A 115,817-nucleotide genomic window follows, 5' to 3' on the forward strand; every position below is an offset into this window, starting at 1 on the left:
GAATATTTTCTTCTTCAGCTTCTTTGTATACTTCTCGATGATCGTTGTAAGGGTCAGGATATGGTCAGAGCACTGGGCACCAGCTCTGAATCCGAGTTGGTGAGGGAAGTCGGGACAGACGACTTTACGGAATTCGATCAGCCTATCAAGGAGGAGGGATGCAAAGAGTTTTCCAAGGCAACTTCCGACTGTGATTGCTCTATAGTTATCGGGGTTCTGCTTGTCCCCCTTTTTGTGTAGGGGGGGTAGTTATTGAGCAGTTCCAGGGGTAGATTCCTTGCGTTAGGCAACCATTGAATAGTTTCAGAAGGACTTTTTGGAGACCGAGTTTGGAGCTCTTGAGCATCTCGTTGGAGATAAGATCACATGAAACGCTTTTGTTATTCCATGGAGCTTATTGGTGACTTTCTCCAGTTCTTGGATAGTAAACTCTGTGTTGAGTTTTTCAAGTTCGACTGATGGCTCGAGGTGGTACTCGGTTCCCTGTTCACCTGCTTCGTTGGTCAAAGTGTTCGTTTGTAGTCCACCGTGCGAGGGGTCCTTGCACTTCTGATTGTATAGGTCGTTGAAGAACTTGTGAAATGCGATCAGGTCATATATGTCGAATGTATCGGGGTCCTTGCAAGCGGACGAGAGGTCTTTTAAAGCAGCCCAGTTGATGTTGTTGCTGAGGTTGATTTTCTCGTTAAGTTTGTATAGGTAAGCTCCCTTTCTAGCTCGTGTTTGTGCCCTGTATTCTTTCTTACGGAGGTAAAATCTTGCTCTGTTGGATTCCACGAGCATAGGATCGATGTGGGTGTTATTCTTGGCTCTTTCGTCTCTACAGACTAATCGTTTAGCATGCCTACAACTCCAATCAAACCATTTGTTTTTGTTAGTACTGGGCTTTCCACTTTTCTGGGTGGTAACTTGACTTGCCAGGTTAGTAAAGGTGGCAATCACAATTTCATTGAAACTGCGAATGTCGTCAGGGGAGGAGATATCAGTTTGAAGAAGAGAATCAACTTTTTCTTTGAATTGAGCGGTGTTCTGGGCTGACTTGAATTTTTCTGTGGTACCAAGTCCAGAGCAGGCATCTTTGGTCCACTTGAATGGCTTCGGGATCGATGCGAATTTGAGCTCCATTTCGTTCGAGATGTCGCCAGCCATCACAATGTTCCTTATGTTAGTGGTTAAAGTGGTGGATATTGGTCTGTGGTCAGAATAAGGGGTGAGGTCACCAACTTTGAAGAACCTTGCCCGATGAAGGAGGCTGTGGGACACGCAAATGTAGTCGACCGTACTTACTCCATTTCTTTGAATGCAAGTAGGACTGCCAAATATGTCCCCAATTGTCCTTCCGTTTAGGATTATCATTCCAGTTGTCTGGAGTAGCTCAATGAAGGGTTTGCCGTTGGAGTTGAGAATCCGATCTTGGTTGTTTCTAGAGGCTACCTCAGTAGGAGATATAGAATGCTGGGGAGGATCGAGTTCAACTTGAAGGTCCCTAGACTCGCATGGTGTAAGGAAGTCGTTCAATGTGCCGGTCCGCGCGTTCATGTCACCAAGTATGGCAGCATCTTCGGAGTCGGGGATATTTGATAGACACTCTTCTAAGTGCTCACAAGGTGGTTGTATATTGTTCCATTTTGGAACGCATTCGTTTCTTGTATGAGCCATGAGCTGGCGAGTCGTACACATTGATAAGATTCAGATCTTTGTCAAGGTTGAAGTATTTGGCTTTAAGCTTTACGATGAGTATGTCGTCGCATTTGGAAAAAGGAACTCTGACTACTCCTGCAGCCAAGTGCTTCCGGATCGCTGTGCACACGCCACCTGAGTTGCTATCCGATCTGTTGGCGTTGAAGCATTTGGATTCCCGCATAGAAACCTGTCCTTTAGTTTCTTGTAGGCAGACGATATCGTGGCCAGCTATGAGCTTCTGGATCTCGTCAATTTCGAATTTGACACCCTCAAATTTGTCACGCTGGTGGTTGATGTTCCAGCTCATGAGTTTGAGTGAGTGTCTCATCTTAGGGGGGCTATTCATCTCTAAACCTGTTCGTGCTGCGTCTGGATCTGTCCTTTGGTTGGTAGCTTACTCGAGGTAAGCGCATTGTTTTCCTCATTCCTTCACGGAGGCGCACCCACAGCATTTTTTGACCTCGTTCTCTCAGCTTGAACCCTTCGTTACTTGTGTAAAAGTTTTGGTCACCGATGCTGTCATTTTGGAAGTAAAGATCCTATCTTTTGCAACCGGCTTGTGTTTGTGGAGCCAGCTCACATAGTCTTCAACATCTTTGTTGACGATGCTGATTCTCTCATTGAGGGCTTTATCGTTGCTCGATGGAATCAGTCCTGAGAAGCATATTTGGGCTTTGGTTGTGTTCATGAGGTGCTCGGAGAACTCCTCAACGATACTCACGAGACCAGATTTCTTTTTGAGAAGGTCATTTATCCCCGTGTGAACATATATGCATTCGGGCTTGAGTCGTTTGATGGTGCTGTTCAATAGCTTTGTTTTTTTAGTCGTATCCTCATAGCTGTCAAACTTGAGGCAGTGTACGTTGAATTGACTATTGAACAGTTTAGGGTTGAAGTGATCAAAGTTACTATCGTGGATCAGAAGAACAGTGTGCTGTCTGTAACTTTCCCTTATTCGCCTGGAAGATTTGTTCTACTCTCCTTGGCTTCACGACTCGGTTGATTAGGTTGTGCCTCGGATGCGGTGGTCTCTGATGTTTTGACTCACTGGCGGTTGTCCTGTCTGGTTGCTGGTACAGGTACATTCTCTTTGTGGTTTTTTGCTGTTCTTCTTGTTCGATGTAGTGAACGTCTCGAGCCTCCATTCTCAACGATCTTGGACCACAGGATACCCTGTTCGCTTCCCTGTTCGTATCATCGACAGAGGCCGTGTGTCACGCCGGGCGGGCTTGTGGTTCGCCGGAGGCTGTGGTGAACTGGCGAGGGCCTGCGTCAGACTCTCATGGTTTACTTCAAGTGCCTCGATTCGGGTCCTATTTGAGGAACTTACAGTTTCAAATGACTGAAAGGCTAGATTGAGCTCACCATTTAGCTCTTCAGCTGTGGCTTGTGACTGGTTCTTAGCAGTGTTTGCCACACTCTTGACTGCTTTCTTCAGATTGTCTTGGCCTAGCTCAAGTGTTTCGAACTGCCTTCTATTAGCGATATTCGTTGCTTCCAACTTGTCGAAGCAGTTAGCAAGCTCAGCTCTTAAGTCTGGAGAGGACTGAGTCCTCGTGTTGGGCCACTAGGTCAGAGTATTGTTCTGTTCATCTACTGCCTCTCTAAGTAGGTTGAGGTCAGCTCTTTGTTGGTTCACTTTGTCTTCAATCGGACTGAGCTTTTTCGCGACTAAGACTTCCAGCTTTTTGTCTGAGGCAGTAGGTGACGAGATGATCAGGTCAGAGATTGCCTTTTGTTGCAGTATCTCTTCTTTAAGCGTAATAATACTGTCTTGTAGCACTGTCTCCGCCGCCTTTAACTCAGAGCATTGACTGCATTCGGTACTTATTAGGTGACCCTTGAGGGGCATATCGCCCGCAGTTTCCATGTCGTCGTTAATTTCAGTGGTTGGCCCGTTAGCGGATAAAAGGCTCCCGGTATCAGGTGCGACTAAAGAATCTGATGAGGACCAAGGGGGACGCGAGGGGAGGTGTTGTTGCTACCCTTTTTTTTCCTTTTTCTTTCTGTGCGACTTTCCCTTTTTTTCTTCTTCGCACTTTTGGTGCAAGATTGATCCTTGGGGGTACCAAATTGAAATTTGGTATCAGTGTTACCAGACAGAGGTCCATCAGGGGTTACGTAGTCGCCCGAATCGTGTGGGCTCGGTTGGTCACGGAGAGACGGTGTGTTGTGCAACTGTAAGATGTTGCGGGTTGAATTACTCTGATCATCCTCACCTGGATTTTCGAAAACTAGTCTAATCGCGTTACTGTTGCCACTACACTGATTACTACAAAACGAGATCAGAGCCTTTTTTCTTTCTTGGGCTGAAAGGCTCAAGGGAAGATAATTGGCAAGGAGTTCCATTCTGATCACTGTTTCTTCGAGTTTATTGATGAGATGAGTGAGTAATTTCACCGTGTTCTTGCTTCCTGTAGACTCACAAGTTTCGAGTAGGTCACAGAGTTTCTTTTTGTTGAGAGAGACATTGTTGCTACCCTTGAGTCCGAGAGATGTCATCAAAGTGGACAGTGAAGACTTCTTGTTAGAATTGGCTGCTCTCTTCAGGAGATCAAGGGTGATGTATTTCAGAGTGATTGAGGAGCCCTTGTCGAGACTGGGATCAGTGTGGTCCACTTCTTCATCGGCGAAGGACTCCTTGTGGCTGGTGTCGTCCGGGGTTGCTTTAGTTGTCTGTTTCTGCGTATCTTCGCTTTTCTGACTGCAGCTTGATATTCTTAGGGGCAGTGATTCGGCAGCAGTATTGTCTATCTCGTGTAGCGGAATCACCGGTTGGTCGAGTTGCACATCCAACGGCTTCATATCTGGCGATTCAGATAGCGGTGACTTGAGCTTGGTGGTGCTAGGCTCGGCAGTGGTGACTTCCTTCGTAGCAAGGTAGTCCTCCTCTATCCCCAGGGATTCAACCTTCGCTAGTGAGATTTCTACTTTCGTTGTAACAATATCCTCGATTGAGGCTGGTGCAGCTGGGTTGCTGTGCTGCATGATCTGAGTCGGTAATTCGGCTGAGGTCTGCATGTCGACATTCTTTTCGATGAAGGGCACTATCAGGACTTGCTCGTCCTTGCGACTGAGGGAGTTCATCTCGGGGGAAAAGAACAAGTGTAGATTTTGACTCGCCTCGGGGAACACAGTGATTAAACTGTAGTTACCGAGGCTGACATCACATACTTCAGTGACCTCGACAGCTGGGTTGAACCTCAGTGGGGTGATGCTGAGGTCTCTTGGTTTACCGATGTGTAGGATAACGAAGGGAAGGTTATCATTCTTGTGTCTATTCTTAAGTGGTATTCTAGAGGTTCTGTCGAATGAGTAGATTAGTTGAAGGCCATTGAACATTACCTCTTGCTTTGTGATGGCCCTGACATGATGGTTGATGCTTACCAACAAGTTTTCCATAGAGCCACCGTTCTCGGCTGCTGCAGTGAGAGGGGAACTTGTGGTTGTTGGTGACTGGGAAATTTTATTGTCATTGGTAAGCTTGTTGATGACATCGGGGCACCAGAATAGTTCAGTGGAGACAGCTTTGGCATGACCGGGTGAGACATATGGTGATGCTTTGCGGAGGGTAGCTTTTATTTCGGCTTGCAGAGATTCCCGAGAGATTTCAGGTCCTCTGCCCAGAAATGAACAGTTACTTAGTTCAAAGAGATTTCCATCACATTCGTGAGGGCCAAGATCCCTGATCAGATACCGCTTGTACTGAAGACACCCGACATTGGCGTGTTTTGCTGAAATAGACGTGGCATCACCTTCGGACACGTGACGGGTTCTATCTGAAGTGACAACTAACTGTCCAGCCTTCGGTGTCGCTTCTGTGATCCTATTTGTGAAGGAATGCCGCCTGTGCCGTTCCTGGATAATCTGGCGTGGGGAGAGTGACGGCGTGTGTAGAAAATTTTTCAGTGTTTGCTTCACGTTCCTCGATCTGATGCGTGGCACTGGAGTGATTTCGGGGTCACCATGTCCAGTGTAGAAAGCATCTTTATAAGGTTCAGAGACCATTGGAGTCGAGGGAGTACCAGGGTCTTTCTTCGTGGTACTGTTGTCCTCCTCCAATGTGTGAATTAGTATAACTGGTATACTAGGACTAGGAGAAACTGCTGTCGGAGGGGCGTAATCGGCAATTGGCGAAGGAAATGATTGATGATCGGGCTCTTGATAGGACAGTGAATGAGTTTCACTGCTTTCGACAATCGTGTCATTATTGGTTCCAGCAATCCAACTTTTAGCATATCCCAAGATTTTGAAGAATGATGTTTCAGACATCATGCTAGTGTTCGGCTTGCTGTTGATATCTTCCGATGCGTCAGGAGAGTCATCAGTCAGAAGTCTACCGGGAAGGCTGGTGCGTTTCTTTTTAGCCTTCTCCACCAACTCTGTGTCATCCTGCTCACAGCGAGTTGGTATCTTGTGACTACCTCTGCCTGATCCATCTTTGTCGTCGTCATCGTCATCGTCATCACCAGGTTTTTTAGATAACCTGTAGGGATGATGGCGGTTAGCAAGTGGTTTTCTACCAGTTATTTTCGATCTCTGCGAGCCAGTAGAACTGGTAGAGTCCGAGGATCGCTGTCTGCTTGTGGTGTTCTCACCGTCACATGGCTGGTGGGTGTAGGTGTAGCCCCGGGGCATTGATCGACGTGACGTGCTGGTATCGGTGTTGATTTGCATGTCACGTGACATACTGGTTGTATCGCGCTCAGAAGTTGGGTTCAAGTTTCTGATGATGGGGAGATAGCGTGCCGCTGTACCGACAGGCAGCACACTTCTCACATAGCATGTATATCCAATATTATACATAGTGTGTAATGTATAAGGCTGCTGCTGCTGAGCAGCATCTGCTCTCCCGGAAATAGCGGTTAATTTAGCAGGGTAAGTATTGCTAAATTCCCCACATGTTGAGAGGTGGTTAGCACAGGCTACCATCTCGGAGCCCAGGGTGCGAGAGGCTAGCTGTTCTGGCCTGCGCTGCGGAACTTTTTTACCATTGTCAGAGCTTACTTTAATATTTGCTTCTTCTAAGCAGTAAGCTAGACACGTCATGATGTTGGTAATTTTGTTAGCAGCACATATTATGTAAATAGCAAAATAGAACGTGTACACACAGGCGGATAACTCAGTGTACAATATTACACATATGTGTATGATTAGTGATGTGATCCATCAGTAGAATTTTATTGACCTAGAAATGGGCTAGATACAGAGTAGAGTTCACATGTCAACTCTGTTCACATAATATTATTAGTTAAATTGTGTTAATACTTTACCATACTACACGTAATGAAACAAATAAACCCTGTTTACAATGCGATAACATCACATGATCGAATCACGTGTTTTGATTACAAAACTAGAGACTAAGGGGTATGGAGCACACTGCTTTTCATGTGTTTTATAGACTGACCATTAGTTCTTTTACACAAATTGTACTACTAGTCTTAACTATAATTATTATTATCACTTCGAGATGGCCAGGCCTACTCTCATGCTGTCTATATGTGATGATTAACTCTGAAAAACTAGGGACAACTGGGGAATGATCCCAGAACCTCGAGATTTCGCGTCTCTTGCTCTACCAATTGAGCTACTGACCCTGATTCTCAGAGCGAAATCACCACTCATATACAGCACAATTTCATGCTTTGTGTGGAATATCATTTATCAGTTATTTAGAATATATATTCGCATGTATCCACACTATATTTACATTACACGTTCAACGTGATATCGTTATCAGTGCAGTGTGTACAACACCAACTACACCGATCAATTGCCAATCTGCGAAACATTTAATTATTATTATCACTTCGAGATGGCCAGGCCTACTCTCATGCTGTCTATATGTGATGATTAACTCTGAAAAACTAGGGACAACTGGGGAATGATCCCAGAACCTCGAGATTTCGCGTCTCTTGCTCTACCAATTGAGCTACTGACCCTGATTCTCAGAGCGAAATCACCACTCATATACAGCACAATTTCATGCTTTGTGTGGAATATCATTTATCAGTTATTTAGAATATATATTCGCATGTATCCACACTATATTTACATTACACGTTCAACGTGATATCGTTATCAGTGCAGTGTGTACAACACCAACTACACCGATCAATTGCCAATCTGCGAAACATTTAATTATTATTATCACTTCGAGATGGCCGTTGAACGTGTAATGTAAATATAGTGTGGATACATGCGAATATATATTCTAAATAACTGATTAACTATAATTCTAAAGGTTATCTTTTGTGGGGACCGAGGGCTCGTCGTCCGTGTATAAAGCTGACACTCCTGATCACTACGTTCATAGAAATATTTCCTTTACCCTCATGAGATGTTGTCTTTATATATTGTCTTAACAATTGATCAATGTTCTCATTGTTCCAAATCTCATGGTTCAATTTCACTTAACAAATTAACTCCTAACTAACCTTATGCCTAACTTACCTTATGCCTAACACGCATTACACATTATTTTATTTCCTCATCTTTGCCTTTGTTGATTGTTCATCTTCTCGCACAATTCCTTAAGTGGGTGAGTCATCGTCATGTGAATGTTTGCATAATGATCATTATGATCATTATGAGCCTAACATATTTTTTTCCGGTTTACTTGCTAAACGTTGCGATCAAAAGGGTGTGTCAAAGATTTACTTTACTGAAGCCCGTACCTTTTAGTAGTACCTACCTCTCGATATACGATTTTGGACTCGAAGCTTCCCCCTTGTAATGCGATCTCGGAATGCTGAAGTCCGTAAATACATTCGGAAGGCTGTGGATGTGATTGGTTCCATATACTTAGATTTATAAAGAACGTGATATTTGGCCTGCAGATTTAAAGGAGAATGCACGAATTTGTCGCGTAGAACTAAAATGATCGCAATCTTTGGCGAGGATCTGAGAACTACACACGCAGTCGGTTACTATGACCCTGCTTTCACATCACGTGTTACTGTTAACAAGTGTTACCTTGGTAACAGGTGCTACCTTGGTATTGACATACGTTGCATAACACTTTTCGCGCCATAATATCTCTGATGTTCGTGATAAGTGACATGTATAAACCTTGGTAACAGGTGCTACCTTGGTAACATGAGCTGCCATTATTTAAAACCTATTATATATGGTGCGAAGCTCAAACTAACAGTTAATATACTGAAGCTTTAGTTTAGAGATCACTTCTAGTAAATATTTAGAACATTAAGTTTCGTAGTTTAATAGATTTACGTGGCTTTATAAGAATCAGCATTATCCGAATACCTTATCAACCTTAAGTTGAACCTGTTTCAAATTTGGTAACCACATTCGCTTGTTTTTTATTTTCTGGGTTACTACCATCACTTTTTATAAGCTTGTTTCTGCCTGATGTCAGATGTAAACAAAACGAAAAGCTCCTCAAATAAACACTGAGATTTAGTTTTGTACAGTCCTTGACTTGTTAGTAAAATAGTAAAATGGAGCAGCAAAATGTTCCAGACTTTAAAGATGAGATGAAGATAGAAAAAGAAAGTGTTTCGCCGGAATTGATCAAGACAGAGATTAAGAAGGAGGAAGAGAATTTTCTTATTAAATCAGAATTAGTGTATTCGAATGCAGTTTCTCAGTTGGATTGTCCCAACCAGGACTCAGCATTGCTTCGCTACCAGTGGGTTCATCCCAATGAAAATGCTTACATTCGCTCTGAATGTTCCTACAATGCAAAAACAGCTTTAGTTTCACATCAACGGACTCATACCGAAGAAAAACCCTATATATGCTCTGAATGTTCCTACAGTTCAAGTCAAAAATCAACACTGGTTTGGCATCAGATGACTCATACCGGTGAAAAACCGTATAAATGCTCCGAATGTTCCTACAGTTCAAGCCGAAAATCAACTCTAGTTAACCATCAGATGACTCATACCGGTGAAAAACCGTATAAATGCTCTGAATGTTTCTACAGTTCAAGCCGAAAATCATTTCTAGTTAACCATCAGATAATTCATAACGGTGAAAAACCGTATAAATGCTCTGAATGTTCCTACAGTGCAAACGTAAAACAAAACTTAGTTCGCCATCAGATGACTCATACTGGTGAAAAACCGTATAAATGCTCCGAATGTTCCTTCAGTTCAAGCCGAAAATCAACTATAGTTAACCATCAGATGACTCATACCGGTGAAAAACCGTATAAATGCTCTGAATGTTCCTACAGTGCAAGCCGAAAAGCACAGCTAGTTAAACATCAGATGACTCATACCAGTGAAAAACCGTATAAATGCTCCGAATGTTGCTACAGTGCAAACGTAAAACAAAACTTAGTTCGCCATCAGATGACTCATACTGGTGAAAAACCGTATAAATGCTCTGAATGTTCCTACAGTGCACACATAAAACAAAACTTAGTTCGCCATCAGATGATTCATACCGGTGAAAAACCGTATACATGCTCTGAGTGTTCCTACAGTGCAAACCAAAAATCATCTTTGGTTTGTCATCAGATGACTCATACCGGTGAAAAACTGTATAAATGCTCCGAATGTTCCTACAGTTCAAGCCGAAAATCAACACTGGTTTGCCATCAGCGGACTCATACCGGTGAAAAACCGTATAAATGCTCTGAATGTTCCTACAGTGCAAGCGTAAAACAAAACTTAGTTCGACATCAGAGGACTCATACCGGTGAAAAACCGTATAAATGTTCTGAAAGTTCCTACAGTTCAATCCAAAGTTCGACTTCCTTTCAAAAAGGTAGTGTTGGAGGACCCATTTTTGTTAAGCCTCTACCTTTCGTGAAGCCTCTCACATTTGTAAAGCCTTTGAACTTCGATGACCCCTTTCTTTCCAGTTCCAGCTTACCTCCCAGTTCCTTCTCCAGTAACCAACCAGAATCTCACAAGCCTCACCCTGCAGATCCTCTCACCTTCTCACCTGGTGGATCTGTTTTCAATCCTGCTCCCACTGTCACACCTACCTTATACTCTACATCATTTCCTTCCACCTTTCATATTTCCTGCCAGTTCAGCGACCATGGGGCGTAAACCAAAATTTATGTAATATGTTATGATGGGAAGAGGACGACGTTTCTGGTTCACATCAAATATCAATTAGCACAATGCTGACTTAAAGGGTCTAATAAATCTTAGTAGTTTTACTATTAGTATTACAATGTATATTGGGGGGATATAACATGTGACAACGGATAAATTAAATTGTCTGGTTCTATAAAGTTAAGTATATTATATTTATAATCAATAATCAGGGAATATTACAAAATCTATATTAATGTTATTAGAAGTTAGTGTAAATATAATACTTTATACCTTAATATTTTTGTTTTATTAAGTTTTCGAGCAACTACAAGGTGATTTACCTAACCTTGTTTTTATTTTTATTTCAATTTCATAGTCATACACTATTAATAATGTTTCATTTGAATGTAGTAGTGGTTTAGAGATTAAACTTGCCGGTCCAGGATCAGATAACTGGAAGTTTAGGCAAGGTGTTTGGATATAGGACACACATAACTACCGTACCAGCCCTGTCTTATATAGTGGCGTAACGTTATAAATCAAGAGGCTTGCATATAATGAACATATTGACACGGATGCAGAGTTGAGTCTGTACGGAACCTAGTAGTTTCAGATCCTTGTTTAACTTGCCGTACAGCAAGGTCATCCACTACTTTAGCCCGGCGAGGCACATAACTCCCTCTACAACTCCATGACAAATGTTTCATATATACTAGCCGAGTTCACAAGAATATATCCTTTATATAGGGTTCCGTTCAGGCCCTTCACACTTTGTTTCTCTCTGGTTCTGATTTAACGTTACAATAAAGAATTTAATATATGTTGCCCGAGCCACTCCACGCTGGGTGGCTACTAAACGTTTAAAGAAAAATGCAAGGTATAACCAGCTAATAACGTTTCTTGAGAAAGCTGGCAGTACCCATGCCTTGAATATGACTTATGGACTATTGCCTAATTGATTGAGATTCTGAATTCAGTCTTCCGAGAGTGTAAAATTTGGGAAAATTGAGAAAATTGGAAAAAATGTTTGTAAATTAGGATTAATATATAATTAAATTACCATTCTTACCTAGATCAGATAAGGGGTCGTTCACGTATTAAGTAATCAATTTTTAAACCCCTCCCCCTCCGTAATCAATTTTACACATAGCTATACATTGTGTAAAAATAACACAAGCGTAATCATTTGGAAAGCAACCTCACTCCCTCGGCTGACTTAATAATATGTGAAGTGTGAACGATCCCTAATCGAGTCATAAACTACAGCGATGATGGAATACGGGCCATGAGTGTCGTATTTTGGTTCTATATATGTCAGGCCTATGTATGAATATTGAATATGAGGCTGCATGCTTTCGATATTACATTCCGATATTACATTTGGCCACATGAACACCCCCATCGCGTGGGGACACATTTTCGCTAGTAGTTGGCGACGTTACTTTATGGGTATCGAATCTCGCGACTTCAACGAATTCCTGCGGACAAGTTTTCAATATTTCATAAACTTTTCACCCCCTATCATTTTAAGCATCGTTAGGGCTTTCCCAGAAACTAACTCTCATCATCCTAGGATAATCGTGTGTCGCATGACAGCAATTGTTTCGGCAGCGAGGCCGAGAGTAGTCGCCAGTACGCCAGAATGACGTCGGTCAGGGTCAGGGTCAGGGTCAGGGTCAGGGTCAGGGTCAGGGTCAGGGTCAGGGTCAGGGTCAGGGTCAGGGTCAGGGTCAGGGTCAGGGTCAGGGTCAGGGTCAGGGTCAGGGTCAGGGTCAGGGTCAGGGTCAGGGTCAGGGTCAGGGTCAGGGTCAGGGTCAGGGTCAGGGTCAGGGTCAGGGTCAGGGTCAGGGTCAGGGTCAGGGTCAGGGTCAGGGTCAGGGTCAGGGTCAGGGTCAGGGTCAGGGTCAGGGTCAGGGTCAGGGTCAGGGTCAGGGTCAGGGTCAGGGTCAGGGTCAGGGTCAGGGTCAGGGTCAGGGTCAGGGTCAGGGTCAGGGTCAGGGTCAGGGTCAGGGTCAGGGTCAGGGTCAGGGTCAGGGTCAGGGTCAGGGTCAGGGTCAGGGTCAGGGTCAGGGTCAGGGTCAGGGTCAGGGTCAGGGTCAGGGTCAGGGTCAGGGTCAGGGTCAGGGTCAGGGTCAGGGTCAGGGTCAGGGTCAGGGTCAGGGTCAGGGTCAGGGTCAGGGTCAGGGTCAGGGTCAGGGTCAGGGTCAGGGTCAGGGTCAGGGTCAGGGTCAGGGTCAGGGTCAGGGTCAGGGTCAGGGTCAGGGTCAGGGTCAGGGTCAGGGTCAGGGTCAGGGTCAGGGTCAGGGTCAGGGTCAGGGTCAGGGTCAGGGTCAGGGTCAGGGTCAGGGTCAGGGTCAGGGTCAGGGTCAGGGTCAGGGTCAGGGTCAGGGTCAGGGTCAGGGTCAGGGTCAGGGTCAGGGTCAGGGTCAGGGTCAGGGTCAGGGTCAGGGTCAGGGTCAGGGTCAGGGTCAGGGTCAGGGTCAGGGTCAGGGTCAGGGTCAGGGTCAGGGTCAGGGTCAGGGTCAGGGTCAGGGTCAGGGTCAGGGTCAGGGTCAGGGTCAGGGTCAGGGTCAGGGTCAGGGTCAGGGTCAGGGTCAGGGTCAGGGTCAGGGTCAGGGTCAGGGTCAGGGTCAGGGTCAGGGTCAGGGTCAGGGTCAGGGTCAGGGTCAGGGTCAGGGTCAGGGTCAGGGTCAGGGTCATGGTCAGGGTCAGGGTCAGGGTCAGGGTCAGGGTCAAGGTCAGGGTCAAGGTTAATTGTATTAAATTATATTTTCGGGGGGTCAATTGTCGGGGGTCAATTGTCGGGGGTCAATTGTCGGGGGGTCAATTGTCGAGGGTCAATTGTCGGGGGGTCAATTGTCGCCCACCCATGAGAGTTTAATCAGAATTGCAGTGTATTTTTGGACGCTGATTGCTAATCACCCACATGCATCATGACGTAGGGTAAAACTACTTCCCTGGAGAGTTACGGGCAAAAAAACTGTATTGGTCACGTGACGAATTTTATTAATTAGGGCTCGGGTAAGGGTTATATAATATAGAGTTATTATGGTAAGGGTTATGGCATATGGATAGCTTCGGGGTTATCATGGTCACTGTTATATATTAGGGTTAGGGTTGGAATAAGGGGTTTTGTATAAAAACCATTTTGTTTGCGGCGACATCTAGCGCCAAATAGGTCCCACTTAGCAACACGTTTAGCAACACGTGATTACAATATTATAACAGTTCCCAGAAAACCTTACTGACCAGGGCCTAACTTCAAAAGGGCCTAACTTCAACAGACTTTCTGTTTTTTGCAACATGTTCATCTTATAAAAGTAACATTTACCCCCAGGGGGGGAATTTAAGACAACGTAGATTTTGAGTTATCTTCAAATTTCCAGAAAAGTGTCATTTTGGGCCGATCAAAAGTTTGCAACTTTAACTTTTCAGATTTCTGTACTCTGATCGGCTGAATTGTGTCACGTGCTAGCTGCTTGAAGATTGGAATTTTGCTGGGTTAACTACATAACTACACACGCAGTCGGTTACTTATACTATGACCCTGCTTTCACATCACGTGTTACTGTTAACAAGTGTTACCTTGGTAACAGGTGCTACCTTGGTATTGACATACGTTGCATACCACTTTTTGCGTCATAATATCTCTGATGTTCGTGATACGTTCAACTTTGCAGATTTCTGTACTCTGATTGGCTGAATTGTGTCATGATCCATGTATCAACCTTGGTAACAGGTGCTATCTTGGTAACATGAGCTGCCATTATTTAAAACCTATGGTGCGAAGCTCAAACTAACAGTTATACTGAAGCTTTAGTTTAGAGATCACTTCTAGTAAATGTTTAGAACATTAAGTTTCGTAGTTTAATAGATTTACGTGGCTTTATAAGAATCAGCATTATCCGAATACCTTATTAACATTAATTTGAACCTGTTTCAAATTTGTTAACCACATTCGCTTGTTTTTTTATTTTCTGGGTTACTACCATCACATTTTATAAGCTTGTTTCTGCCTGATGTCAGATGTAAACAAAACGAAAAGCTCCTCAAATAAACACTGAGATTTAGTTTTGTACAGTCCTTGACTTGTTAGTGAAATGGAGCAGCAAAATGTTCCAGACTTTAAAGATGAGATAAAGATAGAAGAAGAAAGTGTTTCGCCGGAATTTATCAAAACAGAGATTAAGAAGGAGGAAGATAGTTTTCTTATTAAATCAGAAGTGTATTCGAATTCAGTTTCTCAGTCGGATTGTCCCAACCAGGAATCAGCATTGCTTCGCTACCAGTGGGTTCATCCCAATGAAAATGCTTACATTCGCTCTGAATGTTCCTACAATGCAAAAACAGCTTCAGTTTCACATCAACGGACTCATACTGGTGAAAAATCGTATAAATGCTCTGAATGTTCCTACAGTTCAAGCCGAAAATCAAACTTAGTTCGCCATCAGATGAATCATACTGGTGAAAAACCGTATAAATGCTCTGAATGTTCCTACAGTGCAAACCAAAAATCATCTTTGGTTTGTCATCAGATGACTCATACCGGTGAAAAACCGTATAAATGCTCCGAATGTTGCTACAGTGCAAGCGTAAAACAAAACTTAGTTCGCCATCAGATGAATCATACTGGTGAAAAACCGTATAAATGCTCTGAATGTTCCTACAGTTCAAGCCGAAAATCAGACCTAGTGAAACATCAAATGACTCATACCGGTGAAAAACCGTATAAATGCTCTGAATGTTCCTACAGTGCAAACGTAAAACAAAACTTAGTTTGCCATCAGAGGACTCATACCGGTGAAAAACCGTATAAATGCTCCGAATGTTCCTACAGTTCAAGCCAAAAATCAAACCTAGTTAAACATCAGATGATTCATACCGGTGAAAAACCATATAAATGCTCTGAATGTTCATACAGTGCAACCTTAAAACAAAACTTAGTTCACCATCAGATGACTCATACCAGTGAAAAACCGTATAAATGCTCTGAATGTTCCTACAGTGCAAACCACAAATCATCTTTGGTTTGTCATCAGATGAATCATACCGGCGAAAAACCGTATAAATGCTCTGAATGTTCCTACAGTTCAAGCCGAAAATCAACCCTGGTTCGACATCAGATGACTCATACCGGTGAAAAACCGTATAAATGCTCCGAATGTTCCTTCAGTTCAAGCCGAAAATCAGACCTAGTTAAACATCAGATGATTCATACCGGTGAAAAACCGTATAAATGCTCTGAATGTTCCTACAGTTCAAGCCGAAAATCAGAGCTAGTTAACCATCAGGGAAATCATACCGGTGAAAAACCGTATAAATGCTCTGAATGTTCCTACAGTGCAAGCCGAAAATCAGAGCTAGTTAACCATCAGAGGACTCATACCGGTGAAAAACCGTATAAATGCTCTGAATGTTCTTACAGTGCAAACCGAAAATCATCTTTGGTTTGTCATCAGATGACTCATACCGGTGAAAAACTGTATAAATGCTCCGAATGTTCCTACAGTTCAAGCCGAAAATCAGAGCTAGTTAACCATCAGAGGACTCATACCGGTGAAAAACTGTATAAATCCTCTGAAAGTTCTTACAGTTCAATCCAAAATTCGACTCCCTTTCAAAAAGGTAGTATTGGAGGACCCATTTTTGTTAAGCCTCTACCTTTCGTGAAGCCTCTCATATTTGTAAAGCCTCTGAACTTCGATGACCCCTTTCTTTCCAGTTCCAGCTTACCTCCCAGTTCCTTCTCCAGTAACAAACCAGAATCTCACAAGTCTCACCCTGCAGCTCCTCTCACCTTCTCACCTGGTGAATCTGTTTTCACACCTGCTCCCCCTGTCCCACCTACCTTATACTCAACAACATTTCCTTCCTCCTATCATATTTCCTGCCAGTTCAGCGACCATGGGGCGTAAATCAAAATGTATGTGATATGTTATGATGGGAAGAGGAAGACATTGCTAGTTCAAATCAAATATCAATTAGCACAATGCTGACTTAAAGGGTCTAATAAATCCTAGTAGTTTTACTATTACAATGTATATTTATTTCAATATCATAGCGTCATACACTATTAATAATGTTTCATTTGAATGTAGTAGTGGTTTAGAGAGTAAACTTGCCGGTCCAGGATCAGATAACTGGATGTTTAGGCAAGGTGTTTGGATATAGGACACACATAACTACCGTCCCGGCCCTGTCTTATATTGTGGCGTAACGTTATTATATAGTAACTATATCTATAGTTCCGTTCAGGCCCTTTACACTTTGTTTCTCTCTGGTTCTAATATACCGTTTGCCGTAACAATAATAAATTTAACAATGGTGCCCGAGCCACTCCACGCTGGGTGGCTACTAAACGTTTAAAGAAAAATGCAAGGTATAACCAGTAACTGATGTTTTGAATGGGCTTTTTCGGAGCTGTACTCATGCATAAGAGTGGTCACTGGTACATGCGCCCCATTGTTCATCGGATTCCGGTCACTGCGGCCTTAACAAACACCTCCACACCATTTGCAAATCAAACACCAGTGCTTGTCATATGTGCGGCGACGGAGAGGAAACTGTCTCACACTTCTTGGACAGTCTCCGGCTATTACCCAAATTAGAGGTCAATATTTCCAGGACTACTACCTCTCTGTCAACGACATATTCGACAACCAACACATCACCACAATTGTTAATTTCGCTATAACCGCACCAAACGCTTAAACATGCCGGAAGAGCTGGATCAGACTGGGGTGACTTAGAGTACTAACTCATTTGCTGTCTCGTCTCTGATTACTCTTCCAAACCTAGCTGGCCTGGCATTTAAGCGTATTACTTTGAACCATGTCACTCTATAGACCATCCTCCACCAGTCACTCTGATTTCACCGGCAACCTCTCACAGGGTTGCCACACCCCAGAGGTAGGCAGAGCATCTCAATGCTATCCTTTCATGGGCCATCTCGGTCCAGCCTCTCTTTTAAAACCCCCCCCCCCCCCCCCCCCCCCCCATGACGTAGGGTAAAATTAAAAATGCTTCCCTGCCCTGGAGAGTTATGGGCAAATAACCGTTTTGGTCACGTGACAGGCTAGTAAAACATGAATTTGATTGTTTAGGGCTCGGGTTATGGTTAGGGTTGTGATTAAGGTTTTTTAGGGATTTAAGGTTACAAAAAAATTTATGTAAAACCGTTTTGTACGGCTGCAAAGCCAAAACCATTAAAAATTAAGTCACGTAAAATTTTTTATATTTGGGCGAGCGAATTATAGTAAAGCCTTAGGGTTGTGGTATAGACTTGTATAGTAGTACAGGTTAGGTGTTAGGGGTAGGGTTGGAATAAGGGGTTTTTTAAAACCGTTTTGTTTGCGGCGACATCTAGCTATAGCACTAGATTGTAAATAGCTCCTACTTAGCAACACTTAGCAACACTTATATTAGCATGTAAACACGTGATTACAATATTATATTTATAGCAGTTCCCAAAAAATCTTACTTACCAGGGCCAAACTTCAAAAGTTCACCTAACCATGTGCTTTCGCGCCACTTCGGGCGCGCGCGCTTGTTTCACAAGTCAAGAAAAGCACATATCCACGAACCCCGATGGGAAGGTTCGTGCGCGCGTGCGCAGTGCTGACAACAGCGTCTATGTAGCGCAGGTAGTCTTGGCACTTCTCCCTCCAGTATGCAGTAACCACTTTTCAGGTTTCTATATAATAATAGTGCATAGTGACAGTGTATAGGGGATAATTAGGTATAAACTACAGTACAGCTGTACTTACACTTACATTCACAAGCATGCAAGCTCACCTGGTCCAATGAGCGGGAAACGGAGGACAAGTTCTGGTGACATCATAGTCACGTGACCTCATAGGCTCATAATCACGTGACCTCAGACCCAATCAATGATTAATTAGGTTCGGGCATGGCCAGCCCCCTGTCACCCGATCTTGAGGTGACGTACGACACCTCGTTTACGCAATCAATGTCTGAAAGGCTACACACGTCGCATATGAGGACAAAAGCGCGGGTAATTTTGGCACCACTGTATAGTAGAGTGGTGCCAAAATCGTTGGGTGGGTTGATGGTTGATGGATAGAGCCCTTTTTACCGCCGTGAGGCGGGCGCGCGCTACTGCAAGCGCAAGGGCTCTGGATAGAGTAACTTCAAAAGTAAAAGAAATAGCGACATCCGGTTTTTGCAACATGTTCATTTCGTAAGTAACGTCCCTCAGAAAAATCTCATTTTGGGCCGATCAAAAGTTTGCAACTCTAACTTTGATTAACAATTAACTTTTTGCGACACTTTACGTAACATGTATCAACACTTTGCAAATTTCGGTACTCTGATTGGCTGTCACGTGCTAGCTGATTGAACATTGAAATGCACCACGCGTTGCTCTAACCAGAGCCCTCTCGCTTGCAGTAGCGCGCGACCGCCGGAGGCTACTTGTGAAACAAGCGCGTCACGCAGTACGCGTAGGCACATGGCTATGTGAACACCACGCGTGCAAATCATGCTTAATGTCGCTGCGCGCGAGCTCAACTGCTCAAGCCGTCTGTTTACATTAAACCGCCTCATAGACGGATGTTACTCGTTTAAACTTCTTCGAAGTAGCGCGCCCGATGGCAAGTGCTACGAAGTAGCGCGCGCCGGGCCTGCAATCATTAACAATGGTCAAGTTTACAACCTACCAGTCCAAGACGCGCGCCGAGTTGGACTCGTCGACGGTATATGGAACAGATATTTTACGAGTATCACCCGTTAAGGAAATTTAAGACGACGTAGATTTTGAGTTATCTCAAATCTTTATTATGCTTAATATGAACATAATAGTCTGGGGCTCCCAGGTAACTTCTAGTAACACCGCCAGCCAGTAACTTTTGCTGGGGTAGATTGGCCTGAAATGCACCACTGGGCCTCGCGCGCACAGCCACGGATGATTGACATCGTGAATCAAATCCAGGAAAACTTACTGGCCAGAGCCTACCTTTAAAAGTAAAAGAAATAGCGACTTCCGGAATTTCGATTTTTTTTGCAAAATATTCTTTTTGTAAGGGGTCGTTCACATATTACGTAATCAGCCGAGGGGAGGGGGGGTTCCAAATGCTTACGGTTGATTACGGGGGGGGGGGGGTTTCGGCCGTTGATTACGTAATCAAAATTTTCTTTTTTACCCTCTAGAATAATAACAATTTCACAATATTTTAATTCAAATTCCACTCAATTTCACTCTGATAGTGATAAAATTTAGAAATTGATCGAATATCCGGCTATAGTAGTAAGTAGTTAAAAAGGTGATTGGCCAGATATCATAACAATAATTTCGGCTCATCATGATAGCATGATCAGGGTAACATGAAACGTAGAGAAGAGTGTTTTCTAGGAAAAAAAAGTCAAGGGGGGGGGGTCAGGCCATGATTACGTAATATTTTATTATTGCTGTCAGGAGGGGGGAGGGGGTAAAAATTGCTAAAATATTGATTACGTAATATGTGAACGACCCCTAAAAATAACGTTTCCTCCCCAGGAGGAAAATTAAGGACATTGTAGATTTTGAGTTGTATCAAAATCTCCTGCAGAAAATTCTTATTTTGGGCCGAAAAATGTGATCCTTCAATTTTGGTACCAAAAGTTGCACCTGACCAAACTGATTAAATGACAATCCTACAAAAATCATTTCAAAAGGCATTTAACGCGAGAAATTATCAATTTTTTTCAATTTTACACATTTGTAATGCACAGGAAGCCCATTTACAACTTTTTTAATCGTGTTGCAAGGTGATTTTGTATTTTCAATTTTAATTATTCACCCTTAATATAAGGGCAACTTTTGGTGCTAAATTTATCCAAATTTAAGAAATGCAAAATTATTGATTATGGCGCTTTTTACATGAACTACCTTTATTTTCAACGAGATAATTTAAACATAATATGCAAATAATTTAGAATTCCCTCGAATACATTATTAGCTATATGATATCATCACCAGGTGTCTGATTAATCATTATTCAAGCAACCACTGAGCTGGACTGCCAAAGCCCTGTTGTGCCAAAGCCCTGTTATGTTGGGCGTTGGCCCATTTAGGTTTTCTTGTTGTTCTCCATCCTCAGCTTTGGTTAAGTAAATTATACTAAGTTTGTCGACCATGTTTTTAAAATTAATTAATTCATCAATTTCTTGTTTCGAGCATTTGCATTCATAATTATAATTTTGTTCATTTTGATCTATTGTAACCAATTACTTAAAAATCACCTCTCATGGAGATTAAAAACTACAGTTTTCATGATTGGACCAACCATTCAACCAGTCGTTTTCTATCATTGTATAAAAGAAATCTTGAATTTGTCTGATGTTTGTACTTTACCCTAGTGAAATGAAGTAAGGTGAATGTCTGGACTGTTAAGATCGTCATTTGGCTTTCATGTAGATGACAACTTTTGCAGATCCAACACTCTTTGATAGAAGGTGTTTGTGACCCTTACTTATGAAGCAGTTTGGACACGCTTTTGAGATTTGCTCTGGCTTGTATATGGTTAGGTGCAACGACCAGTATAAACTATAGTATGTCTAGAACACATAAAAGCTTATCGTATTTGGGAGCAAATGTTGGAATTCAATCCCAGTGAACATAAGATATATAGAATGTACTGCCAAATTTTCACAATGTATAAAATCCTCATTTATGTTGGATGTAGTAAATGGTATCTCATCATATGGAATAAACAATAGTTTTGACTATTTCTACACTCCAGCTCTGTGACAACAATAAGATGTTTTGGATTCTTTGATGAGATAGCAGGGTCCCCTGTGTATAAGTGCATTACTGACCAAACAAAATAAAATTCACAAAATTTGTATTTAAACTTTATTAAAAAAGAAGTATAGAACTGTATGCCTCTCTTACTTTTAACACTACCATGACCAACCTGTTGTCATTTTACTCTAAAATGGTTTTATATACATCTCCAAAATTGTTATTCTGTAAATAATTGTACATAATTCTGACGAAATATCAAAGTGGGTATTGTATATATATATTTATTCCATTTTTGTAATAATTTAATAGTTACCTTCATGCCCACAGTTCAATGTTTTAACCCACCATACCACCTGTTACCACTATAGCAGCCTTGCTAGCTCTTCTCTCATTTGTCATTGTTGCTATATCAACAGCTTAGGTTCAGGGACAAAAGGATTTCGCGGCATGTACGAAATCGCGAAATTTTCCATTCTCCGCGACAAATTTTATGTGTAGTTTAATGTATAGCCTGTTAAATTTCGCGGTACCGCGAAATTTGGCCAAAATAATCGTGAAATCCTTTTGTCCCTGCTTAGGTTTAAGCCTTGAAGACTGAAGTGATTGAAATTGGTTCATCTTGACCAGGCAGCATCTAAACATCCAATTTCAATACTTTTTTAGTTAACGTTAATTTTATTGTACTACTCCTGATCCTAACTGCACTGTTCAGATAAATCTACTTACATTGCATCTACTCACGTCTTACATTATACTTCCTTATGTTGCATACCCTAATTTAGTTATTTCAAATATGGGTTTTAAGTTACAGGTATTATCATGATGTCACCATGCCCAGGAATATCTATAGCTTATTATTTAATTAATCATCAACATAATAAATACCTTATTAGGTATGAAGTCAAAGAGCTTAGAGATTCCTTTGCGGGACACGGATGAAGTTATTGAACTTGACTTGGAACAATTGCCGGAGGGAGAAGAGATTCTTGGAATCCTGCGGACTGAAAATGTTCCTTTACACATCTGGCTTACTTTAGCAAAGCATTATTATAAGCAGGAAAAAATGCATGACTTTGTGCTGCTTCTTGAAAACTGTCATAAAGATGCTGCAACTGACTACCGCGAGCAGGAGAAAGATAAAATGCTTGCCTTGGATACTTTGGCTGCTCATTATGTAAGTCTCGGCAGAAAAGAGAAAAATAAAGAAGCCAGAAAGAAACACTTTGGAAAAGCTACCTCCTTGTACACACAAGCTGATAAGATCATTATGTATGACCAAAACCATTTGGTTGGTAGGGCTCACTTTTGCCTTCTTGAGGGTGACAAGACAGATCAGGCAGATGCTCAGTTCAACTTTGTGTTGGCTAAATCAGAGAAACACATTGCAGCTAATATGGGTAAAGCCTGTATTTTGTTCAATAAGAAAGATTACAAAGGTGCATTGGGACACTTCAAAAAGGCACTAAAAGGCAATGACAACTGCCCTGCTTCAGTTCGTTTAGGCATGGGGCTATGCTTTTATAGACTTGGGAACACAGAGAAAGCCCAGATTGCTTTTGAGCGTGCCTTGGAACTTGATCCAAGGAGCACTGGTTCGTTGATTGGTTTAGCAATACTGCATTTGAATTCTGGTGACAAAGATAAGCTGATCAAAGGAGTAAAACTTTTGTCACAAGCTTATGGTATAGACTCTGCTAATTCAATGACTTTGAACCACCTTGCCAATCATTTCTTCTTCAAAAAAGACTATCAAAAAGTTCAGCATTTAGCCCAGCATTCGTTGCAAGGAACTGAGGTTGAGGTGATTCGGGCAGAGAGTTGCTATCAGTTGGCTCGATCATATCACAATCAGCAGAAATATGACCAAGCATTTCAGTACTATTATCAGTCCACTCAGTTTGCTTCCCCATCATATGTTTTACCACACTTTGGGTTGGGGCAAATGTACATATTCAGAGAAGACTATGCAAATGCTGCACTATGCTTTGAAAAGGTACAGTTTTCTGCATGGTCATGCAGATTTTCTCAATTTACAATTCCAATATCTTTTAGCCATGAAAATCGTTTCCTTATCATTGATGGATGGCTTTTAGACTAACAATTTGCTTTTAATCATAAAATATAATTTATTTAATTAAATGTATCCTTCAGGTGTTGAAGATTCAGCCTAACAACAACGAAACAATGAAAATATTGGGCAGTCTGTACAGTCAAAGTGACGACAGTGACAAAAGAGATCAAGCAAAGATTCTCCTTCAAAAGGTTTAAAATAATTTAAATATTTAAACACTTAGTTTCCTGAATTTGGATTTTTTTAGTTTAGTTACTTTTGATGTGATTTAACGTTGGTCAACCAGCAATCAGCATGAATTTGATAATTATGCTATAATTATGCTAATTATGATAAAATATAGTAGTAGTAAATCTTTCAAAGTACGAAATATCTCTTTAAAAGAGCATCCTAGGCACCTTATAGATATCAAAACGCATAAAAAAGAAAACAAAAAACATCAACCATCTTCTAACTTCTTCCACTCCTCCCTATCTAAAGCTAAAAATCTAAGGTCTTCGAAATCAGTCAAATTCTTAAGTCTAATATCAAGATTTCTACTAGTCAAGTCTTTTCTAATAACATCTAATAAGTTTAAACATGGTCTACCCCGTCTCCCTTCCATAAAAATATCAGAATTTATAGCAAATAACATAGAGGTGTATGCTGGTGAGTCTTCCTGTCCTCTTAAGATATGTCCTAACATTCTCCATCGAAACTTATAGACTCTCACAGACAAGGGAGTGACATAACAACGAGCATAGAGTGCCTCATTAGAAATAACCCCAGTAGGCCATCTGATGTTGAGGATTCTTCGGAGGTGTTTGCGATGAGCAATATCAAGTTCATTCAACGAAGCTAGTGGTGCAGCCCAGGAGTTGCAGTTGTAGAGTAGAATAGAGACTACTTGTGCCTCGTAGATTTTGATCTTCCTTTGGACTGAAATCTTGCTCTTCATCCAAACTTTCTGAAATTTACTAAAGGCAACATTACCAAGGAATATTCGATTCTTGATATCCTTAACAGTGCACATCAACGATCCTAAAGTTTTGTTAGAGCGCCACTCTTCATCACCTCTATACACTTTTCCAAACAATCACCTTGCGTTTAACAGTGGGTTTAGGATCTGCTAAATAAAAATGGACAAATGATAAAATATATTTTTATTTAAATATTTAATAATTTAAAAGTAATAAATCCGTTCCTGATTAACGTTGCCTGATTGTCTTTAACGCACATTTCATTCAGGTGACAACTCAATGTCCTGAAGATATTGAGGCATGGATTGAACTTGGCGGTATCCTACAAAACAGTGACGTGACAGAAGCATTGAACGCTTACAACACTGCTGCCCAGATCATTAGGGATAACGTCCATGTAGATGTCCCTCCTGAGATACTCAATAATATTGCTTCTTGTTTGTTTCAGCTGGGAAAATATGAGGTAAGTTACTGTAAGCTTCTAATTAAAGAACTTATTATATAACTTTATTCAAATCAAAAATAGAACATGAATGAACATCTTAAAGATCTGATAAGTAGCCAGAAAAAAATAAAAACTGATACACAAGCTATAACAACTTCTTCCATCCCGCTCTATCAGAGGCTAAAAGTCTTAAATTGTACAAATCGTCTGTATTTACAAATGGAATGTTCCTGCTACCTAAATCAAATTTAATAGTCTTAAGCAAGTTCGACTGGTGTCTACCTACTCTACCCTTTTTAGTACTCTGACTCTCTACTGCAAAGTGTAATGCAAGCTGTGCAGGTGAGTTGTTATCACTGCGAAGGACATGTCCGAGCATCCTCCATCGTGCACATATCATGCAACACGCTCACTGAGTGGAACCACTTCACATCTCTTGTAAAGGGTGTCGTTTTTGATTATATTAGGGTAAGTCATTCTGATGATTTGCCTCAGATGCTTTCTGTGGCAAATATCCAGTTTACTCAGTAGCTGCTTTGAAGCTGCCCAGCAGCTACAATTATACATTAAGACGGAGACCACCTGGGCTTCGTAGATCTTAAGTCTGGTCTTAAGAGGTATGCGTTTACCTTGTTCCCAAACTTTCTTGTAGGTTTGGAAAGCAAGATTTGCCAGAATACATCGTCTTTTTATGTCCTCGTTGCTGCACAATTTGGAACCAAGTGAGATAGATGATCTCCAGGGCTCTCTTCCTCAAAGTGGCTCTCCTTTGTCATCAACTTCGTTCTTCTCGGCCAGATAGATATGTGTGAACTCTGTTTTTGATTCGTTGACAAAAAGATTCCACTCCTCCAATATCTCCTTGCATATTGGTAACATGGACTCCAAATTCTTTTTATCCACGTCTGTGAAGTCTGCGTCGTCTGCGTACTCCCACTCAAGAGGTAGCAGGTTTTCAGCAAACGGAGGGTTGGGTCTTAGATAAGACATAAAGGCACGAAGGTGGTAAAGTGCGCCAGCCAAATACAGGGTGAAAAGGTTTCCAGACAAACTATCACCTTGGAACGCACCTATCGTGACAATGAACTCCCCTGATACGGTAGACCTCACTTTAATCTTCAGTTTGGTACATGAGAGTAGGTACCTTACCAGTCGGATGTCGTCTTCACTACAACCAGCATCAGCAAGAAGTTCTAGCAAAACTGATCTCTTAATGGTGTCGAATGCAGATGACATATCAATACCCATTTTGTGTAGAGACCAGCGTTTCTCCTTTACAACTGAAACTAGGATCCGTTGTGTCCAAACAATATTTGCACAGCTATGGCCAGGCTTGTAGGCATTTTGCCAAGGTCCAGTGTACTGAGAAACTTGTCTTTGAATGCGTCTAAGGACTATCATGGACAATATCTTCCTGGTGCCGTTTAAAAGACAAAGAGGGCGCAAACTTTTTAAAGGTCCACGTGGCTTACCAGGTTTTTGCAGTGGGGTAAGGAATCCTTCAGTGAATGAAGGTACATGTTCATGACGTTCAAAAGATTGATTGGTCAGTTGTGCAAATGTAGAATAGAAAATAGGTGGGGAGTGTTTAAGGAATTCGTTTGGTATACCATCAGGACCAACAGCCTTACCATTTCTTAGCTTTTTGGCAGCTTGTTCCACTTCAAAGGATGTTATGGGATTGTTTAGTGGCTGAGGACTGCCAACAAACGGCTCAAGTGGAGGTTCACTGTCTGGTCCTGTGTAGGGTTGCTCAAAATAGTTGCGTATAATGTCAGCTTTGTCACTCTCATTATCTACCAGTTGATTCTTGTCATTAAAAACAGAGATGGAGTCTGATTTCTTGTTACCTGATAGTTGCCGGACAGCTTCAAACATTTTACGGCCGTCGTCTGTATTATTGATAGAGTCTGCAAGACTGTTTGCAACTTCTATTCTGAGAGTATTCAGTCGCTTCTTAATGTTATTTGAGAGTTTGTTAATTTTTGATCTCAAGTCTTTTCTGTCTCTGTATTCATTATTATTCAGAAGTTGTAGCAATCGTTTTCTTTCCTCTGACATTTCAACAACTTCACTATCAGAAGAGTGGTGTCTCTTTTGCTGTGGCTCGCGTAGACCCACAGTGGAGATGGCAGCAGTCTCAATACTTTTAAATAGTTTTCCGAACTGTTGACAAGTATCATTAGAAGAATAGTCAGGTTCAGATACAAGTTGGTTGATATTAACAGTAAGTGCAGATTTAAACTGTTGTTGCGCTGCAATGCTACCTACAAGAGTGGTTGTGTTGAATGCCTTCTGAGTAGTCCTCTTCTTCCTGTAGAAACTATAACGCAGGGAAAAATCTGCTTTTGCAACTACAAGCTTGTGGTCACTGCGGTGCTTAGTTCCCGCATATGACCTTGCATCAGTCAGTAGTGCTTTGCTCCTGGACTTGCAAAGTATATAGTCTATCTGTGACTACAGTTGGTGTTTAGTGTTTACCAAAATATTTAAATTGTTCAACACATTATTGGTAAATAAGTAAAGCTTTACTCAATAAAGTAGAGTTTTGCAAAGTTTTGCTCAAGACAATCACTATCTACCTGTTTTCAAACAACTAAAAAACATTTCACCCTGGCAGGAGTGTCTGCAACACTACGAAACAGCACTGGATTACTGCAAGAGAGAGCTGCAGAATGACGAGGCTTACCTGAGCGCTATAACAGTCACTATAACTTACAACTTAGCCAGGCTCTACGAAGCCCTTCACGAGTTCGGAAAGGTTTGACTTTTTATTTAGTTGTTTCACGGTGGTATTGTAGACATTTTAAGCGATTTTATATATAATTATATATAATATAATTATATAGGGAAAGCTAGCACTTGAAACTGAAAATATACCAGTCTTAGTGTAATTTGTTATCGACATCCATGTGGAGTGTGGGGCGTGGGGAACACGTGGGGAACACGTGGGGAGCACGTGGGGAGCACGTGGGGAACACGTGGGGAACACGTGGGGAGCTCGTGGGGAGCACGTGCTGTATATCTATACCCATCTGGCGGGCTAAATTAAATTAATTATTAAGTTAAATCAACACTATATAACTTAAACACCACCCCAGGCGGAGGATTTGTACAAGGCAGTGCTTAAAGAGCATCCCAACTACCTTGACTGTTACCTGAGGCTGGGATGTATAGCACGAGATAGGGAGCAGATATTTGAGGCTAGTAACTGGTTCAAAGATGCCCTTCAGATAAACCAGGTAAGTACTTTAGTAGCAGAGTGTTATACTGTTATAGTGCACACTCAACTACACTCTGCTACTCTAGTAAAGGTGGTTATCTACTTTATATATCGTGGGGATGTAAATGAAGGGGACATAAGTTGAATTGTTACTGATAGCGAGATAGAGTTCATAAAAGATCAGTAAATCCAAAGTGTCAAATTTTAAAAAGAGCTCCTGATGCGAATCTCCATTTCCTAGGATAACGCTGATGCTTGGACGTTGATCGGAAACCTCCACATTTCAAAACAAGAATGGGGCCCAGGCCAGAAGAAGTTTGAAAGGATTATTAAGACGACCAATGATAAAGATTCTTACTCTATCCTCGCCATAGGTTAGTCACTTATCTGCAGATAAGTCAAATATGGGTATTTAACAGGGACGCTGATGTTACTTTCGAAGTTAGGTGCTTACTAAATAGTAAATGAATATTCATTTTACTACTATAGTAGTGTGCAAAAAGGGGGCTGGAATAGTAACTGTTCATGTTGAGTGTTATTGCATTAAGATAATAAGCCCTAACCCTGAGGGTATACGTTAGTGTGAACTTGAGTGGTGTACCCAAATTACAATTCTGTGTTGTTCAGGTAATGTGTGGCTGCAGATGCTTTACCAGCCAACCCGGGACAGGGACAAGGAGCAAAAGTACCAGGAGCGGGCCCTGGCCTTCTTTAAACAGGTCAACTTACACTTTATCTTATAATTAATTAGCTAATTCATTAGTTAATTAATTTAATAATTCATTGATTAGTTTATTGATTTTATAATTGATTTGTTAATCGGTTTTAAAAGGATGTATGAAGTTTCCTGACATGTGGGCATACATTGTAATTTATGTTGCCAAATTCCAAGAACTTTGGTACGTCCTGCAGAAGTTATAAAAAACGTAAAAAGAAATTTAAAAACTGAAACTGGTGCTGATAATTACCCTTCTGTACAGGTGCTACGACAGGATCCAAGGAACATGTACGCGGCTAACGGTATTGGCTGTGTGCTTGCTGTCAAGGGACACATTCGGGAGGCGCGGGACGTCTTTGCACAGGTGCCATATCTCAAGAAATATTACTTTAGAAGCTCAGTAGCTCGGTATCCTAAGTTGACATGAATTGATCATTTTTCAGTCGGCGCGTTAAACTAAGCATGAAAATACAATTAATTATTATTATTAATTATTTAGGTACGAGAAGCTACAGCGGAAATGCCGGACGTGTGGATTAACCTGGCCCACATCTACATTGAACAGAAACAATACGTGTCTGCCATACAGGTTCTTATAGTCAATTTTAATGTTTAAGTTATATATAATAAATATAAAAGTCATATTAAAGTTTATCTGGTCACGTTATCTCAGTTCTCATAGCGGTTCACTCTTAGCGGTAATAATATGTACAATTCATCTAACTGTTCACTCTCAGCGATAATATTATGTAAAATTCATCAAACTGTTCATTCTCAGCGGTAATATGTACAATTCATCGAACTGTTCACTTTCAGCGGTAATAAACAATTCATCTAACTGTTCACTTTCGTTTTTACACGATTAAAAGTTTATAAGCCTGAATTTAACAGTTGAATTAAACTACAATTTACAACTGCTTTCCATGTACAAGTAAAGCGCCTTTTCTCTCGAATCTATCTATTACTGGTGGTTAAGTGCCGGCTAGGTTCTCCGTGATTGTATGAAACCAGGTCACCGAAGAATAGAAAAAGAAGCTCGAAAGGCCTTAGACGAAGGAAGTGTCGTGGTACTAGTGGATGTGGGAGAAGAAATTCCACTTGAAGCAATAGCAGTGTTAAACAAAGGGCTAGGTTTTGTACCAACCCCAAAGGTTGACACGGAGGAGGCTCGTTTGGACATGCGCTTAACAATAAACAGAATCGTAACTGCCTCAACAAGAAGCCTCAACAGCTCACCTACAACATCATGTGAGGACCTATCAACGCTTGATTTGGAACAGACCGCCCCAACTGGACTACCTCCACAACTATCAAGGAAGTATTACGGTAGAAAGCCCCCAAGTGAGGACCAATCCATCAATGAGATTACAAACACCATGGCAGCGGACTTAGATCAGCAACTCATTAGAGGACCTAAAACTAATCTACAGCCTAAAAACCTCAACAAGATGGAGTCCCGTGGCCTCAAATGGTTAGAAAGAATGATCAAACATGAAAAACTTGCAATAGTTGCAGCTGACAAAGGTGGAGCCGTGTTACTAGTGGACCCAGCTATGCTAAAGCGAAGAACACAGGAAAAGCTCGACAACCCCCTATTGTATAAAAAGCTCGCTAAAGACCCTACGCAAGACCTACACCAGGAACTATTTGATTTATGGATCGAGGGAAAAAAGAAAAACTTTGTTACACCAAAAGAAGCTAAAGACATCATGGGTATTACCAACAATCTAAACATTGATGGTACAGTTACTAACAACAAGAGTACTTCTTCCCACTTCAAACCTGGTAAAGCTTATTTCTACCCCACCCTAAAGATCCACAAACTTCAAAAGGAAGACCTTAAACCAGGAGTCGAACCCCCCTTCAGGCTCATCACGGCACTCCAGGATGGAATCACAAAACGCAGTGATGTTTTCCTCGCTAGCCAATACCTGAAGGATCTTGAAAAAGATTTCTGCTCTGACCTTTTGACTGATAGCACTGATGCCCTTCAATGGTTGGATTTCGTGGATAGTGAACATTCCCCAGTACAGAAGAAAGGCTTCAGATCATTTACCTACGACTTTAAGGCCCTCTATGATTCTCTAACACCACCCCTCGTCATAGAGGCCCTGAATTCCGCTATGTCATCATGCAGAGAAGATTGGTCTGAAGATTTCTGCAAATGGCTCACCAAATTGGTGGAATTGAGCCTTCGATCCTCTGCTGGGGTGTTCGATCAAAATTGGTTCATACAGCTCATCGGTATCCCTACGGGTGGATCACTATGTGTCCAAATCGCAAACATAGCAGTCTACTACCTAATGAACAAATGTGTTTATAGTAACCCAGAGCTCATGAATAAGATCGTATCAGCCAGGCGTTACATTGACGACGGAGCAGGTTTGTTTGAGGGAACTACAGATGAGTTCAAAATTTGGATTGCAGATGTTAACAAAGCACTCCTCTCCCATGGCCTAATCATTGATGAATACCAAATAGAAGATCCTGGTAAATACGTATCTTTCCTTGACATAATGTTCACCTTCGATTCCTTAGGATCCCTCCAAACGGATTTGTTCATAAAACCAACAGACTCCCGTTCATATCTACATTTTAAAAGCTCCCACCCTAACCATATCTATTCCGGTATCGTGTACTCTCAATGCCTTAGACTCAGAAGGATCATCAACTGCCAAGAACGCCTGGAAGGACATCTCAACAACCTCAAAAAAGCCTTCCTTGCCGCATGTTACCCTAGAAAAATGATTGAGAACATCAGTAATAAGGTCCTCAACACAGCAAGATCACTGTCACGCAAAGTTCAGGCTCCGGATGACCAGACATCATTACATCTTCCAATCAGGGTCATATCTACTTATGGTAGTGATGATGATCTGGTGTCTGTGACTAAGAAGTATGAAGAACACCTCTCAAGAACGAGGAGTTTCAGTGAAAGTGACACTGCTGAAACATCCCAAGAGACCTCCTCAACATCCGCCATGCCTAGGAAGACAATTTTCAGTTACACAAAGAAAACAGGGCCAAGCCTAAAATCTCGCCTCGTCAAATTGAAAGAACTTGCTTTAGGAGCTCAACATGGCCCAACCAGCAAATGCAATGTGCCAAGATGCAAATGTTGTGAACTTGTCAAAGGCACCCGTGAATTCAAAGTGAACGGCAAGAAGGTTAAAGCTTCCCCTGGAAACTGCCAGAGCTCAATGAAACTAATAAATCAATGAAACTAATAAATCAATGTTTTAGCTCATTTTACAAAGTCAAATATTTAAAACAATTAAAATTGTATAGTGCTCAATTTGTAAATGACTAGTTGATCTTTGCTATTGGAAGTTTGTCAAGGACTGGCAGCTAGCGGGGCAAGGAATGCACGGGCTTAGGGGCTTTTGTGCACACCAGAACACTAGCTCGGTAGATTTTTGGAAACTAGAAGGACTGAAAACTAAAATTGTTTTTGATGGAGGCTGAGGCATGTTTTTGAGAGGGACGGTATAATAGCTTGTGGTAACAACTGGCCTTTACTTTAATAGGATGAAGTTTTAGTTTTAGGACAGGAAGAAGGCATTAAGAAGATTTGCTCTTTGTTTACAAGGCAGAATATAAGCAATGTTGGTTATAATATGTATCAATATCTAGATCTTCGTTTATCAATTTTCACTAAATGGGTTTAAAAATTTTAATAGGGAGGGAAATTCATCAACTTTATTAAGTACCTATCAAAAATAAATCTTATATCAATGTAATATATTAAAAATCATAATCCTAAGTCTAATAATAAATCTGTTAAAAACACTTTCTCACTACACTGCGCTCACACACGTTAGTAAGACAAAGGAAAATGCACACCCAGCTAATTTTCAATTTCAAGATAATCATTTTGGATGTGTGGACCCTAGGGTAGACTTAATGTCAAAATTTAGATTAGAGCATTCGAAATCTTTGTTTGTCCAATCAAGATCAGCATGGTTATGCTGGTTGACGAGCAGTGATTGCTTCATCCTAGACTTCAGGCAGGCCACACTTAGACAGTAGTCACGTATACCAAGCTTAGGCACAATTACGTTCCAAGTACGAGTCGTTCTGCTATTGAAGTTGTCAGGGGGGTCTGCTTGGCTTAGTATAAGGGTGGGTTTCCTACTTGAGCAGGTGAAATTTTCATGGAGGGAAATCGGAGCACGGAATTTCATGATTTTATAGAGCTCAAGGAAACAATGGTAAGTGTACAGGTTTTGGACGGCAAGTATTCCGTGTTCCTTGAACAAAGGTTTCGTGTGCTCTTTCAAGAAAAATTTTTTGTTCAGATTTTGGTTGCCAAACGGTCGAGCACGAGCACAGGTCTTAAATTTATCTAGGTATGCCTCCCTGTCGCCAAACAGTACCCTGAGACAATATTTTTGTGCTTTGAATACAGAACTTATACGAGTTTTGGCTGCCCCACCCCAAACCGTGATACAATAGGAGAGGTGTGATTCAAATAGAGTGTAATACAACTGGCGGTGTAAGAAATCTGGGAGGGAGCAGCGTAGGCGGCAGAGAGTTGATGTTGCATGGCTGAGAGAACGCCTAAGTGATTTTATATGTTCTTCCCAGGTTAGCTTTTCATCGATGACGACTCCCAGAAACTTAGCAGATGCAACTTGTTTTATTGGAAAGTTATCAATGGTTAGAGTATATTCAGAATTATTGTCAGTCTGGGAGGACGATGCTGGTTTAAAGTGAATGAAACAGCATTTAGACATGTTGACATGGAGTTTGTTTGCTCGCATGTAGGAATATAAACTAGCTAAAAGAGAATTACCACGCATGTATGCCTCCTTTTTAGATTTCCCAGTCACAAATACATTGGTGTCATCAGCGAAGGTGACAAATGATCCCAAACTGGAGCTGTTGGCGATATCATTAATATATAGGAGAAATAAGAGAGGTCCAAGAATCGAACCCTGAGGGACTCCAAACTGTATTTTCAAGGCGTCAGATTTCTCACCAACAACTTCAGTATATTGTGATCTATTTGTTAAGTAACTTTTTATAAGATCATTTGCCACCCCACGTATCCCATAGCCCTGTAATTTGACAAGTAATGTACCATGATCTATTGTATCAAAAGCTTTGCTAAGGTCTATGAATATGCCTAAGACATGATGCTTAAGTTTTAGAGATTCAGTTATAAGGTTTACTGAGTGATTAACTGCTACAGCATCAACAGCTACAACATCATTTATCTGTTCCAATGTAGTGTCTGTGGAAAGGCTTACGTCGGTCGCACAACTCGATCTCTACGGGTTAGGACTGGAGAACATAGGGTCAAATATTATAAACTTTTAAATGGTGATAAGGTAGATGAAACAAGTGATGAATATAGTTTGGGTTTACATTTGTTGGATCATGGTTTTAGACAAAGGGAAGATTTTAACAAAATTTTTAATGTGTCAATTATTGATAATTCTAGTCCTAAAACTTTGGATGTCCGTGAACATAAATATATTCAACTACTCAAGACTTTAAAACCTTTGGGAATTAACACTATAAATCCTTTTGGCCTTCCATTACTCCTAACATCTTAATTTTAACTTTATAACCGTTTTAAGAGTGTTCAGATTTTTAAAGGAATTTTGGGTTTTACTAACTTTTTACAATTTCTAGGGCTTATGTCACTGAAGATGACGCCTTGCAACATGTTTGACGATAGCCTGTAGATTGATAGTTTGATCTCAGTATTTACAACAATTCATCTAGTTTGATTGATTCAAAGGGAAACAAATTCCTCTGAAACCAGGTCACATGATGTGATGCTGGTTTCTGAGGGGCTTTATATAGATCTCACGGGTCAACTATTGTTCCCTGAACACTTTGTGCGTGTAAAATGAAAAATATGAGATATGTTGCGAGTGTACTTGATAACTCACAGCTCTCAGGTAAGCAGCTATTGTACGAACATTGATTACTTTGACAAGCATGTTACTAGTTGATACAGTTAAAATTAGTACATTTTGTGGTGTATTTTTAGTGTCAGTATTCATTGTGAGACTTTGCGTAATGTCAGCTAAAAGTAGAAGACTTGAAGATATGTACTGTTTTTAGCTGGTAGATTGGAATATTATATAGTCTATATATATTATGAAAGGTGGTTCTTAGAGCTAATTTTACTAATTTTTAACTAATTTCACAACTAAAATTAAATACATTTATTGAGAATTATGTAATATATGTATGTGAGAAATTGTCATCAGTACAAACGGACTTTGTAAAGGTTAACAAATCCAATAACTCTATCGCTATTGGTTTTCCTGATTCAGAGGCAAGGCAAAATGCTACTCAGTTGATTGATGAAGATTCTTCAAAGGGATATACTTTGCGTGAAGCAAAGAAGATGTATCCAAAGTTAACAATAGAGAACGTCCATAGGGACGATGCCTTCCGCAGACTTACAGCAGACGATGATGATAAACTAAGAGATAAGTGCAGATCGCTACTGAAACCGTCCATCTTGGCCAAAAATGACGGAGTACGCAAGCTTGTGGATGCTGGTCACAAAGGGGGGGATGCAACGTCAATTAATGTCAGTATTCCATAAAAACCCCAAACTGACATTGACATTAATTGACATTAATTGACATTAATTGACATTAATTGACATTAATTGACATTAATTGACATTAATTGACATTCATTTGTCTTGAAATTTGAGATTATCATTATTCGATAAATATTCAAGATATTCACGTCTATGTAAGTTAGACCGGTTCAAAAAAACAAAATGTCCTTGAATAATTATGAGTATGTTCTTATCTGTTGATCCTTAGGTTCAAAGACCACCAACAAAAATTTCAGCTTCAAACTCTTCCATCTTCGGTCCCCACCGGCCACGCCCATATTTTATTGGTTTCTTATACAGGTAAAATATCTAGAATCGGCTTTTTTAGTATGAAGGAGTAATGCTAGCTGTTTAAGATTCGTTATTCAAATATAAATGTCATGAAGGCATTTCGTTTAATGTGGGTTTTAAGTTCTGATGATGTTGAGAACTATGCCCTTGGATGGCCACGCCCATTTAAAGGATGAGGGGACCTTAGAAAAAGTTTTTTTCTCGTGCAAATCCTTTTATTACATTAATCGTATAAACCACTTTAGTGAAATCCGCAAAGTTGTATTTCATTCGCGCGCCGAGATATCCAGCCAAAACAATTTGAACCTGTGACGTCAATTATGTGAGTTGCTCTGATCCGCGCATATAGAAATACAGGTAAAATGAGCGTGCGGGCCGACTAAATTACTAATTAAGAATAAATTAACAATTTACGATACTAACGAGCCTATAACCAATGGAGAGGAGACTTTTTATGACCGGTTGAAAAAAGAATTATCACCCTACGATAACCATGAGCCGAGATACACCTGGAATAAGATTGAAGTCACACAGAAAGGCATGTAAATTATGTATATTTATAGCTCCCAACGTAACACCTAGCAACTCCCTGTTTCGTACCACAGTTGATATATCAACATGTCATATCAACACAACACGGTCCTAATAAAAATGGACCGGGTAGGTATGAAATGCATTTCTTCATTCCAGTTGGACAAGCACCAAGCACCAAGCTTTTAAGTTCTAACTCACTATGTGACACTACTTCTAACGTAAGCAAGATTTGCAACTATTACACCAAGCAATATTATACCAAGCATAGCAGACGAACACATCCACATTCGTTACGCTTTACACTCAAGTCACAGCAAACTAAAACGGTAAATTATAAATGAGTTTACAACTAAAGGCCGGTACACGCGCAGTGTCAAACCGCACGTGCGTACTCAGATAGGACTAGAGGCGCCAAGGGCCAGCTAGTAAAATGTCTTCTACTACATCATACATTCTTTTTAATTGTGTCCATATCGGGTTTCAAACAAGTCAAAACAAAATAGCAGTTTGTGGTTTAGTTAGCGGATGCTACTTATCTTAGCTATTTATAAATAGAAATACCTACTACAACTACAAGAAAGCCTTTCTGAGTTACATTTAACTATTATTATTAAAGAGAATTATTCGTAACTTAGACTAATTCAGTGCAACCAAAGATACCGCTCTCGCAAACGCCAAAGGTAACACGACGTAATTAAAACAGAACAGGACAAAATGTTGACACGAGCAAAGAGTGCGCGCGCACGTTGGTCTTAACACATAAGTGACGTCACAGCCCAAAATTGCTATCAGCCAATAGGAGCGCGGCGTGATATTGCACGAATTATCGATTTCACAGTCCGGCGTATTTTTTGATTCTACACACTTTCACAGGACTTAAACGCGAATATTTGGAAGTAAATTCTAAGGTCCCCTCATCCTTTAAGAAAATTAAATTTCGGAAAACCGTATTATTTTAGCTTTATTGTTTAATGATCTGAATTTTTTCACATTTCACATTTCCATATGTGATAGTAGTGAATAAATTGATGATATAAACGTTCTAAAGTGCTAAAAATATGGTAGAACTACATAATCTCTGGTCGAAAAATATCGTGTCAATTAATGTCAGTATTCCAAAATTTTGCAAAACTGACATTGACATTAATTGACATTAATTGACATTAATTGACATTAATTCACATTAATTGACATTAATTGACATTAATTGACGTTGCATCCCCCGTCACAAATTGGAGGTTGTGTACATGTCACGTTTTACTGAAAATAGCAAGTATTTCACATTTGCACTTAAAGTCTCTCCTGCTATCCGATCTTGCATCATGAATGACCAAGGAAGAGCTCTTTATTTTGGAGATACCTGCCATCCTGTGTCCGATCGAGTTCATGTTGTTTCTTGTTACCATTGTCAAGGAATTGGTCACACTTCTACAAACTGTCCTACCAAGGTTGATGATCCAACTTGCTTCCGCTGCTCAGGAAACCACCTGTCTAAAGATTGCAATAACAAGTCCAAAAGTGAAGCAAAGTGCTGTGCCAGGTGCAAAAACTCGAAGAATCCCAGTGATAAAGCACAGCACAAGTCCCATAATGCAGCATCAATGAAGTGTCCAACCATTGCCAGAGAGATACAGAGGCTAATGATGAATACAGAATATGACTCAAAAAACATGATGTGACACCAGGACACCATCACAGTCCACCCCATGCTCTGAAAATGGCAACCTTTAATGCAAGATCCATTTGCAACAAAACGGTATCTGTACTAGAGCTACTGAGAGAAGAGAACGTGGATATATGCTTCCTGACAGAGACTTGGCTGAGAGTTGATGATAAGGCCAAAATCGCTGAGGTGAAAGACCACAAATATGATATTATTAGTGCTCCAAGACGTGGGAGGGCCAGGGGTGGCGGTGTTGCCTTCATCTATGACCCAAAGGTTGTCTCCCTGACAAGAAACAGTGTGAAGTTTAGTTCCTTTGAGGTTTTGGAAACTGTCTTCAGAGCAAAATCTCACTTGATCAGATTTTGTGTCCTTTATCGATCAACTCAAGTTTCTTCTCATAAGAAATATCAAGAAACCCGAAAAAAATTGTTTCTTGAACAGTTTTCTGATTACATGGATACCTTGATAACTAAATCTGGTATTCCTATATTAGCAGGGGATTTCAACTTTCATGTAGAGGATCCAGACTATTGGGCTAAACAATTCATGGCACTCTGTCATTCAAAAGGCTTGAAGCAGCATGTTTCCTCACCAACACACATCTCTGGCGGCACACTGGACCTAGTGGCTAGTGCTAACATTGGAATCACCGGCTGACAACTTAAACATCACAGAGCTTGAAATTGTGGAAGACACGGGCACAACGTCAGATCACTTCCTGGTTAAGTTTAGTGCACCCGAGATTGATGTGTCATCAAAGCAGCCAAGTAAGGAACAAAAAAACAGTTCGTGAGTTTAGCAAAATTGATATTGATGCTTTCAAAGCTGACATTGTACTCAACATGCCATCTCCATCCCAGCTAACTAGTTTAGATGACGCAGTCGACAAATACGATTCTGTTATATCCTCAGTTCTTAATAAGCATGCACCAGCTAAGAACATCTATTTTATACCTGGTCGTAGTGACTGGTGGAATGAAAACTGCAATGATGCCCGTAAAAAGCGCAGAGCTGCTGAAAGACTCTGGAAGAAGCATAAAGGTATGGCTGATGCTCAAGATTATAGAGAAATCTACAGGGAAGCTTGTGTAGATACTACCTTAATCATCTCTAGAGAACGAAATCGCTATTATGAGAAACGACTTACAGATGCTAAAGGAGATCCAAAAGCTACATACAGAATTATAAATAACCTTCTGGATAAAGATCTTTCTCGGAAGTCCCCTTCTGGGCCTACGCATCAAGCAGTTGCAGAAAGTCTCAAAAACTACTTTGACGATAAAGTAAAGAAGATTTATGGGTCTATCTCAGAGGAAAACCTGTCCAGTGCTGATAGTCAATCTGAAGACAAACCTTGTGTAAAAGAGTTAGAGATGCCTAATGATACACATAGTTCTCTACCATGCTCTGCTACAGCTTTCAGATTAGTTACTCGATCAGAGGTTCTTTCCCTGATTACTAAGACGATGAATAATAAGTCGTGTGAACTCGATCCTCTTCCAACATGGCTCCTCAAGCACTGTCTCGATGAATTGCTCCCTCATATCACCCTCATAGTTAACCTATCCCTCCAAGAGGGCTATTTTCCACATGCTCTGAAGTCTGCTATAGTACGACCAGTCCTAAAGAAAGCCTCTCTAGATGCAGACGACTTGAAAAGCTATAGACCTGTGAGTAACCTCAGTTTTATTTCCAAGGTTATAGAAAAGTGTGACCACTCACAGTTTTCCGAGTACCTAAATAAGAACAATCTTTTCGCAGCAAATCAATCAGGTTACCGGAAAAACATGAGCTGTGAAACTGCAGTGCTCAAGGTACATAATGATATTCTCCTCCAAGTTGACAAGAAGAGTCATACTGTTCTTCTTCTTCTTGACTTGTCAGCTGCATTTGATACCATCAATCACAAAAGACTTTTGAGACGACTCGAACATAGCTATGGATTTAGTGGTATTATTCTTCAATGGGTTGCAAGCTACCTGTCAAATCGATCCTTTATCGTTGGTGTTAAGGGTGAATATTCCTCTCTCTGTGACCTCGAGATTGGAGTTCCTCAGGGCTCAATTCTTGGTCCTATATTTTTCATCCTTTACACTAAACAGCTACAAGATATTGCAAGTATGCATGGTCTCCAAATCCATCTATATGCTGATGATACTCAGATATACTTCTCATTTGATCCTAAAAAAGACATGGCCATTGAATCTATGAAGAGCAAATTGAAAGAATGTTTCGAGCACATCAAATCATGGATGAGTGAGAACTACCTGAAACTCAACGACAATAAAAGTGAGATAATCGAGATCTCTACAAACTCCAAAGCCCCAAAACAAGTTGAATTCAATCTTGACAGCATATGCTCCATTAAACCTACCAAGTCAGCAAAGAATCTGGGATTCATTTTTGACAACCATCTCAATTTAGAGGCACAGATCAACAACGTTGTCAGAGTTTGCTATGTAAATCAGCGAAATCTTGGCAGAATAGGTTCCAAACTGAGTAAGGAGCTCAAAATCCAAATGGTACACGCTTCAATTCATTCCATTCTGGACAATGGAAATGCTACTTATGGTGCCCTTTCTGAAAGACTTCTCCAGAAACTTCAAAAAGTGCAGAATACTGCTGTGAGATTCATATTCGGACTTCACGGGAAGTTGAGACAGGAGCCCATCACACCCTATATGATTGAATTACACTTCTTACCTGTAGCAATGCGAATCAAATTCAAGATAGCGTTACTGGTTTTCAAGTGCCTAAACGATTGTGCTCCTGATTATCTAAGGACAATGGTCAAAATTAGGGACACTAGTAAACATCATGTCAGAATGGACCATGACTTCTTCCTACTGGAACGCCCTCCTTTATCAAGGCTGAGGGCTACAGCTGGTGCTTTCTCCCACACTGCTCCTAAAATCTGGAATACACTTCCCTACTCACTACGCTCCATCTCTCGACTAGATGTTTTCAAGAAGGCTCTCAAGACCCATCTATTTCATCAAGCCTATCCTGTATGTGCGAACAGTATTTTTGGTGATTCAGTAGTCATGGACGCAGGACTTTAAGATCAATCTACAATTTATAAATTTGAATTTTTGATTAGAAACGGGACTACTAAGGTAAATTTATCTGCACCGCTTTGTTGGCCAGTATCAACTCCATTTTTTGGACTTTGGTCGCTTATACGGCCTAAGCGGTATACAAATAAAGCGTTATTATTATTATTATTATTATATAACGTGATGGAAATATTTTAAACGGGCATATCCTGTCCAAACCCGGGATGCACTAAATGAAGAATTCGTTGTAACTTTGTTTGAAAAGCATTAATACAGAACCTTCGAGAACTGCACTGGTAGATCTAGCGGTAAATCTCACTGTAACAAATTATGAAGCTGACTTGTGACAGCATCAAAATGTTTTCTTAACTCTTCTTGTTTGAGAGTTTGAGTTTTTGATATATCTGAAGTTAAGGTATTTTGAAAGTCTTTACATTGGAAATGTTAACATTGAACTGAACACTAGCTACACTGTGTGAAACGAGAGTACAATAGTTAAAACTGAACAGGATTATAATACTCAACGTCTTAAGTACAGAAACATAGAACGTCAAACCACAAAACAATGTTTCTGGTACACTTGCACAAAGCCTAAAGGTTGATGTTATAATGTTAGTTGGTTACTTAAAACTCTTGAAGCGTATTTTTATTTCAGAGGAAATCTGAGAGAAAAATGCAATAATGATTAACATAAATTATATAACATAAATTATAAATTATAAAACTAACTTGGATCAACACATAGTGGTCGGGATATGTAGCTGTAAGTTATATCTTTATCACAAGTTATAACCTGTAGAAGTGCAGTGTTAGTTAGCAGGTTTTGCTAATTATTACCTCATTGCCATCATCAATCAAAAAGTCGGTTTCACAAATCTGACAAGTACAAGTTCAGTAAACTTACTCCTTCATAAATAAAAGACTCGCCTGATTGCCCTTAAGTTGAAGGCCCCCTTTGCAGAACACTGTGACGGGGGTACCGTATTTAACAGGGTATTTTGTGTAGGTTTCTAAGTCGTCCTCAAGTAGCATGTCAGTACACGTGTCTGAACGTTTTAGTTAATTAATACACTCTCAAATCTGTGAATTTACTACTGAATCTGTGTTTGACAATCAAATTTTATTTATCTCGATGCAGAATTTTCCAATGACGAAGGTGGCAACGAACTGTTTAAAACTAAAAAGAAGCTTGTATCATCTTGATAAGAAGCTGAAATCGTACCTATCTCACACGTAGGAGTTTCCTCAATAACAAAGGTTTTATCTTTAATACAAGTAATAACACTGCTGCCCACGAGCCGGTGCCCTGGAATGCAGCTGATGTCAAGCCTGGTTCCTACCACCACCGGGAATGCTATCTCTGTCCGGATATTCGGAATGTCCGGCATGGACACACATTTGTCTGGAATGTTGTTGAGCGTTAGAATACATGATCGTGAATTATTTATAAATATTAATAAAAACGTCCTGTTTAAAATAAAATATAGTGATTTAAATACCACTAGTTATATTTTTACACTGTCAAATGTTTATTAAAGCACTAAAAATATCACGCCAATATTCACTAACCTACAATACACTGCGGGGGGAGGGGGGGGGGCACTAATAATATCACGCCAATATTCACTAACCTACAATACACTGCGGTGTTTGGTCATACTGGAATTTAGAACCCTTGACACAAGTCAGCACATTGTCTCCAATGAGGGTGTATTTTGGGATGCAGTTTATTGTAACTGTATCTCCATAGTTGACAGGAAGAGGAGCACTTGTCTGTATGTCTAGTATATCACTAGGTAGACTTGTACAAGTATCTGATGGGTAGAGGATGTTATGTTGTTGTTATGTGGTTGTTATGTGGTTGTGAACACTACTAAAGCCTTCGTGTTATCAAGGCCTCTTCCATGGTTGTGGTATTGCATGTCGCTCTCTCTAAAGTGATGATAAAAATCGAACTGTCGAAACAATCACTTATCTTGAATCAATGCTCGAGCAGGGAGCAATTGTACAGTTGATAGATTGATACATTTATTGATTAATACCTAGTTAAAATTAATCTTTTCTATGAACTCATTTTAAAGATCCTGAGAAAAAGTTCTCACCTATAGTACAGACAGGTTCACTTTTATTAGTGAACTTGTTAAAAGTAACACAAGTCAACATTAAGCTTTAAGTTCTCACCTACAGCACAGACAGGTTCACTTTTATTAGTGAACTTGTTAAAAGTAACACAAGTCAACATTAAGCTTTAAGTTCTCACCTACAGCACAGACAGGTTCACTTTTATTAGTGAACTTGTTAAAAGTAAGACAAGTCAACATTAAGCTTTAAGTTCTCACCTACTGTACAGACAGGTTCACTTTCATTAGTGAACTTGTTAAAAGTAAGACAAGTCAACATTAAGCTTTAAGTTCTCACCTACTGTACAGACAGGTTCACTTTCATTAGTGAACTTGTTAAAAGTAAGACAAGTCAACATTAAGCTCTAAGTTCTCACCTACAGTACAGACAGGTTCACTTTCATTAGTAAACTTGTTAAAAGTAACACAAGTCAACATTAAGCTTTAAGTTCTCACCTATAGTACAGACAGGTTCACTTTTATTAATGAACTTGTTAAAAGTAAGACAAGTCAACATTAAGCTTCCTGAAGTGAGAGTGTGACCAGGTTTACAGTTCACGTATACTTCACCCCCTCTTCTAACCGGGAACTCAGTGTCAGTCCACAGGTTCTTGTCAGCTGGGATATCCGTACAAGTATCTGTGTGAGGAGGTGTTATGTGGTTGTTATGTGGTTGTTATGTGGTTGTTATGTGGTTGTTATGCGGTTGTTATGTGGTTGTTATGTTGTTGTTATGTGGTTGTTATGTGGTTGTTATGTGGTTGTTATGTGGTTGTTATGTGGTTGTTATCTGGTTGTTATCTGGTTGTTATCTGGTTGTTATGTGGTTGTTATGTGGTTGTTATGTGGTTGTTATGTGGTTGTTATGTGGTTGTTATGTGGTTGTTATGTGGTTGTCAGCTGGGATACCCGTACAAGTATCTGGGTGAAAAGGTGATTTAACTGCTCTGTCAAGAAGGTATACAATTTCTAAAAGTTATCATTTCCCCAAAAAATCTTTTATGTTTATGTTAATAATCCTTAATCAATGATGAATTATTATCTCCCACCCAAAACTCTATCTTCATGGTCATCCGATCACTGTTAACATTCCAGAAGGCAGGGAACTTAAAGAGTAAAACACACAAGGGTACATAAAGCTTAAAACCACAAATTGTAGTTCCAACCTGGTTCGAAACAAAGTGGTTTCTCCTCGAAAGTGTACGAAACATCCCTTTGACACGTGATCATATCGCTGCCCTTCTGTTCAACAATAGAATCAGGATGATGACAAGTAACAGTGACCACGTCACCGTGAGTTACAGGGAATTGTTGGCTTGTCTTGAGGAATGTTATGTCTGGAGGTAATCCCGTACACTTGTCTGTGATGTTAAAAAGAGTTGTACTGGTCCTTAATTGTATTAAATCAAGGATTAATTGTATTAAATCAAGGATTAATTGTATTAAATCAAGGATTAATTGTATTAAATCAAGGATTTAAAGCAATGCGGTGGTGATTAAGTAAATATCCACAACTATACAGTTTGTAAGTAATCAATGATGATGATATTGAAAAACCTTCCTTGATAATATTAATTCGATGGTAATCTGTAAATCTGCCTTACAAATCATTTCACTAAGGGCACAACCTGCACTTGTCCAACTGTAGCAATGCAATTAACATAACGTGACTATCTTATAAAGAAGTATTGTTATTCCTGCCACTTAAAACTGAAAAGTCTACTCACGTTCAAGGCATTTAGGCTGTGTGTTATACTCTGTTCCCTTTATACACGTGATCACTTCATCTCCCTCGACATAGTGCGCGTCTCCACAGGTCACTGTGACCACTTTACCATACTCTACAGGGAACTTAGTCGAGGTGGACAGGACTTCAATATCAGGAAGTGAAGTGCATGTTTCTGGGGGGGAATATTTAAATTAATTGCTAAGTATTAATTACTTTATTATCTAATTAGTTAATCGATTGGTGTTAACTGTTCGTTTATGGCTGGGCAGTGGAACTTAGGCGGAATGCACTGAAGCTTTGTTAAGGCACACTAACGTAGTGTTATTATCACAACATATCAGAACATCGTTTGCAACATTTTCCCTGCTATTTTCAATTACATACACTATCAAGTGGCCAGAAGAAGTTTACATCTGCAAAAAAACTGCATTTTAATGAAATAAATGAAAATCGCTCTTTAACCTAAGTTACATACCTGGCACACAAGCAGATTGCAGTTCATTTGGTTTGTTACCAGGTGAACATATTGAACATTCCGTCATATTATCACTACGGTATGTCCCTACTCCGCAAGGATCTTAAGGAATTTGTTAATGCTATTTTTATTATTATGGTAATGCGTAGGTATACATTATGCAACATATTAATAATGTTGTCTTGCTCTAAATTTTAAGTGTCATCTCATTCGACTGAGTGATTGTAATTAGCATCAAACAACTTTTTCATTTCTTCTAAAATTCAAGAAAGTATTACATACCACAGCCTGATTTATCTTTGTTGGAAACAGTGCCAGCTTTGCATTCAGAACATACCACAGCTGCACTACTTTTAGTAACGTAGGTGTTTACAGAACATGGAGTGCATTTACCATCGTCAGTTTTATAATATCCTCCGCTGCAAACCACTGAACAGGATTGTTCGGTTACGATACGAATAAAAATCATGAGTTTTAATGAAATGTAAAATCCAGATTGGAATATTATTTATGATTCGCATATCTAAAATGTTTTCTTTTACTGAAATTGCAGTAAAATAAAAATTTAAGCGTAATGTAACAGTAATCGTTACTGTTGGATAAATTTATAAGTCAAATATAACATACTGAAAAATGGTTTGAATACAATAAATACAACATTGTAACTTGAGTTGATGTTGTTCATTGCGTCTAACCTACCAGGTTTTACTCTGTAGAAACCAGATAAGGTATCTGATTCAGCCACACTCAGTTTGGTTGCTTCCCCATTACTGACCCAGTATTTCTCCCACTCGTTAGAGGTGCAGCTTTCATCAGAAAACACATAGTTCAGGATTTCAAGGTTCATGCATTGTATCAATACTCCTGCTTCAGTTCGAGTAAAGGTGCAGATATCGCTTTCACTTTTGGTGCCATCGAATGGTAGATTCTCCACTTTGTCACTATGACAATATTTCAGTTGGTAATCTACCTCCGTGGAGTAAAGACCTTCCAATCTGAGGTGTCCGGTCAACTCGTTCTTATCATTGCTGAAATGTAATTCCAGGATTGTCTTTACTTCATCAGCAACATTATTGAGTCTTATTTGTAAAGGGGTCTGAGTCCAGGTTAGGTCTTGGAGGTTTGTGCGTCGAACAGGTATCCAACCTATAGGAGATTAATTGTGTGTTAATTGTTAAACAGTAAAACAAGTCAAGTAAACCCTTTTCAATACCACAGAATCTGGTTCAAAATTATTGTATAATTAGTATAATTAGTATAATTAGTATAATTAGTACAGGGTGGGCCAAAAGTCAGTACCCATACGTTGGCCTTAATAGCTCCGCCGTGTTTTATATTTGAGAGCTGTTGTTTTGCAGATGGCATACTGTACTTACTGGTTCGAGGATTCCGTCGTCAAAATTTGAAAATTCGAATATTTTAGACCACGCCCATTCAATATTAAAACCCCTATATTGTTTTCTCTGAACATGCTGAACGCCTAATTTTTTCAGAAACGGTAGATTATCAAATGTTGCATATGATCTGAAAACATGAGGCAAAACGGATTAGAAATGACGAAGTTATCAAGCATTTTCTGTATCTCGTTAACAATATTGACTGGGTGATTATGTGACACCGTGACACGACACCTTAATTAGGCACCCTTAACAATTCCCATAATGTTTAACAGGGTAGTTAAGGGGGGGCACCTTATCACGTGATTAGGTAAACCAATCACCTGATCACACGTAATGAATAAACTCGTTATGCTTCATATCTCGGTCATCTGAGAAGCTACAGTTCTAATTCTTTCAGGACAAACGTAATTCGAATGGCCAAACACAATTCAATATCATTTAGCTTGATCCGACTATCCAAACTATCAAATAAATGTGAAAATGAACCTCCATTTGAAAAAAATGAACGCGAATATTTTTCGAGTTGACAAATTCCTCGAACCAGTGGTGGTACTAAGTCATACCAGAAAGAAGTATTTAAATTGGGCACTCGGTGACTGAGCTATAAAGGCCAACGTATGGGTACTGACTTTTGGCCCACCCTGTATAATTAGTATAATTAGTATAATTAGTAATACCAAAAGCGCAAGTTTGAAAACGCACAACATTGACAACATACCAGATTTTGGACGAAAGTAATCGGAGGTATCCAACGAATAACGCGCTATAATAGCCACTATGTTTCCTTCCCATAAAGACCTCCCATTTTTCCATGTGGAGTTCCACAAGGGGCACTCAGATATATCGTAATCTAAAACTTCCAACCCGTTGCACTCATATTTCACCCCTTTTTCTGTTCGTGTGATTGTCCATATTTTCTCTTGCTCTGTAGGAAGCTCAACTGGAAATATTGTTGCATCTCCACAAGAACCTATCAAGTATTTAATCGGATTTGAGAAGAGCACTCGAACACTCCGTTGAGCTCCGTCCTCATTTTGCAGGAACACGGCGAGCCATTTGTTACTTCCTTTAGCAATGTTCGTTTTTATTTGCAGAGGTGTTGCTTCCAAATCAAAATTATAAGTTGTTCCTTTCTTGATTTCTAACCAATCTAATGAAATTAACAATGGTATTAATTAAATGATTGTTTAACATCTTTATCTCTTGTCTTAAAAGGATTTAACAGCAACCACTTGGTAAACTAATAACAATTTTTGTTTCGCAATCTGGGCACATGTTTTTAAGCCAGCTAAGTGTCAAAATAATCGGTCTACAATATTGAAGTGAGAAGAAATATAAGAACCATCTTACCGCAGAAAGTGTTATCTTCGTTAACTGATGTTCCTTCAGCACATGGTATACATGAAGATGCTCCTTCATAACTGTAACTGTTATCAGGGCAAGGTGTACATTGTGACATTTCACCAGTCATGTATGTTCCAGCTTCACATGGTTCTGTTAATAAATACAGTTAGCTAAATCTTCAACCGAACATCAATTGTTACGATAATATAATAAAGAAAGGTTTTTCTGAAAATATATCCTTATTTTACAATTATACAAAAATTGTAAAATTTATTTATCAAATATAACAAACTAGAAACCCGCTAGTCGAAAGCTACAACTACAAATCCAAAGGGTATAGAATCCTCTAAATCAAATAAAAATAGCATAGTACTCACTGACAAAGAAACAGGACCTGAAAGCGGTATACCAGCCACCATGCTCCGTGACACTAACAGTGTTCACCATGTAACATTTTCTAGTGGACATGTTAGCAGGACCAGTCACTACTGCCTGGCAATTCTGTTCTTTCTCACACCACGCAATACAGTCATCATCATTGATTCTTGGTTTCTCAGCTATTATCGAAGATTCTGGAACCTTACCTAGATCAGGCTGCCAACAATCTGGAACGATTTAGTCGGTTTAAATGAAATATCATGTTACAGAAATCTTTTAGAAGTATGATTATAATGATATATAATATAATCCATTTATAAACAAATTTATCGTTTAAACCAAGATCAAAACATCACACAATATTATAAATTAAGAAGCCTATGTACCTTTGGCTGTAACGACAACCACTTCAGATACCGAGATAACTCCCTTAGCCTTCGTCAACATCACAACATCTCCAAACATATTGCAGACAATAGTGTAGATCTGATCTGTCTGCCTCAGTTTATAGCTGAGCTTTAGCAGTCCGCACAGTGTGACACTATCCTCTATCCCAACTGACACATCCACATTGTTATGAGGATCCACACAGTCTTCTCTGAACTGTTCCTCGCTCTGTCCACAGTTTGAAGGAAACCAGTCCTTGTAGAACTGATAGTAGATAACCACCTGAGGAATTTGTTTCCTTTTGAATCAATCAAACTAGATGAATTGTTGTAAATACTGAGATCAAACTATCAATCTACAGGCTATCGTCAAACATGTTGCAAGGCGTCATCTTCAGTGACATAAGCCCTCAAATTATTTGTTATATAGAAGTGTTGAAAGTATTAAAAGATAGATAACCACCTTGTTGATGAAGACTGGTGTATCAAATTCCAGTTTTAGCCAGCCTGCTCCATCGTTAGTTTCAGTGGCAGACATTGTGGCGATGTTCTGATCAGTAGCATAGCTACCCTCCTTATCATCCAGAGTTCTGCCTTGAGTTACTTTGGAGGGTACAACTTCTCCAGGTAATATCGCTCTAACTGAGGGGTTTCTGGTGTTATTCTCCAGGTAATATCGCTCTAACTGAGGGTTTTGTAGTGTTATTCCCTAGCTCATGTGTTAGAAACCTTACACAGTTACTATGTCTCTATCATTATATTATGCTATATTGTCACGTGGTTTTGGAGAAACTATATTGTTTATATGGCATTTGGTTATTGGTAACATGATGCCTTTCAAAATCCTAGACAGCTCTTTTTCATAGAATAAATTCGTATTCACTACTCACTACTCACTACTCACTACTCACTACTCACTACTCACTACTCACTACTCACTACTCACTACTCACTACTCACTACTCACAACTCACTACTCACTACTCACTACTCACTACTCACTACTCACTACTCACTACTCACTACTCACTAACCTAAATCAGAGTTAACACAGTTGTATCCTCCAATTGGGCATCTAGTAAAAGCATTGTCTTTACAGTTGCGACTTTCGAACATTATCGGTCTGCACCCTGTTTCACATCCTGTGTTCTGCTTATTCGTTTTGCAGCAGTATTCTCCACTTCTATAGACAAATGGGTAGTTGTCGGGGCAAGCTGAAATCAAAGTGTTTCCTAGTCTTTTTTAGTGTTATTTCATAATTTTGAAATTATCTCCCCATATATTTTAAAAATAATTAAAATCAATTTGAAACCAAAAATATTGAACTGTTATTATATTTTCTTGATTTCTGCTGTTAATGCACCAAATATTTCAAAGCTTTACCTCCAAACCCAAAGATCTCTATCTCGGCTATGGAGGGCGCATGTTGTCCCACCCCAGTCTTAGCTTGACCAGTCACCATCACCTGATCACCCACCACACCATCACAATCCAGTGTATATGTCTGAGCTGCTTCAGTGACTTCCGCTGCTACCTTTATCACGCCGCACTCTGTCACTTTCCCGGTTGCTGTCCTGACAACAGTTACCTGCGCGTTATCTAGCTGGGCTTGACATTCGGGACACTCATCTAAACGGTTTACTACCACTATCTTCGAGATAGCGTGAAGTTTGCCCAAGTTAAATTTTATCCAGGTTTCAACCCCTTCATTTGAGCTTTGTGGAACGTATACGGTAGTGATGTCGTTATCGTACGCACGCTCAGCTGTATAGTGCTTATTGTAAGGGGTAGTTGAGTCTGAGGACTGTATGTTGATTGTCTGACCTGAAATAAGATATGATGAGAAATGAGAAACCTATGATTAAAGGGATCAAATTTTGGTTATTTCTGATATATCCTATATTCTAATTCAACCCCCATTACTTCAATAATAGTATCTACAATAAAGTGAATCCTCCTTCCTACAAAATATCAAATAAAAATCTGAGTTTTGATGGTTAAAAGTATATATTATTCTATTTAGTAAGTAAAACACGGCTAGAATTCGGAGATTTTCTTGATTTAGTCCTGTTTTTACTGATAACAATTGGAAATATAGTATTTAACTGAAATTACACCCCAGATGTACGAAAACTGTCTAAAGAAGTTCTACAGCTACCAGAACGTGGAGATCCTGTTGTACCTGGCTCGTGCTCACTTTGTGTGTGGCAAGTTGGAGGAGACTCGGCGCATTCTTCTTCAAGCCCGCCATATGGCTCCTCAGGTTTGACAACTCTTATTTTTGTATTTTAATATTTTATTTAACATTTTTTAGAAATTTATTTATTTATTTTTATTAAAAATTGAAAATATTTGTAATAACAAATAAAAAATGTAATCTGCCAGGTTGGAAAACTAGATTTTTGGGATGTTATTTTATAAGGAAAATAAAGGAGGATATTTTTATCGTGGGCTGCCACTTTTTATCATACATAGCCTGGATATGATTTTGACACGTGACACATGATTCAGATTAATTAATCAGACTACATGAACCTTCATACAATCCTTATCATATATATCATTATCTTCTCATATCATTACAACATTACACTACACAGTACACCTGTACAACTTCCCCAGGATAATTTAATACTGTTCAACTTGTCGTACGTGTTACGTCATCTCGCTACAAATACACTTCGTGACGAAAAGAGCGGGCTGGAGGATGTAGTGAGTGCCGTGAGGAATTTGGAGCTTGCGCAGCGCTTCTTCACTATGCTCAGGTAAATGGGGAACACGTGGGGAACACGTGGGGAGCACGTGGGGAACACGTGGGGAGCATGTGTGAGGCGTGGGGCCTACGTGCTCCCCACGTGTTTGGAGCTTGCGCAGCGCTTCTTCACCATGCTCAGGTAATTGGGAACTTTAGGTACTTTAATTGGGGGACTTTTAGCATACTTCTTGGGAAACATTGTCATAAAGTTGAGATGTTTTTTCGTTTTGCATATAGAACGATAAGGACCTCTATATTCAACAAGTACTACAGTAAAAACCCGATTTACCGCAAACACCGATTTACCGTAAACCCCGATTCACCGCAAATCCCGTTTTACCGCGGCTTTTTCCTTTCTCCCAAACTCCGCGGTAAATCGCGGTATTACTGTACTACCCAAACAAAATACCAGATCTTTGCTTTAAAAATCATTTTAATTATAGTAAAGCAACAGAAAGACAGAAGTACGACATGAACCATGCCGGGGCGGAAGCGCGGCAGTGTACTGATCTGCTGTCCCAGGCGCAGTACCACGTGGCACGTGCACGTAAACTTGACGACGAACAGCGAGCTATCAGGTAATATCATATAATTAAATAGCTTAATGTCAAATAGTTTTTTGTACAAATTACCAGTATCATATAATTACTTGAACACTAGTACAAATCTATTACATTTATTGAGGATGATACAGAAGGAATGTATTTAATGTAGTTATTGAGGAGTCCTAAATCTCCTCATATCCTTAAATGGAGTTTTCTTTCTACCATATTATATGATTAAATAGCTTAATGTCAAATCTGTTTTGTTAATAGTGTCTCGGATTAAGTTTATTTATTTACGTCACATTACTAGCTATAAAAGGGTGTCCCAATTAATAACGATGTGATCACAATTGCAGAATGCAACAGGACAAGGCAAAGCAGGAGAGCGAGAACAAGAAAAGAGAAGTGCGGGAACGCCTGGAAAAAGAAAAAGAGGATAAGCACAAAGCAATGTTGGTACAGCGTGAAGAATTCCGTGAAAAAGCCAAGAACATTCTTATGTTTGCTGACGAACCTGAACCACCACGAGCTCCTAAAGGTAAATATTAATCCTTTTTTATGCTACGATTGCACGTGTTACTGTATTGGGTGTATTAGCTTTAAATATTGTTGCATTTTCCCAATTTTTGAACACCACGTTTCCGTAGAACGTCCAAATGTTCAGGAACCCCCCCCCCCCCCCCCCCCCCCCCTTGAAAATTTCAGAATATACACGTATTATGTAGCCAGAAATCGGAAGTATGCAGCAATAAATGTTGTCGTTATATAATACATTGTAACGGTGTCTTATATCTCAGGACGAAGGAAGAAGGATGATGAACCACTATACAGCAGCGGAGAAGCTTCTTCAGATCCAGATAAGGATGGTTAGTCTATCACCTGTTATAGTTAATAGTTTATCACGCGATCTTTTGAGAAATGTACAGTAAAACCCCGATTTACTGCGCCCCGATTTACTGTACATCTCGATTTACTGCGGTTGTTTTTTTCCACTAAGTTTGAGTTTTACTGTACTAGCCAGAGACGTGGAATATTACATTCATTTCATTGATAATTTAATTTTGGGATGATCCTCTCCGAAATCAACCTCTTGGTAGTTGCCATTTTAAATTTAATTACAAAAAGAGCGCAGCCGTGCATTGTCGAATACTTTTTTGTTGATTCAGCGTTGTTATATTCACTGGTTTGTAATTTGTAATGACTAATGGTATTAGTATTTAGAATAAACTGAATAATTTACCTTAGATGGGCTGAATGAGGAAGAGAAAGAAAAGAAAAAGAAAGATAAGGCAGAGAAAAAAGAGAAGAAGAAGCAGGCTCGAGCAGATAAGAAGAAAGCTAGAAAGGAGAGGGAACGAAAGAGAGTGAGTACATAATATATCTTATATGAATTCATAACCTCAGCTAATCAGATATTATCAAAAACGTTATAATTTGATCAAATTCCTAAATTCATCATCTCTTTACCCCATCTGCATCATCCTTAACTGAATGCAATTAACTCTGATACTACAAACATACGTACCACTTATAAATTATAATATGTTTCAAGAACCCCCACCCCACCCTCCCACCCCCCCCCCCCCCCCCCCCCCCCCCAAGTTGGAACTGATAATTACTTAATTATATAACACGGATGATCACGATATTGCAATAATACTTCAGCAACAACACGAGAAAGAAGAAAAGTCCGGTAAATACACGAGCAAGGCGTTTATCTCCTCAGATTCTGACGGAGGTGAGGATGGTGACGATGCAGAACCGGTTGCTGTGGAGAACCAGTCACCGGTCAAGGCAGCTCCAATCAGCACGGGACTACTGGACAGTGATAGTAGCGATTTAGACGAGAGCCCTAGGAAGTGAGTTGATATTTAAGGAAAAAAAAACGTGATGATTATGTGAGGAAATAATCTTCATTTCAAGGGAAAAAAGTATTGATTTCCTTATTCAATCAGGATTGTTTGAACCTTTATTTTCAAGTTGTGAGTAAAAATTGCATTGACGTCTACAAAGATTTGATGAGTAACGTTTGACAACCAGGAAAGCAGCAAAGACCCGTAAACGCAAGCGCTTCTCTGATTCGGAAGATGACTCAGATGTACGTGACGAGATTGGAAAGGATGAGGAAGAGGAGGAGAAGAAGGAGACGAGCTTGACTAAGATTAGTGATATCAGTGAAGATGACGCTCCTCCTGCGGAAACTACCGTTGTAAAAGGTATTTTTGTTTGTTTGTTGCTTAGTGTTGTTAAATTCATAGTGAGGTCAATACAAATGCATATAAACTAATAAATCATGCAAAACAAGTTGTGTTTCCAGTAAGTTAGTTAAAATCATTTACATATCTCTTTTTGATACCTGCCAAGCGGATAAGACAAACCAAATAAATAAAATAATTCTCACTTTTTCCTCAGCTGTGAATAAGAACCCAATTATTGATGATTCAGACAGCGAAAATGATAAAGGTTAGAATGTTCACTTATTTCAATTATCCAGAATAAACTTTGTATATTATAGTTTTAGTAATTAGTATATTAAAAGTAAGTTAACTTTTAACCGCTCAACATACGTAGCAGTCAAAACGTTGAAAGCAAACTTCTAACTAAAAACACCAAATAAGAAAGCAAGTTGTAAGTCAGATCAAATGAATTATTCGACATAATCAAATTGTTGGCCTTATCTCAACATATAATAATACGTTATAGTACGTTTTATCTGATATCTGAGCTGTATTTCTGCAGATTTAGGAGGCGAAGGTCTGGAAACAGAAACAATGGAAAGCCAAGGTTTAGAAACAGAAACAATGGAAAGTCAAGGTTTAGAAACAGAAACAATGGAAAGTCAAGGTTTGGAAACAGAAACAATGGAAAGTCAACCAGCGGAAGAAGAAACCAACATGCCAGTTTCTGAAACTGTATTCGAAGAAAAGCCGTCTGATGATGAAGAGGAGGAAGATGAGAAAAGTTCGGAGAAGAAGAAAGTTTCTTCCGACGACTCAGATAATCCGGGGCGGAAATCAAAGTCAGAAAAACGAAGAAAAGGCGACGAAAAGAAGAAATCAGACTCAAAGAAGAAGAAAAAGTTTGATTCTTCAGATTTAAGCTCTAATTCGGATGATGAAGCGTTGGTAGAGAAACGAAAATCGAAAAAGAAAAGCAAAACTTCGGAAGATAAGAAATCAAAGAAAAAATCTTCAAAAATGTCTGATAGTGAGAGTGATGCTCGATCGAAGGCCCGAAAGAAGAAAAGAAAAGACTCTTCCTCAGCACTCAGCTTAAGTAGTGACAGCGACTCCGAGGATGCAAAGAAGAAACATAGATCAAAGAAGAAGAAGTCCGACAAAAACAAAAAATCTGACAAAAGCAAGTCATCGAAATCCAAGAAAGATAAGAAACGCTCTAAGAAAGTTGTTGATAGCCTCTCCTCGGATTCTAGTTCATAGAATCATGTGACATATTACATGTGACATATTACATGTGACATATTACATGTGACATATCACATGTGACATATTACATGTGACATATTACATGTGACATATTACATGTGACATATCACATGTGACATATTACATGTGACATATTACATGTGACATATTACATGTGACATATCACATGTGACATATTACATGTGACATATTACATGTGACATTTTACATGTGACATATTACCTGTGACATATTACATGTGACATATTACATGTGACATATTACATGTGAAATATTACATGTGACATATTACATGTGACATATTACATGTGACATATTACATGTGACATATTACATGTGACATATTACATGTGACATATCACATGTGACATATTACATGTGACATATTACATGTGACATATTACATGTGACATATTACCTGTGACATATTACATGTGACATATTAACATTTTATAACGATTTAATATGGACATTTTTGAAGCATGATGACAAATGGTTTATAATGTTTGTGGCAAATTTATAAGAATAACTGTTGATGTTTTTTTAATCATAATCACTAGTAATATTATCTTATTGACCGACCTTCAGCTTTTGCCACAAATCAAACATGTTTAACTGAAAATTATATCTTATTTTAAATCAAATTAATTCCCATTTACTGACTTAGTGTTCCACTGTTACCAAAAATTGTTTCGGCTTTCTTACATTTTGCCAGCTAAGTTAAAAAGATGGTCATTCATATTTCATTTTCATTTTCTTCGTTGCAATTTTTGGGTTTTAAAAAAATGTCTGGCTAATCTTTCGGAGCATAACAATAACGTTATTTTAAACACGATCACCATAAATGATTACATTGCAGTAGGGCTATGCAATTCCTGTGTGGTAAGTGGTAACTGCTTTATTTGTTCTACATCGCATCTGTAGATCTGATTGCTTAGATTCATAGAATTACGGTTGCCAAGGCTCACAAAAGCCAAGAAGTGCTGATAGTTCAGCCGGTCGCTTCTAAAAGGTTGTGTTATTGTGGCGCGCCATGTATTTATTTTGATAAAATTTGAAATTCAAAATCCGTTTCGCGCGTCTCTCTGTATGTTCAGCTATTAAAAAGTACGTAAGTACGTGCGTGCTTGTGGCTTTAGCTGGTACTGACATCTTGTATAGGCCTGTTTTCAAAACGAATTCACTGGCCACAAAAATCTTCCCTCACTACACAGCCTCCATTGTACTAGCGACAAGAGAAACGCCATTGTCGGACGTGAGTCGAGTGAGGACTCCTCAAACTACATTTAATATATATTCCTTCTGTAACATCCTCAATAAATATATTTAATTGTAGTTGTGGAAGTAGTTGAAAACGAACACTTCCTTTGATTGCCAGCTGATGTCACATGGGAAGTATTGGCAATACTCTAATAAACTGTATCTTAGAATTTCTCAAAATTACAGAAAAGATTTATAGCCCTAACCTGGATTGCAGATCGGTTTTTCGTCATATTCAAAGTCCTCAAAAAGATAAGTATTACAGGTGACCCTGGTGTCTCCCTGTTGTTTGTAGCCTGGTGGACACGAGACTTCAAGTTCAGTGCCGTGGCTAACAGGCAGCGGCGTATCTGTCGTTACCCCGGGCCAGGTTACTGGGATTCGGGCACACTCTGAAATGATACAAATTATTATAAAGGAGCAGTTGCTTAAAACACTCTGGGAGAGATTGTGGTTAAATTTCCACGGTAAAATCACCGTTTGGTCAAATAAGGTTTGATGTGTTGCTTCCCATATTCTAGGAATTTTTTCTGAAATGGCACGATATTGTTTTTACCTATGCTCGATGAAGTTGCACAATTATTGTAACCTCACCTGTTGGCCTGTGTCTGAAAAGATCTGACGCATCATCTTGTTTATATTCTCCGTCATCATCTGACTTGAAAACTATATGTGTAACTTCTCCAGCCCATCTGGCACATCTATCGCTACTGGAGTCTGAGTAGGTGAAATCCACGACACTTTCACCGTTGCACTTGATGGAGAATGCTGTTGAATAAAACTCGAAGGTCCAAACTCTAAGATTATTGGGGGCTGCTGGTAACGTGAATGTTGTTATATCATCGAAGCAATATGAATCTTTGAACCTAGGCCCTAGGAAATAGATACGAATTTTACTCTGAAATCCAGTAAATTTGAAGCGAACGTGAACAGTACTGTCCGTTCCGATTTCAGTGTCAGTTTTGATCTGCAGAGAAGTATCCGTGTTGAACTTGAAGGGTATATCAACATTCAAATTCTCTCTCGTTGCGGTCCAACCTGCGGGTTTTGGATGGTTCATTAATATGTGAGAAAGCAAGAGGTTAAATGCGGTTATGATAGGAGATCAAACTTACAAAGCCTAGAATAGTCAATGATTTTTCGAGCAGGGAATTTAAAGCCGGATTGTTGAATGTGTTTGTTGTTTGTTCCAAGAATAATATTAGAATTATCTTAATAATTTTACCGCGATGTTACCACTTTTTTCGAAAGTTAACAATTTTTCCTCACAGAATGTATGTGATTTTGCTTCATCGAGACTCGGGTCATTATTACTCAGTATAATGTTACACTTGAATAGTAGTTGAAACCCGAATTCTAACCACACTATTTGTTACAACGCACAATTAGTGTAACAATACATTACCCTAATTCTAATTCTAATTACCCGGACAGCATGTATCTGCTATGACGTCATCAAGACTTGCCACACAGCAAATACCTGCCACAGTGGGCGGGGTCCGGTTCATATGGCGTGATGAAACTAATACCCTCGAGCAGATAGGGTGAGATATTGTTGAGAAAGTTAGAGATATTGTTGAGAAAATTAGAGATATTGTTGAGAAAATTAGAGATATTGTTGAGAAAATTAGAGATATCGTTGAGAAAATTAGAGATATTGTTGAGAAAATTAGAGATATTGTTGAGAAGATTAGAGATATTGTTGAGAAAATTAGAGATATTTGATTCTTATATCGTGATCTTTTTTAATGTTAATTGCTTTTCATAATTCTTTAAGTTATAGTTGGCAATGCAGTATCATTAATGCCTTTGGTTGCATAGTGCATTACTAAGTCGTATTCATAAGAAGTTGAAACAATTTGGTATTCATGAATACAATACTTAAATTTAACTAGCTTGCGTCTTTCTACTGGATATCTTTTGATAAAGTTTAATTTTCAGGGGTTCCAATGTTTCCTTTACAGAGGGTGTGGGTTCAAGACAGCAGAGACGACAACGAGCCCCCGATAAGAGGAGAGATCGAGAGAGGTTAGTTTTTATAGAGTATATTTGAGAGTTACTTGGAGAGTAGTCTGCTACTATAATAGCAGAGTTTCTGTGCTGTTTGAGGCGGGGGGGGCGGGAGGGAGGTTATTAATACTCTTGACTCCCTGCCCCCCCCCCCCCCCCCCTGTTTGAGGTTATGTTGTCTGCTTATTAATAGTTAAAGACTTTACCTAAGCTATTGCACTTAAACGTACTTTGTAGGGGGAATTAAAGACATTGATATGCAATCTCTATTCGGTAAAATCACTGATCTGTGGTAGTTTTCACATGAACAGCATTTGACTTAATATCGTTTGTCCCAAGTAATAACTAGTAGGAAATATTATTATTAACACCGGGCCAGCTGAGTAGTAATTATTTGGATACACTAAATTCAAAACTATGCTCAACTGCAAAGAACTGGCAGCTAAAAGCTCAAAAGTACGACAGAAGAACTCTTATAACGTGGAAATACCTTATTCGTTAAAAACTTCCTTTTAATGAGGATTAATTTGCAAGAAGGAAAGTATAAACTAACCGTAAAGACACTTGGTGTGAAGAGAATTGGAGTACTGTCCTTCCGGACAAGTAGTGCACCCTGCAGCGCCCATATCCCGGATGGTGTTTTCAGAGCACTTCTCACACGTGGTGTCGGACTTTATCCAACCAGCTGGGCACGCTTATGATGGAGGTGGTGGTTCAAAATTTAATGAAATACTTTTCAAATTTTACAGAGAAACTTAAATATTGCAGCGAACTCTTGCACAACCTTGGTATGAACCTTGGTAAGGACCAATCTACCAAAACACAGTGTTTACTTTAGTTACTTTTATACCGTAGGATCTAGCTGCTAACCACTAATTAATAGTAAATAGTAAACATTAAATTAATGATGATAACATGAGCGAAATGGCTCGGGAAAAAATGTTTCTACTCACTTTCTGTAGCCACATCATAGCCTTCGTCATTTACACGAATAGACTTTGCATCTTCAATAGCAAAGTCATTTCGGTAGGGGAATCTTGATCCTAGTGCCTGAAAAAGAGAATTAAAAATTGCTATATAACTTTTTTTCCTCGGCTAATATTTGTCTCCTCAGCTAATATTTGGTTAAGATTTGTAAAATGGAGAGGCTCGTGATACTAGCGGGGAGGTGACCCACGTTTGGATAATCGTAAAAAAGTATATTAAATACTCACAATGCCATCAACCATGATCTCAAACTCGCCCTCCCGGCATTTAATTTCCACTTTGAAAAGCTTTCCTTCCTCAAAAGCAGGAAGATCGGTGATAATCTCCTCTTTATATTCGCCCTGCTCTTTGGAGTTCATAACAACCTGTGTGGAGATATTTATAATTATGTGAACATCTCCATACTAAGCAAGTTACTACAAACCGTTTTTAAATTCGGGTTTTCCCTTTACTCATACTGTAAAACGGGAAAACCCCGATTTACCGTGGAGTTTGGAAGGTTTCCAATGCTCATATAATGTATAGTGAGTTTGCCCCCCCCCCCCCCCCCCCAAACTTTGGGGGAAGAAAGTTGCGGCGATAAATTGCAGTTTGCAGTAGATCGGGGCAATCCAATTTGGGTGTTTTACCATGTACATTTGTACAACTTGTTAGCTTGTGTAACTTCTAAACTGTACAATGTACATATGTTATGGATGAAAAGTCGCTCGTTATTTGTTAATCTCCAACACTTAAATTGGTTAGTAGCTATCGTTAATTGTTCAAAGCCAAAAGTTACGTTACTTCATCTGTGAAGCTTATTTCAGCCATGATTTCGTTCTGGAGTTCCATCTGCAGTTTGATGATGATAGGAGTTGCGGTCGTATAGGTACCTTTCACTGAAATATTATAACTAATTAAAGTTGTATTATTTTGCCTTGTAGTAGATCAGTTCATCATTCTGAAAATCTAACGCCTATTTTTATTATATTTTCATTCATATTACCAGTGATTACTCTCATCGGCCTTAATGGCAAAAAAGCAAACTATTAAGAAAAGTATAACTCTTTAAAAAAATAAGCGATGAACACTTTATTCTTGTTAATTAAATAATTTTGATTGTACTGACCAACGATGACGTCTCCGAGTGCTAAAGGGCTTTCAATATTGTAGTCAGCCTGGACTCCTACAAAGAAAATAATGTTTTCATTAACTTACTTTAATTGAGAGATATAAATAGAATAAAAAATGGGACTCTAAATTTACCGAGATTATATTTAAGCGATAAATGATCGTTTGAAGGTGCTGTTTTGGGTATCCGTTTTGATTGCTATATATCTGAATACTGGTGGAGACTTGCGCCATATTTGGGTCGACACGTGACATAAATAATAGATTCTATGTTTTGACACGTGACATTAATAATAAATTCTATGTTTTGACACGTGACATAAATTCTAGGTTTTGACACGTGACATTAATAATAAATTCTACGTTTTGACACGTGACATAACACGTGACAGAGATACCAGGCATCTTACCTATGAGAATGAGCAGCATGCTGAGCAGCAGTTTCATCTTGTCAAACCTGCTTCTCTCCTCGCAAACCTTCAACTTTTATAACATGATATTTGTACTGAACATAATAAATCATCATAACATAAGATATTATTTAAAATTAGATGTGAATTCTAGATGTTAATGATACTATTTGATCAAAAATGTAAAATAAATAAAAAATAGCCAGATACTCTAACACAGAGAAGCAGCTCAACAAAACATTCCCATAAATCTGAGCTACTCCCGAAATAGTAAACGGCCCGCTATCTCGTACTGGTCACCAGCCACACGCTAAGGACCTTCTAGTGGTCCTAATGTTACTATTACTACTAATGTCATAGGTAATAGTGTTGTTTGCGGTGGTCAGGCGGTGCTCCCTGCCCCTCCGAGCCTGCTCTCGTTTCTCTCCCTGGTGTGAGCACTGAGCCAGTTTTGTGAGGTTAACGTTATCAGACATCCCACATTATTGTACATGCAAACTCTGAGCTGTATGTTCCAGGAAGATCACTAGGATTTAATCGATCTCCTCGCGCTCTCTCGTTGCACGTGCGGTACTTCAATCTTACACGTGCCATGCTGGTCAGGTGCTGGTATGGTATAGCTTAAAACTTGTATTTATTCAAAAAGATCCTAAAAGCTAGGGTACTGAATACTGAAAAAAAACCCCACCATTTAATTTTTAATACTTTTATACAATAAGGAAGGACGGTGGACTAGGAAAGAGGATGCCAACTCTTACTATCTGCACTATAAGCATTAAGCAAGAGGACTAGCGGCTAAGCGGTGGCTTATCTCTGGATAAGTAGACCACCTCAGCTCAGATCATGAGCTTGACGTCTAAATACGAACTCATACTGGATGGTTTTAGTGTCATTGCTCCATATTCCTTAGTCGCGCCCTCTTACTTATGCTAGACATATGACAATGTCACTAGGTCACTAGACATGACAGATGACCTAGTGAAAACTGAGCTAGAGATTGTTGTACATGCCAAAGGAAAGGCTTTATAAAAACAATTCAGCTTAAACTGAGCTAAAGATTGTGGTCCTAACACTTCGTAAGTAAAGACTGATGGGAAAATAATAGGAAAAAAGAAGATTTTCAGAAGATAATTTGGTTAAGTGTAATTTAAGGTGTACAAAAATTAGTAAAATTTAATGTAAAAAAGTGTAATTTAGTATACATTTTTTCCTACACCATACACCAAAAAAGGCAAAAGTGTAGTGTAGAAAAGTGTAAAAAAATGTAAAAAAGTGTTGTGAACCCCCCAGGTCCATACAAAAAATAAGGTGTATATGGATGAAAACAAAATATGTACTATCAAGGTATCATAACTAACAATGTAGGATAAACCTATAATAACCTATAAATGGAGTGTTATAAAGCTATATCTGTATTTCAAACATCTTTCTTATAATTAATGTTCAAAAAAAATGTAAAAAAGTGTTCAAGGGAACAATATATGTTAGTATTAACATGGGTACAGTAAAGATAATGTTAGTATTATTATGGGTACAGTAATGATAATGTTTAATTAATTAATTAATTAAGTGATTAAGTAATTAACATGGGTACAGTAAAGATAATGTTAGTATTAACATGGGTACAGTAAAGATAATGTTAGTATTATTATGGGTACAGTAATGATAATGTTTAATTAATTAATTGATTAAGTGATTAAGTAATTAAAATGGGTACAGTAAAGATAATGTTAGTATTAACATGGGTACAGTATATGTCCCACCAGGTTGACGCAGTTTCCAGTGGGCGGGAACGTGCTGGGCTCCAACACTAACAGCTTCAGAGACAGTTACTCTAACCTCCCTAAATACATTACCATGCAGGATGTTAAAGGTGAGCAATGTTAACAATGCATGATGTTAAAGGTGAGCAATGTTAACAATGCAGGATGTTAAAGGTGAGCAATGTTAACAATGCAGGATGTTAAAGGTGAGCAATGTTAACAATGCAGGATGTTAAAGGTGAGCAATGTTAACAATGCAGGATGTTAAAGGTGAGCTATGTTAACAATGCAGGATGTTAAAGGTGAGCAATGTTAACAATGCAGGATGTTAAAGGTGAGCAATGTTAACAATGCAGGATGTTAAAGGTGAGCAATGTTTACAGTGCACGTCTAAATCACACGGTTCATTTGTATTCACACGTGTGCTTTGCTGAGAACGGTAAACTTTGGCTTAAGATGCCGCCAACTGTAGCCTTGCCTATTAGATGCAGCCAACTGCAGCCTTGCCTATTAGATGCAGCCAACTGTAGCCTTACCTATAAGATGCAGCCAACTGCAGCCTTGCCTATTAGATGCAGCCAACTGCAGCCTCGCCTATTAGATGCAGCCAACTGCAGCCTCGCCTATTAGATGCAGCCAACTGCAGCCTCGCCTTTTAGATGCAGCCGACTGCAGCCTCGCCTATTAGATGCAGCCAACTGCAGCCTTACCTATTAGATGCAGCCAACTGTAGCCGTGCCTATTAGATGCAGCCAACTGTAGCCGTGCCTATTAGATGCAGCCAACTGTAGCCTTGCCTATTAGATGCAGCCAACTGCAGCCTTGCCTATTAGATGCAGCCAACTGCAGCCTTGCCTATTAGATGCAGCCAACTGTAGCCGTGCCTATTAGATGCAGCCAACTGTAGCCGTGCCTATTAGATGCAGCCAACTGCAGCCTTGCCTATTAGATGCAGCCAACTGCAGCCTCGCCTATTAGATGCAGCCAACTGTAGCCGTGCCTATTAGATGCAGCCAACTGTAGCCTTGCCTATTAGATGCAGCCAACTGTAGCCGTGCCTATTAGATGCAGCCAACTGTAGCCGTGCCTATTAGATGCAGCCAACTGCAGCCTTGCCTATTAGATGCAGCCAACTGCAGCCTTGCCTATTAGATGCAGCCAACTGCAGCCGTGCCTATTAGATGCAGCCAACTGTAGCCTTGCCTATTAGATGCAGCCAACTGTAGCCGTGCCTATTAGATGCAGCCAACTGTAGCCGTGCCTATTAGATGCAGCCAACTGCAGCCTCGCCTATTAGATGCAGCCAACTGTAGCCTTGCCTATTAGATGCAGCCAACTGCAGCCTTGCCTATTAGATGCAGCCAACTGCAGCCTTGCCTATTAGATGCAGCCAACTGCAGCCTCGCCTATTAGATGCAGCCAACTGCAGCCTTGCCTATTAGATGCAGCCAACTGCAGCCTCGTCTATTAGATGCAGCCAACTGCAGCCTTGTCTATTAGATGGAGCCAACTGCAGCCTCGCCTATTAGATGCAGCCAACTGCAGCCTCGCCTATTAGATGCAGCCAACTGCAGCCTCGCCTATTAGATGCAGCCAACTGCAGCCTTACCTATTAGATGCAGCCAACTGCAGCCTTGCCTATTAGATGCAGCCAACTGCAGCCTCGCCTATTAGATGCAGCCAACTGCAGCCTCGCCTATTAGATGCAGCCAACTGCAGCCTTACCTATTAGATGCAGCCAACTGCAGCCTCGTCTATTAGATGCAGCCAACTGCAGCCTTGCCTATTAGATGCAGCCAACTGCAGCCTCGCCTATTAGATGCAGCCAACTGCAGCCTTGCCTATTAGATGCAGCCAACTGCAGCCTCGTCTATTAGATGCAGCCAACTGCAGCCTCGTCTATTAGATGCAGCCAACTGCAGCCTTGCTGTCACGGCAGTTAGCCGGTTGGCTGTTTCAATCTGCACGCTGCAGTTGAGCACTTGCAACTTAACAATTATCCTAGTCCATTTTTTTTGCTCCATTTTCGAAAGGATAACCCTACATGATGGGTTAAAAATCGTTCTTCGTTCGAACAGCTGGATTAATACGTTAAGATTGATCTTAAATGTGTATTCGTAACTTTACAGTTTGCATGTTTTGTTAGATGAAAACAAGTCTGCATTATACATTTTTCATTTTCAGCGGTTGCTATCTCTAGATTGAGTACGGAGGGAGGGTCAAGTGACGATCTTTATGAGTAAGACACATCGATTTCAAACATCTTTCTTATAATGAATGTTACGGTTTTGAATTTAAATTATTCGATATTTATTTTAACGTAAGACATGCAAGCAAAATCTATTTTCAAGGTTTGATCACGACTAATGCCACTAATCGGGCTCTCATCCTATCTCAATAAAATTATAAATTGTAGTATTTGTTTCAGTTCCCCGCTAGTAGACGAGATGATTGCATGTACTCTTAAGTTCTTCAATTGTTATTTCAAGATGGAAGAGAACAACAAGCCCCGCCCTATGATGGCGTAAGTAATTTAGAATAATTACTCTAATTACCTGAGTACGGGGTTGGTAGCGGACCTGAAAACCTTTAAAAAACCTTAAAAATCGTGAAATTGCCAAAAAACCTTAAAAAGAGCGGTTTCAGCTCAAAAAACCTTAAAAAAGGAGAACAAAACCTTTAAAAGTTTTTGAGAACCTTAAAAAAGCGTTCAAAAAACCGGGATTGGCATCTTCTCAAATTATACCTAGCAAGGTGTATCTCGGATTGAATTTGAAATTATACCTAGCAACTTAGCAAGGTGTATCTCGGATTGAATTTGAAATTATACCTAGTAAGGTGTACCTTGGTTGGGCAAAAAAACCTGTGACCTTTTTTTCTTTTTTTTCTTTTTTTTGGTCTTCACAAATAAACTGTAGTTTATGTGTCAACTTTCTTTTTTTCTTTTTTTTTGCGATACGGAAAGAAAACTTGCAAAAAACAACCTTAAAAACAAGCAAGTCACGTGGTGTAGGACACGTGGTAACTAATGGTAACTTGTAGGTCACGTGGTAACTAATGGTAACTTGTAGGTCACGTGGTAACTAATGGTAACTTGTAGGTCACGTGGTAACTAATGGTAACTTGTAGGTCACATGGTAACTAATGGTAACTTGTAGTCACGTGGTAACTAATGGTAACTTGTAGGTCACGTGGTAACTAATGGTAACTTGTAGGACACGTGGTAACTAATGGTAACTTGTAGGACACGTGGTAACTAATGGTAACTTGTAGGACACGTGGTAACTAATGGTAACTTGTAGGACACGTGGTAACTAATGGTAACTTGTAGGTCACGTGGTAACTAATGGTAACTTGTAGGTCACGTGGTAACTAATGGTAACTTGTAGGTCACGTGGTAACTAATGGTAACTTGTAGGTCACGTGGTAACTAATGGTAACTTGTAGGTCACGTGGTAACTAATGGTAACTTGTAGGTCACGTGGTAACTAATGGTAACTTGTAGGTCACGTGGTAACTAATGGTAACTTGTAGGTCACGTGGTAACTAATGGTAACTTGTAGGTCACGTGGTAACTAATGGTAACTTGTAGGTCACGTGGTAACTAATGGTAACTTGTAGGTCACGTGGTAACTAATGGTAACTTGTAGGTCACGTGGTAACTAATGGTAACTTGTAGGTCACGTGGTATTATAAAAACATGAAATAAGCTGCAGTATACTAACAAGCTACCAGTCTAATGGTAACCCTAAGCGAGCAGAGTATCGAAGAAGCGGAGAGTGAGGCACGTGACAATGACAGACTCAATGAAGCTCACAAGATGTTGTCCTCTGTTTACGGAGCGGTGCTGCTGGGACATAGGAGCCCAGATACTCATCATCTCTGCGCTGGCAAGTCAGTCAGCTTTCTGTTCATTATTCTTATTTAGTTTTTAGTGTTTATGTTTAGGATCCCCTTTAGGACTCTTAATACGGTAATTAAATTTTAAAGATATATCACGTGGCGGGGATATTTGATTAAGGCATTTATTTTAGTTTTTCAAAGTTCAAAGTTTCACAGTTCCAGTTCTCTTTCTGTCGTCTTATTAAATTATATAAAATAAGTTATTTTATATCATTTCTTTTAATTTTTCGTGTTTCGTGGACTCCTTATTTTAATTAAAATCGGTTACAGGTTAAGATATTCTAAAACGAGAAAAGACAAAGACTTCTACGAAAGTTTGTACCAATGCCTCACTTACTGTGCTTGTCTCACATTTGTAGAAGCAGATCCTGATGTTATCAGAACCGAAATGGGCAGGCAAGTCACGTGGGCGTTTTGAGAGAGGTCACGTGGGTTTTGAGAGAATCTGTAATTCCATCTGTGACTGTGAGAGTTCGGCGTTATGAGTGTGTGAAATACGTGATTTGAACACTGCCAATTAGCGAATATGTGAGCATGACTTTCTGTGCGAAAGATAGTGAGCCAGCATTTGATATGAGGTGAGAAGTGAGAAAATTCAAGATTTGAAAATACTTATTCAGGTTCATCTTCCCCATCTTTAATAGCAGATTGCTTAATGCTTATGTTTTGTCAAGTAGATTTAGCTCAGATGTCAGTAATGAAACTGTAACACTAAATAATAACATAATTAGTTAATTAATTAATCAACTGTAACACTAACCATTACAGACTGTTCCGATCAGACTCGTTCAACATAAACCAACGAGTGCTGTCCCAGAAAGAGTTGGAGGAGAAGTACCCGGACTACTTCAAGTTGAAGGGACTAAGTGATCCTAATAGTGGTCCAAGTGCTGCTGAATACCGCCGACTAAGGAGGTTATTAAACCGTAGTACATACATATTACATTACACTGGATCGAGCTTACACAGTGTAATTTCCTCCAGTCTGCGCCGCGCGCCTACATAAACGTAGGCAGACTGGAGATAATTACACTGTGTAAGCTCCAGTGTAATGTAATATGTTAATGTACTACGGCTTTAACCATTTGAGAGTTTACTTATATTTAATTTATCACATTACTTTTGTTTTGAAAATGGAGACGTAGTCCCGTAGTCCGTCCGTCATTCGATTTTTTAATTTTTAATAGCCATCTTAAAATCCCGATTTTATTATTCATTCTTTGACCAAACACTTGTAAATTTCAGTAAGCGAAGTCCGTTCGGTAAAGCCATCAACATGCACTCCCCAATGGTTGAAGCAATGTTAAATAACCCACAAAATGTCTCTACTGATGTGACCTCTTCTGAACTTACCTGCTATGGTATTGGCATCATCGGTATGTAGGTCTTAGTTTTGTGATTATCAATTAGAGGTTTTAAACAGAGATTCCTCGACTGGACCCACATTTGTAGGTGGGGAAAATGTTTTTTAATAATTTTAAAAATTAAAAAAATGTTATTTAATAATCAAACTTCTTCAGGAAAGACGATAAAAGACTACGATCTGAGCAATTTAAGGAAACTCGGGGAAAAGGAAAAGAAAGAGCTGGAACTCAACGAGAACTTTACCTCTCGTTCTTCGTCGGTTGCTGGTTTGGATTCCAGAGAACCTACTTCTGTTCCTGACAACATGTAATATTATCGTCACCGGATTTTGTGATGACGTCATAGGATTTTGTGATGAAGTCACGTGGCTACTTAATTACGTTAACTGATCATTCGATCACGCGCCATGCTTTGTATTCTCATATAAAAATTAGACTTGCTGTACAATTTTAATGAGACTCTAATGGAATTAGAGGGTACGTTTTTCAATGCCAGATAAATTCTGTTTATTCCAATCTGTAGATGCAATCATAAATTTATATCATGAAGTCTATATAGATATGAACAATCCTTGTTCATATCAAAATCTTTTCTACTGATCCATGCAGTGCGATCGTTTTGTATTTGTAATATAGCAAGAACGTTATAATAAATTTCAAATACTTTTCTTAGCTTAGATTGCAGTATAACTTTATTTTCCGCTAGATATTAAATAACAAACTTAAGAAAATTTGATTAAGAAACTCCCCAAACTTTATATTATTTCTTTCAGTCCCACTATTTTTAGAATTAGATACCATTTATCAGTGTTGTAAGTTATTAAGTTTTTACATGTAAATAAATGTATTTATAAAACTTGTATAAATAGGTTTAAATTTATGTTTAGTTCATTTAATGTACGGTTTTTCATTTGTTTTGATAAACGGAGGGTCGGCTAGAATTAAAGCTATCTAGACATTTGGCACTGATGCCATTCCAGTTATAATTTATTAAAAAATGAATGCTCCTCGTAATTGTTTGATTTTACTATATTATCATTAATTGGGAAAGAAAATTCAGTTCATTCTGTTTCACGAAACGAGCGTAGCTATAGAAATAATGATACTCTTTTAAAGTTTAAGTCCTTGAAATTTGAATAGCATTAACAACAATAAATCTTAAAACAATAACGAATATCACTATCAAAATCCTCGTAATATAAGTAAAATCTTTAAATTGGAAACTACCAGTGGCTGAAACTCAGATTTAGTATACTGGTTCATAATTTGATTTATGTTTGCCGTGACTTTTAAGGTCAGGACAACAGTGAGACCTTGAAACGGCAAAAAAAAAGGAGAAATGTTTTTGAGAACTGAGCTAGAAATTACAAAATATTTCGACAACATTCCGAGAGGTCTTGGTTAACATTGATATAATCAGTCGCAATACACCCTACAGAAAAATGTCGACCCCATTAAGATAACATTAAAGATGGTATAATCTCGTTAAAATAATGTAAACAGATCTGAACAAATTATAACAAATAAACTTGCAAATTAATAATTAACAATCGTATAAATAACGTACATAAGTTCAAAACAATAGTAATTACATAATACAACATGGTTTAGACCCAACTAATGTGTCTCCATGGGAATACAATAATTTCAGGGCTGTATTTCGTACAACAATCATAAAATCTCCCGAAGAATTTAAAATCCCCTCTCTGTAACTTCTCTGTAACTTCTCTACAATTATTTAGGTGGTTTGCTGAGTTCGGGATCGTTACTTGGGAGGTACAAGTTGTTTTGCACCGTCTCTTCGTTCCAATCGTAGTAATGCAAAGCTTCCTTGAACCCAAAATCTCCCTGGTGAAAGTTTAGAGTTTAAAAATTTGATCATTTGGCACAACTGACTGAAAATGTAGCTGCTAAAACTAGTCGAGTTCAAAATTATCGAATATAAAATTGTAGAGCCTGGTTTTGTTAAAGCATCTAAATGTACCTGTGACACCCTGCACAGATGGGTCAGATGAGCCGCGGAGTCCAGAATTTCTCCTAGGTCGTTTAATAAACTAGTCGCGTACACCCTGTTAGTGAAACATACTTCAAACTTTTGTAAAACACATTACAATATAATTAGATACAATCATCGGACAAATCATCGGTAATTTCTGGCAAACACAAGCTTAAATTAGATGAAACTGATTGCTAATTTACCTTCCAACACTGTGGATGTGTAGCTGAAAACTAGGAGGTTCGAACTCAACAATCTCAATACCGTTAATCGTCACTTCACAAGGATCTCTAGAAACTAATCTCCCTTCAAACAACTTGCTTTTTTGCAGAAATCTGCGATGTCAGATTGAAATTATTAAAAGATATACGTGTAAATAAGAGTATGTAACTGTCAGCTATCATAAATATCATGTAGTGTAATATGTATGTACTACGGCTTAACGCTTCTAATACGTATCATGAAGTTGTAACCATACGTCGAGACTAATTTTCGAAAACGTGGCCGGAAAACTATTTGAACATCTAAAATCCAACCTGAAAGAAGGTAAGACGGGTGGAATTTGTTGAATATTCCCAACATAGCACTCATTCAGTGCTTCTCTCATATCATTTTCCGACACGTGTTTATACGGTGAAACTCTGGAGTAATCCCCACTAGCATCGTAAGTGTTAGTAGCGACCCCTAACATTCCTCGGACCAGGTACATCCTGGTATGTCCTCGTATAACCTGGAGTGTTCACAACATTGATATAAATAGGACAGCAGTAGAATATAGAACGTATAAATATAGTTGGTGGATTTAACCAACTGCGGGTGTTTCTGTGTTTGTAAAAATAAACTGGGATCAATGGAAAGGAGGTATTGCAACGTACCGGAATATATTTGACAGCCTTTCCGACTCCGAGTACCATTATTCCCTCCGAATAATTGTTCAGCGCTCCGGAATGTGCTATCTGAAATGAAATGCGAATTGACTGGCTGTCACAGAATCTAAATCGAGATCCCGTCGTATCGATCAGATCATCTCGAAAAAATAAACAAACCCTAGCGCGCATTTGTTAACTGCGCGCGGATTCAACATGAAATAAATGTCGCAGCGCGTTACGTTTATGAGAAGAGATTTGTTCCTCTAAATATAGACCGGCGAAGTTAACCGGAAGACATTGTCCAACAGATTGTTTCGAATAGGAAATTTACCCCAACAGTGTACAAACATGTACTGAGCTTTACCACCTGACTCATGACTCCTAAAACTAACACTACATAAGTTGTGGTAGCTGGACTGTGCACAATGGATAGAGCAATCCTACTTTTAAAATCTCATGGTAAATTCTCGTTCATACTGGTCTGTTCCTTCTATACTATTATTATCGCAGCGTGCAATATCGAGCACGTTTTGATATTTGTAGTTGAGGTTATTACCGATTATTGAAATGATATTCGAATAGAAAACGGTCAACATTTTTAGCTGATGTGAATATTATCATATGATCATAGAATGAATTGAATCAGTGTCATTACACCTTTTTTTTTTAAAGTAAAGATTAAACATAAAGTACCCAACAAAAATAATTCAAATTGTCCATAAGGAGGAAATTAAAATAATCAGTAAAAATGTTTCCTCCTAAAGTCTCTAAATGATCCTAGAGTCTAATCTGCAAAAATCATGGAGAATGTCACTAAGTATTGGTGCATTGTCACATAAAACCTAAGTCCACTTTCATTCGTTATTCATATTCATGTAAATATCCTCAGGAATGGCATTCTGTTTCAGATCAGCGATTGTACAGTATTCCACATTCTCTCTCTGGGTCATCTTCGTCACCTCCCGTGTTCGTAGTCCCGAAGTTATCACTAGTTCTACACTTGCGTACGTGTCTTCTTCTTCCCCTCCTTCTTCTTCTTTTTCTTCTTCTTCTCCTTCTTCTTTAGCCCTACTGCAGACACTGTTGTTAATTTGAAAATTTAAAGCAAGTTTGGTTCAAATTCAATCATTTGTACTGTTATGGTATACAAACAAAACTTCCAATCTTCTCTGATGATCTCAGTAATAAGTATACAAGGTATCTCACCTGTTGTCAATGTGAGCTTTAGGGGTTTCATCTTCTTGATGAACTCCGATATCATTCATGTAAGAGCAGTGCGAGTTCATCATTTTGGGTGCCTGACAGGGCCTTTGTGTAGTTGATGATCTTCCCAAGCACATGTAGGCATCCTCTTTCTCACCTTCAAAACTAGGTTCTCTTTTCTTTTCACCTAAAGTAGCATAGGAAACATCTTCTTTTACAACATCATCTTTAACAATCAGATGATCTCTATTCAGCACACTGAATGGTAACTCAACAGTAGGTTCCCCATCATTGCTTTCGTTTCCGGTAGTCTTGAAACGGATCACAGGTTTACTAGCCACAAGGGTAGCATAAGTGTTACCAGAGTCCTCTAAGTCGAGCTTTGAGCGAAAAGTTGCTATCTCTAGGGCATCAAGACCGATAGCTCTTTCTCCGTCTGTTTTTTCTAATTCAGTTGATGAAGCTGAGTTAGAAGAATCATTCTTTACATTTTCCTTTGTTATACGTGGTGTTTTCTTGCAGAGATTAAAGTATAACATGATAACGAGACATATCAAGAGAATTAGAAACCCTCCACTACCAGCTCCAATACGGATGTAGAAATCTGCTCTGGAGCAGTCTTGTTCAAGTTTTGAAAACGCTAAACTGTTCTTTCCTTTGGGGCATTGGTTACAATTATTTCCATATCCAAACTGCCCACCTGTGCAATTACTTATATCAGGGAAGCAGCCAGCCTTTTTCTTTGTAAATGCATAGCTTGTGTTTCCATCAGGACACTGGGTACAATCATTTCCATAGCCATATTGACCTCTGGTGCAGTCACTTAAATCAGGGAAACATTCTTGTTCTTTCACGGTACTGGGCTTGCTGGTCTGATTTTCTGGACACTGATGACAACTTTCCCCAGTTCCCCACTTTCCTTCAGGACAGGAACTGTTTCCAGTGTAGCACTCTCCAGCACCAGCTATACTTGTTTCTCCCGTTGTACAATCCTCACAGTCTTTACCAACACCACCTTCTCCTGCTTTACAATTGTACCCGACTCTAGTGATCTGACCAGTTTGCAGGTCTTTGTCATTATCTTTGAGAACACAGTTCACCACATCTAGATCGGTCAGAGATAGTGTCATTATTAGCCGGGGAGGTGTTGAGGTAGTATATCCACTCTCGTCTCTCGTTATATTAACATCATCTCCACAATCTAGTGTCACCTGTTTTAATGGCCAGCCTTGAACAACCCACTGGAACTCAGTGTCTTTGTCGTTGGCTTTGTAGTAATCAAATTCCGGAGAGTGGAGGAGAGATACTTGGTGGGTGTACTGTAACACATATGTTTTAGTAACATTGTCTCCGAAGTTCTTGTTGAAGAAAGTACAGATCCAAGTTCCCAGGTGATCAGACGTGAGGCTATCTATAGAGACTGTAGATGTGATCTTGTGATCTGCCTTAGAAGTCTCAATAGAGTTGATTGGGTTTATGCCAGTAGGATCATCGTCTTTAGTCCACTTAACATCCAGATAGGGAGCTCCAGAGCCAGTGCAGGTGAGAGTGTAGTTAGAGCCCAGGTTCACATCTTCTGTCTTACTTTGGTCTTTGTCACAGAGTCTTGGTGTGGGATCAGAGCAGGCTGATATGTATTCGTAGACAATACATCTTCCCCCATTCTTTATCCTTACAACATCTTTTAGTTGTACGTTGTTGTTCTGGAACCAGTTCCAATTTTGAGTCGATTTAAAGTTGTAGTCCAAGCTTGCAGAATTGCCAGGGTCTCCAAGATAGATCTTGTAAAAGTCGGAATATTGGTCCGAAATCTGGAAATTAGATGCTTTTCCAGTTATCTCTTCACGTATCTCTCCAATAATTTTCCCGTTTTGACCATCTTCGTCCTTTCCTGAAACTTTAAATATGGTGTACCCACTAGACTCGGAGTAAATATATATCTGAAGTACAAGAGCTTGATTCGACTCATCAGTTCCATGCACGTAGAACCTCAAGAAGTCATATATTTGATAGTCGGCTGTTTTATAATCACACGAAGGGAATGTATCAAAACTAGCGGATATGATGCCAGCAACTTTGCCTTTTCCCACTGCATCTTCAAAGAAAGTATCGTCTATGCTAGAGTGACTTTTCCAGTCATGTCTGGGATTATCATAAAGAAACTCACAAACCGTCTCACAGCTTTTAACGGCCCCGTATAAAACAACAAGCAATACCAGCACAAGTAAACTCCTCATAACGAAAAGCAATCTTAGAAACTGAAGGAAGAGTAAAATATGACCAAGTTTTGATAAGGCAAAACCTTACTCAGGACTTTCTACTATCATGCGATATTCATATTTCTAGTTTTCTCGAAATATTTCATACGGTTTAGACTTCCTTACTATTAACAATCATCTGCCAGCACGATGGTAAGATGGTTCAATGTAGCTACTCAGTATACACATTTCGGCATTTCCCTTTTCCTATTACACGAACAATAACGCAGCTAGTAAATGAGTGGGTAAAGGTGTTAGCTTGTATCACTCTTGGGGGTGAGGGTAATGTGAATTCAGGATGTGACATGACATGTGGATTTAAACATTTACTAATAAGGGAGAAATTATTAGAGTTATACGGGTATCGGCCTTACAAAATGACACGAAAAAGGAGATGGCTCTGAAATGCACAAAAATGAGTTTTGTTCATGTTTTATTATCCAGATAGGTAGTTCAACAGGTATATTTTTCTTCCCGGGGGTTGATTTGATTGAAAAACCGTAAATTTTGCGATAAAAATTGTCATCTTTGAAATCTTCCAAAAAAACATGCCTTACAAAATGACAATTTCGTCACGGCTGTCATTTTTTAACAGCAGCCTATAGAAATTTGATTTTACCTAGGACAGTTAGATAAATATAATAGATTGAAGATTAGAATAGCTTTTACAATAAAAAGGATGATTAAAAAAAGTTGGGCAATTTCGCGTGAGATAGTGCCTTACAAAATGACAACCCAAAACGGCATTACTTCAAATCCGATTTGGGAAAAAGTTTCATTATTCTTTCACGTGTCTTACTGTTAGATATATATGTTGTTTATATTATACCAGTTCTGTTTTTACCAAAATATATTTAAAAAGGAACATTTTCATACTTTGAAAAAATTTTAATACTTGAACACAGTATTTGGTTATATTTGATATTTTCTATGACTGGATAGATCACTTTTCAGTGTTTAGTTAACGTTTGACATGTTTTAGGAGTTGTTATTACTCTCTGCTTTCACAAAATAGAAGCTTTATTTCGTTGAGTTTTGAAATCAGAGTTTGAAATCAAAGAGTTTGAAATCAAAGTTTTGATATCAGAACTGCACTTTTTTAATGCTACTTGATTGTTAACTGTCAGATTATGATTATTTTTAACTCCTTCTTGTATTGACTGTCTCTGATCCATTTTAGATGATGAAAATAATTCAATCTGAAACATTGTCATTTTGTAAGGCTTTTCGGTGTCATTTTGTGAGGCATTTTGATCAAAATTGATGATCAAACAAACACATTTAGGCTCATCATAAGCTTACTGGGTTTAAGAATACCAATAATTAGGCAAGGGGCATCCAATATAAATATGCCATCTTTGTATCATAAAATAAAACTGTCATTTTGTGAGGCATAACACTGTCATTTTGTGAGGCTAGGTCATTTTTTTGTCATTTCTTCTACCAAAGTCACTAAATCAGTTTTTTTATTTGACCAGAGTAGTCTTTGATTGACATAAGTCATGGTAGTACCTGGTTTTCTGGGGTTAAATTCAAAACTTTGGTCTCCATTTTGGGTAACAGTTAGGCGGGGCAATGACTGAACAGCAAAAACGTCCATATTTATGTAAGAAATATAGATTCTATGTCATTGTCATTCCTTGGGAAGTGTTAATTAATGCTTTTTCTTTCATACAGTAAAAGGAATAGGGTTCAATGTATAGGGAACCTAAGCTACAGCATGGTCTATGTGGGCTGTCATTTTGTGAGGCCTGTCATTTTGTAAGGCCGATACCCGTAATCAAATTTACACAGCAATACAATACAAATAGTAAATAAGACGCTTCGATCTGCTGTGCAGGACATTCAAATCAGTCAAAAACTGTTAATAGAATGCCCTTCTAAGGATTAAGAATCAAAATATATAATATTATGATTATAAATAAATAAATTATGGTAGGGTGGGTTAAAACATCTCCACAGATAAAGCTATAATGAGAAACATTATGAGTCAAAAGACGAAAGCTGAAAAGACTGGATGACATACCATATAAAATAAAGCGATTCAAAAAGGTAGAAATGCGTTAATAAAAACACAACTGCGGTCGTGTCAGTTGTGTTTCTCTGGATGGGATGTATTATAAGAATTTGCATGTAACTGTAATGTACATTGTAATGTACATCGTAATTGTAATGTACATTGTAATGTACATTGTACATTACTGACACCTCTCGGTCGGAACATAGTCCGATCTACGCCATATAACCCTCTCCTTGGAGTTTACGTATAGTAGTACTATTAACTTAGTGAGAAAATGGAAATGTGAATCCTGACTTCTGAGTAGCTACACGGTACCATCGTATTGGAAGTATTCACTAGTGTTCAGTAAGGAAGTCTCAACCGTATGGAACATTTCGAGAAAACTAGAAATATGAATATCGTATAATAGTAGGAAGTCCTGAGTAAGGTTTTGTCTTATCAAAACTTGGTTATATTTTACTATTCCTTCAGTTTCGAAGATTGCTTTTCGTTATGAGGAGTTTACTTTTGTTCGTATTGATTGTTCTTTCATTTGGGGCCGTTAAAAGCTGTGAGACCGTTTGTGAGTTTCTTTATGACAATCCCAGAGATGACTGGAAAAGTCACTCTAGCATAGACGATACTTCCTTTGAAGATGCAGTGAGAAAAGGCAAAGTTGCTGGCATCATATCCGCTAGTTTTGATACTTTTTCATCTTGTGATTATAAAACAGCCCACCATCAAGTAAATGAATTCTTGAGGTTCTACGTGCATGAGTCTGATGAGTCGAACCAAGCTCTTGTACTTTGGATACATTACTCCGAGTCTAATGGGTACACCATATTTAAAGTTTCAGGAAAGAATGGAGATGATGAAGTCGGGAAAATTATTGGAGAGATACGTGAAGATGTAACTGGAAAGGCAGCTAATTTCCAGATTTCGGACCAATATTCCGACTTTTACAAGATATATCTTGGAGATCCTGGCAATTCTACAAGCTTGGACTACAACTTTAAATCAGCCCAAGATTGGAACTGGTTCCAGAACAACAAAGTACAGTATTACTACAAAGCCAACAACAAAGATACTGAGTTCCAGTGGGTTGCGCAAGGCTGGCCACTAGAACAGGTGACACTAGATTGTGGAGATGATGTTAATATAACGAGAGACGAGAGTGGATATACTACCTCAACACCTCCCCGGCTAATAATGACACTATCTCTGACAGATCTAGATGTGGTGAACTGTGTTCTCAAAGATAATGACAAAGACCTGCAAACTGGTCAGATCACTAGAGTCGGGTACAATTGTAAAGCAGGAGAAGGTGGTGTTGGTAAAGACTGTGAGGATTGTACAACGGGAGAAACAAGTATATCTGGTGCTGGAGAGTGCTACACTGGAAACAGTTCCTGTCCTGAAGAGAAGTGGGGAACTGGGGAAAGTTGTCATCAGTGTCCAGAAAATCAGACCAGCAAGCCCAGTACCGTGAAAGAACAAGAATGTTTCCCTGATTTAAGTGACTGCACCAGAGGTCAATATGGCTATGGAAATGATTGTACCCAGTGTCCTGACGGAAACACAAGCTATGCATTTACAAAGAAAAAGGTTGGCTGCTTCCCTGATGTAAGTAATTGCACAGGTGGGCAGTATTGATATGGAAATAACTGCACCCAATGCCCCAAAGGAAAGAACAGTTTAGCGTTTTCAAAACTCGAACAAGACTGCTCCAGAACAGATTTCTACGTCCGTATTGGAGCTGGTAGTGGAGGGTTCCTGATTCTCCTGATAGGTCTCGCTATAATATCGTGGACAGTTATCCGGAAAATAAAAACCACCACCCCTGAAGATATCAACGTCGAAATGAAAGACACAACTCCTGAAGATACCTACATCAACATGAATGCACAAGACACAACTCCTGAAGATACCTACATCAACATGAATGCACAAGACACAACTCCTGAAGATACCTACATCAACATGAATGCACAAGACACAACTCCTGAAGATACCTACATCAACATGAATGCACAAGACACAACTCCTGAAGATACCTACATCAACATGAATGCACAAGACACAACTCCTGAAGATACCTACATCAACATGAATGTACAAGACACAACTCCTGAAGGAACCTACATCAACATGAATGCACAAGACACAACTCCTGAAGATACCTACATCAACATGAATGCACAAGACACAACTCCTGAAGATACCTACATCAACATGAATGCACAAGACACAACTCCTGAAGATACCTACATCAACATGAATGCACAAGACACAACTCCTGAAGATACCTACATCAACATGAATGCACAAGACACAACTCCTGAAGGAACCTACATCAACATGAATGCACAAGACACAACTCCTGAAGATACCTACATCAACATGAATGCACAAGACACAACTCCTGAAGATACCTACATCAACATGAATGCACAAGACACAACTCCTGAAGATACCTACATCAACATGAATGCACAAGACACAACTCCTGAAGGAACCTACATCAACATGAATGCACAAGACACAACTCCTGAGGATACCTACATCAACATGAATGCACAAGACACAACTCCTGAAGATACCTACATCAACATGAATGTACAAGACACAACTCCTGAAGGAACCTACATCAACATGAATGCACAAGACACAACTCCTGAAGATACCTACATCAACATGAATGCACAAGACACAACTCCTGAAGATACCTACATCAACATGAATGCACAAGACACAACTCCTGAAGATACCTACATCAACATGAATGCACAAGACACAACTCCTGAAGATACCTACATCAACATGAATTCACAAGACACAACTCCTGAAGGAACCTACATCAACATGAATGCACAAGACACAACTCCTGAAGATACCTACATCAACATGAATGCACAAGACACAACTCCTGAAGATACCTACATCAACATGAATTCACAAGACACAACTCCTGAAGATACCTACATCAACATGAATGCACAAGACACAACTCCTGAAGATACCTACATCAACATGAATGCACAAGACACAACTCCTGAAGATACCTACATCAACATGAATGCACAAGACACAACTCCTGAAGGAACCTACATCAACATGAATGCACAAGACACAACTCCTGAGGATACCTACATCAACATGAATGCACAAGACACAACTCCTGAAGATACCTACATCAACATGAATGCACAAGACACAACTCCTGAAGATACCTACATCAACATGAATGTACAAGACACAACTCCTGAAGGAACCTACATCAACATGAATGCACAAGACACAACTCCTGAAGATACCTACATCAACATGAATGCACAAGACACAACTCCTGAAGATACCTCATCAACATGAATGCACAAGTCACAACTCCTGAAGATACCTACATCAACATGAATGGACAAGACACAACTCCTGAAGATACCTACATCAACATGAATGCACAAGACACAACTCCTGAAGGAACCTACATCAACATGAATGCACAAGACACAACTCCTGAAGATACCTACATCAACATGAATGCACAAGACACAACTCCTGAAGGAACCTACATCAACATGAATGCACAAGACACAACTCCTGAAGATACCTACATCAACATGAATGCACAAGACACAACTCCTGAAGGAACCTACATCAACATGAATGCACAAGACACAACTCCTGAGGATACCTACATCAACATGAATGCACAAGACACAACTCCTGAAGATACCTACATCAACATGAATGTACAAGACACAACTCCTGAAGGAACCTACATCAACATGAATGTACAAGACACAACTCCTGAAGGAACCTACATCAACATGAATGCACAAGACACAACTCCTGAAGATACCTACATCAACATGAATGCACAAGACACAACTCCTGAAGATACCTACATCAACATGAATGCACAAGACACAACTCCTGAAGATACCTACATCAACATGAATGCACAAGACACAACTCCTGAAGATACCTACATCAACATGAATGTACAAGACACAACTCCTGAAGGAACCTACATCAACATGAATGCACAAGACACAACTCCTGAAGATACCTACATCAACATGAATGCACAAGACACAACTCCTGAAGGAACATACATCAACATGAATGCACAAGACACAACTCCTGAGGATACCTACATCAACATGAATGCACAAGACACAACTCCTGAAGATACCTACATCAACATGAATGTACAAGACACAACTCCTGAAGGAACCTACATCAACATGAATGCACAAGACACAACTCCTGAAGATACCTACATCAACATGAATTCACAAGACACAACTCCTGAAGATACCTACATCAACATGAATTCACAACACACAACTCCTGAAGATACCTACATCAACATGAATGCACAAGACACAACTCCTGAAGGTACCTACATCAACATGAATATTGAATAACAAATGAATAAAAACTTAAGTTCTACGTGATGTCATTAGTACTTTTATTCATGATTTTTGTCGATTTTGATTTAGACTCCAGAGCCATTTACAGAATTTGAGATATACATTAGAATTATAATTAGAATCAAATTTACACAGCAATATAATAAAAATAGTAAATAATTTAGAGATGCTTCGATCTGCTGTGCAGGACATTCAAATCAGTCAAAAACTGTTATATCAAAAAACTGTTAATATAGAACATAAAAAGTATTGACTGATTAGTTTAATTCCACACCTCCTTGACAATATAATATACAAATTTTGTTTGAGATTTGCAGTTCTTGCTCATACTGTATTAAATTGATTGGGTGATATACAGTAAATAATTAATAAGTGAAAGGAGAATCTTACTTTAATTGTTTACATTTTTAATTGCTTTCATCTTCTGATAAAACTTATCAAATTCATTCTAGATGGTACTATGTTTTCATTCATTATCAGCTTCCAGATTTTACCGTTATCTACAGAGTATCATTTTTTATAATTACGAATAAAACCAGCTGCATAATATGGGACAAAATGTGTTCGAAATTGCTTATATTGGAGCAATTGTGAGAAAATACCATGGAATTTTAAGAGTAGGAATGCCAGAGGTATTCCATAGGTTTTTTGCACTACAACAAGGAATTGCGAAAGGGATTTTGGATGTTTTTGCCATTTTAGGAATGACGATAGTGGCAAAATCTTAATATATGAATATCCCTCTAGCTTTAAATTACTAACCTTATCGGTGCCTAGATTCGATTTTATCTTCTTTAGTATCGAAGAAGTTGAACAACCTGGAAGTGTTTAAGGGTATTATAAAAAGTAACAATCTAAATGTAGCACTATTACTTTTGTCACTAATACTCTATGATCTGCAAAAAGAAAGCGATGTGTTCAAGTCTAGACGTGAATTGACAAGAAGTCAAAAGCATCTTTAAATCAAGTAAGAACAGTTGCAAAGGTAACTAAGTTTATTCGCTTGTATACCATTTATTTTACTTAAGGGGGTCGGGGGTGGGGGCTGTTACTAACACTCACCAGCAGGTTTATAGATTGGGAACACTCCGTACAGGTTCTTGGCAGCAGCAGACATGACGACCACAAGATGTTAGAAAGAGACAAAAGGACACTGTTCAGAAACCCAGCATCCACTGAATTAATTAGCTGAGCAAGTTCTCACTCTGCTATCTTTAAATCACTGTTATCTTTCCAGATTGATTGATTACTCAAATGTATGGTTTTCTAGCTTGATAATCTTTGTATCACATGTGTTTTTCTATTAACACTGGTCACTTAATATATAATAGTCACTGTTGTCACTCTTGTTTTTAGCCTCTTTCCATCAACTAATAAATGGGGGGAAATGCATTAATTGCTGGAAACCTTATGAATAATTGATATTAATTGAATTATTATTAATAAGCTGTTTCAGAATTTATAATTTGAATAAAGACGTCACGGGCGACGTCACAAAGGGTTGGAAAGTCTTTTAGAATTAGAATTAGAATTAAATTAGAATTAGAATTAGAATTAGAAGTAGAAGTAGAATTATAATTATAATTATAATTATAATTAAACTTACACAGCAATACTATAAGAGTACAAATAATTTAAAGAAGCTGTTAGAATTAAAAAAACTGTTAGGAGAATACCCTTCTAAGGACATAGAATCAAAACATATTATAGTATGAGGTACAAATATGTATGACATGCAACCTACACAGTTCAATTTAAGCTTAGATTAAATTGTAGGGACTCACAATGAAACAAACGCCTCAGATTGAGAGGGAAAAAACTAATATAATTAGCATACAAATAATTTTCATAAAAAAGTAAAAGTAAGTAAAAGGTAATAAAAAAGACTTATAAATTGGGTGTCGTGAAGACTCACTGCACTAGTAAAAGAAAGTCACTAGCCCATGCATAAAATTATAATAAATAAGCAATTTTTCTTTACAAATCTTCGCATAATAGAAATTCATGCGGTACCAGTTGAATATATTATATATAATAATAACATTACCTATATTTGCCACCTTAGCAGGCCTAACTTGCTCTACCATACCGCTTATTTTAAACTTTATAGATAGTAGTGCATAGAGAGATTCGATCTCTTCCAACATTAATAGAGTGTATTTAGGGAGAACATAAAAATAACAAACAGTTAAGATAAAACTTTGTAAAACTAAACTACAAATCAACAGGTTTAAATACATGCTATAATTGTTGCAGTGATGGCAATAATACCACAATCTTTCATTCTGCTGTCGACATTTAATAGTCTAATGACCAGTGACCACTACAATAATAATTTAATTAAATATTTATCAATATTTATAGAAAGTTTATGTACCAGATACAAATGCCACAGATAAGAGTATACTGTGATTATAATTATTCAACTCAAAACTTGACAGAGGTTATAAACTAAGAAAGGAGGCAATAACCATTGAAATCCCCTTAGGCCGTAGTACATACATATTACATTACACTGGAGCTTACACAGTGTAATTTCCTCCAGTCTGTGCCGCGTACGTTTATATAGCCGCGCGGCGCAGACTGGAGGAAATTACACTGTATAAGCTCCAGTGTAATGTAATAATCATATTATGCATGTACTACGGCTTAAGTGTTAGCGACAAATATTATAGTAAGCTCAAGCATAAGTTTGGTTTGGAAGAACATTATATCCTGGCGGGGGACTAGCAGCAGAAACTACCGGGGCAGTGTTGGGCACAGGGCACACAGGGTTGTTTACTGTAATGGTAGGAGTTCGGGTGTCTCCAGGGTTTGTAAGACAAGAGCACATTCCCTCACAACACCAATCAACACAGAGTCCACCCCGACAGCATGCAAGCACAGACGCAACAGAGAAGAAAAGAATCGTTACAGTAGGAATAACAATACCCATATGATAATGCATTTCATTTTCAAATTGCCAACGTGAATATCCATAGATCTCATAATAAGGCATTTCAGAATAAGAATCACGTAGGTGTTCTCCTCTGGATAGTAACTTTCCTTCAGAATCAGCACTGCAGTATATATCGTATCCTTGATCAAAAATACAGACATTCTCGAAAAATATAAATGACTCAGTTATATTTGAGACTTTGTGACTCTTCTCACTGTAGCTGAAGCAATTCCAAGCATCGCTTTCAGTTGTAGTTTCTATGGGTTGAATAGTTTCGGATTTTGTTTTATTTGTGGTACTGAAAAACCAAAAAACGGGGCCATTTTCAACAACACACTGCATCAGAACTTTTGACTTCAGACCAATATTGAAGTTTCTTTTAAAGTATGTGATGTTTGTGGGTAATTTCTCATCAGATGCCGAATCAAGAACAGTGATATTTAAAGATTGAGGTCCATCCCATCTCGAACGAGAGCCCCAGATGCATTTGTAATCACCAAAATCATCCTCTGTGACATTGCGTATTGAAAGAACCGATGTGAAGCATTTGGTTCTTCTTCTGTTTAGAGTAAATCTATAATACTCTTCAAGACTTTCAGTAGTGATGTCCATTGCTTTAATGATGTCTGATCCTCCTTGTAAGATCTCACAGTAGTCATAGGTCAGGAAACTGTAAATTTCATAATTGGCATCTTCAGTTGATATAGCTTCTCCCTTCCTTTCCCATGTGTAGTTACAAGAGTGTTCGTTTTCTTCAACTGTATAACCATTTTCGTTGTTGCAGTAAATCCGTAAATTAGAATTATATTCTTGTATAATCTTTGAGCATCTGAAAATCTCATGATTATCTAAAATTAGCCAAATTCTTGAAATATTACTCTGTAAAGCAATCATTGGAATTAGACTATTCTAGGTAACAATCATAACAGCACAGTGGGTATCTAGTGCCCAATAAGGCTATAAGCTCATGCAAGAACTCTGACTTAACCCACTAAAAAGAGTCAACTACAAATGATGTAAATGTAAAAAATGTAAATGATCAATTATACATTGCTTTTAAAACGTATTCTTCATTCACCTGATTTCAAGTGGTGCTCCAATAATAGCAGGAACTTTTCTCAGAGTAGTGTGAGAGAATAACTCTTCATTCGAGGAGATAGGTAGTACTCCCAATAGGATGCATAACCCAATACTAATGAACATACTGAGAAAAACAAGTTTTAAATTCATCCTTATATTATATTATATTAATTTACAATAAAATTGTATAATAAAATTTTTAAACTTCTGTTGACAGGTTTGAACAGTGGCGTAATGAAGTGCCCCGCCGACCCTGCTGTGCTGAGGGGCGCCAAATCGTCGTTTGAATGTAGGACAATTTTGAAAAACTTAACTACGGTACATCTAATTTGTTCTTAATTCTAAAGCAAAATTTTTAATTAAAAAAATTTTATTCTATACCCTTAATCAATTCATATTTAGTTGAAATATTTTAAGTCAAAGTAAACATTTCACAGAAGTGGTTTTATTATAATAAAATAATTTATGATATGTGATGAATTAATAAATTTTAAAAAAACACAAGTTTTACTTTGCAACACTGGTTCTGCACGTGGCTGATCAAAAGAGTTTGGTTTACATTTCTGAACTACAGCGTACATTAAAAGCTAACTTACTAAGACTGAATCATTTTTAATACATATTAAATTGGACGAGGTTCAATGAATTAGCCACAAAAATGTTCAAATTGTGTAGGAGGGTAAGGGCACAATTACTAATAATCGAAATTGACTTTACAATTATAGTTGTTTTTGATAGACTGATAGAGGGAAACATTATTTATCACCTGCTTTAGGAACCATGGGGAAATATTGTTTTTAGCTGGTCAAGGATCAGCTATTAATAAAGAGACCTAATATAGAGAGACACAACAATTATTATATTTCTGGTTTCATCCTTGTCAGTTAAACAAAAATTTCAGTTAAACAAAAATTTCAATTTTACGCCATTTATCACAAAGTAAACAAGTGTGGCAAAGAAGCTTTTTATAAATCTTTATATTTCACTGGGAAGTTTGATTAGGTTTTTAAATAAATGAGCAATACAGGTACATTTTTCCTTTACTGACATGAAGATGTAACTAGGTCAAGAAAACAACAATTCCAAGAAAACAACAATTTTATTTAGTATCAATTAAAGCAAACAAAAATATATGTCATGTATAACTAGCAGGGCCTTTATACTTGTAGACTTGTAGTAGCAATAGAGTGGCTAGAAGATATATACAACCTATCACAAAAATACGTCGAAAAGAATCCGCGTGATACAGGATCGGAGAATGCAGACCGTGAAGCTTACGCACCCAGCCTTGCCTCCTGAGTTCTTGGTTGGGTAGGCATTTATACGAATTTGGTCGTTTTTACTCCGAGTCTCTTTGTTAAAAAATAATAAAATATATCTCAGGAGTTAACTTCATTCAACAATATCAATATTGATATCAACTAATCAAATTAACTAAAGTACTTTCGAATAAATTATCAAATATAGGTTCAATATGATATAAACTAAAATATTTAATAATCAAAAACATTTTTTAAAGCATTACATTTAGTGGTTAAAAACGATTTAAAAGCTTTTCAGCTTATAGTTTAATCATGATAGTAACAATAAACGTTTGTGCTTTCATGTTGACGGATGTTACTCGTCTAGACGTCGAAATTTCGTCGAAGTAGCGCGCGCTATTATGGCCCGATGGCAAGTACTACGAAATAGCGCGCGCTGGGCCAGACCATTAACAACGGTCAAATAAAAGTGCAGCGCTTGTAGTGCGATGCGCTATATTACTGTGCCGCGCCGAGCTGCGATGAATTGACATCGTCAATTAAGTGCGGCGCGGCGCGCGCTCTTCTTCGAAGAAATTTGACAAGTACAGATGCAGAGTTACATCCGTCAACCTTACCATTGACAAATATTGTAGCGTAATGCACTACTGGGCCGCGCTGCGCATCAAATAATTAGTCTCGCGAATTCTTCCGTAGGTCGGCCGAGCGTGCTAAATCACTCTACAGTCGATCTTCGAAATTTTTCTAAAAGGCCCCCCGACAGTTGAGACCAAAATCATTCGATGTATTTTCGGACGCTGATTCCGAATCACCCCCATGACATAGGGTTAAAATGCTCCCCTAGCGAGATATTGGCGAAAAACTGTCTTGATCACGTGATATGACCATATACGGAGGTTAGTCTAATTTCTCGTTAGGGTTAGGGTTTCAGCATATGCTTTTGTTAAAGATTGGGTTAGGGTTAGGGTTGGGATCAGATTAGAGGGCTATGATTTCGAATAGTCATTCAGGGCCACCAAGAGAACGTGTTTAAAAAGTCACGTGACAGTCGAGTGTAGAGTGATTAATCATCATCCTAGGTCGGCGAGATGCACTACTGGGCCTTGCTTGTATCACGTCGTGACCCCCACGGTTGTTTCACTTTCGTTCTTATGATACAGGGGCCGGAGCCGCGCACGACTCTCGTGGGTGGCGGATCATACATGACAACGTATGACAGTTATTAACTTGCGGACATCCACAAAATTTTTAAAACACTTTTGACATTTTGATTGGTTACTGGGCGGCACTCAGCCGCGCCTGTCATTCCGCCGAATCTCTATTCTCTGATTAATTATTTTGAACATAAATGTAATAACCTGGGGTCCCCAGGTAAAGTAGCGCGCGCCGTTTTCTTCTCGAAAGGCAAGTGCTACGAAGTATATAGCGCGCCGAGCTAGTCGATTAACAATGGACCAACCTATATGTCAATATGGGGACCGGACGTGTACTTTACCATGGTAGACATTCTTAGACATCAGCTATTACATAAGAATTTGACGGATGTTACTCGTCTAAATTTCTTCGAAGTAGCGCGCGCCGCTTTCTTTTCGAAATGTTGGCCCGACGGCAAGTGCTACGAAGTAGCGCGCGCCGGGCCTGACCATTAACAATCAACAATGGTCAATATAAATATTAACAATAGTTATATGCATGGTTGATGTTGAGCTAAACTGTGCAAAAGCTGCGCGCGCAATGCAAACTACAAGCGTTTAGTTGCAAATCAAGGTCTACCGAACTTTGTAGGGCGCGAAACGTTTTTATCTTGACGTGTTTGTGCGTCCTGAGTAATCAGCTCGCGGTGGGTAAGAGGTCTAATAATGACAACATTTTTAGACCTCTTAAATTTTTAGACCTCATATCTCATTGGGAAATTTTTTTGACCATTGTTAATGATCTGGCCCGGCGCGCGCTACTTCGTAGCACTTGCCAAGAAAGCGGCGCGCGCTACTTCGAAGAAATTTAGACGAGTAACATCCGTCAAGGAAATTTTCAAATGCGTGATGCGAGTAAAAGCGCCGCGCGGTAAGACCCCCTGACCCCTCCAATTTCATGCTAGACATAGCAGAGGTTGGAGGAGCCATAGTAAGTGAAAAGAGCTGGAATTGTTTGTTTCTGCCCATTGGTGGTACCTGTATCATGTATTATGTATATAACGATGATGTTCATGTATAAATTTGGGGATTGAAGTAGTTTGAAGTAACCAGAGATATGGTTAGATGTATACATTTGGGGATAAGATAAGATAGCTGAATTGTGTTGCTCCATAAATATTATCTGAATGTTGTTATGTTACCATGAACAAAATGTTCATGCTGAACATTTTGCTGTGCTGCAAATAATTAAGATAAAGGGCAGAGTAGATTGCCTCAAGTTAGTTAAAGAATTACGCTTGAAGAAGGAGCTTGCTGAGATAATGAGTGAAGTGGATGAGAATACCAGGGAGTCATTGCAGCTGGTACAAGAGCATGGGTCAGGAGCTTGGCTAACATGTCTTCCCATTCAACAGCTAGGGTATGCTTACAGCAAGCAAGACTTCAGAGATGCTGTTCATCTCCGGTATGGTTGGGACATCCCTAACACCCCAAGATTCTGCGATTGTGGAGCCAAGAATGATCACAATCATATCCTCAACTGTAAGAGAGGGGGGTATGTGAACTACCGTCATAACAACGTGAGAGACTCCGTTGCTGAATACCTTAGGCTGGTGACCAAGGATGTGAGGATTGAGCCCCTTTTAACACCTATAGAATCGGCCAACTTCCAACAAAAGGGCAACAATGCTGATAAGGCTAGGCTTGATATATCAGCAAGAGGAGTGTGGAGCACATTTGAGAGGACTTTCTTTGATGTGCGCATTTTCAATCCTAAATCGCCTACATATCAAGGAAAGACCATGCCACAGCTCTACACTCTGCACGAGAATGAGAAAAAGAACCAGTACATGAACCGAGTGCTACAATTGGAGAAAGGGTCATTCGTCCCCCTTGTATTTACCACTACAGGAGGAATGGCACCGGAGGCCAAGCGTTTCATAAGGAGACTTGCTGTGTTGATAGCCACCAAGACAAAGGAGGACTACAGCCAGGTGATGTGTAACATCAGGACACGCCTGAGCATGGATATAATGATGAGTGTGCTAGTAGCAGTTAGAGGTGTACGTGGAAAGGCAAAGAAGGCATGGACCGCCCCTATATTCAACGTCTCCTTCAACCTGATACCTGAGGAGAAGAGCTACGAGGGATAGATGATATCTATTGCTCAGGATTTACGATTGTGCTCTGCCAATTGCATCACTTGATTTAATTTATTGTATATATATCACCCTACGCGCGTGGGGTGGACTCCTGGGGTGGACTTTTATTCAGCGCGTATTTTGTAGCCTGTTCAACTTGACGTTTTGAATCGTTACTATCTCAATGTCACAGATACACAGAATGTGAGGTGATCATCTTAAAGAGAAACGTCTCAGCTTTCACCTGGTGTAAAGTTTATCTTTGTACTCAAAATATAGCTCGCTCAGTGTGCAATAGAAGTTGACAATACAATAACCAAGTCCGCGACCGGTCGTCAGATACCGGAGTCTTGCACAAAATTGGGTCCCTAAATTAAAATTCTATGACACAGTTACCATGCAGAAATGTCTGGAGTAACATTTGGTGAAAATTTGAAGGGTCTACTGTTAATATTGCAAAAGTTATTGAAAACAAACTAGCTTAATCAGAAGTTTTTGGGAAAATTTCAAATTTTGTACGTAGTGGGGTCTACTGGGGTGGACTCTCGTGACGCGCATCTGATGGCGTGGCTTTTTCAACAGCAGTCAGTACGGCCAATATCAGAGCACAAATTATTGTGAGTAAGACCTTAATGGTCAGCTATGAACCCCTCACTAGAATAGTAACCGTATCTAAAAACAAGGAAATGTTATTCCGTCAAAGCTCAAATTTTTTACTCTTCTCAGTGCAGTTACTATGAATGTACTAGCTAAGTATCGTTGATCGTAGCTGCATTACACAGTAAAAGGTAACCAAGGAAGACTGCTGATTAACGAAGCAATTTCAACGTGAACAGTTCCAAAATACATATTCATGGCGACGATAGTTCAACTTGAACCTTTATAGTTTTTACAGTCTAAGATCACAATAAAATCACGTGAACTGCGAATCACAAAATCAAATCACTCAAATCTGATACAGTCCCGTTACAGTACGCTTTCGTGACAACCTCAACGCTTAAAAAAATAAATATTCTGCAGTCTTGTGACCACCGATGGCCCTAACTCTCCCTTGTCCGCGAGGAGCATCGTTGCGACCATGGGTTTCAGTTCTTTGTTCTTCCCACTCGGCTTCGATAGATCGAATTGGCTGGAAGTCAATCTATCAGAAAGACCTTTGTCGATCTCAGGGGCGTGGTAAATTGTGGATGTCGGAGTATAAAGCTTCCTGAAAAGATTGAGACATTCACTCGGTCTGTTGTAAATATCGAATAGTCCTTGTAGGCCGAGATTTAATTTATGTTGGGTTTGATAACTAGAGAAGGCGATTTGATATTCATTGATAGTATAAGAGTATAAGCATATAAGCATAAGTGTTAAGTTTATAAACCCCCTTTATGGTACCTCGATATCAGTATTGAGTAATCATCACTCAAAATCTACTTATTAAATTTATTAACTAAACAAGTTAATGTATTACCGTCCTAGAGAGGTTTTCCTGAGAATTTGAAGTCTCTGTAGGTTGCTGACATGTCTACTAAGCTCTTCGATTGAGGAGTTTTGGACCCCTCGGCGGTCCAAATGATTTATAATGCTGTGGGCATTTTCAACATCTATCGAGCTAAACGCCCTCGCAGCATAACCTGTAGAGAATGAACATGTCATCAATGCAAAGTTCAATGATAAAAATCAGAGTGGCCGATTTCAACGGGCAGAATTCGAATATCATGGCCTTGGGGAATGGACTATTTTTTGTCGATTTTACTAACCAAACTGGCAAACGATTGTTGATTTTCGTCACTAGTCTAAAATGAAAGCAAACGTTCGGCCGAACATTTACATGATTAAAAACTTACCGGTTTCTTTCGTTATTATGTACAGACATAGCCGGGCTTGGGTTCCGCATACGATATCTTCTATCAGATTAAAGTTGAACCCACACTTTGTACTGCTCGTGGGAGGAGAAAAGCAAACTGATACCTTTTCCATGAGCATCTCGTGTAGTACCATCATCATTTCGATTCTGATATCAGCTGCAAAATTCGTCTATTACTAAATGCTAGCTTTTCGAACTTCGTATCTTGGAAATAACAATTTCTATGAAAGAACACACACACACACACACACACACACACACACACACGCACAGAGACACACTCACACACACACACACAGACGCACAGAGACACACACTCACTCACACACACACACAGACAGACAGACACACAGACAGACAGACAGACAGACAGACAGACAGATACACACACCCACAAACACATACAGACATAGACACACAGACACAGCATAAACACAGACACACACAGACACAGACGGACACACAGACAGACACAGATACACACAGACATACACACACACCCACAAACACACCCACAAACACACACAGACACATACACACACAGACACATACACACACAGACACATACACACACAGACACATACACACACAGACACACACACATAAACACACATAGTTCACTTCAGTACACTACATTACAATTACAGACACACGCAGTACAATCAGAGACACACACTCGATACAAAGACAGACACAGGCACAAACACACAGAGTACACTTCAGTACAATCACAGACGCAGGCACAAAGACATATACAAGAAGAGCAGATTGAAGTACCTTCATTTGCAGATGTTGACGCATTGATCTGTGGGATATGTTCTTCAGTCTGTAACTGATCATCTGCTAGAACTGTCTCATCTGGATCAACCGGAGGAGTATCTTCCGGCAGGAGTCTGAGTGGGTCTATCGGGACAGCCATGGATCGCTCTCCGTACCTTGCTGAAATAAAGACAAAGGTCAACGACGGATGTCGCATGTCAGTCCTGTAACTAAATGTAATGCAAAATAGTGAATAAATAATTTTTACATCTGAACGATTGTTCATTGATTCTTTGAATCTGTTCATTGATTCAAAGAATCAATGAACAAAAGTTCAGGATTTTACCTTCTGTTAAGCTGTTAGCACTGACTCTAGCCCCCTCTCCCTACAAAACGACCATATCTCGGGCTGAAGCTTTCAACCGTCTTGCCTCAGCAGCCATCTAGCACAGTCGACCTGTCCTGTTAATTATGTGATCATCAAGTTACCAAATTTAATCCTTCAATATTCAAATAATTGATTATCAGACAAAACAGAGTTTAGAGCTCGACGTATGCTTCAGGGTTTCACACTGTGCTGTAATCAAACGCATGACTAAAACCTCTTGCTACTATTACCAATGTTAGATAAACCCATATTGTTAAGGCGGTCAAATGATTTACCTGAGTTGATCGCGTCCATGAAAGGGTTCAACTGCGCTCTGTCCAGCTTGTTAATGTCCGCTCCAGCAGCCAGCAGTGCCTCCGCCTCCGTCACTCTCCCTGCTTTGCATGGCCAGTGAAGCGTAGAGCTCCCCTCTAAGCTCTGTGACGATCCGACGAAGGATCCAGATTCCCTTCTTTTCTTTTGAGATTGCTTCAATTCTTCCTGGAGTATGCGGATTACCATTTTTATACTTCCATACAGGGCGCGTGAACAATCAGCAATGAATTATCAATTAATCAATCTAGTTTTTGAGTAAAAAGTCCACAGATTGTGATACATTGGATTTGATATTGGAAAAGACATGGCTCACCAAGTACCTTTTCATGTGCTTTTTGGAGGACAGGGATGACTTATTCCCAAGGGTCGACCGAGTCCTCGGCCTCGGCCTCGGTTTTACCGAGGAATGGCGATTTTTCCTCGGCCTCGGCCTCGGCCTCGGTCAGGAGGACAATTCCTCGGTTCGCCTCGGCCTCGGTCAAAAATAGATTCGAAATTCCTCGGCCTCGGCGAAATTTGACGATTTTACCGAGGATTTGACCGAGGATTTTTGTAAGGTTTGTGAGGTTAATGTAAACGAATTTGTAAAATTGAAAATAAAACGACCAATTGACCAGGACACAAAACTAAAAATATCATAGTCTAAGATTCATCGTCTGATGAAATGACAATATCTGAGCACTCTGAATCAGAATAATCTTCTGTGCACAGCTCAGAAGAAGGGGGACAGTCCTCTTTATTTGGGGCTTCAAATTCATTTGGACAGGGGCCGAAGTTGTCCCCAAATGTTCCGATGTTCTTTTTGAGAAACAAGCACCCCTCAAAGTTTGTTGGCTTAAGGCTGAGGCGATTTAACTTCAGGATGTGCCCTGCTGTAGAAAACAATCTCTCTGGTGCTGCTGAGCTCGCCGGCGCAGATAGATATTTCCTTGAACGCTCAGCAAGGTTCGGATAGGGGTGGGCGACAATTGACCCCCCGACAATTGACCCCCCGACAATTGACCCCCGACAATTTACCCCCCGACAATTGACCCACGGCTGACCTTGACCCTGACCCAGGACCCAGGACCCAAGACCCAGGACCCAGGACCCTGACCCTGACCCTGACCCTGACCCTGACCCTGACCCTGACCCTGACCCTGACCCTGACCCTGACCCTGACCCTAACCCTGACCCTGACCCAGGACCCTAACCGTAACCCTAACCCTAACCCTAACCCTGACCCAGGACCCTAACCCTAACCCTAACCCTAACCCTAACCCTGACCCAGGACCCGATCAATTGACCCCAGTGTAATTACATGGGGGTCAATTGTCGGGGGGTCAATTGTCGTACTAAACCCTAGATTTCGCGACAATTGACCCCAGTGTAATTACATAGGGGTCAATTGTCGGGGGGTCAATTGTCGGGGGGTCAATTGTCGGGGGTCAATTGTCGGGGGGTCAATTGTCGCGGTACCTCGGATAGCTCTGCTTATTAGCATGCCCACTCCTGACTCTTGGCGAACTTGCCCCTTCATAATGATTGTAACGTGTGTACACAGTATAGTACACAGTACAATCTGATTAGGTACAGTGCGCTTTTCCTAATAAACAATGCCCTTTTTCCCAACAATTTTTCTGCCAAAATTCCTCGGCCTCGGCCTCGGCCTCGGTCAAAATTTGCACTCCTCGGCCTCGGCCTCGGCCTCGGTCAAAAAAAGAAACCTCGGTTGTCCTCGGCCTCGGTCTTAACTAACTGTATTTTCCTCGGCCTCGGCCTCGGTCGAAAATCCTGCCCTCGGTCGACCCCTGCTTATTCCTGCGTGCCATTTCACCATAACTATCTGCTGTAACAGCAAAAATTAGAATTATGTCGGACATAATTCTAAAAAATTGGAACATTGTAGTTAATCAGTGTGGTGCTAACAACAGAGAGCGATTTGAACGGTAGGCAATTTCATAAATTTCATTAACTCGATATAAGGATGATTGGAACAGGCTAAAATCTACAATGTGGCATTAATAACTGGCTATATCGCTGCATTAAACGATTAAAGTATTGCTAACTATGGATATTCTAAGTGATCTAGGCAGAGGGGAACCGGCACAGCCAGATTGCGTTGTCTTCACTTTCAGTGACTAAGTTTCACGATAGAAAGGGGAGTAGGGGATTATGACGGAGTGAAATTTATTTAGCAGGGCAAACAAAAAACAACTGACAGCACTGAGCAAGTGAACTGGAAAATTGAGGAACGAAAATAACAGTGGTTGTCAGCCCTTTCCGTAGCAATCAGGATTTCCCAGGAGATCGATCAGGCAATCAGGATTTCCCACGAGAATGCTCGAGTCAACGCGCGCACTTGTGTCACGTGACGGCCACGTGACGCTCTAATCGTTGTCACGTGGTACAGAAGGGATGTTCTGATAGCGTCGATCTCGACAAGAGGGAGTTTCTCACGGTTTATCTTCAATAACTATCGCTATTTTTATAGTAGAGAGTTGAAACTTTCACCAAATGTTTCCCTAGACATTTCTGCATGGTAACTGTGTCATAGAATTTTAATTTGGGGACCCAATTTTGTGCAACACTCCGGTATCTGACGACCGGTCGCGGACTTGGTTATTGTATTGTCAACTTCTATTGCACACTGAGCGAGCTATATTTTGAGTACAAAGATAAACTTTACACCAGGTGAAAGCTGAGACGTTTCTCTTTAAGATGATCACCTCACACTCTGTGTATCTGTGACATTGAGATAGTAACGATTCAAAACGTCAAGTTGAACAGGCTACAAAATACGCGCTGAATAAAAGTCCACCCCAGGAGTCCACCCCACGCGCGTAGGGTGTATATACTGTTTGACATTCTCCCGTTTTGGGCATTCATCAACAAAAAAAAATAATGTGCCTGTAAGACTATTTAGCCCAGGATACCAAAATTAAGTACATGTTTAATGCTACTATTTTAGGATGCACGAAATTTAAAACAATTTTTAATGAATAGAATATCTCCAAAACTAAGCACTATAAACCCTATGTTGCTTTATAGCTTGTATGTAAATTTAGCCTTTCCAGTTAGTATGACAGCTAAAAGAGAGGCCCCTACAACTTTCAGAAGCCGAGATACAAAAGTCATATATTTGCGCTTGAGGGTAATTTAGAAATTTCCCCCAAAGGGTTGGGACTACTGATAGAAATTGTGTACCTTATCAATTCTGATCCAGAATGACCTTACAAAGGACCTGGTTTCTAGAAAAGTTGTAGACACCAAACCGCATACTCGATTTCATTCAGCTTCTTATTGTCTTTTCAAAAAATTGTCTTTTCTCTAGAGTAGATTTTTTTCACTCGCTCCAGTGAAAATCAGTTTTTGTGGATTTTTTCCAAAAGTAAGCATTTTTGGCCTTTATAACCTTTGTAGTGTCAATTTAAACATAAAACATGTGTATTGCAGTCATTTTAAGCTAAAAGTTTGAGTCTCTAAGACCTTTAGAAGCTGAGATACAAATTTTATGAAATTTGTGTCTACGCCTGAGCTTAAAATTAGTTTTTTTGCAGATATCTCGAAAACAAACAATTTTAGACCATACATCGATTAATAAGTTGTATATAAATGTGGCCATTGCGGTAATTTTAAGCTAAAATTTAAGTCTCTATGACCCTCAGGAGCCGAAATACAAAAATCCTGTATATACGCGACTGAGGTTAATTTAGAAAATTTGCCCTGTAGGGTTGTCTCTAGCGAAACAAATTGTGCACCTAAACGATTTTGGTTTAGAATGACCTAACAAACAACCCTGTGTTGTCAGAACTTGTGGACATCGAAGTGCACACTCAACTACACTCTGCTACTAGAGTACTTGTACACATATCACAAATTATTTTATTTTTATAAAACCACTTCTGTGAAATGGTTATTTTGACTTTAAATACTTGAACTAAATATGAATTGATTGTGGGTATAAAATAAAATTTTGTTTTATTAAATTTTGTGTTATTAGACGGTGGAGAATGTTAGGACATGTTTTGCAGGGTCATGTTGATGGACTAGCAAATTCCTCAAGGGCATAATATTGCATGTTGGCCCCTGTTTCTAGAGCAAAACACACATCCTTGCTATTAGTTAATAGTTAAAAGTTAAGTTTTTTTAATTGTCGCACATTCAAATGATGATTTGACGCCTCCCTAAGATACATATAAGATGCATGTAAATTTCAATTTATAAACCTTATTTCTTTAGGTATTTAATGATAAGGAAATGTATAAATGGATTATCCTGGCATTAGTTCTAGTTGCTGAAACGAAAATCCACCCTGGTATTTTCTACTTTCCTTCAGAAGAGGTTTGTGGTCATGCTTTTTGATTTTAACAGTAATTTTGATTTCAAATTCCAATTTGATGCCTTTAAGAGGGAAGGGGGCGGGGGTCTTTATGAAATTTCTCTCGAAATTGATTTTATAGTTGTTTCTGATAGAAGGGAGTGATATCTATCTGCTGCTTTTAGTCCCATGAAAAAATATTGTTTCTAGCCGAAATTATTGCTGGTCAAAGGTCAGCGCTCATGTGTAATTGTATTGCGGGAGCGATTTTCAATTGCGCGCCCTGAAAATCGAGTCTAAAAATCTATCTTCTCCTACAGTTTTTGAGCAATCACCTTGAAACTTTCAGGATATGTTCTAAGGACAATTTAAAAGATTTCCTTCGATCAGAATTTTAAGATAGGCCTTAGAAAATGTTTTATTCCATTTTGAAAATCTTGGACCTGGAAAAATCGTGAAAAAATGAGGTCCAAGATTTTCAAAATGGAATAAAAAAATTGCTAAGCCCTGTCTTAAAATTCTGATCACCACCAAGTTTCAAAGTGATTGCTCAAAAAATGTAGGAGAAGATAGATTTTTAGACTCGATTTTCAAGGCTCGTGATTGAAAATCGCTCGTGCAATACAATTACACATGAGCGCTGACCTTTGACCAGCAATAATTTCGGCTAGGAACAATATTTTTCTAGGGATCAAAAGCAGCAGATAGATATCACTCCCCTCTATCAGAAACAACTATAAAATCAATTTCGAGAGAAATTTCATAAAGACCCTGCCCCCTTAACTATAACTATATGACTTCTTGACCAGCAATGTATAGTTTAATAAACAATCAATCTAGAAAATTCGCACTGTTTTACAGGATGTTGGTGATAGCCCAGGAGGCACATCCCGGCCAAGGACATTTTTCAGCAGCTCCTCCTTAGATGGAATGTGTAAGTATTTAGGTTTATTGTTAGGTTAAATAATTGCTAGAACCACGACATTCTTAATATTTGAAACAAATAATCGATGACTGTAAATCCCATTCAATTAAAAGTAAAAATATATGGAGAAAGACTAGATATTTTATTTCCCTAGCCTCATTTAATAAATCTAGAAGTTTGTATAACCTAACCATTTGCCAGTCACATGTAAGCAGCCTGCTGTGGACGTCCAATCTAACTACACAATCAGTGTTTGGAGTTTCAAAACTCAGTGCTACAGAATTTATAACGATGAAGTCAACAGACAGATGGTGAATAGCAATTTTTGTGATTCCTTGTTAATGCATATTTTTGAATAGCACCATGATACTTATTATAAATCAGCAGGCTTTTATCTTACTAAGATGACATGACACTATCTGTATTTAACTATGTGTTTCTATTTAACTACATAGTACATAATATGGCATACATTAGGAATGAGGGAGCCATTCAGTGGTGCTCCTTACATCACAGACACAGCATATTTCAACTAATTAAACCACCAGGTATCAGGAATAGTAAACTACCTGTTAGCACCAACAGAAGACAACAAGCGCTTTGTGGATAGCTGGGCAAGTAACTGGGACACTACCTGGATCAGGTGCTATGAGATGGAGGTCACGTGTGACTCCTTCAACCCTGCTATCCCTGACAAGTTCTCTTCTGGCTGGAGGTATTGTTAGATTTGTAGTTAAATTTAGTTATCGTAATGTTGCTTTCAGGAGGTTACATTAACTTTGTTAGACTTACTTTTACATCAGATGTGACTCAAGCGAGCATTAAATAGTTGTGTCCAGTATCCCTTTAGCCTGTTTTCTTCTCAATGAAATGTTACTCAATAATTGTTACAGGTTATGCAAGGGGTATGAGTAGTTTTGTAGTTGATTGATTGATTGAAAGCCCCTCGTAAGGGGATTGTCTCTAATGAACTAATTTATTGTTTACATCATAATGACATAATCAGTTATAAATAAAAACCCCGAAGGGCACCCCTGAAAACATAACTACTAGAAAATATATCAAAATTTAATAGAAAAATGAGGTCAAATGTAATAAATCGTAACAAACTGCATCTGCAATTAATAGCATATAAATTTTGAATTTGTAATTTAATGATACAGCAAATTATAAAAAATGTAATAAAAATCAAGCAAAAGTTTTGTTCACAAATCACATTTACAATGGGTGATAAGAATTGAATTAAATTAGAAACTTAATTCTGGACGTTGGATTTAGCCCCAATTAGCAGCAAAAACAATTACGAATTTCTATTTCTATTGGACCTACGGAGGCCGCTGATTTCGTGGATGATAAATTTACTCGTGTACCACTCATTTACATTATCAACCCCATTCTGCAGCTTCAGTATTGTTCTCTTGCATTGTGATTTGATCGCCTTCAGCGATTGGCATGACACTGAATTAAATGCTTCGTCTATCGATGAGTCTACAAGAATATTGAAGAATATTGAATTTCTATGTGTGGCAGTGTTGCCGTCATTGAACCATTTATAGTTAGCCTCAGTGATAACTTCTGAGTTTCGAGACGGTACATTTTCGTGAATAGTAGTAGTTAAATTTAGTTATCATAATGTTGTTTTCAGGAGGTTACATTAACTTTGTTAGACTAACTTTTACATCAGATGTGACTCAAGCGAGCATTAAATAGTTGTGTCCATTAACCAGTAGCCCTTTAGCCTGTTTTCTTCTCAATGAAATGTTACTCAATAATTGTTACAGGTTATGCAAGGGGTATGAGCAGTATAGAAAAATGTCAAACAAGGACGATACTGAACCTAAAGCAGAAACTGAATCAGACACTAAACCAGAAGATAAGGTTGCTGAAGATACAGAGAAAGTAGAGGATGATGACGGTAATTTATATATATATATATATATAAATTATATATTACAGCAATTGTTTTTAGTTGACAGGGCAAGGAATTTTATTCGTTACCTAGGAACAGGTTATTGATCTAAGACAGTAAGTTATAAAAGACTGATTGTTAAAGGGCGGATTATCTCGCCGGTCATTGTTTAACGTTTCCAACTTCTAAATACTGACATACTGGCAGGCCGAAAGAAGAGGGATACAGGAGATACAATCAAAGCGGGTATCAAAGACTTCGCTAAGGGCGAGGATCCTCTGTCTGCTAAAAGAACCTACAACCTTATCAACGTACGTATTCTGACAACACACAACAACAATTATACTGCTCATTAAATATTGCTCATTTTATCATTTTTGTCTAATCTAAAAAAGGTATTTTTTAAAGTATAGGTATTTATTTTATAAGTAGGATATTTATAATTATTCTCGTTCGTAACTGTTTCTAAGTACATGTACTACAAAGTCTCGCTGTGTAACAGTAGATGTACAACTTGAAACACTGAATCATTCCAGTTTCTGAAAACTGTTCTTTGTATTTTCCGTCAATTGTCTATTGGTGGAGATGTTAATTCTTTGTCTTTTTTTCTAAAGCTCGCTGTAAAGCTGTAACAGTCTTAACATAGTAAAATGTTCCGCCAATATAATTAGTTCTACACTGTCAATACTTTATTGGTTCTAATATATGCTAATATATGCTAATATATGCTAAACACGTTTCTACTGTGCTATTAGTGCTTGCATATCACATAATATGTACAGTAAACGCATGTATTTTGTACATGCAAAAATTCAGCATAATATCACTGCATCAGTAATCATTACATTACTCATGGTACACGTTTAACAAAGTAAGAAGCCGTTAATGTTACACATTTTATAAATATCATCTGCTCCCATGTACAGTTGTGAAGGTGTGACTAAATGTACAGTTGTAACATAATGGCACACTCATGTTACATGTTATATGTTACATGTTACATGTTACATGTTACATGATACATGTTACATGTTACATGATACATGTTACATGACGACGTTAAGTTGCAGAGGTGCTATTAATTGAGTGTATTTAAACTAAAATGGTGTACTGTCTTATAGTGTATAGCTATATAAAAGTGTATATTGTACAGTACACTGTTCCTAGTCTGGTGTGCGCGTGTCTCACAGAATACGTGCTGTAATTTAATGATGTGAACTTGAGGACGGAGAGAGAGTGAGGGGGGAGTGCAAGTGAGGGGGGAGAGAGTGAGAGGGGAGGAGAGTGAGGGGGGAGGAGAGTGAGGGGGAGAGAGAGTGAGGGGGAGAGAGTGAGGGGGAGAGAGAGTGAGGGGGAGAGAGAGTGAGGGGGAGAGAGTGAGGGGGGAGAGAGTGAGGGTGACGGGACCTCAGTCGTTATGGCAGAGAGTGAGTTATTTTCACTCGCTGTTATATTTCTAGTAGTATTATCTACCTTGTACAACACAATCAATACTAGTAGACACGGGTTACACTAGTAGTTATATAATAGTAGTACTGATAATAAAACCACAATGTGTTACTAAAACCCAGTCAAGCTGTAAACCACCTTATTAATGTTGTACCGTTGAGGAGTTGAACTTTAGCATACTCTTAATATACTACTTATTATAATAACATACTTCTGTTAATTGTAACCTGACTCTAATAAATAAACCTGAGTATAGTTTGAGAGAATATGATTAGTGGTAGTAAAGTGTGCGGGAAGGGCCAGGGGAGGGGGGGGGTTCTCACAGAAATTAACGGTTTGAACTGCAGTTGACTGGACAGTTTATCCCAACTTCTTATGAAATTAAAATACCCAACACAAATAGTAACAACACGGCACAGTCAATACTGTTAACAGTTATATTTAATTAAATCTAACGCTATATTTGTGCATCTTAATAAAGTACCGAAGTAAGTTTAGATATAAACCTAAAATATCATTCCTATTTAATAGAAGTATAATGTATTACTGAAATAACTTATATAATTAATTACAGGTAACTAAGACAGGTTCATTCTATATTGGCTGGCAGGTTACAGGCTCTCAGAACTCTCCAGTTAACAGAGAATATGTGAGTATACTATACATGTATCTCTAGTGTGTAATTATAATAGTGGGTAACAATATTATCCCACCCTCCTCCACCTTTGTAGCTGATTAGTGGATAAGTAGAGTGTGGTTCCTTAATATCAGCTAGGAATTATCCCAATTTAACCGACTACACTTTAGTCACATTATAATTATTTTATTTCAGCATGTTCTACAAATTGTATCACTTATGTTGCTATGTATGATGTTATTTACATGATGGTAACCATGGTAACTATTTAGGTGGAGCTAACTATAAAAGCAAGAGATAGGAACCTCAACAGTTACCTGGAGGCTAAAGATTACCCTCTTTTGATCTTCTTTGGTATTCTGAGTGGTATATACGCTGTTCTAGGTATGTTACAAAATATTTAACATATTTAACGTATTTACGCTGTCCTAGGTATGTTACAAAATAATCTCGCTAACTTCTTCTCTCGCTCAAGAAGCTTCTTCTTATTTAAATCGGTGTAAAAATTTGATCAGCGTATGTATAATAGAGGTTGATAATGTTGACGTATCATTACAGCGTTGGTATGGTTGATAGTATGTGGTATTCACTACAGAGATATCCTACAAATACAGATATGGATAGGAGGAATGCTGGCTCTCAATATGGTGGAGATGAGCGTATTTTGTAACAAATATCAGGTTTGTGGTTATATTCTAAGTATTATATTAGTAGTTGAGGCTCTTTTTCTAACACACACTAGTTTGTACACAAAACTAGTTTGTACACAAAACTAGCTACTCCTTATTACTCCTCCTTATTTACCAGACGGTTAACAATGGACACGAAGTATCGGACGGTTTGGTGGTATTTGCAGAGCTCCTTTCAACCTTCAAACATGGCTTATCTCGTATCCTGGTACTTATCATTTGTATGGGATACGGCATCGTTAAACCCAGGTAATACTCCTCTCTCTCTTTATCTCTCTCTCTCTCTCTCTCTCTCTCTCTCTCTCTCTCTCTCTCTCTCTCTCTCTCTCTCTCTCTCTCTCTCTCTCTCTCTCTCTCTCTCTCTCTCTCTCTCTCTTTATCTCTGATTGGTTAGCTTGACTCACGTGATTAGAAAACAACTTTCTTGATGTTATCTGTTTGTTTACCCGTGTAATTGTCAGGTAATTACCGTGTAATTAAGTAATTACCGTTCTAATTATCAGGTTAGGAACAACAAAACATCTTGTGTTGGCTCTGGGTCTGGCGTACTGTCTCTTTGTCTCCATCGACAGTATATACGTTAAATTAGTGGTAAGTAAAGTTACACTCTTGCTTAATTACTTTTCAGTCTTTATCTGTACGACAGAATAACATTGTACGCAATGTCAATGACGTCATCATGAGTCATGACGTCATCATCCGTCATCGTACAATGTCAATGACGTCGGACTTGTTGTATTCTTTTCGATTATAACAAATTTGTTTATTACATAGATCCCCAATCATAGTGAGAAAGTGAAACTCCAGTAATATAATTGAGAATGGACCCCTCTAAATACACATACCTTCTGTAATCTGTTACATCCCCAATAAATGTAATAGATTTGCAGTGTAATTACCTACTAGTTGTAGTGTAATTAGTTAGTGTAATTAGTTTAGATTTGTAGTGTTATTAGTAGTGTTAATAAGTGTAATTATTAATGTAATTAGTAGTGTAATTAGTGTAATTAGTTAAAACCTCCCTCCTGACCAGGCTCCCACCAAACCAATGACACAGAGACAGCGGCTGTACGCCTACATCCCCCGTGCTGTGGTTAACGCTGTACTTATCTGGTGGATCATTGCTTCTCTCGTCTCCACCATCAGAACTCTTAGAATGAGGTGATTATCTAATTACCGTAATTAATTACCCTTACAAATAACTCTGCAGAGATGAAGTGCTGACACTTCACTAGGTACACCAGGTTGAGCCCCTATTTCTTACTTTTAAAAACATAATTTAAATCTCTTTAAAACCAGTACAGAGTCTGGTTATCGAATTAGGATAGTATAAGGAAAGTCGTAATAAATGCAAATATATTGAACAAGTTACCATGGTTACACGACACACCTTGAGTATATCATTTGTGTTATAATTTTAGTATCGAAGAGGAATGCAGTTAGTGATTTAAACACATTTTTTAGGAGGAGTGCAACTGTGCAGGTGTTTTGAATATTTTAAATATATGTTAAATATGTTAAATATGTTAAATATGTTAAATATGTTAAATATGTTAAAAATGTTAAAAATGTTAAAAATGTTAAAAATGTTAAATATTACAGGAGGAACGTGATAAAGTTGACACTCTACAGACACTTTAGTAATGCCCTTGCTTTTGGTATCCTATCTTGTGTAGCGTTTGAAGTATGGTGGATCCACCTTACTAAAGAGGGCTGTATACAGGTCAGAGAAACGTTCTATACCCCCTATATATATCCTAGCTATTAGTATATCCTATATTATTACCCTAACTATTAGTATATCCAAGAACTGGAGAGAGGTTTGGTTATGATATTTATTCTAAATAATCATATTTCCTAGAACTGGAAGGAGTATTGGTTATCAGATGATATCTTCTGGAATGTTCTCTTCACAATGATATTGATAGTGATCATGTTCCTGTGGAGACCCACCGTCAATAACTCCAGGTTAGGAACTAAATTGTTTAAATACTTAACATTGTAAACTACTTAACATTGTAAACTACTAAACATTGTAAACTACTTAACATTGTAAACTACTTAACATTGTAAACTACTTAACATTGTAAACTACTTAACATTGTAAACTACTTAACATTGTAAACTACTTAACATTGTAAACTACTTAACATTGTAAACTACTTAACATTGTAAACTACTTAACATTGTAAACTACTTAACATTGTAAACTACTTAACATTGTAAACTACTTAACATTGTTAACTACCTAACATTGTAAACTACTTAACATTGTAAACTACTTAACATTGTAAACTACTTAACATTGTAAACTACTTAACATTGTAAACTACTTAACATTGTAAACTACTTAACATTGTAAACTACTTAACATTGTAAACTACTAAACATTGTAAACTACTTAACATTGTAAACTACTTAACATTGTAAACTACTTAACATTGTAAACTACTTAACATTGTAAACTACTTAACATTGTAAATTACTTAACATTGTAAACTACTTAACATTGTAAACTACTTAACATTGTAAACTACTTAACATTGTAAACTACTTAACATTGTAAACTACTTAACATTGTAAACTACTTAACATTGTAAACTACTAAACATTGTAAACTACTAAACATTGTAAACTACTTAACATTGTAAACTACTTAACATTGTAAACTACTAAACATTGTAAACTACTAAACATTGTAAACTACTTAACATTGTAAACTACTAAACATTGTAAACTACTTAACATTGTAAACTACTAAACATTGTAAACTACTTAACATTGTAAACTACTAAACATTGTACAATATATACATTATACATTATACATTATACACGTCCTACAAGTTATCAGCTAATTTGTGGTCCCATCTTAGTCCCTTGTGAGTCTCATCTGTATGTTACACGTGGGTAATACAATATACAAGGACAACTCCTTATATGGGCATCACGTGTCACTACAAGGCCCGTATATATACTTGTATATCGTATTATATAATCATAGTACTATGCTATAGTCCACGTTTTCGTGTTCTTGTACGGTATAATATTGCTGCGTGTTAATAGCACACTATTCCATGTTGCTGTTGTTAACTACTACTGGGTAACGGTACTGTGTGAGGATGCACAAGAATTACGTAAAAATCATTTTTATCTGTGATATTTACTGGTCAAGTAAAGTTTATATTTGAGAGTTTACTTAAACCCATCAACTATTTTCATAAATCAAAACCAGTTCTTTTCAAATCTAAGTAACAAGTAAATAAGTAAAAACTAACAGTAACCTGTTCAGATACGCGTTCTCTCCGTTACTAGATACTGACGAGTCAGAAAGTGAGGAGACTATTAACGAGGCATTCGGTAATTACTTAATTAATTAAATGAGCAATTAGTTTTAATTGTCTTATTGCAATATGTTCGCAAACGCGAGTATTGAAATAATTCATTGTTAATTGTGCCTCTGTAGATCGAAATTTAAAATTTCTATGACAGAATCGTCGAATGAGAAGTAACAGTATACCATCTGCAAAGTTTTAGTTAAAGGCCTCAAATATGAAACATGGCTATTAGTGCTTTTCATTTATAACGAACATATGGCTAGCAAGAACTACTGTCTTGAACACACTAAACCGCTATTCACCGAGCAGAAAATTATGAACCTGGAGAATCTGCACATGTACCATACATTTATGGAATTATTCAAAATTCTTAAATTTGATGTCCCCCAGTCGATTAAAGATCTTTTCAAGTTCTGTCCTAGAAATGAAAAACTTCGTCTGATTGTCCCATTACTGAGGTTAGATATCTCCCAACAGAACTTTTTGTACACCTCTACGAAAATTTGGAATGACCTCAGCCCCTATGTATTCGAAATATGTGATGCTAATGTAGTTGGGTTGATAATCCCGGGTTCTTCCAAGAATTCAGACTTATCAGCTTCGTCAGGTGTTATTAAATCTAACCTTAAAAAGCACTTGCTATCCCTCCAAAATCGAGATGACCCTAATACATGGTAACTAATCTATATTATATCTCAAACTCTACATCCGGTACGGCTATGCACACATGATATCTCTCTCTGCCCTGAAACATGGCTAACCTTTTAAACTGTGATTCAAAACCTAAAGCTAAACTAAAACTCAACTGGGCTCTCCTTTGTCACCAAACTAAACCAATAAGTAATTTAAGATTATTATATTTTTCTATATTTGTATACTGTAATTAGTATATTGACGTAGTGGATGGTTGAGGGGGTTTCAAGCACAGGTCACTCTCAAATCCTAAAGATAAGCAGTGGCCTTCGGCACTTGAAACCTCTTCAAACCTCCCCTGATTTATTTATTATTGATATTGTTTGATTGTGCCGTAAAAATAAATATTTGTTTTATTAAATATTTGTTTTATTCATTCAAACAAGTGAAAACAAATCTTTTATGTCATGTTTCCAGGATTTGGACTGGAATTGCCTATGTTATAAGATCCTGTAACGCATGTGTACTGATTTTTGTACTCCTTAATTGTCAGAGGGCATGAAAATGAGAAACATAAAGAAGAACGGCTCGACGAAGAAAGAAGGAAACATTGACGAAGATCTAAAATGGGTGGAAGAAAATATCCCATCAACTCTTGGAGACACGTACGAATATTTGTTTTTTCTAATTTCCATTTTAGGCTTCACCATATAACTTATACTTTGTGGCGAATTTTCTTTTACAATTACTGATCGATCAGTTATAGAATAATTATCATTAACTTAATACCTGATTATTATTATTTCAGTGTGTTCGAGAAACTTATGGACTCAGATGAAGAGGTTGAACACAGAAAATACGAAATGTCCAAAATGCAGTGAAACATATTACCATACCAACTGGTTACCATACCAACTGGTTATCATACCAACTGGTTACCACACCAACTGGTTACCACAGCCACTGCTTTGGGACTGCTTTAGGACTCATTTTCCCCGATTAAATTTTATTGTATGGAAGCAGTTTAATTTATTTTCGTAGATTTCACTCACAATTTAAAGTCTGTAAAACCCACACTGGAGTATTTGTGATTGTCATTTTGATAAATGTAGACGTTTTCAACAGTGTGCACTTCGCTGAGTTTTATTTTGAAATCAAGGATTTTATAAAGATTACAGCTTGGTGTGAGAATAATTCGAAAAACGCTGGTCAAAAATGTTAACATAAATATTTATAAATTTTCACCACAAAGTTTTGATTATGTACAGCTGGACTTGATGATCACATAAACATTTGGACTACATTTATAAATAACCAACTTATCTCTTTTATTTAATGATATTGAACAGATATTAGCTGTCTGAGTTAACAACAACAGGCTACACGTGTTTATTTTACTGTAGAGTTATTCATATCATTTCATGCATGTTTTAGTTGTTTTGGAATTGGTAAAATTCGACCGAGAAAAATCGTCAGATTAAACAAGTTTTCATTTCTCACGGGGCAGAATTAATATCATGACTAAAGTTAGATTTCCTCTTAATTAAACATACAAATGTACTTCCCGCGAGTTACTCCCGTTTTGGTCAAATGTTAATTAATTAATTGATTAATTAATTAATGTTTATGTCTTGCATGTCAATGAATTTGCTTTCGGGGATACATTATTATTTGTTTTGCGCTCAATCGTTGCTAAAATTTGCTAACATTGTGTTACATTTGTTTATGTCAATGTTTCCTTGATGAATGAATAAGTATCTTCACTTCTCTGACTGATAATAAGATACGTTAATAAACCAAACCTCGATTGCATGATGAAAAAAGTGACACGCCCTATTTAAGGGTGTAATACCCATAAATGATAATGCTTGTAAAAATTTCTGATTTGTCAACGAAATTCTATAGGTCGAACATAAGTGTATAAATAGATTCGTGTACAATTATGACATCACGAGAAGCTCAAATGATGATCTCAACTGATAGCTAATGGTAAAATATGTACCAAGAAGACTTTATGGTCCCATTTTCTGTGAAACATTTTATTTGTTTTGTAGAATGGCCTATTCTTGTGGTCATACTTGGCTCAGAAAACGCTGTCTTCTTTCGTTCCTGATTGTCTCACAAAATTTACAGTATTAATTAGAACACCATATCTACCAGATATATATTTGATCATTACAGCATGAGGTCGTAGAAGTGGTATCTTAGACGGATCTTTAGCGAACTTAACTGCCTGATATTGGCAAGAAACTTCACGTGTTTGAGGTGGTACAAAAAATGGTGATCGGAGTTGGACTTTCTGTACCAAACTGTACCATGGTACAATATTTGACGAAAGTCGATTATCTCGAGATCTATAAGACGGATAATCTGAGCGAGTTTGGGCGAATTTCTATGTGCCAAACTTGAGATATGACTTCAAACACAAGTAAATATTTCAAATTGGCGGTTTCTAGCGGTACGCAGGCATATATTTCGAGATCTGAATGATAGAATTTTTTAAAACTTTCCTGATAGTTACATGGCTATAAGACGGATAATCTGAGCAAGTTTGGGCGAATTTCTATGTGCCAAACTAAATATATATCTGTGTTCCGCTAGAAACCGCCAATTTGGAGATATTTTCTTGTGTTTGAAGTCATATCTCCATTTTGGCATATAGAAATTCTCCCAAACTCTTACTCATTATCTGTCATATAGCCATCTAACTATCTGGAAAGTTTAAAGAAAATCTATCAATCAGATCTTGAGAAAATCGAAAATGTATTCTAAGTTATTCACTAAAACATTCGATTTTCGACCATTCCATATGGTACAGTTTTGTCGAAAGTCCTTCTGGGTGATCGGAAGTTATCAACTAAACTGTAAGGCGCGACGACATTTTATTGATCTAAGTACATTAGCCTATGGTTAACTCTGCCAGCTAGTCGCGCGTGCGCGCCACACCATAAGTAGAATGTTTTGAGTTTTTGGAGCCTTAGGACGTCCGCCAAAATCGCACATTTTCAGACCACCCTCCCCTTGTCTGGGAGTGTCCGAATTTTCAAAACCTCTCCCAGGTTCCCAGCTACTTTAAAGACTTGCTCTAACCAGAGCCCTCTCGCTTGCAGTTGGCAGTAGCGCGCAACTTGTCATACGTTGTATGACCCGCCGCGCACGAAGTGCGCGGCTCCCCCTGTATCGTCAGGACGATAAAGTGAAACGACCGTAGGAGTCGCAACGTGATACAACGCGCAACCGTGTCAGTAAAGTAAAGTAAAGTAAAAATTATGGCATAACATCATCACACATGTCTACAATTAAAGTATCAAAACACTACATGGAAAAATATAAATATCTTACCACCAAAATTAAAAAAATATTATATATATATATATATATAACTCTAAAACTCTGGTCACAAGAGCAACTGCCTAAACGTGCAGAAGTGAAAACAAATAAATAAAATACTAGCAATCCTTTAAATTCGCAATAAATAAGTTCGTTCAATGTCATTATATAATTCTAAAACCACATATATGTGACCAGTAAATAATTTAATTGGTCTATAGACTACTGTATGAAATTCTCAATATAAACTTTTAAACAATAATAAATTAATTAAAAAACACACAACAACCTTTGGTGTGTAAGAATGATTAAACAGCCTCATTTTGACACAAAATATCTTCATAATATTATAGTATATGCTATAATATTAGAACTGTTAAGTTGAGTTCAGGTAACAGAATTTAACTGTAATAGAACCTCTGCTGTGTTATCCACTGTTGAGATGTAGCCATATCTTCGTCCGGTCTAACATTGACCCCGGCTCATGAAATATATGCTTCGTCCGGTCTAACATTGAACCCGGCTCACTAATCATAGGGATGGTGTAGTTATGGTAGTTGGAATATAATCAACTGTTTAAAGTTTTATCTCTATTCGAAGGAATTCTTCTGCATCCTTTGTTATTTCCAGTGCTAGATCAAAGAACTCACGAAGTCTGCTCCATGATATCAACATTGAGTTCCCACCATAGCCTTGGTTTTTGATGTTGTGGAAAGGGTGTCTTTCAAGAAGCTCACTCATTTTGTTCCTTTTATCTGCTTGTACATCAGGACAGTCGGTAAGCAGGTGAAGTGAATTTTGAGCCCCTCGCCTACAATCACACAGTGGAGAATCAAATTTACTGCTTTTGAAGCGATGAAGAAATTCATTCATTATGTTGTTCGGATAGAACAAGCTTAGAAACAAGGTTTCAAGTTGCCTTGATGTTTTGGGCGGAAACTTGAGCTTTGTGGCGCTCACTGTAGGTGCCTCTGTATACCCTTCCAGCTGGTATTGGCTGTTTATGGACGATTGCCAAAGCTGTTCACTGTAATGTTTCATCACTGATTTACTGTAGCTGCATCCTTTTATTGATAGACTGGTGAGTTTTTCTAGATCATGGTTATTTATGATTTTTAGATCCTCATTAGTGAAGTGTTCAGGAAGTATCGAAGATTTCCACAATAGAAACTGAAATACATCTTTTACTTTTCCAGTTAGTGCGCTGTAACTGCCTGATTTCATTTGGTCATCAATAAGGTGTTTCAGTGGATCCTCTTTATTCGGGAATATATTCAGTTTAAGGATGTGCTTCACTGAGTTCACTTTGTTTGATATGTTGAGTGGCAACACACCAAGTATCATTTCAGCTGTAGTTAGTCTTACATTGAACACTGCACCCAAAGCTGCTTTTATAGTCCTATACCAAGCGCTTTCAATTTCTTTGATACTTCTATTATTGATCCAGACAGTTCCAGCATAGTGGATCCGTGAATATATGAGAACTTCAATTAGCCTTACAATGACATGTTGTCTGAATCCCCAGTTGCGGTTTGTATACTTGCATATTGTAGCCCACCGACCAAGTATCTTTCTGTTAATATCCTTTGCGTGCTCGATGTAGGTGAGCTTTCTATCCATTATCAAGCCTAGTACTTTGGTCTTTTCGACGAATTTGATCTCGTTGCTACCAAGACGAAATGACAACGGAAGAAGCGTTTCATCGTTTTCTGCAGTTCCGAATCCAATTAGTTCAGTTTTTCCGGGATCGCAGTTTATTATCATTCTCCATGTTATACTCCATTTATAGATAGCATAACATGTCATCTGTAGATTGAGAAGACACTGGTGTGTTGTTTCACCTCTGACCCTTAATGTTCCATCATCCGCAAACTTGAAAACCCCTATATCTGGGTTGAGGGTGAGATCCTGTGCAAGGTCATGCAAAAAGAATTTGAATAGAATTGGAGACAATGCTGAACCTTGTGGTAGTCCAAATTCTCTACATGCTGTAATGAAGCCAGTATAGTTGTTGAATACAAGACGAACTTTTCTGTTGAAGAGAAAGCTGTTTATAAGTCTCCACATACTTCCGGATACTCCAAAGTCGGACAACTTTTTCATGAGACCTTTTTTCCAAACACTATCAAAAGCTTTTTCAAAATCTATAAAGAGACAGATGACCGTGTATTTCTTCTGAAGATGACTACGAACATCATTATCCAGTCTGTTTAGATAACGAACAGTGTTGCGCTTTTTTGTGAACCCTTCTTGATACTCATCGCTTAGGCCCTTCTTTCTAAGGTGCTCTTCTAATCTATTAGCAATTATTTGTTCAAATACCTTACCAATATAGGATGTTATAGAGATCGGTTTTAATTAACTACAACTTTATTAAAAAATTTCAAATAAATTCAAAAAGCGCGGCTCCCCCTGTATCGTAGAAACTCTACACCAAAGTGAAACGACCACGGGGGTCACGACGTGATACAAAAATTCAATATGAAAATTCAATAAAAATCTTAGTAAGTTAAGTCAAATTTTATTCTTTTCGTGATATATGATAAATGTCATTGCCTCACTGTATCTTTGACCTAAATGGAATCTCCAACGGGTCAGCGTTATTCAGACTCAGTTACATATCTTAGAAAGCGCTTGCGCTTTGAGGTATTAAAGACAACAGTTATTTCGATAAGGGGGGACAGAGGGCCCAAGTTGCGACATAAACCAGACAATATTGAAGATTTAGATTTAAATATTGAGCCCTTTGGCTAGAGAATACTTTTTTTTGATATTTTGGACAGTTTTTAATATTGGTAATGTTAATGAATTGTAATTTATTGATATGTAATATTTAGGCCCGTGGCCAGTTACTTTTCTGCTGTCTTTGACCTTACTGGGCTGCGCTCAGCCAGTCATTCCGCCAAATCTTTATATGTTTATGAAAATAATAGCCTGTGGTCCCCATGTAATCTTTGACCTAATTTTCTAGACATTCTATCAGCTAACTTTTGCTTCTCTTCCCATTCCACCTGTTGTTGATACTGTAATAACTTCGCTATTAAAGTACACATTTAACTTTATACCCCCAAACGAGTCGGAGTATCCATGGATACTCCGACTCGTTTGGGGGTCACGACGTGATACAAATAGTGCAAGTGTTGAGTTAAGTCTCATTAACGTTTTCCTAGCCTTCATTGTTCATAAGGGGTCGTTCACATATTACGTAATCAATATTTTGGCAATTTTTACCCCCCCCCCTCTGCAATCAACCGGGGGGGGGGGGGGGGGGTTCAAGACCGAACCCCCTATATTACGTAATCAAGGTTTGACCCCCCCCCGTAATCAAGACCAAACCCCCCTCCTATATTAAGTAATCAAGATTAGACACACCCCCCCCCCCCCCCCCATCGCAAAGCACTTACTAAACGAAAATTGGTTTAAAAAACGAAAATTTTGATTACGTAATCAACGACCAAAACCCCCCCCCCCCCCCCGTAATCAACCGTAAGCATTTGAAACCCCCCGGCCCCCCTCGGCTGATTACGTAATATAATATAATAATATAATATGTGAATGACCCCTAAATCATGATGCATGATGTGCAGATGCATTGCCTATATAGTCATTGTAGATATTCCCAGGAAACCTTACTGTTAGGGGCCTAACTTCGGAAGTAAAAGAGATAGAAACGTCCGGTTTTCAACAAAATGTCCGTCTCGTAAAACTAAAGTAGCCAAATTCAAAACAATGTAGATTTTGAATTATCGCGAAAAGTTTGATTTTGGGCTAAATAAAAGATCGCAGCTTTTAAACTTTGCGAAGTAATGTCGTTGTCATGACTCCAGATTGTAATTCACGCGAGCGAGCGAGCGATCATGCAGTGAACGTTACGTCACGCGCGCTGACACACGTGCCATCGAAAAACAACCACCTCTAGTACCACGGCCAGCCGGTAAGCTTTTCTGGGTATAAATTTTGTTCTGTGAATGAGGCCTTTGGTCTACAAGCTCAATTGGTTAAATCTCGGCTCACCTTCCCCAGATTATATATTGAGTTTTCACACTTTTTTAATTCCAGGAGCAATGTCAAAATCTTCAGTAACTAGGGTTGCTCTTGGACCCATGGAAATGGGAAAACGGATGAACTTTGAAGATAGTGAAGCCTTTCTCAAAAAGTTTCAGGAGTTTGGGCATACTGAATTAGACACAGCCTACATGTATGCTGGCGGAGCAGATGGAGGTGCAAATGGGGGACTCACTGAGGAGTTTATGGGTAAAATTGATACTGTAAATGGTTTAAATGTTGCTACAAAAGTAAATCCAGCTGGTGGCAAAATGTTTCCTCCGAAAAGTGTCAGGCATCAACTTGAGACATCTATGAAAAAGTTAAATACTGAGTGTGTTGATTTGTTCTATTTACATTGGCCCTGCATGGATGTTAATCATTAATATCGAGGATACTCTTTGCGAAGTCAACAATCTCCACAAGGAAGGGAAATTCCAGAGATTTGGTCTGTCTAATTTCATATCATGGCAAGTGGCTGAAGTTCAGCAAATCTGCATACACAATGGGTACATTCAACCAACTGTATATCAAGGAATGTACAACTGTCTCACAAGGTTGGTAGAAAAAGAACTTTTCCCGTGTCTTCAAAAGTATGGAATGAGCTTCTACTCTGGCTGGTGGTATACTTACAGGTAAACACATTAGAGATGAAAATCCAGAGAAGGTGAGTGAACCAGGAAGATTTGCAGGAAAGGCATGGGGAAAAGCTTACAAAAATAGATTCTGGAGGGATAAGTATTTTGATGCTCTTGATATCATACAAGATGCCTGTAAAAAGGAAGGAGTTGCTGTAACATTGCATCTGCAGCGTTGAGGTGGGTCACACACCACTCTGCTTTAACAGGAGACAATAATGATGCTATTATTGTGGGTGCAAGTAATATCTCTCATTTGGTTTCTAATCTTGATTTTTTTGAAAGAGGGACCACTTCCAGTTTCGGTTGTTGATGCTATTGAGCAGGGGCATGAGCTTACAAAAGGCCATGGTCCCAACTATTTTAGAAACGTAAACATGCCACATGCTGTATGAAGTGCTAAGTATGCAAGTTTAAGATGTATACTATGTCAAGAAATGTGAAATCATATTAATTTTTTTTTATGATTCGATTGGTTTGTTCAAAAGTTTTAATCTGTTTTAAAGATGGTATGCTATTGTTTTATATGCTATTTTTTAGCTGAAAATTGTAATTTATAAATTGTAAATGAATAAATTGTAAAAATATTATTTTTTCCTAATCTTTGATGTTTTATTGCCGGGTAAGGTATTACCGTATATTATTTTTTCCTTAGAACAATAATTTGCAAGTTATTGTTAGGAAAATAGATTTATTGTTTTGAGTTTCACCACTATTAAAATTGCACAACTCACTGATCATACAAATTTTATTGAAATGTCGTCAACCTGTTTGTCATTGGTATGGCAGCTAGCAGCTCTTTCTATAAATAAACGATGGTTCCCCTACTGTCAATCACATCAGACTGATGTTTCTGATTAGATTTCAGCACATCATTGTATCAGCGCAATGAAAATAGTTACGCCAA

General features: G+C 38.7%; 5 protein-coding genes and 1 long non-coding RNA gene across 11 annotated transcripts; 3 read left to right on the forward strand and 3 right to left on the reverse strand.

Moving 5' to 3' along the window:
- Positions 1 to 22,327: 22,327 nt before the first annotated feature.
- LOC134821774 (RNA polymerase-associated protein CTR9 homolog) lies at positions 22,328 to 56,224 on the forward strand. Its single transcript, XM_063832539.1, has 19 exons — positions 22,328 to 23,440; positions 23,599 to 23,709; positions 24,746 to 24,940; positions 27,543 to 27,683; positions 28,024 to 28,164; positions 28,387 to 28,519; positions 28,773 to 28,864; positions 29,126 to 29,227; positions 29,363 to 29,452; positions 50,957 to 51,097; positions 51,457 to 51,599; positions 52,033 to 52,167; positions 52,491 to 52,672; positions 52,932 to 53,000; positions 53,380 to 53,498; positions 53,800 to 53,993; positions 54,175 to 54,350; positions 54,547 to 54,597; positions 54,874 to 56,224. The coding sequence occupies exons 1-19, from the start codon at positions 22,343 to 22,345 to the stop codon at positions 55,572 to 55,574; spliced, it is 4,014 nt and encodes a 1,337-aa protein (XP_063688609.1). The 5' UTR covers positions 22,328 to 22,342; the 3' UTR covers positions 55,575 to 56,224.
- Positions 52,256 to 108,652, forward strand: LOC134821775 (transmembrane protein 87A-like). 3 transcript variants are annotated; one of them, XM_063832541.1, is made up of 18 exons: positions 52,256 to 52,271; positions 97,239 to 97,342; positions 98,181 to 98,253; positions 98,446 to 98,555; positions 98,793 to 98,959; positions 100,026 to 100,159; positions 100,361 to 100,464; positions 102,177 to 102,251; positions 102,512 to 102,623; positions 102,798 to 102,919; positions 103,047 to 103,177; positions 103,432 to 103,519; positions 103,962 to 104,089; positions 104,531 to 104,651; positions 104,790 to 104,896; positions 106,220 to 106,287; positions 107,452 to 107,563; positions 107,707 to 108,652. In XM_063832541.1, the coding sequence occupies exons 2-18, from the start codon at positions 97,259 to 97,261 to the stop codon at positions 107,777 to 107,779; spliced, it is 1,809 nt and encodes a 602-aa protein (XP_063688611.1). In that variant the 5' UTR covers positions 52,256 to 52,271; positions 97,239 to 97,258; the 3' UTR covers positions 107,780 to 108,652. The 3 variants fall into 3 exon arrangements, with proteins under 3 accessions (XP_063688611.1, XP_063688612.1, XP_063688610.1); XM_063832542.1 differs by lacking the exon at positions 52,256 to 52,271 and having other exon boundaries at positions 97,227 to 97,342; positions 107,707 to 107,789; positions 107,822 to 108,652; XM_063832540.1 differs by lacking the exon at positions 52,256 to 52,271 and having other exon boundaries at positions 97,227 to 97,342.
- On the forward strand, positions 58,279 to 69,283 carry LOC134821838 (protein phosphatase 1 regulatory subunit 36-like). 4 transcript variants are annotated; one of them, XM_063832647.1, is made up of 10 exons: positions 58,279 to 58,384; positions 58,782 to 58,868; positions 63,109 to 63,230; positions 65,305 to 65,359; positions 65,549 to 65,644; positions 66,856 to 67,014; positions 67,294 to 67,419; positions 67,792 to 67,938; positions 68,269 to 68,399; positions 68,544 to 69,283. In XM_063832647.1, exons 1-10 carry the CDS (start codon positions 58,287 to 58,289, stop codon positions 68,696 to 68,698), a joined length of 1,176 nt encoding a protein of 391 aa, XP_063688717.1. In that variant the 5' UTR covers positions 58,279 to 58,286; the 3' UTR covers positions 68,699 to 69,283. The 4 variants fall into 4 exon arrangements, with proteins under 4 accessions (XP_063688717.1, XP_063688719.1, XP_063688718.1 ...); XM_063832649.1 differs by having other exon boundaries at positions 66,874 to 67,014; XM_063832648.1 differs by having other exon boundaries at positions 63,124 to 63,230.
- On the reverse strand, positions 69,496 to 82,528 carry LOC134821839 (pseudouridylate synthase TRUB1-like). Its single transcript, XM_063832651.1, has 7 exons — positions 82,211 to 82,528; positions 81,911 to 81,966; positions 71,259 to 71,339; positions 70,920 to 71,113; positions 70,587 to 70,718; positions 70,372 to 70,456; positions 69,496 to 70,235 (listed from the first exon to the last, which is right to left on the reverse strand). The coding sequence occupies exons 1-7, from the start codon at positions 82,263 to 82,265 to the stop codon at positions 70,122 to 70,124; spliced, it is 717 nt and encodes a 238-aa protein (XP_063688721.1). The 5' UTR covers positions 82,266 to 82,528; the 3' UTR covers positions 69,496 to 70,121.
- On the reverse strand, positions 82,948 to 85,289 carry LOC134822007 (uncharacterized). The gene is made up of 2 exons (XR_010161102.1): positions 85,165 to 85,289; positions 82,948 to 84,915 (listed from the first exon to the last, which is right to left on the reverse strand). It is a non-coding gene; the product is annotated as an uncharacterized LOC134822007 (long non-coding RNA).
- On the reverse strand, positions 90,565 to 93,312 carry LOC134821918 (uncharacterized). The gene is made up of 6 exons (XM_063832748.1): positions 92,980 to 93,312; positions 92,663 to 92,778; positions 92,335 to 92,496; positions 91,538 to 91,714; positions 91,162 to 91,324; positions 90,565 to 90,909 (listed from the first exon to the last, which is right to left on the reverse strand). Exons 3-6 carry the CDS (start codon positions 92,474 to 92,476, stop codon positions 90,693 to 90,695), a joined length of 699 nt encoding a protein of 232 aa, XP_063688818.1. The 5' UTR covers positions 92,477 to 92,496; positions 92,663 to 92,778; positions 92,980 to 93,312; the 3' UTR covers positions 90,565 to 90,692.
- Positions 108,653 to 115,817: the final 7,165 nt, after the last annotated feature.

The sequence above is a fragment of the Bolinopsis microptera genome, chromosome 10 (assembly GCF_026151205.1).
Source record: "Bolinopsis microptera isolate Bmic1 chromosome 10, MBARI_Bmic_1.0, whole genome shotgun sequence".
NCBI classification, from domain to species: Eukaryota; Metazoa; Ctenophora; class Tentaculata; order Lobata; family Bolinopsidae; genus Bolinopsis; species Bolinopsis microptera.

Excerpts from the sequence above, each read along its gene's own strand:
- LOC134821774 (XM_063832539.1), top strand. The coding sequence starts at position 22,343 with ATGAAGTCAAAGAGCTTAGAGATTCCTTTGCGGGACACGGATGAAGTT. Across the intron at positions 28,520-28,772 it reads TTACTCTATCCTCGCCATAG|GTAATGTGTGGCTGCAGATG; the intron begins GTTAGTCACTTA and ends TGTGTTGTTCAG. Across the intron at positions 54,351-54,546 it reads GGAAACTACCGTTGTAAAAG|CTGTGAATAAGAACCCAATT; the intron begins GTATTTTTGTTT and ends CTTTTTCCTCAG.
- LOC134821838 (XM_063832647.1), top strand. The coding sequence starts at position 58,287 with ATGACGTCATCAAGACTTGCCACACAGCAAATACCTGCCACAGTGGGC. Across the intron at positions 58,869-63,108 it reads AAGAGGAGAGATCGAGAGAG|TATATGTCCCACCAGGTTGA; the intron begins GTTAGTTTTTAT and ends ACATGGGTACAG. Across the intron at positions 63,231-65,304 it reads TACCATGCAGGATGTTAAAG|CGGTTGCTATCTCTAGATTG; the intron begins GTGAGCAATGTT and ends TTTCATTTTCAG.
- LOC134821839 (XM_063832651.1), bottom strand. The coding sequence starts at position 82,265 with ATGTCTGCTGCTGCCAAGAACCTGTACGGAGTGTTCCCAATCTATAAA. Across the intron at positions 71,114-71,258 it reads AGGCTGTCAAATATATTCCG|GTTATACGAGGACATACCAG; the intron begins GTACGTTGCAAT and ends TGAACACTCCAG. Across the intron at positions 70,236-70,371 it reads ATCTGTGCAGGGTGTCACAG|GGAGATTTTGGGTTCAAGGA; the intron begins GTACATTTAGAT and ends AACTTTCACCAG.
- LOC134821918 (XM_063832748.1), bottom strand. The coding sequence starts at position 92,476 with ATGGCTGTCCCGATAGACCCACTCAGACTCCTGCCGGAAGATACTCCT. Across the intron at positions 91,715-92,334 it reads GTCAACATCTGCAAATGAAG|CTGATATCAGAATCGAAATG; the intron begins GTACTTCAATCT and ends CGAATTTTGCAG. Across the intron at positions 91,325-91,537 it reads CATAATAACGAAAGAAACCG|GTTATGCTGCGAGGGCGTTT; the intron begins GTAAGTTTTTAA and ends CATTCTCTACAG.
- LOC134821775 (XM_063832541.1), top strand. The coding sequence starts at position 97,259 with ATGTATAAATGGATTATCCTGGCATTAGTTCTAGTTGCTGAAACGAAA. Across the intron at positions 102,624-102,797 it reads TGGTATATACGCTGTTCTAG|CGTTGGTATGGTTGATAGTA; the intron begins GTATGTTACAAA and ends GTATCATTACAG. Across the intron at positions 103,520-103,961 it reads GTATATACGTTAAATTAGTG|GCTCCCACCAAACCAATGAC; the intron begins GTAAGTAAAGTT and ends CCTCCTGACCAG.